The 126,412-nt window shown below is 49.3% G+C and overlaps 2 protein-coding genes across 9 annotated transcripts; one reads left to right on the plus strand and one right to left on the minus strand.

Annotated features, from left to right (window-relative positions):
• Positions 1-18,693: 18,693 nt before the first annotated feature.
• Positions 18,694-58,144, plus strand: BRD7 (bromodomain containing 7). Of its 3 annotated transcripts, none has more exons than XM_043437664.1 (17): positions 18,694-18,998; positions 19,428-19,636; positions 32,134-32,263; positions 32,571-32,628; positions 35,240-35,384; positions 40,068-40,178; positions 45,446-45,630; positions 46,638-46,761; positions 47,393-47,468; positions 50,206-50,313; positions 50,691-50,826; positions 53,129-53,240; positions 54,554-54,610; positions 56,550-56,664; positions 56,962-57,102; positions 57,459-57,602; positions 57,912-58,144. In XM_043437664.1, exons 1-17 carry the CDS (start codon positions 18,950-18,952, stop codon positions 57,965-57,967), a joined length of 1,956 nt encoding a protein of 651 aa, XP_043293599.1. In that variant the 5' UTR covers positions 18,694-18,949; the 3' UTR covers positions 57,968-58,144. The 3 variants fall into 3 exon arrangements, with proteins under 3 accessions (XP_043293599.1, XP_043293596.1, XP_043293598.1); XM_043437661.1 differs by having other exon boundaries at positions 18,695-18,998; positions 56,959-57,102; XM_043437663.1 differs by having other exon boundaries at positions 18,695-18,998; positions 56,553-56,664; positions 56,959-57,102.
• Positions 58,145-59,233: 1,089 nt separating this feature from the next.
• Positions 59,234-121,012, minus strand: ADCY7 (adenylate cyclase 7). Of its 6 annotated transcripts, none has more exons than XM_043437657.1 (26): positions 120,871-121,012; positions 87,093-87,529; positions 85,482-85,691; positions 84,243-84,404; positions 83,345-83,494; positions 82,948-83,096; positions 81,496-81,607; positions 78,110-78,237; positions 76,619-76,777; positions 76,261-76,393; positions 72,911-73,102; positions 72,518-72,552; positions 71,955-72,038; positions 71,678-71,750; positions 70,215-70,312; positions 69,231-69,315; positions 68,696-68,821; positions 67,758-67,856; positions 66,637-66,830; positions 65,703-65,793; positions 65,194-65,349; positions 64,370-64,516; positions 63,474-63,578; positions 63,005-63,119; positions 62,088-62,212; positions 59,234-61,908 (listed from the first exon to the last, which is right to left on the minus strand). In XM_043437657.1, exons 2-26 carry the CDS (start codon positions 87,261-87,263, stop codon positions 61,762-61,764), a joined length of 3,246 nt encoding a protein of 1,081 aa, XP_043293592.1. In that variant the 5' UTR covers positions 87,264-87,529; positions 120,871-121,012; the 3' UTR covers positions 59,234-61,761. The 6 variants fall into 6 exon arrangements, with proteins under 6 accessions (XP_043293592.1, XP_043293589.1, XP_043293588.1 ...); XM_043437654.1 differs by lacking the exon at positions 120,871-121,012 and adding an exon at positions 120,337-120,408; XM_043437653.1 differs by lacking the exon at positions 120,871-121,012 and adding an exon at positions 107,315-107,904.
• Positions 121,013-126,412: the final 5,400 nt, after the last annotated feature.

Genomic DNA, 126,412 nt, shown 5'->3' on the forward strand with positions numbered 1-126,412 from the left:
TAAAGATAAAAATCATCACATCCATCATCGTGGGGTTGCTATAAGAATTGATAGAAGTAATCAATTAATAGATAGAAGTAATCAAGTAAATAGTTGTAATTGATAGAAAAAGAGCTGTACACTTAAGATTCGTGCACTTGTTATAAATATTTGGACAAAATTTCATTATAAAAGACACAATATGTGTCCCATGCCTGATCTAAAGAGGTATTCAGTCACTGTTAGCTTTATCATTGTCTTTTCTCCCAGACTCCTGAGGCTCCGGGAGCAGACACCTAAAAGGGGCGGAGCTTTGGAGAATAGTTCATTGACTACCTTCCCCAAGGCCCCGCCCCCATCACCACAGCCACAGCTGATTGGACAAGAGGTGGGACCTGGTCCAGGGGAAGCCATCTATTGGCAGTTGAGCAGAGCCTGTCAGATTCTTCCCAGAGAATTTGAACAGGGAGCGGTCAGTCTGTTAGGTCGTGTAGGTCAATGATCCTCTGAAGAAGCGAGGAAGGAGGCAGAGAAAAAAATGAGACAGATAATTGAGAAAAGCAGAGGTGAGAGAAACGAAAGTTTCCTCAGAAAGATATTGGAAGCGAGAGCCCCTGGTTTGGCTTCCCACGTGATTTCCGAGTAGACAAGGCTTTTGGGAATCTCCTGACTTTGGAGCCTCTGAGATGAATCCTGCCAAGGAGCACAAACGCACATACACACATGTGCACATACCACACGTGCACTCCTTTCTATTTTTTCTTTGCAGTTCCCCTCCCACATCTGAACAACTTCCAGAATGGTAAATCCCAAAGGAGACTAAATTTGTTGAGTGGGTGCAAAAGCTGAGAGACAGAGATGTGTCGTTCTGGACAACAGAATTTTTGGAGAGGGCAGAGAGAAGAGGTGGCTGGCTGTCGGAGAGAAAATACTGATGCGCAGATCTCATGGGGAATTTCATGAAGTGTCTGCACTGTGGCGTGAGATCTTAAAAGCAGAACTTCATTAAAATCGCCTCATTTAAAAAAAAAAAAAAAATCGCCTCATTTACTATCTCAGTTCTGCTCGCTTCCATGTCAGCTCCATTCTTATAGGGTCTGCCCTCCATGGCTGGCAAGACAGCGGCTGCAACAGCCCTTAGAGCCACAGCAGCCCTTAATCACAGCCAACAGGTGTCTTGGTTTGGGCTCCCCCAGAAACAGACCCTGAGACAAGGATTTGAATATGAGTGGTTTACTGGGAAGCGATCACAGGAAACAGTGGTTGGAGAATGGGGAAGTGAGCCAGGGAAGGAAAAGAAGCCAATAAAGGGTGTGTTACTGAGCCAGTTATCTCTGCAGACCTCCAGAGCCTAATCTCACTGGGGAGCTGTGAGAAACAGGGTAGAAGAAAAAAAAAAGAAAAGAAACAGGGTAGAGTATGCACCCAGAAGGAAACTGCAGCATTTATCGACCAGCCCCCGTCAGCCATTAGTTGAGGGCTGCTCCAGGGCTGGGCCTAGGACTCCTTACATTTTGCACATGAGGCATGCTACTCTTCTCATCCCAGCCCCAGCCGCTCTCTGGTGACACTGATTCTGTTACTCAGGCCTATAGCACAGTGGACTCAGGCAGAGTTCCATGAACTGGCAGTTGGAAGTTCAGCCAGTGTTCATGGAAATGACAGATGCCAAGGGGCTCTGGTCAGGGCACAGATAGTAGCTACCCCAGCAAAAGTCTCACTGTTATCGCAAAGGTTCTGACTGGGTCATATGTTAACCTCTGAACCAATCACTGAGGCCAGAGGGCTGTGCTATGCTAATTACCTTAGGCACGGGAGCGGGGAGATGAGAGGGTAGGAGGCGTGAGAAGGTGGTGAGAAGGTGTTCCTTCTGTATTTCATTGAAATGGGTGAGGGTGGACCACAGCAGCTCTCAGAGAATAAGATGAATGAATGCTAGGTGGCCAGAGAAACAAAAGATGCACGAGATCACTCATCAAGACTAAACTGGAAGGTAAGAAGGTTGTATTTGGCTTCTCAAAAGTGATTCTGACTGAGCCTCTGAACCGGTCACTTGTCCTTATCAAAGTATAAAACATTAATTGAGGAGGACTTCCCTGGTGGTCCACAGGTTAAGACTCCACCTTGCAGGGGACACAGGTTCGATCCCTGGTCAGGGAACTAAAATCCTACATGCCACAGAGCAACTAAGCCCAGTGCCACAAGTACTGAGTCCACATGCCACAACTAGAGGGTCTGCGTGCTGCAACAAAAGACCCCATGTGCCGCAACTAAGACCAGACACAGCCAAATCAATAAAATAAATATTTAAAAAGCATTACTTGAATACTGCCTTGTGCCAGACACTCTGGCAGGTTCTGAGGATGCACACATGAAAAGGTGTCTCTTGTGGTCTCTGAGAGCGTCTGGGCAAGGGTAGCAGTGAGGGGGAGGAAATGACAGTGACCACTGTTTCAACTACCACCTCTTCATATCTGTTCATGAGATGCCCCTGATTGCAACACACACAGTTTTTATGACCCATCAAGCAAAACCTAAAACCACCAGTTAAGTTATGTTATACCATGGATTGTAATTTCTTCCAATTTCAGGAATAGGAAATGTTAAGAAAAAAAAAAAAGTCTATCTTAGCACTGACGGATTTCAGTAATATTTTTATAGTTCATAAAGGGTTTTTCACAGGCATTATCCCATCAGATGCCTACTATTAATACAAACCTATCAGGGGTAATATCACCACTATTTCCATCCCACGAAATCATCAGAAAGGTCAAATGACTTGCCCAACGTCCTTAAACTACTAAATGGTGAAAATTAGACTCTGTCTAGTGGCAGAGCCAGGATACCATCAAGCCTGCCGGGCAAACTTCTTTGACTCCTGGCTCTTCTTTTTACCAAAGGTGGCCTCCTCCCACCTCTGGTTCCTTCCTGGTCAAAACTGACAGGAAGCCCAACCAGCAGCACACCACCCACCCACATACCCACACTTGAGGTATTTCCATTTCCAGAGCCCTTACCCCTTAGAATATCTTCAATTAGAAGTGCTTGGTAACAGTTTATTTGATAATTTCCTCACACATATGCCTAAATGGTCTCAGGTTGAAAACCAGGGTTGGCTTCATGAGCAAGTGGTCCCAGGTCGATGGTCATTCTGCAGGATTGCCACCAGAGGGCAGCTCTGCCTGGCGACAATCATAAGCAGGAGGGTAACCTTAGAGGGTTGCACATGTCTCCCATCCCCGCCGGAGAACAGCAAATAATACTTACTGCCAACCCTTGCTAAACCCAGTTTTGTCCTAAGCACTTTCTATGCATCAACACACTGAATTATCACCTATGAGGTCGCTACATTTATTACCCCCATCCTACAGATGAGAAAACTGAGGCTTTGCAGAAGTTAAGTAATGGGGCCAAGGTCATACAACTAGAAAGGGGTAAGCCATGTTATCTGTTCTACGAAACCCCAAGTCTCCTGATGTCAGGGACTGTGTCTTATTCTTGTCTGAGGCCCCCACAGACTCCAACACAATCACAATTTGCTGAATGAAAATCTGTTGAAGTGAGAGTCTTGGGGCTCAGGGGCTGTCACTGCATTCCCCACCCTCCCACCCCACTAGTCCCTGCCCCTAGAGGAGATCTCTAGGCTCAGTTCAGGCAAAACCCCATCTGGATGTGCTGCGTCTTCAACGGTGATTCTTAGCGCTTGTCCAGGCTCTGTTGTGCCAGAATCTCAGGGACCACAAGTCACCAGCAGAAGAGAGAGTTTTAGATTTGTCAGTGGCTTGGCAGCTCTGAAGTCTCATCCTGTAGGTTGCCATCTCTGCCACTTGAACGAGTGGCTGGCTGTGCAGTTGAGGGGGCGGGGTTGGAGAGCACATGTAATGTGAATCCATTCAGCAGCCATCACTGGGTGCCCACTGTGAACATATACCAGGTAACTACCTAGAGGGAGATAGAGGTTAAGGGTGACACAAGCCCCTCACCCCTAATCCCCTCTTGGAAGAAGAAATCAATGACAGCCAGAAGAAAGAACACAGAAGGAAGTCCTGCCTCCCCAAAGAAAGCGCCCCAGCCCTCTAAACATTTGGGCAACAAAAATGTATTATGCACATGCTAAGGGCCAGCTGCAGGGCATATAGCAGTAAACAAAACAGAAAAATAGAACAGCTCTTAGTCTCATGAAGCTCTCAGTCTAATGGGGAGACATAATACATAAATATGTCATTGCAAATGTGATGTATTTAAAGGGAACAGGAAATGTACAGAGTGCTATGAAAGAAACGAAAAGGGACTCATGTCAGCAGGGTTTAGGGGGTTACCTTTCTGAGAAAAATAAGAAGGAACTTACTGTATGAAAAATGTGGGAACAGCTTTCCAGAAAAAGGGAAAAGCATGTATGAAGGTCATGTATATAGAAGAATGTGGCATGTTCAAGACTAAACTTAGGGATATTGGGTGGGAGGCAGGAGGGAGGTTCAAGATGGAGGGGACATATATATATACCTATGGCTGATTCATGCTGATGTATGGCAGAAAGCAAAACAGTATTGTAAAACAATTATCCTTCAATCAAAAATAAATAAATTGTTTTAAAAATAAATAAATAAATAAATTGTTTTAAAATGAAAAAACATTAGGGATATTATGTCTGGAGTGTAATGAGTCAAAATGGATTATGGCAGAAGATTGGGTCAGAGAGGAGGGCCCAGGGAAAGCACTTCGGTTTTATTTTATTTTACTTTATTCTATTCTATTATTTTTGGAGCTGCACTGAGTGGTATGTGGAATCTTAGTTCCCTGAGCAGGGATCAAACTCATGTCCTCTGCAACGGAAGTGCAGAGTCTTAACCTTGGACCACCAGGGAGTTCCCCCCAAAGCTTAGGTTTTCTCTGAGCATGAAGGAAGGCCACCAAAGGGTTGTGAACAGAGGGATGGTGCAGTCTAAGCTAATCCGTGTTTATAAGGTCACTCTGGCTGTCATGGGGAGAATGGATGGAGAGTGAGGCAGAGTAGAAGCCGGGAAACAAGGCAACTCTCAGAAGTTAATGTCAAGGACATATAGATGAGTGGGCTGTTTCCTCCTAATAGGGGATCTGGGGGAAGGCTTTGAGGAGGGGATTTTACCCCGAGTGAAAGCTGAAGAGGCAGGAATAAAGGAAAAGGCTGCATTCCAAGTTTTTTTTCCTCCTGAGTAAAGGGAAAACTTGTTTTTCCTTTTTCTGCCTCAGAAACAAAAAAGAGATGGGCATTCATCAATCTGTACTTTCCAAATCACCTACACGGAGGTTTAAACAATTATAACAAACCATCAGCAGTTCCAAGTGAGAATAACATGTCAAATGACATTGTCAAATTTGGCACAAACAGATCTGGCTGAGCCTCACAAATTTTATCCTGGGGCTGACAGTGTCAGCAATTCCAAGTCTGATCCCCAGTCGCTTCTGAAAGACAAGATCACAGGAGAGAGAGAGGCAGAAAAAGCCTCCCTGGTTGCATTTCCCTGAGCAAACGGGCATGTTTGCCTCTGGGGTAAGCAGGGCAGTGTCGACCAAGCTAGTCAGAACATGATTAGCCAGAAAGAGTCTGTCAGCTCTTCACTGGTGACCAGTCTCATGAGGGCCAAGAGTTCACATTTTATGAAACCTGTTGGGTTCACTAAACATCTTATGTTTGGTTCAACTAGGTACTGCCTGCCAGCTGAGTCTGTACAGCGATGTGCCTCCAGACCGCATCCCTCTCAGGACGGCACCAACCTTCCCTGATGTCCATGTCCTCCCCTCCCTGGGCCCTCTCAACGGCAGTCCCACCAAGGCAGGTACAGAAACTGAATTTAGGGACTATTTTGTTCTTGCTTCTACTGAACTGCTTTGCCTATCCAGCACCCATTCTCCAATCCTGTGATAAGAGCATCCTAATATTTCTTGGGGACCTCAACTTAGGCCACGTGGGTTAGGTGGCACAGGCCTCCCATCGAAATCCCAGGGGTGGACTTATGGTCTAGATTTGACCTGTTACTGAAATCTACCACCATCAGGGCCACCTCCTGCCCCTGCATAGTGATTGGTTCAGAGTGAGCACGTGATCTAAATCCGTTCAATCCGAAAACCCCATGACTTTTTGCTGGACCCCTGGGGGAAGGAGTGTTCTCTTTTCTCTGAATTGGGATCTATGAAGATGTCAGCCTGGAGCTGCTGGATGGAGGTCATTAGAGCCTGTCTGAGAACAGGACCAGAGCAGAGGAAACAGAGGCAGAGAAAGCCTCTTACCTTGTGACATCATTTGAGCTTCTGAATGGAGCCATACCTAAAGCTTAACCTCATTAGGGGTGGGTTTCTGACACCAACAAAGAGCATTCTGACTCTCAGGTGAAGGTTAAGGAATACAAGGATAAGGACTAGACCCTCTGATTTCTAGCCCAGGGGCTCTCACCCTGTATCATTTTCCAAGTAATTTTATTCAACCACGTATCCAAACCTGACTAATTTGTATGGCTTTACAATTTACTAAAGATGGATATTTTAAAAACAAAAACATCTGATCATAACATTGTTTAATCTAACTGAATCACAGAGCCATGGAAGGGCCCCTGGAGATTATACCATTGAATGGTTTTCAAAGGTTTTTTAGCAACTTCTTATTTCAAATGAAATATTAAGCAGGGCTCCTGTGTACAGGATATAAAAGCAGAGTCTTGTTACTGCAAGTGTATTTTATCTTTTAAGTTAAAAGTGTTAACATTTAACATTTACTTTTTAATAATCAATGACCTAAATTTCAATGTGCTTGTTTCTAAGATATAAAAATTGGTTAAATAGGAAATCAATAGAGAAAAATCAATGAAACAAACAGCTCATTCTTTGAAAAGATCAATAAAATCAATAAGCCTCTAGTCAGGCTAATAAAAAGAGAAAAAACACAAATTGCTAATATCAGAAATGAAAGCAGGGCATCATTACAGCTCCTACAGACATTAAAAGGATAGTAAAGGGATACTCTGAACAACTCTACACCCACAAACTTGATAGTCTAGATAAAATGGACCAATTCCTTAAAAGACACAATTTTGCCAAACTCACAAAAGGAGAAATAGACCATCTGAATAGGTCCATATCCACTAAAGACATTGAAACAATCATTAATAACCTTCCAAAACAGAAAGCATCAGGCCCAAATAGATTCACTGGCCAAATCTACCAGACATTTAAAGGAAGAAATTATACAAATTCTCTGCAACCTCTTTTAGAGGATAGAACTGAGGGATGACCCCCTAACTCATTCTATAAGGCCAGTATTACTTTAATAACTAACACCAGTCAAAGACATTACAAGAAAAGAAAACTACACACCAATATCTCTCATGAACATAGATATAAAAATCCTCAATAAAATACTAGTAAATAGAATCCAATAATAAATAAAAGAATTATACTCTACAACCAAGTGGGATTTATCCCAGGGACACAAGACTGATTCAATCTTCAAAAACCACTTAACATAGGGGACTTCCTGGTGGCCCGATGGTTAAGACTTGGCCTTCCAATGCAAAGGGTGCGGGTTTGATCTCTGGTCAGTGAGCTAAGATCCCACATGCCTCTCAGCCAAAAAAAAAAACAAAACATAAAACAGAAGCAATACTGTGACAAAGTCAATAAAGACTTCAAAAATGGTCCACATAAAAAAATTTTTTTTAATCACTTAACATAATCCATCAAATCGACAGGCTAAAGAAGAAAAGTAACATGATCACATCAACAGACAGAAAAAAAGGCATTTGACATAATCCAACACCTATTCATGATTTTAAAAATCTCAACAGGGATTTCCCTGGTGGTCCAGTGGTTAAGGGGCTTCCCTTATGGCTCAGTTGGTAAAGAATCTACCTGCAGTGCTGGAGACCTGGGTTTGATCCCTGGGTTGGGAAGATCCCTTGGAGAAGGAAAAGGCTACCCACTCCAGTATTCTGGCCTGGAGAATTCCATGGACTGTACTGTCCATGGGGTCGCAGAGTTGGACATGACTGAGTGACTTTCACTTTCACTTCCCAGTGGTTAAGAATCTACCGGACAATGGAGGGGACGTGGGTTTGATCCCTGGTTGGAGAAGATCCCACATGCCGCAGAGCAACTAAGCCTGTGCTCCACAAGTACTGAGCTCACATGCCACAACCACTGAAGCCTGAGCACCTGGAGCCCGTGTTCTGCAGCAGGAGAGCCACCATAATGGGAGCCTGCACGCTGCAACTAGAGAGTAGGCCCCCACTTGCACAACTAAAGAAAGCCCATGCACAGCAGTAAAGACTCTGCAGTCAAAAAATAACAATAAAGTAATAAATTCAAAGATAAACACATAAAAATTTTAAACTCTCAGTAAACTAGGAACAAAGGGGAACTTCCTCATCTTGATAAAGACTATCTACCAAAAAATCTACAGCTAACAGCATACCTAATGGTGAGACACTCGGAGCTTTCCCTCTAAGAACAGGTACAAAGCAAGAATGTCTCTTCTCAACACTCCTTTTCAACATTGTATTTGAAGTTATAACCAATGCAATATGACAAGACAAGCAAATACAGATTGGGAAGAAAGAAACTCTCTCTATTTACAGATTACATGATCATCTGAGTAGAAAATCTGAAAGGACTGATGAAAAAAGCTGGAACTAATAAATGATTATAGCAAGGTTGCAGGAAGCAAGGTCAATATACAAAAGTCAATCCTTTTCCTATACACTAGTAAAGAACAAGTAGAATCTGAAGTTAAAAACATGAGACCATTTATATTAGCATTTCCCCCAACTACATACATATAAATTTTTTTTAAAATACATACAAAATCTATACAAGGAAAACTAAAAAACTCTGATGAAAGGAATAAAAAAAGAACTAAATGGAGCTATATTTCATATTCACAGATAGGAAGTCTCACTATTGTCAAGATGTCAGTTGTTCCCAAATTGATGTATAGATGCAATGTAATTTTGATCAAAATTGCAACCAATTATTTTATGGATATTGACAAACTGATTCTAGAGCCTATATGAAGAGGCAAAAAAACCCAAAGTAGTCAACACAATACTAAAGAAGAACAAAATTGGAAGACTGAACAACTCAACTTCAAGACTTACCATAAAGCTACCGTAATCAAGAGAGTGGGCTTCCCCGGTGGTTCAGCAGTGAAGAATCCACCTGCAATGTAGGAGACCCAAGAAGATCCCCTGGAGGACGGCATGGCAACCCCCTGCAGCATTCTTGCCAGGAAAATCCCATGGACAGAGGAGACGTAGGCTACAGCCCATAGGGTCACAAATAGTCAGACAGGACTGAAGCCACTGAATATGCATGCATGCAGTCAAGTCAGTGTGATGTTGATGAAAGTACAGACAAATAGATCAATGGAACAGAATCGATAACACAAAAATAGGTCCACGTAAATATAATCACTGACAGCAGGAAAGGCAGTAAAATGGAGGAAATGGTCCTAGGACTTCCCTGGCAGTTCAGTGGTTAAGATGCTGTGCTTCCCATGCAGGCAGAACCAATCCCTGGTCAGGGAACTAAGATCCCACATGCCACACAGCATGCCCCTTCCCCCCCAAAAAAGCCCTAGAACAATCAAACAATCACATGTTTGTTCGGTAAAAAAAAATGAATCAGGACACAGATTACACCCTTTGCAAAAACTGTGTTTTCTATTTGATCAAGGGTTCTGGGTTTGTCATGGCAGAAGTGTTAGTCACTGAGTCGTGGGCCATTCAGTCTCATTCTTTGCAACCCCGTGGACTGTAGCCCACCAGGCTCCTCTGTCCATGGAATTCTCCAGGCAAGAATATTGGAAAGGGTTGCCATTCCCCTCTCCAGGGGACCTTCCCCACCCACGGCTCAAAACTAGGTTTCCCACATTGCAGGCGGATTCTTTACCATCTGAGCCATGAGGAAAGCCCTGTCGTGGCAGAATCTGAGTCCAAATGACTTTGGAGTTGTCAGCAATGGGCACCATGGCTTGGGCTCACGGCCCTCGAGCAAGCAGCTCTGGAGCCACGAGGACAGAGGCAGCCCCGGCTCTCTACAGGGACAGATGCCACCTGCCACCTCTCCTTTGTTCACTCAGAGGCAGGCATCTGGGGCAACTCCCCCTGACCGTGAACAACTCTGGAAGTTGCACTGTCAACAGCCTGCCACAGTGAATCACTTCAGGCCACTGCATCTCCAAAGATCTGCCCAGCGACCCCGCCTTGGCCCCCTCAGGGCCTCTCCCAACAGCATGAACAGGCTGGTGCCAGGTAAGCCCATCCCTGCTGCCATTCGGGAGCATCTGCTGCAGCCCCTGGGGCCCTGGGCTTGGGAGATGCCACCTCCCTCCCCTTCCTACAGGGACAGAGTACAGGGCACAGTCAGAGCATCCAGGAGAGTGGTCCCTTTCCCACCCCTGACACTGTGCAAGAAGCCTTTTCACACCTCACTTACCCTGGCCCTCCTGCCCGCCACACAGACAGCACAGGCCTATTTCTGCCCATTCCTCAGAGGAGAAAACTGAGGTTGAGACAAATGAAGATAAGAGAAGTATATCCCGAGGATCACTGGTCATGGGAGTTCCTCACCCTGCCTCACTATTGCATGAGGGGGCTTTGGGGAACACGGCAGGGCAGAGGTGGGGGTCACGGGAGCCCCCGATGTTCAGGGCTTTCAGTGTATCCTGGATCAGGGGGTCAGCTCCCAGGAAGCCCTTTCTGTCTGTTAGCTGTAAGGGAATTCCTGCAAAGGGTCAGCATTGGCTCCCCCAGAACTGCCCCAACTGGGGGAGGCCACACTCTACCCCAGGACGTCAGCTGTCCTACCTCAGGTGTCCAGGATGTCAGCTGTGTCCCGCTCCACAGGCGTGCCAAGCTGGGAAGGCCCCGCTGTGGTGGGAGCCTGGCGCACCTCGGGGCAGTGAGTCTGCTCAGGGCCTGGCCCGCCCCAGCCTCAGACCCACCGGGCAACCGCAGAGAGGCCTGGGCCTGAGAGAGCGGGCAGAGGCCGTTTCCTGGGAATGCCACACCCCCCAGTGGCCGGCCTTCCTGGTGCTCTCTCCTCCTCCTCCGAGACTCTCCCAGAGGGGGCCACCCGTTACCTCCTGTCCTAAACCAAGAGAGACCTTCAGGGGAGGACGGGGGAAGAGAGACATCATCAAAAACACTCCTTCATCCCAAGAACTATTGCTTCAGGGCCCGCGCTTAGCCCACCCAGCACTGTGTGAGGTGTGGGGGACACAGTGTGAGGGAGACAGGCCCCGGCCCTATCCTCAAGGAGCTGGGAGTCCACTGAGGAGAGTGAGGGAGTGTGCACACACATGGGTAACAGATATGTAACTCCACAGAGAGAGGCCCAGCCGGGTGGGGCTGAGAAGTCAGAGGTGCCACTGTGGGTCTCTTTCCAGAAGCTTCTCTGAGGCAGTCACCCTGGAAAGCCAGGACGACGTAAGGGCAGGAGCTGAGGGGAGAGTGTGCTAGGAATAGGGAAGGGCAGAGGCTATGGTCGGAGGCAGAAGCAAGCCTGGCATGTCAGAACCAGGGAGGAGGCTGGTGTGGCAGGACCATGACAATGTCGGGCGGGGAGCGGGGTTAGGGAATGGAGCTGGAAAGAGAACAAGGCCAGATCAGACCCTGAAAGCCAAGGTAAGGGTTTGGCTCTGACTCTGAGGGAGGTGGAGAGGCAAGAGACAGTTTTGAGCAGGGGAGTGACATTATCTGAATCTCATTTTTAAAGGATCATCAGTTCAGTTCACATTTCACTCAGTCATGTCCGACTCTTGTGACCCCCTGGACTGCAGCATGCTAGGCTTCCCTGTTCCATCACCAACTCCCAGAGCTTATTCAAACTTATGTCCATCAAGTTGGTGATACCATCCAACCATCTCATCCTCTGTCGTCCCCTTCCCCTTCCGCCTTCCATCTTTCCCAGCATCAGGGTCTTTTCCAATGAGTCAGTTCTTTGCATCAGGTGGCCAAAGTATTGGTGTTTCAGCTTCAGCATCAGTCCTTCCAATGAACATTCAGGATTGATTTCCTTTAGGATGGACTGGTTTGATCTCCTTGCTGTCCAAGGGACTCTCAAAAGTCTTCTCCAACACCCAGTTCAAAAGCATGATCAAAAAAATCAATTCTTCGGCACTCAGCTTTCTTTATGGCCCAACTCTCACATCCATACACAACTACTGGAAAAACCATAGCTTTGACTAGATGGACCTTTGTTGGCAAAGTAATGACTCTGTTTTTTAATATGCTAAGTTGGTCATAACTTTTCTTCCAAGGAGCAAGCATCTTTTAATTTCATGGCTGCAGTCATCATCTGCAGTGATTTTGGAGCCCCCCAAAATAAAGTCTGTCACTGTTTCCATTGCTTCCTCATCTATTTGCCATGAAATGATGGGACCAGATGCCATGATCTTAGTTTTCTGGGATATTTTATTCTCAGTCACAAAAAGGAACAAAATTGTGACATTTACAGAAACCAAGAGGTTGTCATACAGAGTGAAGTGAGTCAGAAAAATAAATATCACATACTAACACACACACACACATATGAAAATGGTATAAAATGGTTTAGATTATCTTATTAGCAAATAAGAAATAGAGACACAGAAGTATAGAAAAAAACATGGACACCAAGGTGGAAAGGGAAGATGGGATGAACTGGGAGATTGGGATCGACATATACACTATTGATACCATGTATAAAATAGATAACTATAGCTACTGTATAGCTCAGGGAACTCTACTCAACACTCTGTGGTGAACTAAATGGGAAGGAAAGCCAAAAAAGAAGGGCTATAAATAAACATAGAGCGGATTCACTTTGTTGTGCAGCAGAAACTGACACAGCATTGCAAGGCAACTAGACACCAACAAAAACTAATACATAAACGAGGATCACAGGACATTTTAAAGTTCATATCAGCAGCTGACATTTACTGAGCACTTACTCTACTCCAGGCCTTACTCTTGGTGTCTTTCACCCCGACTCCCACCCAATAGCTATGGGACACAGGTGACCCCTGTCTGGTTCTGATGCTGCTCCTGTGAGACACACACACTATATCCTCCTCTGGGTGTTGCAGGGAAGACACGGAGGAAGGATCTGGATGGGTGACGGGTGCACAGCCGATGCTCAACAAGTGTCACAGCCATGATTCACGCCCAAAGCATCAAGGGCTGTGTGCTCTCAGGATCTGGTGAAATGTATCAGGCAGATCCACCGTGGAAAGAGAAGCCACCCACCCTGCCTCCATGATGGAGCCACAGCAAAGCAGACTGCAAGGGAGGTGACAGAGGCCCACAGACGGAGGAAGGTACTGGGTGGGACTAAGCAAGGTACAGAGCCAGCCTTGTCCTCTCCTAAGATCGGCCACCTCCTCTGCCACCAAGAAGGATGCACAAGAGAGAAGCTCCCTGTCCTTATGAAGGGCAACTGGCTACTGCCAAGAAGCCTCCCCTTAGGTCAGAACCATGATGCTACACAAATCCCGACATTCGGCCAAGAGAGAGCTAGGCCATCAAGTTGAGCAGTCATCTTTTACTGGTCCAGTTCCCCTGGCTCCGTAAACAGTAAAACTATTTCCTTTCTTTAACTTACCTTCTGGGGCTTCCCTGGAGGTCCAGTGGTTTAGGAATCCACCTGTCAATACAGGGGACACAGGTTCGATCCCTGGTCTGGGAGGATCTCACATGCTGCTGGACAACTAAGCCTGTGCACCACAACTAGAGCTGGAAGTCTAGCGCCTGCATGCTGCAACTACTGAAGCCCATGAGCCTAGAGCCTGTGCTCTGTAACAAGAGAAGCCAATGCAGTGGGAAGCCCCCCAGTGAGGACCACAGCTAGAGTGTAGCCCCCGCTCACGGCAACTAGAGAAAGCCTGCATCCAGCAATGAAGACCCATCATGGCCAAACAATAAATAAATAAATGACTCACTTTCTGTTCCTCTTCAAGGCACAAACATCCATTTCTACATGTTTATGTGAGCACATGGGTCCTCTTCGGGAATTTGCTTTTATCTAACGGTATTCCAAACATGAAGGAAGGGACTTCAGAAATTATCCGACCCCCTTTTTGAAGAGCATTGTGACCTAATGGTTAGAATGTGGGGTTTGGAGGTAGGCAGACAAGGATTCAGATCCCAGACAGGCAAGGTGTGTACTCATAGATAAACCACTTGACTTCTCAACTCATCGGTTTCCTCACCTGTGGGACAGGGATAAGAATGTTTCTCTTGGGACTTCCCTGGCAGTCCAGTGGTTAAGACTCCATGCCTCTAAAGCTGGGGGTGCAGGTTCAATCCCTGATTAGGGAACTAAGATTCCACATGACCCATGGCACTGCCAAAAAAAAATTCAATATCAAAAATAAAGACATGTCTCAATAAAATTATATAGAGTGCTCCTCTCATCTGGCTAGAAGAGGATAAAAGGGGATAGGCAGCATAGGCAACACTCCAGCCAATTCCTATTCCCAGGCAATTGCTCAATTTCTGTCATTTTGGTCCTTCTGATTGAGACATGTAGTAGGCTCAGAAAGTTTCCCTGTTTGGGATAATATTTGTATGAGCTTTTTATTGCTATACAACAAGCTGCTCTAAAACTTTGTGGTTCATGTAAACATATGTTAATTGTCTCACAGTTTCTGTGGGTCAGGAGTCGGAGCGCAGCTTCCCTGGGTCTTCTGCTTTGGAGTCTCTCCAAGGCTGAGTTAGAGGGTGAGGCAGGGCTGAGGTCTCATTTGAATGTTCTGCTGAGGAAGGATTCACTTTGAAGCTCAGCGAGTTGTTGGCAGGACTGATGTCTCATGGGCTGCAGGACTGATGGCCTCAGTGCTTGTTGGGTGTTGGTTAGAGGTTTCCCTTCATTCCTTGCATATGAGCCTCTTCAACTGTACAGCTTGCTTCACCAAAGCATGCAAGCCAAGAAGACAACAGAGTTGGCTAATAAGATGAAAGACCTGACCTTCTGGGACTGAATCACAGAAGTGACATCTTATCACTTTGGCCACATTCTACAGTCAAAATTAAGTCTCTGGGCCAGTCCTCACTCAGCTGAAGGATGTGACAACCAGGAGACAGGAGTCTTTAGCTCAGGCAGACTGTAAAATGGTTTCGTTCAACTAGAATTTTCTGGTGACTTTTATGTGCCAGGTATTGTCCTTGAGCTGGGAATAAAAAAGTAGATGAGCTGGGGTTTCTATCTCCCAGGAATTTTTCTCTTCAAGGTATTTTCTGCTGTAAGTTCTCACCCATTTTTCCCTGCTGTGAAGACTTTGGGACCTAGGTAAGATCTTTGTTGAGGGAAGGAAGGAAATTACAAACTCCTTAATGAAGACGAGGTAACCAGACCTTTTCCCTCCATCAAAGGGTGCTCAGAGGGAAGACACGTGCACAAAGGGTGAGCTGGTTCTGAGGGGCATTTGCAGACCAGTGGTCACTGTGTTGACTACTGTGGACACAAAGGTCCTGTGCTCCCCTGGTTCAAACCCCGCCTGGGGGAGCACACCAGATGATGAGGAGAAGGCAGGTAAGCTCACAGGTTCAGCCTGGAGGGAGGCCAGATCCACTCCACAGCAGAGGCCAGATCCATAGGTGCAGTTGGCATAGCAGTTCTCCTTAAAACAAAAAGAGTTATAGCTTTGAAAAGGTTGAAAAGCTGCACCAAAACTTTGCATCCAGTCCCATCACTTCATGGCAAATAAATGAGGAAACAATGGAAAAAGTGACAGACTTTATCTTCTTGGGCTCCAAAATCACTGCAGATGGTAATTGCAGTCATGAAATTAAAGATGTTTGCTCCTCGGAAGAAAAGCTATAACAAATCTAGACAACATATTAAAAAGCAGAGACATTACTTTGCCGACAAAGGTCTATCTAGTCAAAGCTATGGTTTTTTCAGTAGTCATGTATGGATGTGAGAGTTGAATCATAAGAATTGATGCTTTTGAACTGTAGTGTTGGAGAAGACTCTTGAGAGTCCCTTGGACTGCAAGGAGATCAAACCAGGCAATCCTAAAGGAAATCAGTCCTGAATATTCATTGCAAGGACTGATGCCGAAGCTGAAGCTCCAATACTTTGGCCACCTGACGTGAAGAAATGACTCATTTGCAAAGACCTTGATGCTGGGAAAGATTGAAGGCAGGAAGAGAAGGGGACAACAGAGAATGAGATGATTGGATGGCATCACCAACTCAATGGACATGAGTTTGAGCAGGCTCCAGGAGTTGGTGATGGTCAGGGAAGCATGCTGCAGTCCACAGGGTTGCAAAGAGTCGAAAATGACTGGGTGACTGAACTGAACTGAACTGAAGCTTTGCTCTACACTAGGGGGCATTGGTGGCTTGATTTCAGAGCAGCAGAGGTTCCCTTCTCCAACATGACCCCTTTCCTCCACTCTGAATTCCATCTCAGAGAGGCAGAGTGGATTGTTACAAGGAGGGAACAGATACAAACTTCTATCCTTTGTAAAAAATCAGTTCCCCTCCTCTAAAGGAACTTCAGCTTCCATGACTAACCACTGGACTCTAATGGGGACTGCCAGTCACAGACTCTAACTCCTCTTGGCCATAGGGATGGACTTGGTATCCAAGCTGGATCAATCTCCCAACCCTTTGCCTATAAAACATGTGACCCAAGCCAAGCCTATCAGAGACCTTCCCTGGAATTTTTTCCTGGATGAGGCTGACAGGGAAGAGACCCTTTTCCCAATCGGTCAGGATACAGTGTGAGGCGAGCAGAAGTAACTCCATGGCAGGCAGCTTAGATGAGGAGTAGGCCTTCCTACTTCTGGGTGGTAAGATTATCAGGCCACCTGGATACAACCAATCAGCATTCGCTTAACACTGACCGCTGTTTGCCAATTAGGAAATTAGGAACGGGGCGGAAACCCCCGGGAAAGTCCCGCGCGTGCGAAAGTTTTGACCAATGAAATTGCTTTGCAAACTTGTAACCAATCCGCTTAAACCAACTACCAATGGCGTGTGCTCACCCTATAAATTTGTGTAACAGCTTGGGCTCGGGGCTCTCTGACCCCGCACCAGTGCGTTGGATGCGGCAGGAGCCCTGACTCGAGTCAGCAATAAACTTCCCTTTTGGCGAGTTGCATTGTCTTGGAGGCCTTCTCTCTTCCGGCTCAGGGATTCGGACATCGGGCATAACAACAGCTGCTGGAAACCATGTTTTCAGTCATGTAAGAAAAGAAAATGGAGCCCAACACAGAAGGATGAGACAAAGAAAGAAAGCATCAAATCCCTGGCTCCTATCTTTCTTTGGGGAAGCTTTACTCCTCCCTTCCTGGACATGTGATCCACTAATCTTTTTATTCACCTGAAATAATTCAAACTGGGTTTCTATCATTCTCTGACCACAGGACCCTAAATTACAAGTCTACCACTTAACCACTGCAGTTCAAGTGAAAGCTACACATCTTCCCGGGAGAAGTGATCCAGAGGTCCAAACTCTTAAGTATAAATGACTGATGTCAGTTCCTTTCTTGTGAGTATAGATTTATCTGGAAACACACAGTGCACTGTAAGCCTAAACGTAGAGACAGTCAAGACCCCCTTCATCATATTCAGAGTAAAAAGAGGTTATGATTCAGATCAAGAAAACCTGGATTTGAAGCCTGGCTCTACCAGTAAGTGGCAACTTACTTCATTTCTCTGGGCATCCATTTCCTCATCTGTAAAATGGGAATATATTTCTCCCTTTCTACCTTACAAGGTTGTCATGTCAAAAAATATCAACATTATTTTGTCTCTCTGCAGCCACCATCCCTGGATGTGGTCTCTTGAACACATCTTAATATTTTATTCAGGTAAGTGCCAATGAACAAAATTGTGAATAACTCATCTCACCAGTAGGGTTCAGCATCTAAGGATAAAGTCAAGGAGAAGCAGGGCTTTAAGCAGGAAAGAGGAGTGGACCTCCATCAACAGAGCGATAGTGTTAGTCTGGACCTCTGCTTCGTGGGGATCCAGATTATTTTCATCATTTTTTCAATCTAATTTCTAAATTTTATTTCTTTTCATTTCAAAAAATAATAAATATGCAAGTGAGAAAATTTTCAAAAAATACAGAGAAGCATAAAACTAAACCAATCAACTCCAGTCTCAGTCCTAGTCTCCTGAGATAACCACTATTAACCGTTCTTGTGTATCCATCACAGCCTTTTTATTCAGATGCCAACGTTTATTTCTATAAATGCATCTTACTGAATACACTCTGCTCCATACTTTGTTGGTATTGTTTTAATTAAGGTCTTGAAGGTCTTTACATATCATTATATAAGTTTGTTTTGTTCTGTTTTAGAGATTAGAATCCTTCCGCTACCAATGTTCTGGGTTTCCTGGGTCTGGCGTCCAGCACAGGATTCAACAAATGTTAAAATGAAGACAGACGCTAGGGAAAGCGGGAGAGAAGGGAGGAGTCAGAAAGGAAGTAAGGTGATAAAAAGATAAGAAAAAGGATGAAAGGAAGAAGGGGCAAGGAGGAGGGAGAAAGGGTAGGAATCAAGGCAGGAAAGAAAGAGAGGCAGACAGAAAAAAGGGAATTTCAGAGCGGTGGACCCCGCCCTGGCCCCACCCACGAGCCGGACTCCGCCCCCGAGCCGACTCCGCCCCCAGGCCTCAGGCTGCAGTGCCACCTCCAGCCGCCAGGGGCCGCCACGCCCATCCGACCACTCTCTGCGCGCGCGGCAGGCCCTCTCTCCCGCTTCCGCGCCGGCCACTCGCCAACCTGCCGCCGCTCTCCGGCTCCGGCTGGGTCTCGCGCGCTCGGGCGCGGCTGGGTCTATTCGTGAGGGGCCTCGCGCCGCTCGGCGCACGCCGTCCCCCTGCCTCGCGGCGCGGGGTCTCGCGGGCCCCGCTCCCGCCCTCCGCTCGCCTGGCCCGGACCGGAAGCGGCGCCGCACGGCCTGGGCCTGGCGCGGGGGGCGGGCACCGGGGCCCGATCGGACATGGGCAAGAAGCACAAAAAGCATAAGTCGGACAAACACCTCTACGAGGGTGAGGAGTGGGCCACGGTGGGGGGCGGCGAGCCCATGGCCGCTCGGTGGAGTTTTCGTGCCTTCGAGACAACTCTCCAGCTTCCGAGGCGGGCCGGGGGTCGCACCTCCGGCGGGCAGGCCTGGACCCGCGAAGGGGGCGCGGCCCGCCTGAGCCGCGCCAGACCCCCCAGGTGGGGGCGGCGTTCGAACCCGGGACGTCCGTCCGGGGCGGGACTCCGGTTGGGAGGTGTGAGGCGGTCCCGAGAGGCCCGGGAGCGTTCGGGGCGTCCACTTGGCGAGTGTCCGTCATTCAACAGGTGCGCCGAGGGGCGCCCACTGCGTGCCATTGGCCGCCTCAGACTGACTCTCCCTACCCAGTTTTACTCTGCGTTTTGGATACTGCCCGGCGAGGCTTTCCTTTAATCGAGACCCTTTCCTTTCGTTTAAGAGTATGTAGAGAAGCCCCTGAAGCTGGTCCTCAAAGTGGGAGGGAACGAAGTTACCGAGCTCTCCACGGGCAGCTCTGGGCACGACTCCAGCCTCTTTGAAGACAAAAACGATCATGACAAACACAAAGAGAGAAAGCGGAAAAAGAGAAAGAAAGGAGAGAAGCAGATTCCAGGGGAAGAAAAAGGGAGAAAACGGAGACGTGTAAAGGTAAAGGGTCGTTGTGTTGCTTCAGCTTTGAAGGTGGTACCACTTTCTGAGCGTTGCCGTCTACCCCTGCCAACCTCACTTTATTTTGTGTCCAATGAGATGCTGAAACGCCTGTAAAATCGGGCTGACTTTGAGGAAGAGCAGGGCAGAATAGAAACATCAGTCATCTATGAGTTTCAACAGCTCTTTAATTATGTTCTTAGTTGTACTCACACATCAGGTGAGTGAACAGCGAAGTCCTCATTTTCAGGAGCTGCTTCAAAGAGTGGTTTTTCCATCTAGGAAAGGTAGAAGTCATGCCCTAGCAAAGATCAGTTTTCGAGGTTTTGGGGAAACAGTCATTTCAAAAGTAACTGTGTTGTCACAGAGCACCAGATTTGAGCCCCCTGCATCATACAGCAAATTCCCACTGGCTGTCTAATTTTACATATGGTAATGTAAATGTTTCAGTGCTGCTCTCTTAATTCGCACCACCCTTTTCTTCCCACCTCTGGGAGCTGGGAGGGGGGTTCAAGAGGGAATATATGTATACCTATGGCTGATTGATGTTGATACATGGCAGAAACCAATAGAATATTATAGTTAACCTCCAATTAATTTGTAGTTAACCTCCAATTGAAAATAAATTTAAATTTTTTAAAAAAGTAAATGGGATTTATTGGGATTCAGATTTTGTTCTGAAATACTGTAATGCCAAATACATAATGAATGACTTTCATCTTTTAAGACAAAGTCTGAGTCTGTTGAAGAGATAATTTGATCAGAAACCTTCAAGGGATATGACAGCAGTAATAAAAATAAGCATTTTGTTAACCACTTGCAGTTACTAGAAAGGAAAAAAGAAGGTGGCTGCCATCCCTGTTTGTCATCTGGGTGAAATTAGTAATAATAAACTTTCCTTCCAAGGATGATCACATATGTACCTGGAATTGTCCTAGACTACTTTTTCACTTCCCAAATTTAACCTGTCACCAAGTAACTTATTGAATCATTTACTGGAACTTGAAGCTAAATTTCTGTAGGCTTATTTTTATAATTTTTTTATTTTTATATATACAACAGAAATGTTCTAGACCATGTGATTAAACACATTGTTAAGTCCCTAAATCGTAGTCTCTTTTTGGAATTTCCTATTTATGTCTTTCTGCCCCAGTGTTTATTGCCTTTTGTCTAGGCTGTGACTAAACATAGAACTGTCAAATGTTTTTTCCCCTAAATTGTAAAAGCCATGATTTTTTTAATTCAAGTGATACAGAAGTGAACAAGAAGGAGGAGAGAAAAAGTTTTCCTCACTCAGGTATCTCATTTAGTCTTTCTCTCAAGAAGTAACCAGTTTTGTTGTGGGGGGATTGTTTTTTAATTATTTATTATTACAGGATAAAGTAGTTTATGAGCATAGTTTTAAAAAGTCAAGAGTACTATTAATACATTTAAACATAAAAGTAAACTCCTGTTCCATCCTTCCCAAACTTTTTAGTTTTTTCTTTGGATATTGATCTCCATTTCTAAATGTTGGTTTATGTTGCCGTTTACTGATTTTATTTGTACATCTTTTATTGACATCATGTTACTGAAGATGAGAATTTAAATTAATGTCCTTATATAACTCCATGCCTCCAGTTTCCCTTCCTGCATTCTCCCACTGTAAATACATCTCAGTTCTTAGTAAATTCAATATTCAGTGTTCATTTCTAATCATCGTTTATTGGAGACAAATGTAATATACATGTACAGGTCTGATATTGACCAGTTGGCTAATTGCTTCCATTTGTTTGGTGGTTGTGTACTCATTCTTCAAGCTCTTAACAGATTTGTAAAAGCCGCCTGGTTTCTTCTGTTTTTCACATGGGCAAGCCCGTCCCTTTTTTTTTTTTTTTTGGAAACATCTGTCTTGCATCCATCTATCTCTGTCACTACCTGCTCTAACCTGGATTAGTTGATTGGACCTGCTCTGCCTGCTTTTGGATCCCATATCTTTCTCTTGATTTACTCCTTTGTTGTGGTGAAGTCTTAACTCTACAAACCCCCTAAGAAAGCATTCATAGGAGGTAGATTTTTGTAAGTCCTTATGTGTTTGAAAAATTTTATTGTACTCTCATATACTCTCCTCATACACATTAATGGTTTGACTCAGCATGGAACTCCAAATTGGAAGTTATTTTCTCCCAGAATTTTGAAAGCATTGCTTGTTGTTTTCTAGCTTCCAGATTTGCTGCTGAGAAGTCTGTTTCCTTCTGATTTTTAGTTCTTTGAACATGGCTAGTATGTGCTCTCTCAAAACGTTTAGAATCTTTCCATTATCTTCAGTGCTCTGTTGCTTTCAGTTCCGAGATGTTTGCTTGAAGTATTTCTATGATAATTTCCTTTCCTCCATTCTCTCTTCTCTCTTTCCAGAGCCCCTGCTATTAGATGTCGGACTCCTCGACTGGTTCTCTAATTTTCTTGTGTTTTTTTTTTTTCTCCTCTGTTTTTTTTATCTTCCTTCAAAGACAGTTCCTGAACTTTGTCTTCTGGCTCTGGTCTTGAATTTTATTTCAGATCTTGTATTTTGAGTTTCCAAGAACTTTTTTATATTCTCTAACCGTCCTTGTTTTAATAGCATCCTGTTCTTTTTACATGGGGTATCTTTTATTTCTCTGAGATACAAATTGATGGGGGTTTTTTGGTATTTTTCTTTAAAGTTTTCTTTTTCTTCTTGCATTGTCTCTATTTTCCCCTCAAGTTTCTTCCGTTTATTTATTCCATCTCTTCCTTTAGCGTCAGAAGCATCATTTGGTTATCTCTTAGGCCTTTGTAATCTATTTTTTATTTAAATGTGAAGCACAGAAAGGCAGATTACATGCTTTGTGCCTAGACAGAGTTTGTCAGCTGATGGACTTCACTGTGGGCATCACTAACAGGGACCTGATCGCTTTGATCAGGAACCACCAAAGTTTTACCCTTTCCCAGGTTTCTGGGGTTAGAACTTTTCTCACAGGTGTCTCCTTCCTTGCCGGCAGGAGGTATCTTGTTTGCTCTCATCTGGAGACTCCTCCACTTGCCTTTCGTCTCCCGAATGTGTTGGCATCTTTTATCCACTGTGGTCTCCTCTACTCTTTCTTCCCACCACCATCTCATTTAACTGGAAGTTGAGGTAACTCCTTTTAACCACTTCTGGTTTTAGTTCTGGCAGTTAGTCTACTGTTATGCCAGCTAATATAGTTTTCATTTCTTGTTTTATCAGTTATCTCATCTTTTTATTAAATACACTGAATTTGATTATATTGCTGTACCATATTTTATTTTATATAACTTAAATGTTACAGGTAATGGTGCAGTGAACCTCACTGGTCACATCTCTTTGTATCCTTTTATAAGGATATCTTCAAGATAGGTTCCTGCAAGTCTCTCCCTCTGCCCTGTCTTGACTGTGGCTTTGAGTGTCATTAGCCACCTATATCTTTTTATTTCATTGCAAACTAAGATGCTTTTGTATCCACCATTTCATTTGGACATAATACCCTGCAGAGTAGGGCAGGTAGGTTAATGATTTCCACTGTGAAAGTGAAAAGTGAAAGTTGCTCAGTCATGTCTGATTCTTTGCGACCTCATGGACTATTCAGTCCATGGAATTCTCCAGGCCAGGATACTGGAGTGGGTAGCCTTTCCTTCTCCAGAGGGTCTTTCCAACCCAGGGATCGAACCCAGGTCTCCCACATTGCAGGCGGATTCTTTACCAGTTGAGACACAAGGGAAGCCCAAGAATACTGGAGTGGGTAGCCTATCCCTTCTCCAGGGGATCTTCCCAACCCAGGAATCGAACCAGGGTCTCTTGCATTGCAGACAGATTCTTTACCAACTGAGCTATGAGGGAAGCACTGTATAAAAGGTAAAGTGGAAACTGAAAGAAGTGAAGTGAATTTGCCCAGGTTCCACTTTCCCAGGACTCAGGGGGAACCATGAGACATTTCTGGGGTGTCACTGATTCTGTAGAGGCCTTTTGGGTTATCCTTTTTTTCAAACTGACTGGGGAGGAGAGTGGGACACTTCAGAAGAACACCTCTCTCCAGGCTGTGCTCTGGATCTCCAGGGAGTTTTAGTAACAGCAGCTGCCCCTGGTCTTTTCTTGGGGAAGGTCAGCTTTGTGACACCTGTGGGCCTGAAAGGGGCTAGAGTATATGTGGTTCTGAGGAACTGGTGACTCTCCTGTCAGTTCCATATAGCAGGAAGGAGGAAGGGCAGAAGAAAAGAATAAAACATGAGAGGTAAGAAAGCCTTCCTCCATAAACAATACAAAGAAATAGAGGAAGACACTAGAATGAGAAAGACTAGAGATCTCTTCAAGGAAACTATAGATACTAAGGGAACAGTTCATGCAAAGATGGGCACAATAAAGGGTAGGAACAGTATGGACCTAACAGAAGCAGAAGATACTAAGAAAAGGTGGCAAGAATACACAGAAGAACTGTACAAAAAAGATGCTAATGACCCAGATAATCACGATGACGTGATCACTCACCTAGAGCCAGAATACTTGGAGTGCGAAGTCCCATGGGCCTTAGGAAGCATCACTACAAACAAAGCTAGTGGAAGTGATGGAATTCCAGCCGAGCTATTTTCAAATCCTAGAAGATGATGCTGTTAAAGTGCTACACTTAATATACCAGCAGATTTGAAAAACTGTGGTGGCCACGGGACTGGAAAAGGTCAGTTTTCATTCCAATCCTAAAGAAGGGCAGTGCCAAAAAATGTTCAAACTACCACACAGTTGCACTCATTTCACATGCTAGCAAAGTTGTGCTCAAAATTCTCCAAGCTAGGCTTCAACAGTACGTGACCAAGAACTTCCAGATGTTCAAGCTGGATTTAGAAACGGCAGAGGAACCAGAGATCAAATTGCCAGCATCCTTTGGATCATAGAAAAAGCAAGATATTCCAGAAGAACATGTGCTTCATTGACTACGCTAAAGCCTTTGACTTAGTGGATCACAACAAACTGGAAAATTTTTCAAGATATGGGAATTCCAGATCACCTTACCTGCCTCCTGTGAAACCTGTATACACGTCAAGAAGCAGCAATTAGAACCACACATGGAACAGTTGACTGGTTCCAAGTTGGGAAAGGAGTACATCGAGGCTGTATATCATCACCCTGCTTATTTAACTTACATTCAGAGTACATCATGTGAAATGCCAGACTGGATGAAGCACAAGCTGGAATCAGGATTGCTGGGAGAAATAGCAATAACCTCATATGTGAAGTTGATACCACCCTTATGGCAGAAAGAGAAGAGGAACTAAAGAGCCTCTTGATGAAGGCGAAAGAGGAGAGGGAAAAAGTTGGCTTAAAACTCAACATTCAGAAAACTGAGATCATGGCATCTGGTCCCATCACTTCATGGCAAATAGATGAGGAAATAATGGAAACAGTGAGAGACTTTATTTTCTTGGGCTCCAAATTCACTGCAGATGGTGACTGAAGCCATGAAATTAAAGGATACTTGCTCCTTGGAAGAAAAGCTGTGACAGCATATTAAAAAGCAGAGACATTACTTTGCCAACAAAGTAGTCTAGTCAAAGCTCTGGTTTTTCCAGTGGTCATGTATGCATGTGAGAGTTGGACCATAAAGAAAGCTGAGTGCCGAAGAATTGATGCCTTTGAACTGTGGTGTTGGAGAAGACTCTGGAGAGTCCATTGGACTGCAGGGAGATCCAACCGGTCAATCCTAAAGGAAATCAATCCTGAATATTTATTAGAAGGACTGATGCTAAAGCTGAAGCTCCAGTATTTTGGCCACCTGATGTGTAGAGTCAACTCATTAGAAGAGACGCTGATGCTGGGAAAGACTGAGGGCAGGAGGAGAAGAGGAGACAGGACGAGATGGTTGGATGGCATCACCAACTCAATGGGCATGAGTTTGAGCAAACTCAGGAGATGGTGAAGAACAGGGAACCCTGGTGTGCTGCAGTCACGAAGAGTCAGACACAAATGAGCGACGGAACAACAGAAACAACCAGCACACAGGCCATTATTCACAATGCTAGAGTTAAGTAAAACTTATTTTTTTATTGATGTAACAGTTCATAACATATCAGTTTCATGGGTCCAGCATTATGTTTTGTCTTTTGTGTACACTGTAGCATGCTCACCACCGAAGTTTAGTTTCTATCCATTACAATACAGTTGATTCATTTTATCCCTTTCACCCTCCTTCATATTCCCCTCTGGTAACCACTGCTCTATGCTTTGTGTCTATGTGTTTGGGTTGTTTGGTTTGGTTTGGTTTGTTCATTTATTTTGTTTTCTTTTTTGTTTTTTATGTTCTACATATGAGTGAAATCATAACAGTATTTGGCTTTCTCTGTCAGACTTATTTCACTTTAGCATAATGCCCTCAAGGTCTATCGATGTTGATGCAAATGGCAAGATTTCAACTTTTTTTATGCCCAAGTAATATTTCATTTCAATGTGGCATTTTCTTTCCACTCATCCATTGATAAGCACTCAGTTTGTTTCCATATTTTAGCTATTATAAATAATGCTGCAGTGAACATAGGCTTACATACATCTTTTTGAATTAATGTAAATAAAACTTCTTGAAAATTTAAACTTATTCCTATACAGTAAATTCCTGTTTTATTAAGGTACTATACTGGGTCCCAGGAGACATATTCATGAAAACTGACTTTTGAGTGTTTATGCTCAGCATTGTTCTGAGTTCTTTACTGTTTTAATACTTCATAGCTTTATGGGGTAGGTACTGTTAGTATCTCATTTTGTTGCTGAGTTAACTGTAAAGTAGCTTTATTGCTCAAGAGGAGAAATGAATGACGGTAATTGTTGAAGAAAGTGAAAATTCTGTCAAAACATAATTCATTGACTTCTTTTGTGTGAATCTGCCACACCCAGGATCTCAGGGCTGCTATAGCTTATTCCAGTCAGCAGAAAATCCTCCCCACTTTACCCTGCTTGGCTGTTCTCTCCTAAGGTGATAACTCAGTCACACAGGATCTTCCAAGAGAAAAGGAGGACTCTTGATTAAGGACATAAGAGCAGTATTGGTCCTCTGATAGGATTTTTTGTTTATTCAGCAAATATCTGCCAAAAAACTGTTATACTGTATAATACTAGACTCAAATAATAAAGATAAAATACAGTTCCTACTCTATAGGACCTCAGAGTTAAGCTGGGGAATCAGACACAAAAAGATAAACTTCATGGCCTGGTAAATTCTAACAGAGGTGTGATTGAAGTGTTCTGGGAGTACAGAGGATGCTATTCCTCATTCTGCCTTGGGGACTATGGGAAGCATCTAAGAGTTAAACTGTGGGACAGATGATGTTTTCAGCGTAGGGCCGAAGATGAAGTGTAGCTTCAAAGTAATAAAAGTGATTTTTTCAGTTGAATTAAAAAGTCAACTGTTACAGCAAAGTTCTGAAATTGTTTTGCAATTTGCACTGGAAGCAGTATTTGGATATAGGTTTCCCTGGTGGATCAGACAGTAAGGAATCTGTCTTCATTGCAGGAGACCCAGGTTCGATCCCTGGGTCAGGAACATCCCCTGGAGAAGGATTGGCTGCTTACTCCAGTATTCTTGTCTGGAGAATTCCATGGACAGAGGAGCCTGGAGGGCTGTAGTTCACGGGGTCAAAAAGAATCGGACACGACTGGGCGACTAACATCAATACCTATGTATGTTGTTGTTGTTGTGAAAGTCTCAGTCGTGTATGACTCTTTGTGACCCCATGGACTGTTAACTTGCCAGGCTCCCCTGTCCATGGAATCCTCTAGGCAGTAATACTGGAGTGGGTTGCCATTCCCTTCTCCAGGGGATCTTCCTGACCCAGGGATTGAACCTGAGTCTCCTGCATTGCAGGCAGATTCTTTATCATCTGAACCACGAAGAAAGCCCAGATATCTAGACATCTTCTGAAAAGTGACCAATCTGAAGGATAATACCTAGAACTTCAGCTGGTAATTTTCATGCTTTCTTGTTCCTTCTTCATGCTATCTCTTATGGTTGATTAATTCTACAAATATGTGTTAGGCATTATTGAGGTTGGGGGTAGAGAGCTGAATAACACTTGAACCCGTCCCTCCCCACCAGGAGCTCCAGTGAAACAGGCAAGCGTGTCTATCTGTAATATAGTGCAATGAGCTAGTGTTAATAATATGAGCAAAGATTTACTTCAGAAGTATTAGAAATTAATAAAATAACATTGAGTCATGGATAAATAGGAATCCAGTTTGATATAAGTGCAGTGTGTTTGTAGTTACAGAAATAGCTGCTATTTCTCTCTTCTGCCTCAAACCTTCATACACACAGAATATTTACTCTTCTACCTCCACCCTGACTTCCACCCCCAACCTGGCTAAATTCTCTCCTTCAGATCTTAGCTCAAATGCTTCTTCCTCATAGAAGTTTTCCCACACTTCTCCAGTTCTAAATTAGACTCATCCAGCAGTTACTCTCTCCTTGAAATCTGTTTGCATTTTTTTTTACCAAGTTGTTTAATGTCTGCCTCATTTTACACTGTCGGCTTCCTAAGGGCAGGGCTGTGTGTGTTTATCCACCAGTGTGTGTCCGCAGAGTACAACGCCATTTATTTATTGAATGCATGAATGAATATTTACCATGTGTAGGCACTGTGCTAAAATTTCACATACACTTATTTAATCCTTAAAACAAGCTTCTAAGGTATATATTGCATATGTTATTGTGTCTATTTTTAACAACGAGGAAATTAGGCCCCTGCTCCACCTTAGGTAGTTACTCCGTGACCTCATAGCTAATAAGTGGCAAAGCCAGAATTTGAACCCATTTTATAAACTGTAATTATAAACCCTCCTACCTGAAGTTAAATGGCTTTAGTATTTTTGTTTAGTTTTCTCTGTGTAATTAGCAAAATACACTGTATCAACCAGAACTGTATTAACTTCTGGTTTTACATATCTTACTTTCAGTAAGTGACGTTAACAATTGGATTCTGTAGTATTTTGGAATCATGAAAAAGAAAATTGGAAGGTAGGAATCATCAGAGTGTTAGGTGGAGAAAGAAGTGTAGAGATCAAAGCCTCTTGTTTTATAGGTGAGACCGAGACTGAAGCAGTAGAAGAACTTGTTCAAGTTTACGTTCTAAATGAGAAGCTAAATCTCCTAACTTCTAATAACATGTTACAATATCTCCTTTCACTTTAGGTTAGTTTCCAAGTATATGTTATTTATATTCTTTTTCTCTTTTGGACTCTAGCCCAGAAGGCTATATTCTCTCACCATACCAAATAGTAAAGTGCTTACTGTAGACCAGGCTAACTAGATGAAGTTACCAGATAGGGGTCGTTCAGAAACATAATACCTTCCTTTGGTACTTTTTCAACTTTTCTGTTTCATGGTCATTTCGCCATCTCATAAACTCTGTAAGATAAATAAAAATCAACAGTTGAATCTCTATCTTGCAGCTGATAAAGAGGCCTAGTGAAAGTCAATGAGTGCCTAAGAAGGTCAAAGTGTGTTAAAGATGAAGCTAGAGCAAGAACTTGAGCCTCTAGACCATGTATCAGCAAACTAGAGCCAACACCACTTGATTTTGTAAATTAAGTTTATTAGAGCACAGCCACACCAATTGTGTTGTCTGTGGCTGCTTTTTTGCTACACTGGCAAAGGTTGATATTAATAGTTGTCACTGACAGTATGGACCACAAGGCCTAAATTATATGTTACCTGGCTGTTCACCAAGAAAGTTTGCCAATCCCTGCTCTACTTTTTGCACTATGGCCTTAGTTCTTTCCATCTAGGAGAGTGCTTAATTGCCTTTCAATCTGTCCATTTTCCACTGTTGACATTTAACAGGAAGAGATCTTGTCTCTGAGGTCTTTTTCCATTGAACAGATGTTCAAAACCTGCCAACCTACAAAAGATTAATGCCAGTTTTTCTGGGGAAAAAGATACAAAACTTCCCTAAGTCAAAAATTACTGCTCCAGAATATGTCATAGGGCCATAAAAAAAGACACCAGTCAACTTAATGGAAACTGACTTCAAGTGAACAGTAAGTATAGTTTATAACATTGCTCTCTGGAGCTTCAGCCAGTCATATTTTCTGTATTAGATGCTTTGGACTATAGAATGTGAAGCTCTGTATCACTGATGGTCCAAGTGTGATCCCTGCATGGGCAACAGCCACATAGCCTAGGAACTTGTTAGTAATGCAGACTCGCAGACTACACTAGACCCACTGGATTGGTAATTCTGGGGACAGGACCTAGTCACTAGCGTTCTAACAAGACTTTTGAATGATTCTGATGCACGCTGATGCTTGAGAACCTTCATGAGACTCAGAATTTGCATTTCTAGTAATTTCCCAGGTAGTGCTGAGGTTGCTAGTCTGGGAACCACACTTTGAGAACCACCACTCTGGATACTAGAATAAGAAATTAGGATGTAGACCAAGAAAATAAGATCCTATTGAGAATCTTGATTCTTGGGAGTGTAAAATAGATAGTTTGGGGCAATTTTACTCTAAAATTGAATTTTTAAGATGCAAAAAACAGGATTTTTTTTTAAAACTATTACCTGGATTCCAACCATTCAGCTTTAGCAAAACATAACATTTTGCTTTTTGCTTGGTTTTATGTTTTTTAAAGATATCAGAGTACAGACACCAGTGAAGCTTTCTGTGTTCCTCCCAGAACCCATTCCTCTTCCTCATTCCATAGAGAGAACTATGAATTTGGTGTGTATCCCATGTAAACTTGTTTTATAATTTTACTACTCCTGTGTATATTTGTAAAGCACACTTTATATATTTTCAAAACTTACATAGCTGATCTTGTAACAATTCTCAACTTTTTCCTCTAGAAATTGTTTCTAAACATAATACATGCTGATACAGTGTAACTTTAGCCTATTAATTTTACCTGCTATGTAAATACGCCATATTTTATTAATCTATTTCCTTTTAGTAGCATTTTCCTTTTCGTAAGTTCCTAATTTTTTACTGTTTCACAGAGTGCTGAAGTAAATAGGCTTGTGCATGTCTTCATGTACCGTTGTGAAAGGAAGTTTGTCTGGGGTATATGCCCAGGAGCAGAATCACTGAGAAGTAGGGTAAAAGGTTGTTGTGGGCTTCCCTGGTGGGTCATTGGTAAAGAATCCGCCTGCCAGTGCAGGAAACGCAGGTTCAATCCCAGGCTCGGGAAGATCCCCTGGAAAAGGAAATGGCAACCCACTCCAGTATTCTTGCCTGGGAAATCCCCATGGACAGAGGAGCCTGGTGGGCTGCAGTCCATGGGGTCACACAGAGTCAGACACGTCTAAAGCGATTTAGCACACACACATGCACTGCAAGGTATGAGAGCCCTATTTCTCCACATTTTTTTCAAAACAACATTTTCAGACATTTTAATTTTTACCACTCATAGAGATGTGAAATGCCTTCCAGTTTTTAAATTCATAATTCCCAGAGTTCCAGGGATCTTGAAGCTAGTTTTCCTGTTTCTTGACATTTCTAGGTGTTTTTTCTGGAGCTTACCTGTGATTTCCTTTACCCATTTTCTGTTGGGTTATTTGCCTTTTTATATGAACTTGTAGATGTGCTTTATGTAATCTTTGCTAATATTTTGATTTATTTGTGTTTCTCAGTCAGTAGCTAGTCTTTTAGTTTCATAGATAAGAAAATCTTTCCCTATTCTTAAGTCATAAAGATTCTTTTACTTTATGTCAAGTTTTAAAATTAATTTTTTAATATATCTAAAATTTACTTCTGCATGTGGTGTAAGGTCGAGCTCTGATCTCACACAGATAACCAGCTGTCCCAGCACTGCCCTTTGTCGTTGATTTACCGTGCCGCTCTGATCTATCACGACTTCTCTATGTGCACACGTCTGTCTCTGGTGCTCTGGTCTCTGTTTCATAGGTCTGTTTGTCCGTGTCAGACCCACATTGTCTTGTCACTTTGTACAGACTGATAGCACACATTTTATTGTGACCTTTTTCAAAACTGTTCTGACTGTACTGATGATTCACTCTTCAAGATAAATTATATGACTGACTTGTCAAATTTCATGGAAAATCCTGTCTTACAATTTTGATAGGCTTTGCATTTTATTTATAGATTACTTTGGAGCAAACTGACTATCTTTCACTTCATGAACATGGTATATCTCCTTTATTCAGGTCTTTCACAATGGCCTTTCAATAATGTTTCATAATTTTTCCTAAAAGGTAATTGGTCATCTTTTATTAGATTTTCTCCTGGTGTATTATTTTGCTTTTATGAATAGTATTATTTTTTTGATTAGTTAATTCTAGCATATAGAAGCACTTCCCCCCCCCCATTTATGAACATGGTATTCTCTTATTTCCCAGTAGATGGCAGTAAAATAACGTAACATAAAATAACAATAAGATTTCATTATTAATAAGCTTCGGTGTCATTTTTTTCCACTGAAATTAAATGCTTTATTTTAAAGGAATCAATTCTGAAGTATTTCTAAATTATCTCTTTTTGTTCCATTTAGGAGGATAAAAGAAAGCGAGACCGTGACCATGTGGATATTGAGGTAGAAAAAGACCTACAGTGTCAGGCCCCTGTACGATTAGACTTGCCTCCTGAGAAGCCTCTTGCAAGCTCTTTAGCCAAACAAGAAGGTTGGAATAACTCTGAATTAACTGTCCTGAATGAGGAAGCTTAAATTATTTTAAGGATGTTAGCCAGGGAAAGTTAAAAATTTAAAAGCTGTTAAGTTAAAATTTGTTTATATTTTCTTATATTACTGCTTAAGAACTTTAAGTTAATTTCTGTTTCAAACTTGTTGTTCTCTTACTTCAGCATATTTGAAAAATAAATGGAATTCCTATATGAGATAATTTAATGATGGGTATGAGATAAGTCATGTATAGAAAATAAACAATACAGAATCTTCTCTTTTAAAACGCTCTTTCTTCTTTGCTTTAGAAGTAGAACAGACACCTCTTCAGGAAGCTTTGAATCAACTGATGAGACAACTGCAGAGGTGAATTTTTTTTCCAGCATTTTTATAACATGGAAATTGAAATAGGAAATAGAGGATCCAAACCACTTCTTTTTATTATTATTATTTCAAATCACATTTTGTGGCCTGTATCCAAATGTACTTGATTTTAAAGTGGATGATAAATATTTTGCCTGGCAGTAGAAGTACTCCAAGAGGCTGACTTTTAGATGTTCTCATTTGGTTTGTTTTAACTGGCAGCTTGAAGAGTGTTATATAATCCTCTTAATGGCAGATTTTTCCTTAATCTAAAGTAACTTCTGATGTTAAAGCTTTAAACCGGGATTAAACAATACAGGTATTTCCATTTGCTAATAGATCAAAACACCTTCTATATGTCTGTGCTGCTTATCACTGCTGTGAGTGTTCACTAATTACCAAGTCTGGGAGAAGAAACAAAATACCATAAATAAGATTTGTAACCCTCTCTTAAATGCAGAAGTTTGTTCTAAAAATTATAGTATCTTGATAAAACCAATGTGAAGTTCTTAAAAGAGAAAAGAATAACTTGATCCTTATTAAAATATTTATTTTGATACCTCAGTTCACTCAATTTAAAGTTTTAGCCCAAAGACATCTACATTATTAGCAGGGGATTCATGGATATAGGGCATGCGTTCATATAGTGAGATTTCTTCTGACTGTGTTGGACTTACATGTCAACCCCAGAACTTATCATCAATATTTTTAAAAATAAAGCTATCTGTATTCAGCATCTATTCAGTTTTGCAGTGAAAATTAGAAATCAGTGACCTGTCTTCCTTTTTGGTGTTAAAGAACAGTTGAGAAACTTACATCTCAAGTCTTTACACTTGAATAAATCATTCATTGCTTGTCCCAAAGGAGTGAACAGGTAAGCATTGAGCATCCCAACTCAATTAGAATTTTTGACTATAAAGTGTTTGGCTACCTTTTAATTTTGTTTCTTGCAGTATAAGCCCGGAATATAAGTTAATGATGTCTATAAGAGAAATCTACTTGTCAGAGTCTCTCTCAGTCTGAGAATGTTCACATTGCTCAGAACATTATGGGAATTAGAACTCAGAGCCATATTTTTATTGAATAGCCTTAGTGATTCTTGATCCTTGAGGCTCAGTGCAAATACTGGAAAAGAATGTAATTGACCAGGTTTAGTAATAGCATCTTTGGTCAAACCAAGTCGGACTCTATATTAAAATGACTAATTTTAGGGAGTGTAGATAATTTGCTCTGAAGAGGTCCTCCAGAGATGCTTCGTGGTGTTATCCAAGTAACTTCTATGGACAGTATGCATTTGGATCTGTAAGTTCCAAACTGGACATTTTTGCTTATTCTCAGTATGTTTTACCCTCACAGCTAGGTGTCCTGCTGGGAAGAACCAAGGCAGATACACACACACCTGCGTTCAGATTCTGACTCTGTATTTTATCAGATTGATGACCTAAAACAAATGATTTGACCTCTGAGCCTCAGTATCCTCATCTCTAAGTGAGGATACCAGCTCCTTGATGGCTTTTGTGAGTGTTAGGTATAAAATACATCAATTCCCTACCACTGTGCCTGGCATGTGGTAAATTTATTTTTTAAATTGCTGCTGCTATTATGACTTTTTAAGCATTTTTAATGCTGTGATTATTTGGAATAAGAAAGCTTTGATATGCCAAATTTCCAGAGAAAAATAACAGTCTAATGAACTAATCATATAGAGCAGTGGTTTTCAACTCTGTCTATCCTGTAAGTACCAAAATTCAACCCTAGAAAAACCAGTGCCTGGACCACTCTTCCTCCCCCAAGAGAGTAGCATGTAGTGGGTCTCGGGTTAGCCTCCCACCACACTAGAATTCTTTTTAAAGCTCCTCTCATGATTCTCGTGCACAGCCAGAGTTAAGAACCTGTGATAGAAAGCACTGGGTCTCAGGTTTGGAGGTACTATGATAATCTTTTTAATGTCCATTTTTTGAGCAGTCCCCTACACACATGATAGAAGCTATACGCATTAATTTAAGAAAATGTATATGGCTGTCCTTTGGTATCCCCAGGGGATTGATTCCAGGAGCCCCCTGGGTACCAGAACCCAGGGGTGCTCAAATGGCAGCGGTCCAGTGAACAGTCAGCTCCTACACCCACATCTGGGAAGCCCTCAGACAGAGGGCCAGCTGTACTCAGGAGGGTACGGCAGCTCTGTGGCCCACTGAGAGGCCAGGCCCCCTTAGAAACCAGGGTGGGAGACTGCAGGTGTGTGCTTCAGTTACTACTTCTGCTTCTTCTCTCTGGTTAATAAACAATACATAGTATTACTCTCCCAGAGTACAAGACATTTTTTAGTTAGTCTAGATTTCTTACTTTGTTTCATCTTTCCCTGTGTTGGAGATGTTGCGAATTAATTAAGCTGCATATTTTAAAAGATTCTGTCTTAAGGGTACAATTTATATGTTAAGCATCTGAACCTTATTAAATAGTTATTAGTCTTTAAAATCATTACTTCAGTTTTTAGTGAAAAACATATTAGCCTGCTACAAATTCTACATCTGAAGGATTTCCTCTGACTTAATACTCCTTGACCAGTAGTTTTGTTTGTAGTAGAAATAAAATTGCTTTTTTCCTGTCTTCACAGAAAAGACCCAAGTGCTTTCTTTTCATTTCCTGTGACTGATTTTATTGCCCCTGGCTACTCCATGATCATTAAACACCCAATGGATTTTAGTACCATGAAAGAAAAGATCAAGAACAATGATTACCAGTCCATAGAAGAACTGAAGGTAACTTATTATTTATGTTGTATTGGAGAATAGACTGAGCTATGCTACAAAGTAACATTTCTATTCAATTGAGAGTCAAACTTTTGGATCCTGTGTATGGGAAGTCTTTGTAGAAATCTGCATGTCTGGTATTCATAATCATTCTCAAGTTTATTTTAATATCCAAAATCTATATTTTTTTTTTTTTGTCTTAGAAAACATATTTGAGCTTGGTGATAGAAAACCAGACAAAATAAGTCATCTGCGGTCTTTAGTATTTTGTGGGTTTTGGTAAAATTTTGAAATTCATGTGTTCTATGAGATATTTTCTCAACCTTTAAAACGAAAATGTTTGATTTTAAATTTCAGATGAATACAGGTAAAATTGATTGTTTTTTAATTGTAGTTGATTTATGAAGTTTTATTGGTTTCAGGTGTATCACAAAGTGATTTGGCTATGTATTTTTTTTTCTATAGATTTTTACAAAATATTGAATAAAGTCAGTATTTTAATGGAAGTTGATTGATTTAGAGTAGCTTCTTTTTCTGTTTCTAGACATGTAAAATAGAGAATAAATTGGCTTGTCGAGAAATACCAAGCAGAAGTTTAATTACATTTTCTAGCTTGGTGAAAGTGAGTTGCTCCCTGAACTCACTTTGGCTGTATTTTTTTAGCATATTTTCTTCAACATTCAGCAATAAGAAATTTTAAAATTACAAATAAAGAACCTACAAGCCACGAAGATGATATATATGTCTAATGTTATAGTTGACGTTTTTCTATCTTTGAATAGCCTTGGTGTATATGCTGGTTTCAGAGTTAAGCTTTTCATTTTAATCACCCTAAGAAAAGGAGCCATGTGTTTTCTTTTTTTTTAATTTGCTCTGTACCAAACCACCACAAATTCAAGTGGTTTAAACAGTGTCTACTCTCAGTTCAGTTCAGTTCAGTTGCTCAGTTGTGTCCGACTCTTTGCAGCCCCATGAACCACAGCACGCCAGGCCTCCCTGTCCATCACCAACTTCTGGAGTTCACCCAAACCCATGTCCATTGAGTCGGTGATGCCATCCAACCATCTCATCCTCTGTCGTCCCCTTCTCCTCCTGCCCTCAATCTTTCCTAGCATCAGGGTCTTTTCCAATGAGTCAGCTCTTCGCATCAGGTGGCCAAAGTATTGGAGTTTCAACTTCAACATCAGTCCTTCCAATGAACACCCAGGACTGATCTCCTTTAGGATGGACTGGTTGGATCTCCTTGCAGTCCAAGGACTCTCAAGAGTCTTCTCCAGCACCACAGTTCAAAAGCATCAATTCTTCGGCACTCAGCTTTCTTCACAGTCCAACTCTCACATCCGTACATGACCACTGGAAAAACCATAGCCTTGACTAGACAGACCTTTGTTGGCAAAGTAATGTCTCTGCTTTTCAATATGCTGTCTAGGTTGATCATAACTTTCCTTCCAGGGAGTAAGCTGGCTGCAGTCACCATCTGCAGTGATTTTGGAGCCCAAAAAAATAAAGTCAGCCACTATTTCCACATCTGTTTGCCATGATGTGATGGGACCAGATGCCATGATCTTAGTTTTCTGAATTTTTGAGCCTTAAGCCAACTTTTTTGCTCTCCTCTTTCACTTTCATCAAGAGGCTCTTTAGTTCCTCTTCACTTTCTGCCATAAGGGTGGTGTCATCTGCATATCTGAGGTTATTGATATTTCTCCCGGCAATCCTGATTCCAGCTTGTGCTTCCTCCAGCACAGCGTTTCTCATGATGTACTCTGCATACAAGTTAAATAAGCAGGGTGACAATATACAGCCTTGACATACTCCTTTTCCTATTTGGAACCAGTCTGTTGTTCCATGTCCAGTTCTAACTCTTGCTTCCTGACCTGCATACAGGTTTCTCAAGAGGCAGGTCAGGTGGTCTGGTATTCCTATCTCTTTCAGAATTTTCCACAGTTTATTGTGATCCACACAGTCAAAGGCTTTGTCATAGTCAATAAAGCAGAAATAGATGTTTTTCTGGAACTCTCTTGCTTTTTCAATGATCCAGCGGATGTTGGCAATTTGATCTCTGGTTCCTCTGCCTTTTATAAATCCAGCTTGAACATCTGGAAGTTCACGGTTCACGTATTCTGCAGCCTGGCTTGGAGAATTTTAAGCATTACTTTACTACCTTTGTTTTTTTTCTGAATGAACATTGTAGTGTTCTCACCTGACCTTAGGGCTAGACCCTAATCATTTATAGAAGGAAAATAAGACAGTAAATGTTATCTTTACTTGGTCTCTTTTTTTTTTATACATATTGATTAGCTGAATTTTATGAATGATACTAGCATTTAGTTCTGTCTTTCCTATCAGTTTGAATGTATATTTCACTCTGAAAAGCCTGAATTATATACTCTTGTATTCAGAGAAACGAAAATTTTTCTCAACTTTTCATCTGGTGAAAATTAAGCTAAAACTGTTTATTTCAGCATGTTTCTGATCTTATTGCTTAATGGAAAATTTTTCAGTTTTTTTCCCTTTCTGTGAATAGTTTTCCTTTGATCTTTCCCTTACAATGACAAGAGAGAGTACAAGTATGCCCACTAAGTGCTTCTGAGCAAATGGTCAAGATTTATCATAATTAAAGTGAACAAGTATTTTTAACTTGGAGTTTTCTGTAGAGCTATATTTTTTTCTCAGGAAAATTCAATAGCCCCATGTAATGTTTAATTAGCTTATCCAACTCATTAAGCTGTTCGAGGGTTTTTGGTTTTTTTTTAATACTTGGAAGTATGCAGAAAGGTCATTCAACTTTATGAACAAACAATTGCCATTACAGAAAAGTCCAGTAAAGTCTAGCACATGACAGTTAAGACTCATGGAATAATAGGGCTTCCCTGGAGCCTCAGTGGTAAAGAACCTGCCCGCCAGTGGAGGAGTGAAAGTGAAAGTCACTCAGTCGTGTCTGACTCTTTGCGACTCCATGGACTATACAGTCATGCAGTTCTCCAGGCCAGACTACTGGAGTGGGTAGCCTTTCCCTTCTCCAGAGGATCTTCCCAACCCAGGGATCGGACAGGAGATGCAGGTTCAATCCCTGATCCTAGAAGATCCCACATGGCGTAGATCAGCTAAGCCTGTGCTCTGTAAGGGGAAGCCACAGCACTAAGGAGTCCATGCATCACAACTGGAGAGTAGCCCCTGCTCACTGCACCTAGAGAAAAGCCCACGCAGCAACAAAGACCCAGCAAGCCAAAAAATATTACTATATAAATAAATAATTTTTTTAAAGATTCATGAAGTAACAGATCAGACCTGTAATCTGTAGAATGATCCAGTACTTTTTCCAGTTATAGGACCAGTGGTCATTTAGTGTAGTAGGCATCTAATTTGTCTCCCCTCATTTGTCTCCCCTTCCCCAAATATATATTTAATAATTTTAATGGAATGGAAGCTTTTCAGAATATCTATGGTAAAGATTCTGAACCTGGGGTCCTTTGGGTAGCCTTGGATGAACCTTTAGAGGGATCAGGAATTTTATAAAATTACAGGAAAATTTTGTGTTCACCTTTATATTACATGTGTGTGCTTGAGGAGTGGATCCATAGCTTTCCTCAGATTCCTAGAGATGATGACTTAACAAAATCCTAACTGATTATAGAGACTTGGCCAAGAACTGAGGATCCACATATACTTCATCTGCGTTAAATTTAATACCAAATTTATTGTGACACTTGACTCAGTCTTCTCATGTACTTTTAAATAATATTCAGTCTACCTATTTTCATTACATTAAATGTTCTGAGCTGTCATCACTAGTTATTAAATAATGGGGCTTAAATGTTTTAAATTCAGAGGAGATTGAGGACCAGATTCTTTTTTGTTGAGTTTTTATCATTTTTATTTAGTAAGGCCTTGGCATAATCACTCTCACATTTATACAGTGTAAAAATTACTTAACCATGGAAATATGCAGTGGAATTGAGTTCCCTAGCACATGTGCATACTTTGAAATTTAAACCAAAAGTACAATTTTGATAGTCTGCCTACTCTGGTTACATGTTGTAAGTCTTTGAAGTTGTATGGTTTATTTCAGGTTGGCATGATATTGCAACATTCTGCAAATTATATTTAGCTTATAATAGTATCCAAACACTTAAAAGAAAATTAGTGTAAATGTTTTGCCATTTTTGCTCAGTTAATTTGACTATGGTAGGAAATATTGTGATGGTAATTTAGCATTGTCCCAGTTTTCAGTCAAGATCCAAAATAAAATATTTACTTCAGTAATGGATAACTGTTTGTTTTTAAACTAAGGATTTTTTAATTAAATGAAATACTCAGTAATTATTAAATGTAAGATAGAAGTATTTTCTAATTCTCTTTGTGTGCAATAAGATTATACTGAAGAAACCCATTTTAAAATTTTATCTCAGAATCTAAAGTTTATGCAGTTACTACAGAATGTTTAAGAATTTGTAAAGGAATGTAGTAGGATGTTTAAATTAATTTAGCAGTATTTGTTTTGTTAGTTTTAAAACTTAATAAATTGCTATTAATGTTGTGTAGTGAACAAAAGGGAAGACAGTGTTTTTTACTGGTTTGTTTTTGTTTGCCTGATGGTGGTTTGGATTTTTTGAGGACCTGCGTGATTTCAGACAGGACAGGAGGGTGCTTGGTTTTGTCTTAATGCATTCCTCCCTGATGTTTTCTCTCCAGGATAACTTCAAACTGATGTGTACTAACGCTATGATTTACAACAAGCCAGAGACGATTTATTATAAAGCTGCGAAAAAGCTGTTGCACTCAGGGATGAAAATTCTTAGCCAGGTAAAGGAAATTCTTCGTCATAAATAATAATTATTATAAAATTTATATTCCTTTGATTTTGGTCATAGTGATACAGATCCAATACAGTTCAGGTTTTATTTTATAGAAAGGTTATATTAAAGTAGGAAATATTAAATGAAAAAAATATTTAACATAGAGAAGAAAATTACAGCAGGAAGATTCTCATTTGGAATTGATACAAATAAATATTGGCCTTCACTTGTAATTATTTTTTTGGAAGCTGTTGAGTTGGTATTCACCAGATAGACTTATATTGACTGAAACAGACATCATCTTGAATTCCAGGACAGGATAGATTACATGAGTTATGAAATCTTTTGGAAAGAAAGCGCCCTATTTCCCTTTGCAGGGGTGGAAGCGAATGTTCTGGTGAAGCACAGAATCTCCTTCAGGTAGAAAGAAAGGAAATAGACAAATGAGCAATCACTCGGAATTGTCTGAAAGCCACCTCCCCACAGGAGCAGATTCTCCCTTGAAGAACAAGAACCAATCTATACATAGTGAAGTGTGTGAGGCGGGAGAAATGTATGCAGAGGACGCATCATTATCATCGTCAAGCGTCATAAGGAGGCTCACACAATAGCTTATTCAAAACAAAGATGCTGTAGATAGTGGCAGAAAGTGACAGGAGTCTCATTGCAGAGCGGTGGTTGATGAAATTGAAGTGATCACTTGCATCTACTGAAAGAGGAGAAGTCACCAGATAAATCATGTCTTATGATGTTTTACTAAACAGCTGTGAATAGATGGAAAATTAACTGAGACAAATCTTATCTTGGCAGTAAGTCAGAAAACTGGGTTCTAGTTTTATCTCTTTTCCACTAACTTGTGGACCTTGGGCCTCTGTTCTTATCTGTAGAGAAGAAGGTTTAATCCGAGGTCTCCAAGATAATTGCTAGCATTAATATGCTGATTTTAGATAAGAGCTAGAGTAGGGAGGATACCAAGAAGAACAAGATAGAATAATTTTGCAAAAAAAGAAATGGGTATGAGGAAGAGAAAGAAATCAGAATCAAGAGCTCAGGCTGAAATTGAGGGAAGCTGGAGGATAGTAGGAAGTTGGAGGCTAGGTGCCTATGGTTTTCCAGCTTTTGTGGTGATCATCTGTATCAGTTTTAAACGTTTAAAGAATTGCCTTGGGGTCCTGATATCTTGGTGTCTGTGTGCTTGGCTCTGAAAGATTCTTAACTGAGGAAAGAAAAACATTTGGATTGATGATCATTCTTGCACTCCTAATATTTAGACAACATCAATTTCCACTCTTTCCTAAAGACTTGGGAAGCTGTAATGTAAGCCAGTTACCCATCTTTGGCAAAATATGCAGAGGAAAGGGAAATATTAAGTGTTTATCCCATCCTTTGCAGAAATACTCAGAATCCAAGACCAAGCCATATTCCAATTTTTTTAACCTGCAAATACTTATTTTTGTATTTGAAGTAAAGGTGCACCCAACAAATGCAATGTTTACTCCAGAATATGCACATTTAATTTTTAGAATAAAGTTTGATTTGCAAACATAATATATCCAAGTAAAATTTTCAACTTTGATTTACCACTGTTTTCTGATCTTAAAATAATGTAGTTAATACAAGATGCAAATGATTCCAGAAGCTCTTGCATTTTATTGGGGGTGGGGTGGCTGGAAGCACAAAAAAAAACTTCTCCACTTTCCCCTTTCTCTCTCTGTTGTCTTCCTTTCTTTCAGATCTCTTCCTGTTGAGGAGCCCTACCCATCCTGTGTTATAGCTTCCTGTTGACTGTTCTCTCCACCCTAGATGGGAGAGATTCTTAGAACAGTGATTTTTAAATGTTTAAATTTAGACCTTCTGAGTTACTCTTTTAAAAGCACATCTCCCAAGAGAGCCCAGCACACCCTTCCATGAATGGTGTCTTTTCAAAAATAACTGGTTTTTAATTCAGTGTAAAAGTTGTAGAGCGGTCATTCATCATTTTTTAGTTATACAAAGATAGTGACGATTAGTAGATGTGTTATTTTTATAAAGAGTGGACATATGAAGATTAACTGTTTTGATCTTCTAAATAAATACTAAATGCTATATTATATATATAGTCACCTTGGATCAGCTGTGCGGTCGAAACACTGTGGGACCTTAGGCAGGCCATGTAACCTTTCTCAACCATTTTCCCATCATGTAAAATGGCATAACAGTAGTACTTACCTCACAGAATTATACCTCATGAGTGAGAGCTCAGTAGGTAAAGGTTCGATACCTATACCTTTAGGTTATAGGTATACTGTTATCCCCTTCTCCAGGGGATTTTCCCAACCCAGGAATCACACCTATCTATAGGTATAGGTATAAGACAATAGGTGTTAGCCACTAATAATAAATGGCAAAGAATCAACCCTTTAGTCATTTGTAAATGGAGAATTGATAAACAGTATGCTGATTTGGAGACATTTTGGTTACAAAAAAGAAAGACATTGCTTTTAAAGTTCAGTTCAGTTGCTCAGTCATGTCCGACTCTTTGTGACCTCATGAACCACAGCATGTCAGGCCTCCCTGTCCATCACCAACTCCCAGAGTTCACTCAAACCCATGTCCATTGAGTCGGTGATGCCATCCAACCATCTCATTCTCTGTCGTACCCTTCTGCCCTCAATCTTTGCCAGTATCAGGGTCTTTTCAAATGAGTCAGCTCTTTGCATCAGGTAGCCAGAGTATTGGAGTTTCAGCTTCAACATTCAGCTTTTAAAGTAAAATTAATTAAACTCAACTTTTTTCCATAACTTGTGTTGAAATTTAGAAAATTCCTTTAATTGAATTATTTGAATTTGATGCACTGTTTTTTCTTTTTTAAGTTTGAAAATATTCCTAATGTAGGTTCTGCTTTATAAAATTCTAGAATGGAAGTTAAAAGGTTACTGAGAACTTTGTGATCCAAGCCCATTCATTTAACCAACACTTACTGAGTACCTTCTATATGCCAGCCTCTGTTTCAGGTATTAGAAGTAAATTAGAAGTAAATGACTTAAGTGACATACACCAGAGGAAACACAAATGGCCACTAAATGCATATAGAAATAATCAAACTAATATTTTTAAGTACATATTAAAATAAGACCTGTTTTTAAAAATCAGTTTCTTTTTTGATCACACCCCTAAGTTCCAGGGATTGAACCTGAGCCACCTGTGGTAGAAGTTCCGAGTCTTAACCACTAGACTGCCGGGAGAGTCCAGTATTATTTTTATTTTTAATGGTACTTATCAGTTTGCCAAGGATTCAGGGAAAATTTAAAACACTGGTGAAATGTTCAAACACTAAAAATTGTTAAAACTTTTCTGGGAAGCAATTTAACAGTAAACATCAAAAGACTTAAAAAAGACTCATTCCCTTTGACCTAGTATTTTTACTCATGTATTAGTCGCTCAGTCGTGGCCAACTCTTTGCGACCTCATGGACTGTAGCCCACCTGGCTTCTCTGTCCATGGGATTCTCCAGGCAAGAATACTGGAGTGGGTTGTCACTTCCTTCTCCAGGGGATTTTCCCAACCCAGGGATCGAACCCAGGTCTGCTGCCTTGTAGGAGATTGTTTACCACTGAGCCACTAGGGAAGCCGTTTTACTCCTCTCATTTATTCAAAGAGAGAGGGATTCCTAGAGATTTTTATTTATAATAGCAGAAACTTGGAAATAAGTTAAATGTTCCATAGGGGGTCATTAATTAAACCATGGCACACACATGGGATAATATACTATACAGTTACTTAAAATATTTTAAAGAATATTTAATGGAACAGAGGGGAGATACAATTTATTAACTGAAAGAAAATTTTCTTGTGCAGTATAATTCTGATTTGCTAATATGTGTAATGCTTAGAAAAATACTAGAATGTTAAATCTGTTAACAGTTTTCCTCTTTAGATAATAAATTAACAAGGTTCTTACTTTCTCCTTTACCCATGTCTTTGTCTGCAATAAAATTTATTACTTAAATAGCTTTGACATTATTTTAAAAATTATGGTGGTTTAGTCGCTAAGTTGTGACCGACTCTTGCAACCCCATGGACTGTAATCTGCCAGGCTCCTCTGTCTATGGGATTCTCCAGGCAAGAATACTGGAGCAGGTTGCCATTTTCTTCTCCAGAGGATCTTCCAGACCCGGGAATCAAACCCAGGTCTCCTGCATTGCAGGCAGCTTCTTTACTGACTGAGCTATGAGGGAAGCCCTCTATATATATACATATTTTATATATTATATATATATAATATATATGTATTTATATGTTATATATGTATTTATATATATCATATATATTTTAATATAATTAAAAATTATAGTGCAATAAAATTAGCAGGGCTCATTTCCTGAGGCTGTCACAGTCTGCACTGCTAACACAAAAGAGGATGATGAGAAAAGGCCCCATCATGAGATCCAAGAAGCCTGGTCTTAGTCCGTGGTTCTGAGACCTTAGTTGGGTCATTTAGCATTTCTGGGCTACATTGTTCTTATCTGAATGACCTCTGGTCCTTTTCAGTTCTAGTTTCTGTTATTCTGTAGAAGTCTTCCCTGCTGTTGCTATGTATCCCTAAGGAGACTACACTCCATATTTTGTCCATTGACAACACAGAATTAAAAGGCAGAGTAGTCACTAGGAACAAGTCTGCCTCTTTAACATTTGTCCAGAAACCACAGGCCCATAAGGGATGCAGTGGAAAATTCAGCACATGTTTCACAGAATAGAAGCAATACTTCTTTGGTTAGAACATTATGCATTCTTAAAAAGAAACTATGCTAGCAGCCTTTTCTTGTTGAGGCGTGTTTTCATACAGGAAAATGCCAGTCCTCAGTGATCATCCCAGGATACCAAAATGTAAGAGATCTTCCAATATTCACATGCTCGTTTTAAAAATCTAATAATTCTTAAATTTCAGAAGATGAACTGTTCTATTAAATATGAAGTTTTAACACACTATTAAACTAAACTTTAAATTTACTACTGCTAAGAATACTTAGTCTTTATTCACATATTCTCTCCTGTGAACTTTTTGATGATGCAGTAAAGTTGCAAAGCATTCTCTTATTTTGGAAATTATCTGAATTGAAGGAATAGACTTTATTTTCCTGGTTCCTAACTATTCTGCTCTGTTGGTAGGGTTACATTTAACTGTTTTTCTTCCCTAGTTAATGACAGGATAAGTGTAAACTCTTATGAGGGAAAATGTGTTACTTTACAAATGAATGACAAATATACAATAAGAATATTGCTGAATATTTTTAGGAGAGAATTCAGAGCCTGAAGCAGAGCATAGACTTCATGGCAGACTTGCAGAAAAGTCGGAAGCAGAGAGACAGGACAGACACCTCGCAGAGTGGGGAGGAGAGCGGCTCCTGGCCAAGAGAGAGGGACGACACTGGAGACGCTGAGGCACAGGGCTTCAAGAGCCCCAATAAGGAGAATAAAAAGTAAAGAATCTTTGAAATATTAAGGTTAAGCTGTCTTCCACGCCAGTAATGGAAGAAAATACAATTCAGGGGCCTTCCTTGGGTCTGTGATTGGTTGGGTTTTGTCAGAGTCCATTTTGATGATTTGACACCCCTTTTCTCATACGAAGCATAGTTTGTCTAAACACAATCCAGAAAATAGTTCTAAATGTCTATTCTGTAGGGAAGTTGTTTTAAAACCAGTAAATAGTCTCGAGGGACTCATGCTGTCAGTGAGTTTATATTAATGGAGCCATTTGTTTAAGAAAAAAGTTGTATATTCATTACCTCATTCCACAAAGGAGTCGAGCCCATACTTAAGCCTAAGCACAGTTAAAGCTGCTTTCTGAACAGATGGGCTGTCACTGAGATGTGTGCATGTTTTCCACTCAATGTCAGCTGGTAGCAGCAGTGTGAACCGCCGTCCTACCAGCCATCAGCTGAGGTGGCCCCACTCAGTTGTGTACGTGTCCATCCCGCTCAACTGCTGCCTACCTATCCTGGCGCCCAGCACCTCACTGTCAGCTCTGGGAGAGGGGGTTAGTTAGCAGGTTGGGACTTCTGCTGTAACAACATGAAGTGAACTTGTGACAGGTTTTTCTTATATTTCTAAGGTTTATACATTGTAGTACATGTTTATTTTAGATTTTATAAGTTGGACTTAAGTGTACCAAATTGTAAAACAAATTGTGCACCCCTCCGCCTTTAAAATATATTTGAGGTAGGGTTTGTTTTTATGAATATACTAAGAAAAATGTTTAAAACAAGTAATACTGGACACAGGGAGGGAACTGACCGACTACTTGGCTTGCCTTAGTGTTTGTGTGTTATTGGGGCCCCTTACCAGGTCACTAGGAGACAACGTTTTAATTGGTATCAGTAGTACAAATTTCTCCACTTTGGTTGTATTCATATTTGGAATTACATTTTAATGTTTTCATCTTATCCTCTTCTTTTTTTTTTTACTTAGTATTAATGTGTGCTTTCAGGAAAGACAAAGATGTGCTTGAAGATAAATTTAAAAGCAATAGTTTAGAAAGAGAGCAGGAGCAGATTGACCGCATCGTTAAGGAATCTGGAGGAAAGCTGACCAGGAGGCTTGTTAATAGTCAGGTGATGGAGCTTTTCCTTTCTTTTCATTACCTACTGATTCAGGTTGTCTGAAACTTTTAGTTTTTAAGTTGCTTGTGTACTTTTAATCCATATCTGCCATAGAGCTCTTCAGGACAGCGCTCACAGAAGAAAAAGTAGTAATATACTTGTTTTTAAAAATACATAATTCATACTATCCTTTGTTACTGGCTAGAAGGGTTTGGGGTTTTTTTTTAAGGGACATTAATGTGTTCAAATGTTGGAAAATGAACCACATACTTTTAAGATTATAAGAAAACATACACGGTCTTTTGAAGTCATGTTGTTTAGCACCTCGGTTCTAAAACCGAATGAATTAATCCATGGCTTTAGGTAAGTCACTTCTCTTCCCTGGTTTTCAGTATACTTTTTTTAAATAGTTTAAACAGAACTTGAGCACCTACACGGCTCTTTTAAAATTCTGAGATTTTCTAACCTTTATTTCTTTAACCCATCAGCACCTGTGTACATATGTGAAAGTTGATATGAGTATGATGATAGCCACCTGTAATATTAGTTTGATTAAACTAAGGTGAGATTTTCTGGTGAGCAACGTACATATGTATTGTATATAAAACTGTTCGTGCCATTTGAATACTTTGGGTCTTTGCAGTGTGAATTTGAAAGGAGAAAGCCAGATGGAACAACAACATTGGGACTTCTCCATCCTGTGGATCCTGTTGTAGGAGGTAGGTTCACAGAATTAGACTGCGCATGAACTTGATGCTAATGTGGCAACTTGGTTAACATTTTAGAGGAGCTTGTTTAACTTTAGAGGAGCTAGTCTGAATATTGATAAACCCAACTATCATCATCCATAAGGAATTTGGCTAGGTATCCTGTATGTCATACTAACAGCTAACCTAACTTTATTTCATCCCAAAATAAGTGCTACAAAATCAAGTTTTCTTTAAAATATAAAGTGCCTAGGACGTCCCTGGCAGTCCAGTGGTTAAGCCTTTGCTTTCCAGTGGAGGGGGTGCGGGTTCAGTCCCTGGTCAGGAAGCTAAGATCACAGATGCCTTGCAGCCAGAAAACCAAAACATAAAACAGAAACAGAACTTAACAGAAACAGAAACTTAAAAATGTGGTCCACATGAAAAAAGACTTAAAACATATCTAAGTTCCTGGATTATCATACCAACCATTAACAAACCCTAAATATTAGGTGGTCATTTCTAGCCCTGGTTTTAAGAGACGGGCACTTTTTGAGATACCTCAAAAAGACTCAGGCAATATCTCAAAACCTTTTAGGGAATAAAATGATTATATGTGCCATGTACTATATTAGTACCTTAATGGTAGTGGAATAATATATAGTAAATGACATTATATCTTTCACTGTGGTTGTTAGAAAGATTGTAAAGGTTAGGAATCACTTTTTTAGAACATCAGTCATACTTTATTTTTTCAAATGATATTTTAATGGAAATAGAATAGGGAATATTTTGAAATTTGATGTAAGAATGGGAAATATGTATCATTTATCTTTGAGGGAATCATGTTGTGATAAGCATGAGAATGTTTATTCTATAAATAACTCTTCCTGCTACCATTAGGAGGGAGATAATTAGGGATACAGAAATGAATAATGACAAAATTCCAGGAATTAGCTTCTAATATTTATTACTTGCAGTGAGGAAGGCACTGTCTTAGGAGCTGGAGGTGGAGCTAGGTGTAAAAGGGAACGAAACAGGAACAGACAGGTCCTTTCCTCTTACATTCTGTGGGATGGGGAAAGAAAAACACACAAGAATCAAGTAAAGAGATGGCAGCCTGTCCACCAGGAATCAGTGCATCAGGGGAACAGAGCAGCAGAGTAGTAACAGTGTCTGGGGGTCAAAGACGGCTTCCTTAAGAGATGTTTAGGTTGATCCCAAGGTGGTGAGTAAGGGATTGGAGAATAACAGGTGTAAAAAAAAAAAAAAAAACCTTGAAGCAGAGAAGAGCTTGATGCCAGCCTGTCAATGTTTTCTTCTAACATTGCAGTACACTCTTGAAATGCTGAAGCAGGAGAACATTGATAGGCTCCTTGACTTAGAAAAAGAAGAACTGGTGCTATGATTTCAAAACAAAACTCTTTTACTTTATATATATTTTTTTTTTTTTTCTTTGAAAAAAAAACACTTATGAGGCCCTGCAGCCACTCCAGGTTGGTGCAGAGGGACAGGCCACACCGGGCCTCGCTGCTCAGGCGGGAGGAGCCGCCCCGCCGTGGCCGTGGCCGTGGCCGTGTGAGCCCACCGCCGCACCCGCCACTGCTGCCACCACTGCTACAACTCGCTCTTTTCGCTCTGGCCCCATTTTTTAATTTTATATGAACTTTTCATAGTAGAATATTTTAGGGTCTTGGGTCATAGAAAATGCCACAGGATTGAGAACATTGCTCTTTCTGATGTATCAGTGATGAAAATTTGGTGATAAGAGATGCAGCTAAGTGGATTTAGGTGAAACTCTTCTTAAAGGCACAAAGATCTGCCCCTTTCTTTGTACCTGGGGTTCTAGTCTGTGCTCTTGGTCTGGTTTTCTGGGTTCCCAACTATTGTAGACATTATCAGTTGCAGCCAACACTGACTTGATCCTCACACTCAACAGCTGCTCCCCCAGGAGCTGCTGTTTAAGGTGGAAGATGCCCCTGTCTGCGTCTCAGCTTCATCCTCCTGGTTGGAGGTACTAGTACCAATTAAGATACCAGATGCTTACCAAGGAAGGAAGATCTTGATTTAGAGGTTTGGAGTTTCTCACAAGTGCTTCTACTTTGTCACACTGATCACATGTGGCAGTAGACTCTATTCCAGGGTGGTCCTGTTACAGAAACCAGAGCTCTTCTTCAGAAGAAAACAATCCTTTCTGTTGGATTTTGTTAGAGACCACGTTCTATCCTGACACCATCCCTCTCTGTTCTTACGCTTACATCACAGATTTCCAAGCATCATTACAGGGCTTCATGCCTGGTTTACTTACGGGCTTTTCGTCTTTAAAGGCTATTCGTCCCTGCACTACAAGTCTGCCTCTTGTAGAGATTAATTTATCCTGAATGTATTACGAGTTCTTGTCTTTAATCAGGGATTTCCGCTTCTGTTACTTGACCTTTTCTACTGGTTTACTTCCATCATCTTAACATTGAAAGGTCCAACTTTTAAATATGTTTTTTAAAGTGAAGTGCAACATGATTATAAAGAATTCCAGGATGCTGCAGAGTATGATGAAAAGGACCAGATTTGGATCCTGGCTACATTCTGCCTTTCTGAACTCAGGTTTTTTTTATTAAAAATAGCTAAAAAAAAAAAAAAAAAGATGGGTATAGTAAGGGCTGCTCGGAGTGAGGTGGATGTCCTGAAGCAGTGCGTGCACAGAAACTCCGCAGAGCACCATGGGGTCACTACCACATGAGCTGTCTCCACCATGCTCACTCTTACGTTTTAGAACCAGGCTATTGTCCTGTGAGACTGGGGATGACAACTGGAAGACTTCAGTCTGGAGTGAATACTTTGCAGGGATTCAAAGAAGATAAAAGAAACAAAGTGACTCCAGGTAAGGCTCCCATGTGGTAGTGTGGTTTTTTTCTCTTCTCATTTTCAAGGAGTTGAGGAAAAGAAGCATAATTACCATTACTTTAACTTTATTTATGGTATTTTTGCAACATTAGATATTTTAAAGAAACTGAAAAATCAGTATTAATATTCAAAATGAGTTTGCTTTCTTGTTTTTCCCCTCCCCATTGTAAGAAAAGATTCACTTGAGTTGTGACTTATAAGTATATACTTTGGAGAAAATAATTTACCTTGGATTTGTTTGCCAGTTAGTGAAGTAGCAAAGTTAGAAGGGAATAATCTTTAATAATTAGAAAAACAGATTGACACACAAGTTAAAGAAGAGTATTGTGGTTCTGTGTGTGTTTTCGTCAACAGTGTTGTACTTGAGTTATGGACCCTACAGCTCTTACGCACCACATTATGACTCCACGTTTGCAAACATCAGCAAGGACGACTCTGACCTGATCTATTCAGCCTACGGGGAAGACCCTGACCTCCCCGGTGACTTCAGGTGAGCTGTCTGTTCACTGGTGCTCGGAGAGCCGCACCGTCCTAAAACACTGATACACACAAGGGATCTGCTGAGAGACCTACAGAGTTAGTCAAATGGTGGGAAATGTGTTCAGGGATTTTTTTAATTGACAATTAAACAGACCCCTAGTTATCATCATTCTTTAATGGAAAGTAAGTATTTTAAAGAAAGCATGTGTCTCCCTAATATTTTCTGGTGTTGGCATCTGCATAATTTTAATTCTTACAAAAATATGTTTTTAAAGATGTCTTGTACTTCCGCTTACTAAAATTCAGGAGCTTGTTGCTTCAGAATGTTGGTGTGCCACCTGCTTCATTGTAACATGTTTCTGCATCAGTGAGTTGTTCCAGATTTGATCACTATGGGGGATCAAATCAAAGTCAAAGCCACTGCACATTTTCCCCAAGATAGGAGGTATGACCTGGTTTGGTCCAAAGCCGACCCCCATCCAAGCCTGTTTGACCTGTCAGGTCCCAGTAGACTCCGGCAGTTACACTCCACCAGCCCTTATCACATGTTTTGTGTTCTTGTTTAGGATGCTGGGTACTTTGCATGCCATCAGCATAATGAGATACCGTCCTGATTTACTGGCATTCTGGCTTGGGTTGGGCTGAGCTTGGGTTATTCCTTCTTGGCGGTGGAATTTTGTAAACTTTCATTATGTGTAAGACTTTAACCCAGTAGATTAACCAGTCTTCTGGTTTTCTGGAAAAGAGGGACTTGTTCACTTTTACATATGTGTGGTTGGTAGTGGTGGTAGTGTTTTTACAAGTGAATGTGTTTTCAGATCAAGCCATTTGTATCCTTTAGACCTCCTCTCACCAGCTTAAATAAATCCTTTCTCGAATATTCATCTATGCATTCCACATACAGGTATTGCTGGGGTACCGTGTTTTCCAGGCATTCTTCTAGAGACTGGGGATTCTGCAGGGAAACAGTACTGACACAGACTCATGCCTGATGTCAGGTGGTGATATGTGTTTTGAAGAAAAGGAATATAGGGAGTGCTAGGGTTGGGAGAGGAGCGCTGTTTCAAATAGTCAAGAAAGACTTTGCTGAATGAACACTGAGCAAAAACTGAAGGTGGTAAAGAAGGAAACGTTGCTGTTGTCTGAAAGAATATTCCAGCCAGTGGAATAGCTGGGCAAAGGCCCTGAGGTGGGAACCTGCCTGAAACATTTAAAGACCAAGAAGAGCAGTAGAGGGCAGAAAGAGTGCAGGGGAAATAGCAGGTGGGCGTAGATCTTTGTAAGAACTTGGAGTTTTATTCTAAGTGAGATGGGAAGATATTGGTGGCTTTTGAGCAGAGTGACCAAGTCTGGCTTATAATTTTTAAAAGATCATTTGGCTACTGTATGGGAAACAGATTATAGGGGACAAGGGAAGACACAGGGGATCTGCTGTCATAATCCAGTCATCTGAACTGAACTGAAGGGGTGGAGGCTGAGGTGCCGAGATGGGATCAGGAGTTAGCCTAAGTAGGATTTCTTGAGTCACTGAAGTGGGGTGTGAGAGAGCAAAGTCATGGACAATTCCAGGGTTTTAGATGAAGCCTAGAAGATGGCATTGCTGTTACTAAGAGGGAAGATTTTAGAAGGACTACTTCAGGAGGAAGATCCAGCAGTTCAATTTTGGACATTATGAGGCTATTTGACCTCCAAATGGAGCTGCCAAAGAGTGTGGTCCAATCTGGAGGTGTAACTTTGAGAATGTTCTAGTACATACAAGGGGCTTCCCTTGTGGCTCAGCTGGTGAAGAATCTACCTGCAATGCAGGAGACCTGGGTTTGATCCCTGGGTTGGAAAGATCCCCTGGAGAAGGGAAAGGCTACCCACTCCAGTATTCTGGCCTGGAGTATTCCATGGACAGTATAGTCTGTGGGGTCGCAAAGAGTCGGACACGACTGAGCGACTTTCACTTTCACTAGTACATACAAGGGCCCTGAGGCAAATACAATCACCTTAGGGAAGGAGTGAAAGAGAGAAGCAAAGAATTCCACTGACTGAGCCCTCGTCCCCTCCATCACTGAGATCTTATTTTTCTTTGAACTTTTCCCCAGGAGCATTTCCTTTTCATGATGTTCTTGATATTGCTTAGTTCTCTCATGATGATAAATCTATCACTGGTAAATATGTAAATATAATTGTGTTCTGTCTTGATGGAAAGTTTCACATCATGGGCGTAAGTTAAAGACATCTAATTAAGTAGCTGGCTGTAACAGGAAGAAAACATCAGTGGAGATCATTTATATGAAAGTGACTTTCCCAACACTGTTTTTCAGCATCCATGAGTTTTTGGCCACATGCCAAGATTATCCATATGTTATGGCAGATAGTTTACTGGATGTTTTAACAAAAGGAGGACATTCTAGAACCCTGCAGGAGTCCGAGACGGTAAGAATGCTGCTAAAGTAATAGGGTGATTTATCATTGGTCCTCAAGTGTTAGTCATCAGTGTTATGAAACCATGGGATTAACCAGTGTGGCAGCTGAACTCCATTCCACTGAAAAGACAGCCCAGCCCGGGTGGAGCCCATGGGTGGAGGACAATGAACGGAAACAAGTAACTCGGCTACCAGGATCTGTGAGGGCCAGATGATTGTCATTATCTCCTCATCTTGGAAATGTAGAAATCAAAAATGGGGGTTACAACCCAGAAATCAGCTCTTGTTATGTACCCGAACAAAAAAAGGAAGTCTGGCTCACCGGCTTGACACTGAGTTGACTAAAGTGATAGGGAATGTCCTTTTCCTTATTCTGTAGTAATAATACAGTGGTGGAGCCTCAAGTAAAAAAGTAAAAAGCTTCCTCATTGCTGTCTTTTGTTAACACTTGTAAATTAGCTCCAGTTCAGTTGGACATAGTTCATAATCCGGGGTAATTCAGAGACTTGACTCAAAGATGAGAACCAGAAAATGTCCGTTCAGGGGAGAGGAGAGCTGATCTCCAGAAAGTCCATGTCAACATGGATAGAGCAGCCCCGTATCTGCTGGGGCTTCTGACTCTTCCTGGCGGCCGGGGCTGCACTCGCTGTGTTCTCTGCCTTCACTGCACCTGTGGCTGCTGGTCCTGGGTGACCTGTCAGCACAGCTGAGTCAGTGCCTGACGTCCAGTGAGAACTGCTGTACAGTCTTGTATCTTAGCACAAAACTGCTTTCTTTACATCACCTAAAAAACCATTCAGCTTTACATCAGTTCAGAAATATTTTTACTGTATACTTCGCATCAGTTAATCTGAATTAATGAAAGGTCTTGAACTAAAATCACTTATCTTTCATTTGGTTGATACAGCAGTATATTTCAAATTTAAAATTTCTCTGCCCTTTGATCTAACAGTTTCTCTTAGAATTTATACTAGAAAATAAGATAGGAGTTATATGTAAGGAATACAGTTTTTATTATTTTTTAAAACTAGAAATCGGTTAAATAAATCCCAGTATAACCTTTCAAGAGAAGATAACAGATCATCGTTGATTTTTGCACATGATACATGTGTTGTTTACATATGCATTATCTCTGAAGACTAGGATTATGGAAAGTTTTCACCTTCTCTGTAGCATTTGAATATTTTATACACATCTGATGCTGTTTGAGAATATTGCCTCTTTTCATGCAGAATACACCAGGAGTTCTCCTGTCTTCTGTTTGTCAGAGATTTTAGCCACCTGATGTTTTCTTTAATAAAGTGTGTTTCTTTATCCTTATAGTCATCTCCTGAAGATGAAGGCCAGACTAGGATCCTTGACACAGCAAAAGAAATGGAGGTGAATATATTTCATTTCTTTACAAGAAATATTTAAATGGCAAAGAAGCGAAAAAGCCTAAATGGTACAGCTTTTATTTTAAAAGCAAAATATTTATTGAGTATCTCCTGAAATCAAAGAACTTTTTTTGCCTGTGGAGAAGGGAGCAGCAGTAAGTGCAGTAGACAAGCATGTAAACAAGGGAGCCAAAGCCAGTTACTGTAAAGCATAAGTGTACATGTTGTGGGAGCGCAGGCTGGGGGAGCTAGCTGCTTTGTACAGTTGGTGAGGTCCTCACAGAGAGGCTTCCAGATGAACTGGGTCTAGAAAGATGAACAGGGTTCTCCCAGCACAGGACCAGGTGTATGAAGTGGGTAGTTATGTCATTAACTCAGATTAATGACATAATCTGAGCAGGCAGGGCAAGAGAGCACCCAAGAAGTGAGTGACCACAGGGTACCAGGAGAGAGGAGGATCAGATGACAAGCTGTATATGCAGTGCTAAGAAGTTGAGATTTTCTCCTCAAAGACTGCCATGATTAGATGTGGAGGAGAAGGGGGTGCTGGAGGGAGCGGACCAGTGAAAAGCCATGGGACTTAAGCTAGTTGTTTTTTGCTTAGATAACAATGTAATGGAAGAGAATGAAGATGTGCAATAAAGAAAAATACAGTAGGACTAAAATTGATAGGGCCTGATGCACGAGGTAGATACTAGCATTGTTAGCTCTGTCAGAGGGACAGGAAAAGGAGCACACCTTCAGCAGGAAGGAAGTATCATCTGGTTTCGGGGCTGGTGAGTGTGGTTTGGGACATCACTGGAGGGGTGCTGATCTAGAGGTCATTAGTGTCAAAGTGGAATTGTTGTAGGTATTAAGTGAATGAGATTGTCCAGGCAGAACACATAGACAGGAAAAGGCCAAAGAACCTTGGAAAGACCAATAGTTAAGGTAGGAAAAGCATGGAAGAGTCATGCAGGAAAGAGTCCAGCAGTGTCAGATGCCATACAGAAGCCCTGTAGGACAGGTATCATTTGTAACCTTAATCAGAGTAATTTCAGTAAAATGGTGGGGACAAGATAAAGATACCATGAGTTACATGACTTAGATCAGAGAGTTGTAAGCCTTTTGACAGGAAAGAAAACTTGAAGATGGAAGATCAAGTAAAGATAGATGCAAATGTAGATGGTACTTAAAAATTCATGTCACTTTCCAAGAAAGATGAGCCAGGCAAGGTCATGTACGTGAACAGGTAAGAATGAAGGAAAGCTGGCGAATGGGAAGGAAAGCTGGGTGAGAAGTGTATTAAGTCGAGTTGTAAGGGCCCAGCTGAGATGGCAGGCCCAAGTATGTACTGATAAGGTTTTCTCCACCACACTTAGCCCGCGTATCTGAGCTCAGAGTGCAATACTAGAGTATAAATGGAACCATTAACTTTGGGTTACTCACTGTCACGGTTGATCATTTCCTAAAAACCAGTGTTGCGGTTATGGAAATTCTGAGTCTTGAGATTCCAAAAATAAAACTACCCATTTTAGGATTTTGTTTCTCCCATGCAATACTAACAGCCTGAATTGAGGCCCAGAGGAGAACCCAGGAAGTATCTTACGTTCAAGTTCTACCATGAGGGAGTGCCAGTGTATGGACTAAAACATTGCCTGTGAACCTCAGAAACCACAGTACCGTCACAGTCACCGCAAGTGCAGTGACAAGGCCTTTATCGTTAAGAGTGGTGATGAAACAAGTAACACAGTGTTTAAAACACACCATTCCATTACCAAGAAGTGTGAACTTACGGACACGTCCGCCAGGATTTAGGAACGGCGTTTTAAAGGTTTTTAAGGCATCAGAATTATAGCTCTAAATAAGTGAAATAACTTGGCTTATAAACACAAGCCGTCTTAACTGACTTCTCATTCTAGCACTGTCAGGGCTCAGCAAGCTCAGATAATTTTTTTTTAAAGCAGGTTACAGAAGTTGAACTAACAGGGCGTTTAGACTCCAGTAATCAAGATAAGCTCACAGCACTGAAAGCAGTAACACACTTCGGAGCTCCAGTTGAAGTCTTTGACTCTGAAGGTGAGTGTCTCCAGAGGATTTGAAGGAAACACTTCCTGACACAGGCAGTTAAGATGTAACGTCAGAGCAGCACAGGCTAGCATAGCCATTCACTGCGGGAACATGGTGACTGGCCAAGTTCAGTGAGCAGTAAAGTGTGCCTGTGGTGGTGATTTCATTTAGGGGGGATTACTCCTTTGAGGAGAGACGACTAACCAATAAGTGGCAAAACCCCAGAGCACAGTCCTCAGTTTATTGCACAGGATCAGATACAAGTATGTCCATATTGTCCTTAATAAGTTATTTTTCTCACAGAAGCTGAAGTGTTCCAGAGGAAACTTGATGAGACCACCAAACTGCTCAGAGAGCTCCAGGAAGCCCAAAATGAGCGTCTGAGCACCAGACCCCCTCCCAACATGATCTGTCTCTTGGGTCCGTCATACAGAGAAATGCATCTCGGTATGTGGTGCCTCTTAGAATCTGAGCCACCAGGGCAGCCCAGGAATACTGGAGTGGTAGTCTATCCCTTCTCCAGGGGATCTTCCCAACCCCAGGAATGGAACCGGCTCTCCTGCATTGCAGGCTGGTTCTTTACCACCTGAGCTACCAGGGAATCCCCTGGTTGGGGAAGCAAGCTGCTTAAAGGGAGCATTTCTGAGTAGTGGTACCACTATCAAGTAACACTGAAGGGAACACCATGGACAGTTCATTTTCTGTATTCATGTTTATTGGGCTTTTTTTTTTTTAAGTTATCTAAAGGAATCACATGTCAGTACCTTGAACTCTCTTTATGTTGTTGTTTTTTTTACCCCTAGCTGAACAAGTGACCAATAACCTGAAAGAACTTGCACAGCAAGTAACTCCAGGCGATATTGTAAGCACATACGGACTCCGAAAAGCGATGGGAATTTCCGTCCCCTCCCCGGGCATTGAAAACCACCTTGTCGATCTGACAGAAGGTACGTGCCTGTGTCTCTGGGAGCGTGGAGGGCTCGGCAACATCAGGCCTCTCCCTCCAGGAACATCTGAAAGGTGTCTCTGATGCTAACCTGTGAACTAGTCGAGTTTTCTTTCCATCTTGTCTAAGGAATAAAGACCTCACACATTTGTGAAAAAAAAAAAAAAAACTATAGTGATATACCTACCTAGTCTTTAACCTTGAACATAGTGAAGAAGGGCTGTCAACAGTTACTTTTTTTACTATCACATCCCCTTTTTAATTAAAAGGAAAAAAGGTGCTAAATAGTGTTTGGTTTTTTTTTTTTCAGATTTTGAAGAACCTAAAAAGACTGATGTTACTGAGTGTGAACCTGATGGAATTTGAAGCTATCTGGTATTTGATTATATATTATGTATATATTTTTTTCATTAACTTGGAAATGCTTTTCAGAAGATATTAAATATTTGTAAATTGTGTTTTTAATTAAACTTTGGAACAGTTAATTTTAATGTTCCAGAGATTGAACTTCTCTTAGGTAATAAAGCTAAGCCTGGACTATGAGCTGTATTGTACATATCAGAGTTACCCCTTCACCTTTCCCTGGGGCTGAGTCTGAGGATGAAGTGAGAGAGAAAAGCTTGGAGAATAAAACAGCCTTTTTCCTGACCATCCAGTAAAAAGTTGCCCAAATCATTGAAATCCCTCATTTTCCCGTAGTTGCCTTACTTCTCATTAAGGTAATTATAACCAAATGGTTTCTGACTTAGCAGATTTCACTTCGAGGATTTATTCAAAAAGTGGCCTTGTGAGGAAGGAATGATTTGGACCGGTTGGAATACCAAGCAGAAAGTGGGTGGGAGTGGACCTAGACAAAGTTCTTGCAGAGAGAGAAAGTGCTGCTTCCTTATGTTTCATGGGCAGGACCATGACTGAGAAACTCTTCTTTAAAATTTCCATCCAGTGAGATTCCCATTGTTATACCATGAAAACAAATTCAACTTTAGAATTTACTAGTGTGTCCCCCGTTTACCTGTTGGGGACGATGTCCTTATGTGGAAGGACCAGGGCTTCCCACCACAAAAGCAAGAAAAAATAAAAACCGTGTCAGGAGTTCCATAGCACTGACCCGTCTGGTGTTCCTTTTTGGTTTATTTTTGCCATTTGTAGAGAGGTTTTCCCAGGATAATAAAAGGACAAGCCAAACAGGATACAAACGAAATTGTCCATGAATATGTGAAGGAAATCACCAAGCTAAAGGAAAGTTGGTGTTTCTATTTACTGTTTCTCAGCAGGTTCCTGCACCTCTGCCATGTCCCCTAAACTGATACTCATGTACTTTTATCTGAAAGGCAAAGGTTAAGTTCCTGAGCAGTTTAATTATTTAAGTAGGAAATGCTACGTGGTCCTCTTCTGTGACCAGGCATTAGACTGTGACCTAGTTCAGGGAACAAATTAGGTTTAAGACCCTACTCAGACTGCATGGAGCCCTTCTGCAAAACACCCAGGCTGGAAGCTATTTTATTATTTTCTTGACTTTGAAAACTAACATTTAACAAGTAGGGTGAAGGAAAATTGAATCTCTCAAGAGAGTTAAGATGACCTAATCTTTCAAAAACATACTTGAAATCATATGCCAGAAGAATTAAAGAATCCTTTCAAATATGTATTTATCAAGTCTTTTTAGAGTTTTGTCTCTCAAAGACAATTCAGGCAGCAACCAACTCTTAAAACTTTCGATCTATTTAGCCAAGTAGTTCCCAAAGACCAAGAAAACATTTAAATTCGAAACACTCCAGGACAGTCAGGTTTTCCAGATTGCCGATTTAATCTATGAAAAGCTAAAGAAAAGAGAAACACTGGTACTATATAAAAGTGAAATATAACATTTTGAAACAAATGTTACAGATCTATAAATATTCAGTATATAGAATAACCCCTAGTTCTTCCATGTACTTTCTCAAAGTATATTTCTATACATATACACAATGTATACAGTGGTTAATGATCTTTTCTGTTAGTAAATTTTCTTAAGGAAACCAGAAAACGTTACTAGCATCAGTGAGGCCACCTTAGTAGAGATATGAAGCATGTCCCCGACCCACAGAGAAGGTCAGTGTTAGGAAAGACATTTGTCTTGTCATAAAGCAAAGTGACACCTGTGAACAAATGACTTGGTAATTGGAAAACGGATTTATAAAAAATAACTAAGTGATCTTTATGGTCAGTTATACACTATGATCTGAATGTCAAAAATTCAAAACTTATTATCTGAGCACAGTGAAAGAAAAATACATAAATGGTAACCAATTATTTTTTAAACTCCTAATTGGGATTTCTTTGCTGGAGGAAAAAAGTAATTTGTATATTGCAAGAGCAGAAGCCTATCCACCTCAGAGAGGCCCAGCATACTGATGTGTGTCTACACTGGATTAGTGACAGAACCTTCATGATTTCCCAGGAAAGCCCAGTCACTCCTGATTTTAAGGGTATAGATTTCAGCATAGTACTTAGATGAAGAATTGGTATGTAAAAAAGGCAACTTAAGTAAGGTTTATTCCCCTTACTAGCATTTTCACCATGAAATTCCTTTAGGACAGCAAGTTCTTGTGATTTATTCCTACTTGTTCCAGTTTCACGCGATGCATCAGAGCTGCCACTAGCCCACCCAGGCCCCAGGACGCAGCACGGGCCAGCAGCAGGTTCGGCTCCAGTCCCCTCCCTGCCGCGGCTGGGGTGCTGTCTCACGCCACAGCCCCCGTCCCAGGCAAACTCGGCTGCTTGGTCACCTGTCTGCAAGGTCGTGTCATCTTCTGAAGCCTCACGTATGCAGAATTTTCTGTATAATTTCAGGGGAGTTCATGGATGACTTCTGGCCAGAATTCCTGCTATATGGTGAAGTTCAGCTGTATTAGAAACCCTGGAGATACTCTGGTAATGACGCAGTGAAGTCAGTTCAGAAAAGGGAATGGGCAGTTTGTTCTTTCCTCACGGTATAACACAGGTTGACATCTTTCGATTCTTTCGGAGCTGATGTGCTATAAGACACCACACCTCACAAACCTGGCTTTTTCACTTGCCTGGATTCAGTCAGCTCAGAACATCCAAGCACTTGTTTGTGAGAGGCCTGGCTTCCCAGATCCGGGAGCCTCTGCACATGTTGACGCTGAGTACGTCCTCTTCAGAGCTAGCTGTGAGGACTGAAGGGGAGGACTACAGCCTGTCAGGTTCGCTCACACAGACTCCACTCCTTTCCAATAATAAAGCTAAGACAGACTGCAAGGTTGCAGGGGGCGCTCGGCAATGCATGAGGAGTCAAGGAACGGCTGAGAGCTGATGCCTTATTTTCTAGGCTTTTTGCTCATTAAACCTAATCTCAGTTATGGCTTCAAAGTTGTCTGATTCAAGCCAAGGCTATATGCCACTCGTTGCCTTCCTGTGGTGAGCCACGTTCCTTGGAGCGCCAGCCCACGGCTGAGCTGATCCCGTGAGCTCACACGGGACAGTGGTCCCACCTGCGTGCCGTGGTTACCAAGAAAGAGCCTATACTGGAGGGAAGAGAATTTATCTATCGTCTCAGAAGCCATTTAGAGGGTGACACCTCCATTAATAATGTCTCCATTTTTAAACAGACACATGCCAAAGAGGATAAGAAGTAAGAAGTGTCCACTGTGGGGCTTTCTCCCTATTGTTTGAACCCATTTGTAGATGTAAAACAGTCTTTTAACTCCATTTACCAGAATGCCTATATGAGAAGTATGCACTCTTGTAGCTGGTATGCTGGGGAGAAAGGAGTTCCCACCCATCCTGGACAAGAAAAGACACGTTCCCCACGTGCAGCTCACAGGCCGCGGGGCGGGAGGTCTCCAGGTCACGCTCCAAGGTCTCGTCCACAGCACCTGCGGGATGAGTGCACAGCCCACAGATGAGCTGTTCCCTGCCGGGCTGGAGGCCACGCGCAGACTCGGACAGCACAGAGGTTCTGGCTGCCTGTGTGTGAGGCCGGGTGGTCGCCCCAAGCTGACAGGTCCTCTAGTGCACGTCCAGGGAGCCACCTGCGCAGGTGGTGGTGACCAATCCCTCGGACTGCCTTTGTGCCTGGCGTGGGGCTGGGCCTTCCGCCTGGCTTGCTTCAGGGAAGGAGATGGGTTTCCGGCATGTTTGGCACCTACCAAAAGCCCTCAGTTCAACCCCAGCCCTTGGAACTTGGCAGTATCCGTACAGACAAAGTAAGTCCTCAGTTCACCTTTGCCTTTGACGTTGATCAGCCCGCGGCACTCACAGGAATACCCTAGTCCCTGGAGGATGGTACACGTCTCTTCAGTAACCTGAAAAGGAAAGAAGCTGAAGTCCTCAGAGGAGGCAGGCCTGCTGAGGCAGGGACAAAGAGAGACTGGCCGACAGGGCCGGGTCTCCCTCCAGAATGTGGCGGCTAGGACCCCCTGGGCGTCTGACAGCCCAGGCTCCCTCCCTCCCCTGGGCACAGGTCTCGCCAGTGAGCACTTACCTGGATTTTTCCAAGTTCTCCAGTGCTCTCCATTCGACTGGCAACATTGACCGTGTTTCCCCAGATGTCGTACTGAGGTTTTCGTGCCCCGATCACTCCAGCAATCACAGGCCCATGGTTTATGCCTAAAGATGTTTGCAGTTGGCAGATCATAGAGACAGAGCCTCCAGCTTACAGGGCTACAGAATCCACCCAGCTACCACAGAAAGCGTTGCCAAAAGCACTAAAATGAAGGTAGGGATGGTGCTTCCTGTGTCTGGGACAGGAGATGGTACTTGGGATGTGAGGGGAGGGCTCCCCGGGCAGTTCCTTTTCAGACTTGACTGGATGTGGAGCCTGAGTCCAGTGTTAACACTTCCTGTATCTGCTGTGTGTTCGTCACTCAGTCGTGTCTGACTCTTTGTGCCCCCATGGACTGTAGCCCGCCAGGCTCCTCTGTCCATGGGATTCTCCAGGCAAGACTACTAGAGTGGGTTGCCATTTCCTTCTTCAAGGGATCTTCCCGACCCAGGGATCGAACCCGGGTCTCCTGCATTGCAGGCAGATGCTTTACTGTATCTATATCTGCTAATCACCTCTTAAACAGTAAATGGGCTTTGAGCACTGACTGTATTAGCTATTGGTGACTACTTAGGTTAATAATTTTGCTTTGTTTTCGGGATACTCAAGGTCACCTGTTTACACCCGGGGATTCCCCATGGTAATATATATCCCTGTTTACTTAAAACCTTCAAAGAAAAGTAGTACACAAGGAAAGAATAATTGCCCAATCACGGGGTTGTAAGATCAGAGAGGGATTTCTAAAGTTTTTCATAACAGATGGCAGCATACACCCGACTGAGAGTGGGGTTGCCAGGAGGCAGGGCTGCACAGACCTGCCCTGAGCCGGGGCCCAGCCCGCCTTCCCCGGGCCTCACCGACTCGGAGGCGAAAGGAGTTGAAGGAGTGCCGGTTGATGCCGTCCAGCTTGCTCATCAGGGCAGTGCTGAACTCCACCATGATGCCGATGTGGGCGTGCTGCCGCTCCAGGTCCTGTGGGACAGAGCGCTGCACACGGGGCCGCGTCCTCCCGCCTCCGGAGCACCCTGACCCGGGGAGCACCGCGTGCCAGCCACGGGGGACCGCTGCTGGGCAGAGCTGTACCGACCGAGCCTCCTCCACAGGGCGTCCAGGACCCGCGCACCCACTTAAACTCCCTCCTGGCGAGGGGCCCCGTCCCGACCCCTCCACCAAGTCCTCTCTCAGGCTGAGCCATGAGCTCCTCTGCCCCTGCCTCAAAGGAGGGGGTGTGGAGAGGTGCCCCTTCAAGTACGTGTCGGTCTAGGACTGTGCTCACTTTCCCCTGGTTTGGGGCTGCAGCGTGAGACCAGCAGATTGGCTGAGTACCTGGTTCTCAGGCCCCGAGGGGATGCTGAGCCCCGCGGCGGCCATGTACGTGCTGCCGATGGTCTTGATCTTCTCCACACCACTGAATTTCGGCTTTAACAGCAGCTGCAGGACGAAGGGAAGCAGGGCCATGCAAGAGGGCTGCAGCCTGGGCCTGTCCCCGATACTGAGAAGGGGGTAGGGTCCTCTCCCACCACCACTGCTAACGCAGACGTTTCTCCCGCTGGCCTTCGCCCTCTGAGCTCACACTCCCTACAGGTGGGGACAGCCCCTGGTCCTCTCCCGCCCCTTTGTTCCCTGACACTGCTTGTCTTTTCCATTCTCATCTGGTCTCATTCCCCTGTGCTCCATCGCTCAGTCGTGTCTGACTCTTTGCCACCCCACAGACTGGGCCCACCAGGCTCCTCTATCCCTGGGGATTCTCCAGGCAAGAATACTGGAGTGGGTTGCTATGCCCTCCTCCAAGGGACCTTCCCAACCCAGGGATCGAACCCAGGTCCCCCGCATTGCAGGCAGATTCTTTACTGTCTGAGCCGTCAGGGAAGCCCGGTCTCATTCCTCCTAAGATGCAAACACCCCACTCAACAGTCTACAGAGGCATGCGGATTATTTGCAGCTAAGACTTAAGCCCAAACTGAGTGACTAACTCCGAAACAGACTGCCAGCACAGGCTAAGCAAGAAATGAAATAGTTCTACAACCTAAATCTAAGCAAGCTGCCAATCAGAGACGATAACACATTACATGCTGAAGAGACAAAAAAGGCAAATGTGTGTGTACCTGTCATAATTTGTGTGACGTGTGTTCCCCCCAAGGGAGCCGCAGCCCAGTGTTAGCGGGGCCTGGGGCGCCCCGGGCCCCGCCCCGCCCTCTGCAGGCTCCAGGGAGGCCTTTTACCTCGTCAAAGTCGGCGATGATCTCGTTGAGCAGGCGCAGGCACTCCAGCCCTTCCTTGTTGACGTCGCACTCCGTGTAGAATACTTTGAAGTCCGGCACCGACGCAAACATGACGCAGACACAGTCGTAGGACTGATGGTACCAGTCCTGGGTCGGGCGAGGGGAGACAGGACCCCATGGCCACCCGGCCTCCTTCGGGCAGGGCGGCGATTCCGCCTCACACTCCAGGAGCAGGTGTTGGGGGGCAGGGGGGACAGGAGGGGCTGAGCAGCGGTTCTCCACCCGGCCACATGAGACTCAACTGGGGACCATGATGGAACAGGAGGCTCTAGATCAGTTTGTTGAGGAGGGTGGGACTCAGGTTGGTTTGGGGCTCCTTTAGGTCCCCTGGGTCTGCACAGCTGGGGTTGAGAACCCCCAGGTATAGATGGTACCAGTCAGGAGGCCTGGGTTCTCTGCTCGCTGGGCCTGAGTTTCCATTGATAGGAAACTGCTGCACAGAACTGGTAGAAATGCGTGTTTTCATCAGCAGATGGTCCACATTACAAATAGCTGGACATGTGTTCCTTTCAACAATTCTGCCAGCCAAGTACTATCAGCCCCACTTTATAGATGTGAAAATCAAGGCCCAGGGTAGTGAGACCTGAACGCAGGTCTCGACTCTGAAGGCTGTTTTCTTACAGCTAATGCCACACACAGTCTCCTGGGAGCATCGGTGAGGCCAAGTGCCATGGAGACCAACTGCGGAAATCACCCTCCCTCCAGGAACCACACCTGTGCCTCCGGGCTCCCTGCCCGAGTGACTAGTCCCTTCTTGTCCCCACCTCGTTTAACTTGTCACCGATGAAGTGGGCGGCCACGTGCGCGGGCAGGACATTCTCTAGAAGAAGGCGGTTCACGTTCTCCATGGTTTCAAACTCCTCATGTTCCTTCTTGAACTTCTTCTTCCACAGACAGTCCAGGCGGCAGTAATAGTCAATCTGTGGACAGGGGGACATCCATGTCCTGGCCGCAGTGAGCGAGGGCAGAGGGCAGAGCACACTCGTAACCCCAGGGGCTATGGAGCCACCCTGTGCCCCTGGCTGAGGTCTCCGACTCAAGAGCTGCCCTGCGGTGGCCTTGAAACCCCCGTCAGCCAAGACTTACAATCCTCAAGTGAGCCACATGATTAAATGTCACTCGAGTCCTGATGAAAAGTAAGGACGCTTAGGACCTGTGACCTCAGGAGCAGGATGCCATGAAAAGACTGCATCTTGTGAGTGGCTCCAAGTCTGAGGCCGCTCCCACCCCACCCCCAGCCTCTCTCCAAGCAGAGGGGCCTCCCGGGCTGCACCTGTCTGGAGAGCATGATGAGGGTGGTATAGAACAAGACCAGGTAGAAATTGATCATCGTCTTCAGATGCCACGAACAGGAGGAGGAGCCGCTAAACACGAGGAAGAAAAGCAGATGTCACCTCCACTTCCCCCGGAAGCCCCCACAAGTACGGGCCCAGACCCAGGGCTAGCCCCTGGGAAAGTGAGCGAGATGGAAGGGTGCTGCCCTCAGAGCCCATGTGTCATGGCTGGCGAACAAGGTGCTCCAGGTTGTAAAGGAAAGGGGGAGGTACAGGGGAGGCTGACGGGGAGGTGACATCAGAGCTGACACCTGGTCACAGGGAAGGCCATGGCAAAGTCAAGCACTGTAGGCGGGTGGGGGGCAGCCAAAGGCAGCCCACGCTCAAGGTGAGCAGGGCTTGCGGAAGGAGTCGCAGGTGCCAGCCAGGCCCGTAGGAGCAGACCTTGTTCTGGGTCCCCCGCTTTCTGCCTTTTAGTTCAAGGCAGCCGGGTCTCTCTCCTCGACCCACCTGAGCCCCCAGCCCCAGAAGCAGGCACACGGTAGCCCCTCCCGTGTGTCTGGGAACAGACCAGGGACGGCCGCTCTCTGCAGAACTCTGACCCAGGACACGGCTCAGAGCCGGGCGCTGGGCTAAGGGCTGCAGCCTCCACCTCCCACCCCAGACTGGCCTAGAGACAGGATGACCCGCTGGCCTCTGGGGACCGGGGACACACCCCCTGCTGATGAGTCACATTCAGTCCTGAGTGCCGCAGACCCAGGGCCATCACTTCCCCTGCCAGGCCAGCCCACAAGCTCTCTGGTCCATGGGGGACTGTAGATGCAAAAGCCCCCAAGCGTGAAATATCACGGAGACAAAGCAAAGGGCGCTGCAGCGGGCCACAGTCAGGACGGGCAGTGGGCGGGGGGTCCTGAGTGAGGGACGGGGCCTCACCTGAGGGTGCCGTTGGTCCCGGTGAGGTTGCCCAGGCTGTGGTCACAGCAGTCCCACTGCCAGCTCGGGGAGACGTTGAAGAGGACCAGGTAGGCCACCAAGGCCACAGTCAGCAGCACGACCTTCAGCTCCAGGCTCATCCGCAGGAAGACAGAGCAGGCGATGAAGGCCAGGATGCAGCTGCAGGTGTAACACTGGGGAGACAGGGATGTCGGTCACCCTACCTCCCGTCACCAAGAGGGACCTCCCGGACCAAAGGTCGCCAGAGGGAGGGACACCTTGAGCCATAGGGGAATCCATGAAGAACCAGCATGTCTTCAGCATCACTCTCCTGCCTCCCTTAACAAGGAGCCGGCAATGGAACCTAAAACTTTCTATAATATATTGTTTTTAGCATAAGTTTACTTCCACTTACAGCCAATGAACTCATTTAAAAGGAAAAAAAATGTAGTCAATGAAAATGCCAGTGCCACGTGGCCGTGACAAGGTCTTGAGTTCTGCCATGAGCTGGTCCCTCCCGAAGTGCCTCTCTGCCCATGTCAGTCTCCTGCTCAAGATCATGCTGTGGCTCCCCAGTGTCCCCAGCATAAACGGAGCTGCTCACCCTGGCCCTTGTGCTCTGCCCAGAGCTGGATCTAGCCTACCTCTGTCTTCATCTCCCAGCCCTCCCCCCTCCTCCCTGTGACACAACCCCCTGAAACCTACTGTGCCCAACACCTGGCTCGGCTTTTCCTCTCTGTCCCACCTCCTATCTCCCTGCCGACCCATGACCTCTGCCCTTCAGAGACCAGCTCGAGTCCCCCACCATCCCCCTCAAGTCCCACCGCCCTCACTCTGTCCAGGAGGGCACTCCAGGCATGGCCTCTGGTGTCAGCCCGCCTGGGCCCGGCCCTGGCTCCTCCACCTCTGAAGCAAACCCGTCACCCTCCCCACGCCAAGTCCCCGCCCACGAAGAGAGATCATGGCGGGCGTGGTGGAGGACAACCGCCAGCGCCCAGACCCCCTGCTCTGCCTGCCTTCCCGCCTCTCCTGGGAGAGCCCAAGGGCTCCAGAGCTCAGCACACTCAGCGTGCAGGGAAAATCCGAGTGAGGGCTCGGGGCACCCGGAGGGGCACGCTCACCGGGAGGAGCCAGCACGGGGTCCTCTGCCAGCTGCTCACAGCACTCAGGCCTGTCTCGTTCCCGACAGACAGCCCCCGGTCCGGGCAGGTCATCAGCGGCTACAGACAAGACAAAGGTCCTGTGAGAGGTGGTCTGGGGGCGACCCAGGGTCTGCTCAGGCCACGCAGGGCTGGGCGCAGAGGGCAGGGCTCAGGGCTCCGCAGGCACAGTGAGCATCTCCTGCCAGGCACGGCTCTAAGCCCAGCCCAGGGGCACGGCACCCCAACCTCCCACCGCAGCCGCAGCTCCACTGCAGGGGAAGGGAGTCAAAGCAAGGCATGTGGATCCTGCCCCAGAGCCCCCGGGGCTGACTCGGGGAGAAGCTGGGAGTGACGTTTTCAGTCCCCTTCTCCCCGGGTGATGCTGAGGGAGGCGGTCACAGAGTCCCGAGTGCAGGGGACACGGAGGTCGCCGGGGGAGATGCCGACTCTAGATGTGGGGACAGGCAGGACTGGCCAGGACGAGTGCCGTCTGAGCACGAAGCATGTGAGCCAACCCGCCAAGGGGGGCCTGCGTGCCCCCCAGCGCATGCCCAGGGCAGCTTGACCCCAGTGAGGAGACCGGGGTCTCCGAGAGGCTGAGTCAGGACCTCCTCGGGGGCTGGAGAAAGACCAGGACGTCAAGGACACTGCAGTGGCCAGGTGAGCGCTCTGGGGGCCCCCGAGTCCTCGGGGGACCAATGCAGGCTGAGGACCTCAGAGCCGCCACGGGGACTGCCACAGGCCCGGCCCACCAGGCTGTGGATGTGGCCACACCAGATGCTGCTTTTAGGCAACAGGATTATGAGATTCTAGGGCCTAGAGGTTCCCAGGGTCGAAGACTGGCTCCCTCCTCCCCGGAAGTGTGCTCAGCCCGAGGGGTGCTGGCCAGGCCCACCAGCCCCGGCCACAGCACCCACCAGGTTGATGACGGCGATGACCAGCAGGCTGCCGATGGTCAGGACGGCCAGGGACACCCGAAGCAGGGGCTGCGTCTCCACGCTCTCGGCGATGGCTCGCAGCATCCCCCAGGCCGGGCAGCACCTCTGTGGAATCACAGTGTCATCACAGAACACCCGCAGCACCCAGAGGGGCCGGGCCGGGCCGGGGAGGGGGCCCACAGCCCAGGCGCAGAGTGAGCGCTTCCGAGAGCTCCAAGCGGGGATCAGGAGTGCTATGCCTCTGTCCAGCCCGGAGCTCAGCACACACGTGGTGAGCAGACGGAAGGGACATCCCCACCCTTGGGGCTGGGACAGCCATGGCCGTGTGGGGCCCACTAGCACCTAGGAAAGAGAATCCTGGGAGGAGTCTCCAGGGCACTCAGCACTGTCCTCCAGGCTGGGGTGCAGAGCTCGTGGGGAGGGGCCGGGGCTCGGGGCCGGGGTTTATCCCACCACCGCCCCGACACCTGCTGGGCCCTGCCGGCGCTCCGTCAGGGGCTGCCCACCCGCTCACCAAGAACTCATCGGCGAAGCACAAGACGAGCACCAGCCCCAGCATGCAGGCCACCAGCCCAAAGGACACGGCCAGAGTCTTCGTCCTGGAAAAGAAGGAAAAACCTAAGTTTGAGGGGACCCTCTGCCCAGGGCATGCTCCCCACCCCCAGCACCTCAGCCAAAGGGGGACTCTGCACACCGTGGTCCGGCTGCCTCATGAACAACACACAAGTCCAGGATCAAATGCACCCCATTTCTGGGCCCAGTACACAAGGAATAAGTGGTTACACAGCCTTTACACCCCTGCCCAGCAAGCACATAAGCACACCCAAACGTGCTCCTTATTTCGTCTTCCTTAAGCACATCCTGAACCACAGTCCTAGTGGAGCCTTTGGCCTAAGCACCCTTCCAGAGGCCACCAAGGAGCGGACCTGACTCTCTCCCTGTGACCTCAGCCCCCTGTCCCTGCCCCTGCTCCCATCAACAGAGCCCCACCCTCCACCCCGGAGCCTCTATTTCCCACACCTAAGAGGCAGACGGTGGCAGTTACAATTTCAGGACGTGGCCCTTTCTACAACTCCAAACACCTAGGAAAACTGAAATGCCTGCAGGGTCACGCAGATAACCGGTGACTGTGGAGGAGGGAGGCGTGTGGGAGTGGGGAGGCCTGCAGCTTGACAGAGCAAGCACCTTCAATTAAAACGAAAAACTGCCGTGGCTGATTCATGTCAGTGTATGGCAAAAACCACCACAGTATTGTAAAGTAATTAGCCTCCAATTAAAATAAATAATTTTTTTAAAAAAAATAAAAACTGAATGTTGGCAACTCCAGGTATGGGGACCACTGCACCCAGGCTGGTTTCTGCACCTCGGAGGTCTAAAGTGCCTCGAGTTACTCACGGCCAGCCCCTTCTCACAGGTGTCCTGATGGGATCTGCAGGGTCCCCAGCCCTCCTCGCCTGACCCTGGTGGGCCTGACCATCCGGCCCGGCCCCCGACTGACCTGGACAACAGCAAGATGTGGACGAGCAGGATGCAGACGAAGACGAGGCTGGCACAAGCGAAGTAGTAGCGGACCCGGGGGATGGGCGCCAGGCGGTACTGGGGGCGACAGAAGACTGTGAGGGGCGGTCGGGCAGCCGAGGCCCCACCCACAGAGCCACTTGCCCTGACCCCTTCCCAGCTCCACCCTGGCTCCAGTTAAACATCTTTTTAAAAAAACACCCTTACACCGCCTCTGTGACTTCACCGTGCTGCTGTTACATCATCGTGAGCAAACCATTCTCATTTGTTTCCATTTTGCAGATTCTCTTTTATATTCAGAGGCAACCCCTTCCCTTCCCCTACCTGGCTCGGGTCTCTGACTTTATTTCCCAGGTCCCTGAAAATCCCATAGCCCAAGTGAGCTCCGCAGTTGCTGTGACAGGTACTACCGGTGGGTCTGTTCTCACCCCAAACTGAGAAGCACAACCAGGCCTGAGCCCTGAGCCCTTGGATGGGGGGCCCTGTGCTGCCCGCCCCTCCACACCAGGCAGATCTCTGCCCGCGGGGCTCCTGCAGAAGGTTAGCAAACCAAGGTTCAGGGAGCGGACAGCCCGTCTGGGTCTTGCAGCAGCAGGAGGCCACCAGACGGCTCTCCTGGTGACCGCACCTGCCTTCGGGCCCCAAGCTCCCCGCGCAGGGAGACCCCAAGAGATCCTGGAGGCTGAAATGGCAGAGAGGTCCCAGCATGAGGGCACTATGGGCTGGGCCACCCTCTCAGGCCACACCTGAGGCCAAGATGCTCCAAACCTCAGAGTCTGTGAAAAGGGTACTAGCACCCACCTCGGCCAGCAGGTGAGGGTGGAATGACCATGTGTGGGCCTTGGATGCTGCTAGAACCCATAGGCCCTCAATAGATAAGTGAATGGGGACTTCCCTGGTGGTCCAGTAGCTAAGACTCTGTTTCCCAATGCAGGGGACCGGGGTTCAATCCTTGGTCAGGGAACTAGATCCCACATGCCACAACTAAAGATCTCGCATGCCTCAACAAAAAACTAAAGATGCTTCATTCCACACTAAGAACAGCCCAGCCAAATTTAAAAAAAAATAAAAAGGTCACTAGCAGGACACAGCATGGTATTACAGCGGCCAGATGCAGGGACCAGTTGGGCCCCATCAAACCATACTAAGTTTGGGGCTTTTTCCTAAAAAGGTCAACACTGTCAGCCACTGTGTGAGGTCTGGCAAGTAGGGAGCAAAGCCTCCCAGACCCCAGTAGGCGAACCACTCCCAGGCATGGCAGGCAGAGTGGTGAGACCAACAGAGACCCCAGCAGGCTGGATGGACTCCTGACCCCTCCCTGGTGGCAGCTGGATGATTCCCCAACACCTTCCCGGAGCAGACCTTCTGGGGGTGTTGGCTGCCCCTGTCCCCCACCCCCAGACCTTGGAGCCCTCCTTCCTGGGGCTGCTCTGAGGTCCTCACCTCTCGCTCGAAGCCCTTCTCCAGGAAAATGGACCCAAAGGTGGAGAAGTCATCAGACTTGGAGCAGCAGGGTCTGTGGAGCGGAGACACAGCAGGAAGGGGTGAAGCCTCGAGGAGTCGGGGCGGGGTGACAGGGGCCACCCTCAGGGGAGAGGGGGGTGGGGCGGAGCACAGGGGCCCACCCTCAGATGGCCACATGGTGGACACAGCCCCTGGGCATGAGGCACAAGGAAGATGGTCCCTGCTTGAGGGAGGCGGGGGGTCTCAAGAGCCTCACCTGGTAGAGCTGAGCCCCTCGATGGCTGACAACATCTCATCATCGTAAGAGTCATCCTCTGAGCGCCCCTTGGGGGACGTGCTTCTGGAATCAGATACCCACAGCAGCATCAGCCTGGGGACCTATATCCACTCCCCCAGAGGCAAGGGGGTGGATGAGATGACTCACCCAAAGTGGGGTTCCCAGGTGCCCGCAGGAGGTCCCAGAGCCTCGTGCAGGATGGAGGAGCGTCAGGCTGGACCCACTAAGGCCCAGAGAGGGCAAGTGAAGGCCCAGCATCACACAGCATCACCCAGCAGCGGCCCAAAGTCTCTTCCACTAAACCCCAGGTATCCCTCACACCAATCCCAATGACCCCACCACAGGGTGAGTATACAGCAAGCACTCAATCACTGTGAAGTTCTGGTTCCTAGAAACACTCTGACCCAAGCTAGGGCGAAATCTGCAGTCAAGGCTGAGCCTTGTGGAGCTGCCGTTCAGGACAGAGGCTGATCAGGGCAGCCTGCCTGGAGGAGGTGACTGGGGCAGGACTTGGCCAGGAAAGCAGGGGACAGGGCACAAACCTGTCAGGGGTCCGGTGGCGCCGCAGGGGAACAGCCTGGAAGGGAAAGGAGGCGAAGGTTATTCTCGAGGACATGGGCCTGGTGCAGGTCTTGGGGCTGGGTCTATCACCTCGGGTACCCTCGGGTGCACGGACCATCCAGGCTGCAGGCTCCCGGGACTGAAGCTGAACTTGGTCTGGGGAACCAGAAGGCCAGAGACATCCCCAGCCCCCTGGAGCATTCTCCAAATGCCCTCACTTCCCCAAGGGCCCCAGGAGGGAGGGAGGCAGGGCAGAGCCCAGAACCATCCTGCCCATGCAGAGAGCCAGGCTCAGACAGAAGGACCCCTTAGTGTGGGCCCCCCTGCCCTTTCCCGGGGCCCCACCTCCCAGCTCCCTGGGAGGAGGGTCCTACCTTGGGCCTCCGCCCGTGGGACACAAGGGTCTCACTGCTGCTCACGCTCTCGCGTTGGTTGAGGTGCGCGAAGGGGCGAGCCGCCCCCCAGGACTCCAGGTAGCGCGTCATTCGCACGGATGCCCGCATCTTCAGGGCCGCGTCCCCCTTGTTCTTGGGGTTGTGCTGGCTGGGCTGGGGCGGCTGCTGGCTCTGAGGGCAGACACAGACACAGCCTGTCCCGCCCCTCCCTTCTCAGCCCAGGAAGGGGCCCCCACCCACACCCTGCTCCCCAAGAAATGGGATGCTGCCCAGAGCGCTGGTCCATCTGGAGAAAAGGGAAAATGACAAAGCGAACTGCTGGGGCTGCAGCCCCTCCGGGACTGGCGGAAGCCCAGTGCACTCCCCAGCTGGGCTCCAAAGAGGCCCCAGCTCAGGGACCTCACCCTGCCCCAACCACAGCTGTACACAGCCCCTCAGCCCCACCTCCGCCTCCCCAGGGCAAGAAGTGGGTTAAGGTCCCAAGCCCAAAGGCCCTGCTTGGCCCGTGAAAGCCCATCGGCCCCTCCCAGTGGAGGTACCCCAGGGAGATGGCGCCCAGGGAAGCCACAGGCATCCTGCCTTGCCCACCCTCATGCGGCTGGCACATGTCCTCCCCTGGCAGCAGCGGGAGGAAGGGGAGTGCTGGCCGGCAGCCCGGAGTGATGGCCAACCCAGGGCTGAACCCACACCCCCACGGGCCAGCACTCCAGACAGTTCCACTCATACTGCCCTCAGACCGCGGCATGGGTCCACCGTCCGCCACACGCCCTCTGTGTCCGTGCCAAGGACGCGGTGGCTCGGCCAGGCCCCGAGCGAGGGGCCCACCTTCCCCCAACCTGGAACAACAACCCGCCTGGGACCATCCGAAAGGCCACCAGGGACAAGCTTGAGCCATCTTGAGTCCTCTCCCCCCCCACCAACGCTCCTGCCGTCCAGGAGTCCCAGTCTGCAGGGGTTCCCACAAACACCCACATGGACCAGCACCTACAGCCACAAACGCTTGTCAAGCCACAAGCAGCAACTTTCCTGGAAGCTTCTTGCCTCCTTCGGGATAGAAACATTCTTAACCCCTGAGCCATGTCTGTGTGCCTGGCCAGAGGAAATGGCACAGGGTTCTGTCCTTGTGAGAACAATCCCAGGGTCTGGAGAGTGAGCGTTGCCCTGCAGTGACTGACCTGCCCTGGAAGTCAGGTGGGTGGGGGACAGTCACATTTCTGTGCCTCCCCCTTCACTGTCAGCAGCCCTGCCAACACGGCACTCAGCTCTTCAAGTTCAAGGTCACTGGCACTTTCTCACTTTCTCTCTTAGGGCAGGGACGCCAGACACTGTCCCTAAAAGTTCAATGTGAACTGAAGGTCCATCAGTTCTGAGTAAAAATACACCTGTTCATAAGCAGGGCCAAGGGAGGGTTCACAGACCCCCCTTCCAGCCACCTCTGGACACTCATCCTGGGGGGCCTCACACACACGAGCCCACAGAAGCCAGAGCTGGGAATGGGCCTCCCATCCACCACGGGAGATGAGCCCAAGCATCCGTGTGGTGTGCGCTGCAGTCACGAGAAGAGATGCGGGCGGTCTCTGCGCACAGAAGGGAAGGTCTCTGAGCTACACTACAAGGTTTGCCCTGGTGGTTGGGAGGTGGGTGGAGGGGGCGCTACTCGGAGGGCAGAGTTTTTCCATCTACTTACCCACATAGACACCTCTGGAAGGAACACACTCACCGCACGGGTCCCCTCTAGAGGGGACGTGCCGGCTCAGTAGACAGAGATGCTTGGAAAACTTGTCTACAACACGCCCCTCATTCTTCTGAATTTTTGACTACATGAATGAGTAAAATTAAACAAAGATGGGGGAAGGTAGGGTTGCCAGGTAAATTACAGAAAGCCCAATTAACCCTGCATGAGCCTCTCGTACTAAAAATCTCCGTTCATCTGGAACGCGACTCAGACTGGGCATCTGTGGTTGTACCTGCTGACCCGGCAGCCCTGAGGGGTGGGTTTTGGGGCCACGCCTACCACCGCCTTGAGCTCAAGGGCTCTGCTTCATTCATTCACCAGCTGTCTGGGCCCCAGCTCCATGCCAGGCGCTGTTCAAGGACCCAGGGCTGCAGCCCAGAGAAGAGGGATCCCGCCCGAGCCTACCCACATGGAGCTCACACTGACAATAAACAGTAAAGGATGAACGGGGCACTTGGGACAGAGGGAAGAGGGCTCTGGGCAGAGGGAGCAGCAGTGACCTGGGTCCTGCCATATTAAGAGCCTGGCGTGGAGGGACGGGGACTGGCACAGGGCTGGGGAGGAAAGGGAGGGGATCGATCTGAGGAGTGGGCGGGGCCCGAGGAGAGGGCGGGACCGAGGGTAGGTGGGGCTCGTAGTGGGCGGGGCTAATGGTGGGCGGGGCCCAGAGCTGTCGGGTGAGGGGCCGGGTGGGTTCCCCCATGGTGGGCCAGGAGCAGCCCCAGGGTACCCAGGCAGGGTTTCCCCGGATGCCAACTCAGAGTTGCTGGCCCACCGAGGGTGCCCTGGGAACACCGGCAGGATGAAGCCCGAGGGGGTGAGGAGAAGTTCAGAGACTAGCCCTCAGCCCCCCTGGAGACTGGCAGCCGGGTCAGCCCTGAGGACAGCCAAGGCCAGAGTGAGAGGGAGCCCAGAGAGCCGGCCCCGGCCGACATTCTTGAGCAAGCCCCAAGGATGACTCACCGAGGACGGCCAGACGAGCTGGCCTCCCGCGGGCGGGAAAGAATGGCCCCTGCAGACGCGGGTGGGCTGGGGGCAGGACCAGGGCCGAGCGTCTGAGAGAGGCCCCACAGCCTCCCACCCTGCCCCGCCACGGGGGTCCTGACGAAAGAGGGGCCCACAGAGAACACAGAGGCGCCAGCGGGGCAGGTGGACACGGCGGGTCAGACACACGGACGCTCCTCCTGCCTAGCGGCCCCTTGGCCGACCCTTGCTTCCCGATTCCCATCCAAGGCGTGTTTTGTAAAATGTGCCTTGAAAATCTGGAAGATTAGTGACAGCCTCGTGGAAAATAAACTAATAGTGACTAGAATGTCACTACAGTTAGTTGGAGAATGTTGACGATACACCCAGCTCATGGTGAAGGCTTCACTCAGACTGGCTTTTTCTCCTCCTGAGCTAAGCTCTGTTGCCATTCCCATTTCACAGAAAAGAACACTGAGGCCCAGAGAAGATGTCACCTGGGGCCTAAAACATACCTGGTGACGGGACGCTCCCCCTTCCCGCCTCTCTCTCCTTGGGCACCGTTCCCCAGGTGTGGACCCTGGCTCCTGCATGACACCCACCCCCGCCCCGCCGCAGCTGAGCCTCGTACCCGGGGGTCGATGACCAGGTAGGTGCGGATGTTCATCTCTTTGAGGTAAGGGTCCCGCTGCTGCCCGTGCCCGTCCTCCACCTCGTACGCCTTGTCCAGGTGCTTCAGCGTCGCCTCTGTGATGTGCACCCGGCTGGGGGAGACCAGAGTCAGACAGCAGCAGGGCCTCCAGAGAGGGTGGGGGTACCCGCCCAGGGGGTGCACAGCAGACAGGGCCGAGCAGACCGGAGCCCAGGCGAGCGCCCCCCCACTTCGGGGTCCTGGATCTCCCTCTCTGAGCCCAGGCTGCCCCTCCCCCACGTCAGCCCACAGTCCGCCCCCTGACCTCTGACCTGCCCGCTGGCCAGCTGAGCCTCACCCAGGGACTCCGGCCGCCTCCATCCTGTTGGCCAGGGACACGTCGTGGGACCACACGTCGTACTGCCACTTGCGGAGCCCGATGACACCGCACAGCACGTTCCCCGAGTGGATGCCCACACGCATGCTGATGTCCACGCCTGTGGCCTCCCGCACCTGCCTGGGGCAGAGGCTGGTCACCCCACCTCAGCCAGGGGTCCAGAGGGGCCCTAAACCCTAGGACAGGCTCAAGATCCCTGTCCGGGGTGTGAGCAGCATGTGGGGACAGGGCAGGCCCAGCTCACAGGACAGAAGCTTCTCAGCCTGAGGGGCTGCCTCCTTGAAAGGGGATGAGCCCCCCCATCCCCAGGAGTGTGCAAATAGATGTGGTCACCCCCATGTTCAAAGGCTACTAGAAAAAGGAAGAAATGCAATTGTCACCGGTCACCATGGCTCATGGGGAAGGCCTTAAGAGTCTATCACTGGGTGTTCCCCCTGCCCGGCAGCCCCAGCTGGTATCTGCAGAAGGATCCGGGCACCACCCAAACCCAGCAGAGACAAAGAACATGGGGACAGCTTTGGGGGGCCTTACACACCCCCACTTCTTGGAAATGGGAGCACTGAGGACTGCAGCAGTACTCAGTACAAGGAGCCCCAACTTAGGCTTCCCCAGGGCACAAGGCATCCCCAACATGAACAGGGCCCTCTGGGGTCCCTCTGACAAGTGGGGGAGGGTCCAGGGAGCAGCCAGTGCCATGTGCCCACCAACGGGCTGGAGACGGACCCAGCCTGCTGGGTCAGAGCCAGAGGAGGCAGGGGGCCCCGCGCAACATCCACATTCTCCAGGGAGGGACGTGAGCCCCGAGAGCGCAGCGCCAGCCTGAGATCACTCAGGCGGCGACGCACAGCCAGGCTGTGACCTGGACCCCTGACTCCCAGGCGATGATTTGTCTGGTGAGACTTCAGGAGGAAGACAAGCTGGAGCTGGGTTTGCACAGGGGCTGTGCACGCACCCTGCTCTGTCCTGAACACTGGCTGGGGTGGCCAGGCCCGCCTGACCACAGACCACAGCTGCCCTGGGCTCCAGAGAACCTCGTGGGGAGCTAAATGTTGGTGGGAAGGAGTCGTGGGAGGCTGGGGGTCTCCCTGCAGCTGAGGGCTAGTTCCCCAACTCCCAGGGTCTTCACAGGGGGAGCAGGAAGCAGATGGAGGCCTGGAGTCAGACCCTATGTTGGCCACCTCCCCTGCCGCTGCAAAGGCTGTCTCCGGAGAAACAGAGCTCCCCAACCATCCTCACTTCGGGGGTTCTCTGCTACTCGGAGTCCCAGCGGAGCCCAGAGGGAGGGATGTAAACACAGTGCTGAGTGGTCCAGGTAAGCCTCCTGCACCCTTGCAGCCTCAGTTTCCTCATCTGCAAAGTGGGGACAATGTGTTCCCCACCATGCCTTGGGGAGCAGGAAGGGTCCGTCGTGATGACAGACCCCCGGGCCCTGGACCTGGCTGTGTTACCTACTTGATGGCCTCACACATGTCCAGCCCCATCTTCACGCAGTTGCGGGCGTGGCTGGGCAGGGACACGGGCAAGCCGGACACGCAGTAGTAGCAGTCGCCCAGGATCTTAATCCGCATGCACTCGTTGGCCTGCAAGGCGAGGGAGAGGCCTGCTCCACAGACGGCCCAGGGGCCAGGGAGCAGGCCTGTCAGCCACCTCCCCACACCCTCCAGAGTCAGCCAGGCTCTTTTCTGGCCAGAGGCTTTTTCCCCCGGGGCATCAAACACCAGCAGCTGCTTCTGGGCCTGGCAAAAGGACTGGGGACGCAGGAGCTCTGTAGGAGGAACCCTAAGCAGGTGTCAAGGATGAAATCAAGTGTTATGAAAGGCGGCCACCTGAGTGCCTCTAGGGAGCCACTACTTTTGGTTTCATTCACCCATGCACTGTTTGAGCTTCTACTGAGTCCCCTGTCCTGCCCCAGACACTGGGATACAGCAGTGAGCAAAACAGAAAACAATCCTGCAGCCAGAGGTAGGGCTGGACACTAGATAAATAAAATCGACAGACACCCATAATGATAAGTGCTATGGAAAAAAAAAATGAGGAATGAGGAGGAAGAGGAAGCTTCCAGGAGTCCAGAGAAGGCCTCCCAGTGAAAGTAATTTCGAGAAATGTCCTAAAGGAGCCGAGGGAGCAAGCCCTGTCAGGAGCTGGAGGAAGAGCATCCTGGGCAGAGGGAAGCAGACTGTGCAAAGGCCCTGAGGCCACGAAGCTGTTGGAGACACAGCACAACAGTCTGTGCGGAGGAAGTGGAGGGGATGAGAACAGAGAGGCAACAGCAGCCTTAAGCTTCAGGGTCAGTAGGTGTCAAAGGTAACCAAGGAGACAGCTATGCCGCCAGGGACACAGGGTCTGGGGAATGGGCAGAGAGCAGAGAGCAAAGATGGGCGTGGGGAGAGAAGGTGGCGTCATGGAGGAGAATGCTCTTGGAGGGGAAGGGAAGGCCAGGCAGGCTGTCTGAAGTCCCATCCAAGGTGGTGCTGCGGCCACTTGACCCCCAGAAGCCCTGAGCAAAGGGGGCCACACATACCAAGGCCTGGGGGTGGGGGTTGGGAGAACAGGAAGGAGGAGCTGCCCCCTGGGCTGCACGCTGCACCCCAACTGCATGCTTTATTTACAGAGACCCCACCAGGAAGCCCTGCCCTGGCTCCCTCCTGCAGGGTCCCAAAGAGCTGGCTCCTGGAACCAGGATACCCTCCATCTCCAGACCCACTGCCCACTCCCTGGCACGCCCCCCAGGCCTGGGGGGTTGACCCAGCGCCCATGACCAGGCCAGGCACCACCCCTCCCTTGGGGTACCCTACCTGCCAGGCCTTTGTGAGCAGTCCCCTCCCTAAGCCCGCCCTCCAAGGACCCCTCTGCGTGTGTGCCCGCCGCTTCCCGCTGGGCCGCCCCGGCTGGCACACGCTGAGCTCTGCACGGCCTGAGGAGCCGGGTGAGGACCCCACTTTCCTAGAAAGCAGAGCTTGGCGAGGGCCAGGACACCCTTATCTCCTCCAAGGCCAGGCGCAGGATCCCAGTCTGGATCCAGCTCCCCTGTCAGGAGGCCACGCTCCCCCGGCTGCTCCTCCCACTGCCTCTCACTTACAACTGGAGGAGCTGGGTCAGTGCGCTGCGGGCGAAAGTGGCTGAGCCCAGAGGCAACGCAGAAACCCCTGAGAGCAGGCCTGGCTCTCGCCAGGAGGATACCGTTCTGGGATCTGGTGGCCACAGGGACAAGAGGCTGGAGCCAGCCCTGCCTGCTGCATCTGCCCAGGGACTGGACGCTCTGGCCTGTAGACTGGCCCCTGCCGCGGCCTCCCTCTTCTCATCTGTACAGTGGGGCTCCCTCATGGGCCTGCCACGGAGGGCGGGCTGTGCACAAGAAGGCAAGGGCAAGGCCTTGGCTTTGTGGCAGGGAAAGAGCCAGCTGTGGCCTCCAACCTCTGGGAAACCCCACCTGCTGGTTCAGGGAAAATCATGAAAGAAGGAAGCTCCTGAAGAAAGCCTCCCAGCTAGACAGGCCCTCAGAGTCACTCATTCAACAGGACCCAGGGAGACAGTTCTCCAGGGCACCCCTGGCCAGTGGTGGCCAACTGCAGCTTGATTACCTCCTATGATGGGAAGCTCATCCCCTGAGAAGGCACCCACTGCCCACTCCTGGTGAGGCAGTCTCTCCCAAGAATGAGCAGCTCTTCCTAGTGTGGGGCCAGAACTTGCCTCCCATCAAACTCTAAACCACTGATTCTCTGCCCATGGAGTCATCCAGGAGGCTCTTAAAAACTCCCAAGGGTGTGGGCATGGGTATTGGTGTTTTATTTAAACTTTTCAGGTGATTCAAACACGTAGCCAGGATGGAGAGCAACTGCCCTAAATCCTATACTTGAGTCTCTACTCAGTGGTCGCCACTTCCAGGAAGCCTTCCTGACCACCTGAGGCTGGGCTAGGCACTCCCCAGTCCCACCCCCTGTGACCCTCTTCCAACCAGGCAGCATGCAGACCGGGAGCTACTTGAGGGCAGCCAGAGGCCCCACGCAAGCCCAGGGCTGACCCTCAGCTGATCTTAGACCATGTGCTAAATTAATGAAGAACTGAGGCTCCATCACAACCCCTCTGCCCACAAACACACACACGGGGAGCTACTCACGAAGATAAAACAGTGAGGTCCCGGCTCAGCCCTGTTCCGTCTCCAGACCCCTCCTGCCTTGTCTGTATCCTGGAGACTCCCCTTGCCCAACACTCTCCCGGCTTGGCACCTCCTAAGGGCCCTCAGGGGTCCTCCGGTCAAGGCCCACTGCTCACGTCAGCTGTCAAGTCCCTGCATGTCTGACCCTGTGACCAGGCGCCCCCCTGAACACACTCTGTCCCATGACACGGAGCCGCTTTCCACATGTGGGCACACTGGGCTCTCTCTACTCTAGGCTTTTGCACATTTGGTTCCCTCTGCCCATAACACTGTTCCCTTTCCTCTTCAGGTTTCTTCTTAGGTTTCTCAGACTTCAACGTGCAGGCTCTTCACCCAAGATACCATCAAAAGGCAGATTCAGGGTAAAGCCCGGCATTCCCCAGAGGCTGTCGCCCTCGTGTCATGAGAACAGAACCACCTGCTCCTCCAGGCAGCCCTCCTCTGAGCTTAGGAAGCCCAGTGCCTTCCCCAGCATGTACTGACCCACTCTGGGGGACAGGCTCCTGGCTCAGCCTCCACTCCGACCACAGGGCACTCGGAAGCATTTGCTGACTGGATGCTGAAATTCAACCCAGGCCTCCCTGTGTCCGTCTCCAAACAGCACTGGACACAGGACAGCCCATGGGTGCAGCAGGAGGTGTTCCTGACTTCACTATCAGAAGAACGGAGGCAGCACGCTCACCTTGGCGATCTGGTCAAACTTGCCGAAGAGCTCGTTCAGCACCACCACCAGCTCTTTGGGGGAGCAGTCACTGGCCAGCCGCGTGAAGCCCACAATGTCAGCGTAGAGGATGCTGGGGGTGGGGTGGGAGAAGGGTCAGGGCCAAAAGCCCCTGAATGTCTGCCAGCCCTGTACTCAGTCACCCCTGCAAGCCCTCCGCCTCCATAGCGATGGGAGAGAAGCTCCCTGTCATAAAGACAAATTAAAGTTCCAGAGGCTTCACGCCAGAGCCAAATTGAACAAGCCCCAGTCTGCAGAGCCCTCTGGAACCCCTGGCCCCTGTAGAGCCCTCACCACAGATGACTCAACTGTACCATCACGGGCAGATTCTTGGGCCCCTGGGAACTTCTCACCTTCCCCACACCTGGTTTCACCAACTTCGGAACTAAAACCTTGGTAAGATACAGCTACTCTTGAGAGTCCCTTGGACAGCAAGGAGATCAAACCAGGCAATCCTAAAGGAAATAAATCCTGACTACTCATTGGAAGGAATTATGCTGAAGCTGAAGCTCCAATACTTTGGCCACCTGATGCAAAGAGCTGACTCACTGGAAAAGACCCTGATGCTGAGAAAGACTGAGGGCAGGAGCAGAAGGGGCGACAGAGGATGAGATGGTTGGATGGCATCACCGACTCAATGGACACTAGTTTGAGCAAGCTCCAGAAGATAGTGAAGGACAGGGAAGCCTGGTGTGCTGTAGTCCACGGGGTCTCAAAGAGTCGGACGTGACTGAGCGACTGAACAACAACAAAGAAGGGACTGCATGCTCCCCCCAGCTGAGCTCCACGCCCAGCGCCTTCACACCTCTCATCCTCACACTGCCCTTGTAGAACCCCCATTCTGCAGGTGAGAAAACTGAGGCCCAGGGAGGTGAAGACGCGCTGGGAAGCCAGAGCTGCATTTCGCACCAGACCTCCCGGCTCCTGAGCCTGTGGTTCTGGACCATCCACAGCCCAGACAGAGGCCACGGGCAGCCTCGGGGGGAAGGCTGAGCTACAGGCAGAGGGTCGGAGTGGAGCTCACGGCACCCGCATCTACACTTCACTCAGGGCAGTGCCGTCGACTAAGATTCTGCAGGCCCTTCAAGTCTGTCAAGATCAGGTGTCAGGGCTGGGGGGCCACTAGAAGTCACCTGAGGGGGGCTTCACCTCCTTTGAGGGGATCCTGTGCCCAGTGGAGAATCACCTGCAAATGACCCCTTCCTTCCCTGCAGTCACGTCCGTGCAGAGTCTGACCATTTTAGGGGAGAGAGGATTTCCTCCAGTACCCATGTAATCCAACCTCACTCTCTGGGGGAGCAAGCGGGGAGACTGAGGCCCGGGGAGAGGCCTGGATTTACCTCTCCCCAGTCTGGGGGAGTCTCCTGGGCCTCCAGGTAGGAGGGTAGGCCCTTCGCTCCCCAGGAAACTGACCTAACATTCTGGTGCCTCTTGACGTAGAGGTTGTGGAAGTTGTTGTCGGGCAGGTAACGGCGGTCCCCGCGCTCCTTGAGCCGCTCAATGATGGCCAGCTTCATGCCCATGGAGATGTGGGCAGGCAGCACGGACAGCAGCAGGTTCTCCTGGCACACGGGCACAGGCAGGGCGGCGTCAGGCCTCCATCCTCTCCGCGCCGTGCCCCCCAGCAGCTGGTACACGTCCTGCACCAACCCGCGGGCACACACCTCCCATGGTCCGGCAGCCCCCCAAGGGACGCCGGCACGGGTGTCTGGTCAGGTGCCCCGTGTACACGCCGAGCACATCGTCAGAGAAAAGACACAGGGCATGGGGCCTGAGGGACGGCAGGGGGACGAGGGGCAGCGGGTCCCACCTGCTGGCGCTTCTCGATGCGCAGCTTACGCCGAATCTGGATGCACTTCACAGTGTAGGTGAAGAGGTCGCGGGAGGCATCCTGCATGTGGTGCTTGTGGAAGGCGCCCATGAGGTTCCCACACAGGAAGACCACCGCAGTGGCCAGCAGCTGCGGGTGGGCCACAGCGGGCTCGGCATCAGGCCTGGCCCATGCCCCCAGGAGACCAGCCCCCTTGACGGGCTGGTGCTGGGACCCTCTCCCCGATCCCTGGCCTCCCAGGGGGTGCAGGCAGGGAACCTGAGGCCCAGACAGGGGCTGGATCCCAAGTGAGTTGCTGTGACTGCAGGACGGGACCCAGGCCTGTGTCTGCATCCTCCAGGCATCCCCTAGTGTGGAGGGCTCAGGACCCAGCACCACTAAAACAGAGGCAGGAGCCTGTCTCCTCACAGGGCCCAGGGGAGTGCCAAGGACAGTCCCGGAAGGCACGGCGCCTGGCTGGCTGCCCGGAGCTCCGGCCTGCGCCTCCCAGACCAAAAACACAACTGTCCATCCCCACTGACCATTCAGAATCCCTCAACACGAAGACAAGACAGGGTGTCCAACCCTGTCCCGTGGGGCTCCGACGTGAGCAGGTGAAACCTCTGAACAGGGTCTCACCCAGCACCTTCCTGGACCCAGGAAGGACCCCGAAGGTCAGGGCTGGAGGGAGAGGCTGAACCCTGGGGTACCCCAGGCCAGCAAAGGCTGCAGGACAGGGCACCTCTGACTGGGATAGAGCCTGGCCTGGAGGCCGCCTGTCCGCAAACCGTCTCCAAGGCCTCCAACTCACCCACACCAGCCTCAGCTGCCCTCAGCCCCAACCACAGCCCCACCCGCGGCTTAGCCGGCCCCATGCCCAAAGGCCCGCGCTCCTCACCTGCAGCCCCACATGGACACTGGGGTTGATGAAGGCGTCCATCAGACTGGCGAGCACCAGGAGGTGGGAGGTGCTGGAGACGAGTCCGGCCACGACGGCCCCCCACATGCTGGAGGGCAGCAGCGTGTACACCACGAAGACCACGAACAGGAAGAAGGGCGCCTGCCCGCAGCGTGCCGTGAGCGCGGCCGCCCCGCCACCCCCGCCCAGCTTCGCTCGGCTGGTGGGGCCCCAGAAGCCTGAACGCCGAGTCTTCAGCGGCCAGGCCAGGATCCTGGTGCCCCCTGCCCTCAGGCTGGCCCCTTCCCCCACCTTGCGTGGTCAGCAGCAGCGGCAGACACATGCGAGCAGGAAAAAGTCAAAAACCCACCCAGCCAGCATCATGTCCCACGAGCTGATTCAGGGTCTGGGGCCAAGGCCAAGCCTACCCAGCCTGAGCCCCACTGCCCTCGGGGCCCAGGGAGCCCTTGCCTGGTGCCGGCTGCCCCCAGCTCTTCCTCTGCAAAAATGGTAACTACTGGAAGGCTGGGCAGGGCCCGTTCGCCTGCCCCCTCCAGCGGCGCGGGCCCACCCACCCCGTCCACTCTCAGAGCTGGCCTGCCTCTTCCCGCCCTTCGGGGAGCAGTGCCCATTCCCACGCTTCCATGCATGGCTTCCATGACCCCAGCCCCAGTGGTCAGACTGGGGCCAGCCCCTGATGACAATGACCGTCCACGGCTAGGCGCATGACCCAGGCCAGCCAGTGTGAGGCAAGCTGGCTGAGGAAGGGCTCCCTCTTTCAACTGGCTGGGGCAGGCTGGTGGACGGCAGCCTGGAGGCGCTGCAGCCATCTGTGTGCTGAGCTGGGGATGGCCTGACAGGGAAGCAGAGCTGGAAGGAAACAGGATCTGGCCAGCCTGCTGAAGCCCCAGACTGACCCCGGCCTTTCCTGCCACCTGAGCCAGTTCGGGCCTTTTGCCTCTTTGATCGGAGATGTGTCATTTCCAGAAACGCCGTGGCTAGACATTCAGGAGGACCCTCCTCCCACCTCACCCCCATCTCATCAGTGCAGAGCGGAGAGAACAAGACCAGCCCAGGGCCCATTCTCAGTCACAGAACCACAGCCCGGAGAGAGGGGAGGGCCCGTGGCCGGTACACCCAATGCTGATCAGCCTCCAAAACGGACCTGAGGTCCAGGGAGTGCAGGAGCTGCCAAGCGCACCCAACCCCCAGGGGCGCCAGGGTCCCCTGCCCTCTTACCTGCCCCCAGGCACAGGTGTCCTTCCTCGGCAAGTCAAAATCAAACACCAGCACGTAGCCCAGTGTCACAAGGCAGGCCCAGGTGAGCAGCGCCGAGACCCTGAGCCCCCGCCGGTCGAGGCACTCAACGTACACCAGCGCGTAGAGGACCACAAACACAGCGAGTGTGAAGAATGCCGTCCCCAGGATGGCCCGGTGTCTGGAGGGGTCCTGGGTGGGGCAGACATGCACAGAAATGCCACGGCTATCCAGCAGGGTGTCACTTCCTCCAGGAAGCCTGCCAGGTAAGCCTGGCCAGCTTGCCTCAGCGAAGTCACCAGCGGCTCCCTCCTCGTGGGCGGTGCCCTTCCTCCCTCTAGACATCAGGCTCTGTGTCACTTCAGGCTTGGCGCTGTTGCCTCAGCTGGGGGTGCCATCTCCCCCCAGTGCCCGCCCCCGACAGGGGCCCCAGGGGCTCTGTACACCCCTGCAGGGCACAGGTGTAAGCACACAGAAGCACAGCTGCGGAAAGCCTCGGGGGGCAGGGGGCGGAGGGGCCACTGCTCCTAACTCTTAAAAGAACGAAAGGATCTTTAAGGGGAAATGATGACCAAGGGCATCCGAGACAGGGGAGGAGTGAAGGAAAGGCACAGAAGTGCGCCCTGTGGGGAGGAGGGTAGCAGGGAAGACCACGCACAGCTGGCTGGCACCTGGCTTCCCCCTGGGGCCCCTAAGCAAGACGAGCACAGACTGATCCGGGGGCAGGCCCACAGCGGGCACTCCGTGACTAGCTGCCAAGTGACGGAACAAACGTCCCTGAGACCCACAGAGACACAGACAGCACTGATGGAGCACCTATTCGGTGCTGGCCACCTTACCTCATTCATACGGCTCTATTAATACCCTTTAGTCTCTGCTGTTTCCTCCTAGAACTTTATCGTCCTATACAGCAACCACTAGCCACTTGTGGCTATTCAAAATTAAACTTCCACTAATTTAAAAGTAAATTTAAGGGACTTCCCCGGTTGTCCAGTGGCTAAGACTCTGCACTTCCACAGCAGGGAGCGCAGGTTCCATCCCTGGCTGGGGCACTAAGATCCCACATGCCGCAGCCAGAGCATAAAAATAAATGAAAACGAAACAAAATAGACAATTCAGTTCTTTAGACACATTAGCCCTATTTCAAGTGCTCAACAGCCACACACAGGTCATGGCTGTGGTGTCTGCCTGGAGAGTTGTGCTGAGAAGGACTCTGAGACCACGGCCAGGCTCCCTGCGCACGAGTGCTGGGATTGATTCATGATGTCTGCCTTGATACCAGAAGTGAGAGCAGGGACACGCCGGCCCTCCCTGACCCAGGTCTTCAATAGAATCAAAGTCCATTGTGGAGAAGAGGGACAGTCATTTATTTGCCCAAATTAACGTACCATCTAAAACCACCCCAGACCTAAAAATTAAAATTAAAAACTGTGTCTTCCTCCAGCCTATATATGCTCCGTAACACTTTACAGATGCAGAAACTCAGCCTTAAAGAAGATAATGACCTGCCCAAGGCCTCACAAGTACAGAACATCAGAGCTGAGACCTGGACCCCAGGGAAGCCCCCGGCACCCACGGGCTGCCCCCACTCACCCCATAGCTGAAGGTGATGATGATGAGGGTGGTGCAGGCGGCGATGGCCACCAACAGGAGCACGAGCAGGAGTGGCCCGTGCTGGCTGGTGAGGCGGTACTTCTCGTAGAGCGCATCCTGGTCGGGGCCCTCCTCGCCCTCGTTGAGGAAGTAGCGCCCCTTGGCTGGCATCCTCCACCTTGGCACACCCACCCAGCGGTCCAGGCAGGAAACCCCACGGCCTGGGGAGCATTTGTCTGCCAACACCCACGGCTGCGCGCCTAGGCCTCTGGCCTCTCCCGGCCTGGCAGGCGGGGCTGGGGAGGTACCCCCTCGGCTGGCAGCTCCATGGGCACACGGGGCCTGCACTGCTCCCGCTGCCAGGCCGTGATCACTGCACCACCAGCATCCGCCTCTGCATTCAGGTCCAACTGAGCGGTCACTCGGGGTCCTCAGCTCTGCAGAGACAAAAAGCAGACCGAGATTTGACCTGGACTGGGAAGGCTGGGCATCCGGGGAGAGTGAGGTCAGGACTCACACCCAAGTGTGATTATCGACCTTAGCCCAAACCTAATTTTCAGGTCTTGTTTAAAGCCTGGCCCACCCCAAGGTCATAAAGCTAGTTTCCTGTATTTCTTAGAACTGCGCTGTCCAATACAGTAGCCACCAGCCGCACATCACTGTCAAAAATTAAATTTGATTAAAAATGAAATTAGGACTTCCCTGGTGGTCCACTGGTAAAGAGTCCACCTGCCAAGGCAGCGGACACGGCTTCAATCCTTGGTCTGGGAAGCTTCCATGGGCCACGGAGCAGCCGAGCCCATGAGCCACAACTACCGAGCCCGCGCTCTAGAGCCCTGGAGACGCAGCTACTGAGCCCACGTGCCGCAATACTGAAGTGGCGCATCGAGAGCCCGTGTTCGGCGGTGAGGGCCACACACTGCAACGAAGAGCAGCCCCTGCTCGCCCCAACTAGAGAAGACCCGATGCAGCCAAAAATAAATAAACAAAACACTTTTTAATGAAACGAAAAATTCAGTCCCACACAGAGGCTAACTGGAGAAGGTAAATGGCAACAGCAGGTCACAATCAGCCAAATCTATGAAGCGGGCTAGTCACAACAGCAGGGGTACCCAGGGGAGATCCCGGAGGACGTGTTAAAACACAAATCGCTGGGCTGCATTCCCAGTACTGTTTCAGCAGGACCAGATGAGGTCTGAAAAGAAATGGGCATTTCTCACATGTTCCCAGGAGAGGGTGAAGCTGCTGGTCCACACTTTGCAAACTACTGACCTACAGGACAAATAACCCACTATTAACCAGTCAGTGACATGAGAGAAAGTGGGGATGTTACACAATAAAATAAATTTTAAAATCTTCCAAAAAACAAAAAAAGTGTTGCTTGCTCAGTCGTGTCTGACTCTTTGCGACCCCATGGACCTGCCAGGCTCCTCTGTCCGTGGAATTCTCCAGAGTACTGGAGTGGGTTGCCATTCCCTTCTCCAGGGGATCTTCCCTACCGAGGGATCGAACCTGGGTCTCCTACACTGCAGGCAGATTCTTTACCGACTAAGCCACCAGGGAAGCCCAAAGTCTTAGAAACCCAATGCAATATAGTGGACTTTATCTAGACCTTGATTTTTAAAAAACTGCAACTACAGGGACTTCCCTGGTGGTCCAGTGGCCAAGAATGCACACTCCCAATGCAGGGTGTCCGGGTTTGTTCCCTGGTCAGGGAACAAGATCCCACATGCTGCAACTAAGACCTGACCCAGCCAAATAAATAAATTTTTTTTAAAAAATGTACAACTACAAAAAGTTGTCTTGAAACAAGTGGTGAAATCTAAATGGGAACTGGGACTTCCCTGGTGGTCCAGTGGTTAAGAATCCACCTGCCAATGCAGGGGTCACAGGTTCGATGCCTAACCTGGGAAGATCCCACATGCCACAGAGCAACTAAGCCCAAGCACCACAACTACTGAGCCTGAGCGCCCTAGAGCCCCTGCTCCAGAGCAAGAGGAGCCTCTGCAAATGAGAAGCCCGCTCACCACAGCTAGAGAGTAGCCGCTACTGGCTGCAGCCAGAGAAAACCCGTGCAGCAAGGAAGACACAGCGCCCAAGTAGATACATGGGAGCAGAAGGTGGGACTAGGTTAGTAAATTACACTTAATTTTTTGAGCATAACAATAGCATGAGAGGAGGGCATGGCAACCCACTCCAATATTCTTGCCTGGAGAAGCCCCATGGACAGAGGAGCCTGGTGGACTACAGTCCACAGGGTCGCAGAGTCGGACACAACTGAACTGAGCACACCACCACAATAGTGTGATGATTACATTAAAGACATGTTTAAAGTCAGAAAAAGAGTCAGTCCCTCAGTCACGCCAGTCACATCTCAAGTGCTCAACGGCCACACACAGCTCATGGTTATCACATGGGGCCGTGCAGATATGCAGCCCCTCTAGCATCCAGAAGCTTCTCCTGGAAAGCACTGCTCTAGCAGGCTGACTACATGTAGGGCTCTGATCCATCTCACGGAATTTTGGGGTACAGTATGATGTGGGTGTCAAGCTCCTTTTTCTGAAAGGGCATCTGATTACCCCACTGGCCTTAAGTGAAGCCACATTCTTCCCTCAAAAGTGTCAGTGGAGCCACTTTTGTCCTAAGTCAGGTGGCCACACATGTGAAGTCTGTCTGCAGGATTTCTTCTTCTCCAACGGTTCCTGTGTGAAGACCTCACTCACTCGATTACTGGAGCTTTTCTGTGAGTCTCAGACCCAAACATCAGCTTCAGTCAGAGCATCCCCCTTGCATTAGATTAAGTTTCCACATAAGACTGAATTTTTCTAGAAGGACCCATTGACAAGCTAGCAAGTTCCACTTCATAGAAAAGAAAACTGAACCTCAGAGAAGAGCACAGTGGACCCTTAGTGACAAAGTTGAGAGCAGACCCCAAGCTTGCAATGCTCAGCCCAGAGGGTCTCCCTCTTTCTCCAGCACCACTCATATATTTACTCATTAGTTTATTCCCAAAAGGCTTGCTAATCATGCCTATGGCACACCAGGCCCACTGTATCTCCTGTGTGCCAGGCTGGCTTTCTCTCCCCTAGGGCTCCCAGTCTCCAGGGAGAGAAAGTTACCCAAAAATGTGCAATCCCTAGATGCAGCCATTGGAGCCTCGGGCGGCTGCCACGCTCTCAACAGGAATCTTGTATCAAGGGAGTAGACTGGGAGTCCAGGCCCCCAACATCCTCCAGGCCTGCCTCAGGGACAGCAACCAGGGCAAGGCAGGCAGCAGAGGGCAGGGAGGCAGGAAGACGCGGGAAGGCTCGGGGCAGTCACAAGGGGTGCAAATGGCCGCTGGTGGAAGCTGCAAAGGAACGTCAGTCCAGAGACTCCAAAGATAGAACAGCAGGTCACCCAGAATCTCAGCGTCTTAAGTGAAGACCCTCAACAAGCACCAGCTGCCTTTAGTACTTGGAGGCAGAAGAAGGGGCTCTTTGCCAGAGGTCCAGGCCCGTCTGTTCCTCCTGGGCCCAGGCAGGTGTCCACAAGCCTTGGCAACTATCTCTTTAACACCCAGGCAACCCTGAGGGGGTTGAGCCAGGGCTGCCAAAGTGTTCAAAGTGCCTGGACAAGCTACAAATCTGATTTCTACATGAAATACCGGTCTTCAAATGTTGATAGCTAATTTTTAAAATCTGTGTGGTATCAATAGCCAAAAGAGACTAAACAACAAAACAACAAAAACAGGCAAACAACCTAAATATGCATCAACAGATGAATAAAGATACTATACATACATACAACGGAATACTACTCAGCCGTGAAAAAGAATGACAGATACCATATGATGTCACTTCCATGTGAAATCTAAAATATGACACAAATGAACCTACCTACAAAACAGACTCAGAGACATGGAGAACACACTTGTGGTTTCCCAGGAGGCAGGGGGAGGGAGACAGAGGGACTCGGAGTTTGGGGTTAGTAGATGCAAACTATTATATTTAGAATGAATAAACAACCAGGTCCTACTGTATAGCAGAGGGAACTATATCTCCCGGGATCAACCATAATAGAAAAGAATATTTTTAAAAAGAATGTCTATATGTGTATAACTGTCACTCTGCTGTACAACAGAGGTTGGCACAACGCTGCAAATCAACTCTAGTTCAGAAAAAAGAAATTCCTGAAGTTCGCGTGGCACAGCCCAGCAGTTTGCCACCTCTGAATCGACACTCACTAGTGTCTGTTCCAGCAGAGGCATGTTTGAGTACTAACCAGCCCTGCGCTGAAGCCGTCACAAAGCAAGAGGAGGCCCCTGCCCTGAGAAGGCCCCGCTCCAGGGCGCACGTGAAAGAGCTGTAACAGTCACCCAGGAGCCTGCACACACATCTCCCCCCTCACCTTCATGACCTGTCAGGCCCGGGTGTTACAGGTGCAAAACCTAGCCCAGAGAGGTCGAGCGGCTTGCCTAAAATCACACAGCTGGAGCTGGTTGGCAGAAGGGCTGGGACTCAAGCCCGGGTCTGCCAGCTCCCAAACCAGGACCCCTTGGCCCTGCCTCATGGTTTCAGTCAACAGGGAGAGGCTTCCCTACAGAGCTCCTTCCAGAAGCTGCAGCTCCCAGGGACTGAACCAGTTGCCAAAACCATTCCCAACAATGCCTGTCTCTGTGGCCGAGTGCCAGCTCCAGGGCTGCCAGGCTACGAAACCCAAACTCCAAGGGGCCAAGGAAACTCCCCACGGCCGCTCCATCCCCCCGGTGAAGCCCCAGAACAGAGCTGTGTGTGGCCAGGATGTGCACAAGTGCACCCCCACCCACATGTGTGTACACACACACACACACACACACACACACACACACACACACACACACACACCCACGGGGCCTTTCACCCCCAACACCAACCTGCCCTTCCAGGCACACAAAGCCTGGCTGAGCCAGGCAGGGAGAGAGAGGGATTAGCTGAAGGAGTCCTCGGAAACTCAGGCCTGGTAAACACTCCTCTTGGGGATCTAATTAGGCCACCTCCTGGGCAACGGCAGGCGGGCGAGAAAGTGGACAATGGGCATCATGGGCATGGGGACGCGACCCACCCAGGGGCCCCGTCCAGCTTCTGGAACAAAGGGAGCCGTGCAAGGCCAGACTGCGGGGAAGGGCTGTGCTACCACCTCCCGCAGACAAGCCAGCACCAACGGGCATCTCCACAGGCCATGCACGCATGCTGAGTCGTTTAAGTCATGTCCGACTCTTTGTGACCCCGTGGACTGTAGCCTGCCAGGCTCCTCTGTCCGAGGGATTCTCCAGGCATGAATACTGGAGTGGGTTGCCATGCCCTCCTCCAGGGGCTCCACAGGCCAGCTCCTCCCAAAAATGAGACCCAGAGGCCTCTCTGTCGGGGTAGGTTTCAAGGCTCTTCTGGCCAATTTCCAGTTCTTCTGCCAGTGCCAGTTTGGGAAACTCGGGGGCCTCTCTGAGCCCCTGGGTGAACTCCTGCCGTATCTCTAACAAGCATTTCTGCAACCTCAGCTCTCAGGCCTTGTGACGGGAAGCTCATCCCCTCTCAGGGAGGTTTCTCCAGCACCAGGCACTGCTCTGGCTGTAAGTCTGACCTTAGGTCAAGCCAGGCCCGCCCCTGCCCCCTCCCCCTGCACCCCGTCACCCCCACCCCCCGGGTCCTGTGTGAACTCCACGGACACCTATAGCAGAGATCTCGAGACCCCATTATCTGGAGGGGCTCGAGTCCCAGGCTTCCCTCACTGTCACTCCCACCTCACAGCAACGCTGGCGGGGGAGCAACCCTTTCTCACAAAGGAGGGGGACCCCCAAGGGTCCAGTGGGAGGGTGTTTCCTGCCTCTGTTAGGTGCCCCAGCCCCCAGTTCAGGGGCCATGTGACCCAGGTCTGGCTCATCAGCATAGTCTCTCCCAAGCCCCAGCGACTGGTTTAAGGATGGTGTGTGCATGCGTGCTAAGTCATTTCAGTCGTGTCCAAATCTGTGTGACCCCATGGACTGCTCTAGGCTGCTCTGTCCCTGGATTCTCCGGGCAAGAATACTGGAGTGGGTTGCCATGCATTCCTCCAAGGGATCTTCCCGACCCAGGGATCAAACCTGCATCCCTTACATCTCCTGCACTGGCAGGTGGGTTCTTTACCACTAGCGCCACCTGAGATGGACATGGCACCAAAACCAGTGAAAGTCCTCGATGGGACTTCTGCTGATGCTCTCTCTGCATCAGGGAGCCATACAGTGACAGATGTGACAAGCTCACGTGGAGAACTGGAGAGAGACAGAGCCCTGAATACAGCCCCAGGGCCCGCAGGTCCAGCTCTGTCAGAGGCTCAAGCAACCCCAAGAGACTGACTCACAAGGGACAATCAATGCCCCCCCACACCCCCACCATGGCTGAAGCCAGACTGAGCTTCTGGCACTTGCAACTGAGTCCCAAGGTCCGTGCTAGGCCCCCTGCCCCAGTGTGCTGTGTCTGGAAAGCCCTCATGGCCCCTTGAGGATCCAAGTCAAAAGAAGTCGGTTCAGAGGTGGGAGTAGGCCCGAGATGCAACCAGTCCTGGCTGAGACCTCCTCTGGGGAACCCTCCCCTTCCCTACCTGGTCTCATACCTCGGCCACCAGGTCCGTGACTGACCGGAGCAGCCGGGGGCCCAAGGCTGCAGGAGGCAGGATGCTCCCCGCATCTTCTCCAGTACCCGCCAGAGACTCCGGGGCAAGAGGAGCTAGGGAGCCTAGGGGTATGCCTAGGAAGAAACTGACAGCAGCTCCCCAAGCGGCCCTGGCGGGCTCCGAGCCCCCAGCGTCCCCAGGGCCTGTGGCTGAGCGGGACAGACCCTCACAGAATCTACTGCGTGCTCGCTGTGTGCCCAGCGCTCTCTGAATCCACATGCCTGCCCTGAAGGTGAGACTCCTGTGTCTCTTTTATGGATGTGGCAGCTGAGGCACAGACAGATTCAGTTACCTGCCTGAGGTCACACAGCTAGTAAAAGAGAGCCGGGATTTGAATACAGGCCATCCAGGGTCCTGCCCATCTCCCTCACAGTACTGACGTCCACAGAGCCCAGAACATCTCCAAATGCCAACCCCTTCCAGGCCTCCCCCTTTCAAGGTTCCAGAGAGAGGGTGGGGGGCAAAGTGGACTCCATCAAAGTACCTCCCTCTGCCTTCCAGGGGCGAGATCAGGCAGCCATGCCAGGGAGCATCCTCACAGTCAGCAAAATCCAGGAGGGCCTCCTCCTCCAGGAAGCCCTCTGAGCTACCCTCACACACCATCTTCTCCCTTCCCTGCAACTGAGACAGGACTGGGGTCTTCCTGTCAAATACTGATGGGCAGGGGTCCTCAGCTAGAGGAGCCTGGAGAGAGGGCGCTAGGACCTTGAATTATGACTGCAGGACCTGGCCCTCTGGGTGCTCAGGAAACCCTTCCCCAGCGGAACTGGCTGATCTGGCAGCCCCCTCCCAGCCCTACCACACCCCTAGGGGAGTGCTAGCCCACCCCAGCTTTCACAGACACAGACAGGATACCCACTTCCTCACCCAAGCAGCACTGGCAGGAACCCAGCCCGGCTTCCTCTGGCCCTGCCCTGGCAGGCCCCGCGGCTGTGTGGGGCCTGGTGGCCCCAGAAAGGGGAAGTGGGGCCTTGGGGTGTGAAGCAGGGCAGGCAGGAGGGCCTGAGGAGAGGAGAGGCCCCACTTGGGCCTCTCGGACCGGTCCCTGTGCCCACGCTCTACCCACATGACCATACTGCTGCAGGCAGGAGCCCCCAGCCCAGAACCCCCAGCCCAGCGCTGGGTGACTGGCAGGCTTCCTGATCACGTTAACGTCACCTCCCTCAGGAGACCCAGAGCTCTGTGAGGGGAAGCCAGTAGCTGCTCTGCCCAGTCCAGCACGAAGGGGCACCCAGGAACCCTGTCCAAGCCATAGCTTGTACGGGAGAATAACCTCCCTCTGCCTACCCTTTTCTCCCGGTGCTTGTCCCTGTCAGTTCTTCCAAAAACCTCTCAAACATCCCCGCACTGCCTCACCAAACTGATGTGGGATTAAGTCCATGTCCTGCAGCTGGGCCCTGGTAGGTGCTTGTGGGACGGACAAACGGATGAGCCAAACTGAACCCGGCAGAAAGCTGGCAGAAAGCAGGCAGGGCGGCTGCGGTGGGGGGTTGGCTTTAAGGCATGAGATGGTGAAAGCAGGCAAAAAGGTCTCCCTCAGAACAGGAAGCATCTGCCGCGTCACACCTTTCCCCAGGTGATCTGTGCCTGGGAGCGAGGAGGCCTGGGTTCAAGTCCCAGCTCCGCTGCCCCTGGCCATGTGAGTGGCAGAGGCTCTCAGGCTCCAGGCCTCAGTGCTCTCACCAGGAAGTGGATACCCAAGGTCGGGGGAGAGTGAGGCACAGGTCCTCATGGCCAACAGGCCAAGTTTGCGAGGACAAAACAGCACATGTGCCCAGAAGGAAGCTCAGTTCCTAGAGCTGAGAAAGCCCAGCCATGAGGTCCCCACAAGAGAGAGAGGAGTGCAAAGCGGGCAGAGTCCCTAACAACCCCCTACCTGATCTCCCCACCTCCTGGTGACCGCCCGCAGTGCCACCAGGCACGAGCAAAAGCCAAAATCCCCCAAAAGCTAAGTCCCCAGCCAGCCCTGCTCCCCAAGACCCCCAGGCTGACTCCAACCCAGCCTCCAGGGAGTGCAGGCGGCCACTCAGTCTTGGGGTCCGGACACCTGTGTCCCAGCCCCCCGGCTCTGCCAACATGCTCTGTGACCCTCACCCGATCTGGGCCATGGCTCTCCCGCTTGCAAAGGAAGTACTTAAATCAGACCTCCTAGGCCCAACAAAAAGAAGTGTTGTCACTTGGCCCCAGAGGGCTAATCCTAGGGGTGGGGCAGGGAATTGTTCTTTGTTCCTGAAATCTGCCCTTCTACTTCTCCTCCGGAATTAGACATGACCTAGTCAATCTCTAAAACACAAACACCCCCAAGGCTCCAGCTGCCAGGGATAATAAATCTGGTCTGCCGTCTCCTGCACCAATTCTAATGAAGGTTAGGGACTGCCCGGAAAGGGTTCATCCATTCATTCACTCATTTGGACAGAGGTTTACGCACTCATGGCTTCAGCAGATGTTCACCAACACCTTCTACGTGCCAGCACGCAGGCCAGGGGCCGAGAGCAAACTCGGGTCCAGGCCCAAGTTTCAGAAGGCAGAGACTTCAGTGCCCCCTTCCGCCAGCTGTGTGCAAAGGGCTCTGCACACAGTGGGTGTTCAGGCAACAGTGTTGATTAACTGACTACTCAACCAGGGTCTCATATCGGAAAGAACAGCTATATATTCCCCCGCAATCTTGCCTGAAATTTCACCGTTAGTGATTCATTCCTTTAAGCCCTACCTTCACTAGGCTCCCCCTTTAGGCTAAAACACTTTCACGCCCATGTTTCATTCCTGTTCCCGTTCCCCTTGATAAGGAAGAACAGAAAGGGGAAGTCTAGCTGGCCTTCAGAGACCTCATGTGGTGCTAGTCCTGCCCAAGAAGTCACAACAGTGGGCTTCCCATGACCCACCCAGTGGGTCTACCGGTAATGGTGGATTTGACCCAGAGTAGCCACTGTCCTGGAGATGGCAAGAAAGATTTAGGTTTAAGTCTTAACTCCTGCACTGCTAGTTGCCTGTTTAAAAAGTTAGCAAAACCCAGAGGAGGGAAAGTTTGAGTCATAATTTATACTAGGATGATTTGCAAAGACCAAAAAACCATGAAAGGATTCTCAAATAAGGCTGCAGTGACTAAGTCCCTTCTAACCTGACATGAAACCTAAAAGCCACAATGAAAAGACTGACAAATTCACTACAATTAAAATTTTTATACATAGTAAAAGCTATCAAAAGCAAAATCAAAAGATGAGCAAGAGATTATGGAGACATTTGCAATTTTTATCACAAGGAGCTAATCTCCCTCATATGTAAAGAGTTCCTACAAATCAAAAAGAACAATAACCTAATAGAAAAATGAGAGGAGAGTATAAACAGAACGTTCACAGAAAGACAATCCAAATCGCCTAAACATTTGGGGAAAAAAACTGACTTCACCCATAATAAGAGAAATGAAAATTAAAAATACTATGGAAAACCATGTTTACGTATCCACTTGGCAAAGAACAAAGCATTTCACAAATCTGTGTTGGCCAGACTGGGGGGAAACAGACACTCCCCGGCAGGCATTAGATTCAGCACAACCTCTGGGGCGGGCGTTTTAGTTGTACCTCCCTAAGTCACTAATGTACACACACACCTTTTGACCTGGCAAACCTACTTCAAGTAATTTATCCTACAAACACTTTCACAAGTGTGAAATTTGACTTATACACAAGATTATTCATTGCAGCATTATTTGTAACTATGAAAGACTGAAAGCAATGTGCGTATCAGTCTGGAGAAGAGAAATCACAATACAATCTTATAGTAGAATACTATGCAGCTCTCAAAAAGATGCAGCAGCTTGAGCCCTACTATGGCAGGGTATCCTGTGAAAATTCCACACGGGGAAGGTCACGCCTGGAGTGGATCAGGACACAGAAACACCAAAATTGCTGCTTTAACAGAGTGAACAAATTTTGTTATTTTCAGTTTCTATTTCTATGGTTATAACATAGCTTGTGTAATTTTTTAAAGTTTTCAAATAGAAAAAAATAAGATCTATCATATACATAGTGCCTATCATTAACAATACTGCACTGAATACTTAATTTTCAACATGGTAGATTTTGTGTGTTCTTAGCATAAAAATAATAATGATAAATTAAAAGAGGGGAGGAAACTTTGGGCTGTGAGGGACAGGCGTACAACAAAGATTGTGGTGATAGTTTCATGGGTATATACATATCTCCAAACTTATCAAGTAGTACACAATTAAAATGCACAGCTTTTTGTATGTCACTCATACCTCAATAAAGGGGGTTTTCATAAACACATAAAGTAAAAAATCAAGGAGAAACTCAAAGGGCACTATGAAGCGATTGATAACTGAAGTGACACTCTAAATATATTAACATAGATGTGTTCCTGGCCTGTTTGTCAGAGTGGGTGTATATGTGTGTGCACACAGATGTATAAATACATATGTGAATACCCCAAACATAAATGTATGTGTTAGTTGACTCTTTGTGACCCCCTGGGGTGTTGCCCACAAGGCTCCTCTGTCCACGTGATTTTCCAAACATCATTAGAGTGTATAAATCAAAGAGCTTCCCAGGTGGCTCAGTGGTAAAGAATCCATCTGCCAATGCAGGAGAGGCAGAGATGCAGGTTCAATCCTTGGGTCAGGAAGATCCCCAGGAATAGGAAATGGCAACCCCCATCAGTATTCTTGCCTGGGAAATCCGATGGACAGAGGAGCCCGGCTGGTAACTTTCATGAAGTTTCAAAGAAGTGGACACAACTGAGCGACTGAGTATACACACACACAAACAAAATAAGAAAAACAGAAAAAGGAACCCCAGGTTCATCACGTCTAAGTTGCATGACCCTGAAAAAGTTACCTATCCTTTTTGAGCTGCAGTTTCCTCATCTGGAAAAAAAAAAAAATGGGGGAATAATGTTCTGAACGCCCAGCGCTTTGAGGGCATTCAGTGGCGGCGATGCAGGCAGTGTGGGGGCTGCACGTGGCACGTCATGCCCAAGTCAAGAGGACAGGTCTATTAGGGTGGCAGAAAGGGCCTCGAGGGCTAGAGGCGGCCGGGATGCGGTCACGGGCCACAGCACTGAAGAGGTCAGAGAGCCCGCTCCAGAAGTGGCCTGGCCTCTGGAGTGGACAGAGCAGCGCCAGCCCCTCAGGGCTGCTTTCTGCGGCACGAGCAGGGTCACCCTCACAGAGGCGGACTCTCTGGGCGGTGCCTTGCTGGGCTCGAGAGAGCACCTGTCCATTGGGTCAAGGAAGGTGGGCCCGAGCCAGAAAGCCTCCAGGAAGCACCAGGTCCTGTCCTCACCCCAAGGCCTCTAGGGCTGCAAAGAGGAGATAAAACACAACACCTCTCCCTCAAGACACGCTCTGCACACCCCGAACCCGCTGGGGAGACAGAGAGGGCAGGAAACCAGCCCACGGGCGTCCCTGACCCACCAGCCTCTGAGCATCTGCTGCAGACAGGCGACGTCCTTGCATCCTGACCCCCAGGGCGGGCTAGGGGTGCTCTCACTCGACTTTCAGCCAGGGGAACCAACTCTGGGATCTCAAGCTACTTGTCCAAAGCCTCCTAGCTGGGATGCGAACTCAGAGCTGCCCACTCCAAGCCCAGGCTCCTTCTGAACCCCAGGTCTGCACCTCCTGATGTGTCCAACCGCAAGGCCGTGAAAAGGCACATGCCCAGAGCCATGCACATGGAGCCGCACATGCGGGGCCACACACACCCCCGGCTCTGGTCACAGGCAACGCTGGCCTCACCATTCTCTTCCTCTCTCTCTAAAGATACCCAGGACTTAGTCGCTCAGTCATGTCTGACTCTTGCGACCCTATGGACTGTAGCCCACCAGGCTCCTCTGTCCACGGGATTTCCCAGGCAGGAATACTGGAATGGGTTGCCATGCCCTTCTCTAGGGGATCTTCCCAACCCAGGGATCAAACCTGGGTCTCCCACATTACAGGCAGACTCTGCCAACTGAGCCACCAGGGAAGCCCAAAAATCTGCTTGCAATGCGGGAGACCCAGTTTCAACCCCTGGATCAGGAAGATCCCCTGGAGAAGGGAATGGCTACCCACTCCAGTGTGCTTGCCTGGAGAATTCCATGAGCAGAGGAGCATGGTGGGCTACAGTCCATGGGGTCGCAAAGAATCTGACATGACTGAACAACCACCACTTTCAGTTTCAAAGATACGTTGTACACATTAGTGAATTAAAGATTCTGAGAAGCCCTGTAAGAAAGCAAGGCTGCTGAATTAATAAACACAGCGAAACACTTGCCAGTCTTCTTGGTTCATGAGGCTCTTTTCTCATTAAATCTCTAATGAATCCTCTTTGGGAAATGCTGACTCCGGCATCTCAACTCAGGGACCTTCCCCCAAGAAACATCATGAACAGAGGTCACTATCCGCCCTTTCCTGACAGCCTGGGAGCTTCCCTGAGGCTGGGGCCCAACTCCCCCACTGCCACCTGACCCTGGGCTGGGCTGGACGGGCACACGGGGGCCAGTCCTGAGTTTGACCTCCAGGGTAGGGTGCGGGGAAGACTGGAGGAGACCCTGCGCTCAGGCAGTCTTCAGCTGGGGAAACCATCAGCCCCGGGGAAGGGAAAGTGGAAGAGAACACTCAGCAACCAGGAGAGACCCTCCTGCCCGACTTCCTGCCTCTCCCGTGCATTGCTTCCAAGTGCCCCCTGCCTCAGTCTCCCCACCTGCCGCAAGCAAAGCCGTGCAGGGCACAGAGACCTGAAGAGCTCTGCCTCGAAGCCCTCTCTGGGCCGGATTCCTCCCAGGGCAGGAAAAGGCCCCCAGGGCCTCTGAGCTCCCTCCTCGCTCAGGTGACTAGAGAAGTTAGCGGGACAGGCAGATGGAGAGGCACCCCCACACAGAACTCAGCAGGCCCTGCAGGGCTCACAGCCTCCCCCGCAACCTCAGAGCCAGAGAGGCACTGTTGTCTAGACCAGATCCCGAAGTCACTGCCCAGAGACCCCCGCCAGAGAGCCCAGCCCTCCTCCAAGGCGCCGAGACCCCACTTCCTGGAGGCTTCCTGAGAACGGGGCGAGGTCAACGGGGCACATGGAGGGCAGGCGAAGGGGGAGGGCTGCCTGGTGAAGGCCCAGCCCGGAGCCCGGAAGAGCCCTTCTGCAAGGGAAGCAGCCCCAGCCGACCTCCCCCACACCCCCTGAAACCACAGTCTGGCTTCCGGAGCCGCCAACACAGGGGCTCAGGAGCCCCTCCCCATGGCTGTCTCCTGAGCCCAAGCGCCCCCGTTCTTAGCCCACCCTTTCCCTCCACAGATTGGTCTTCCAGAGCCAGGCTCCCCTGGGCACAGGCAGTCGCCGCGATGGAGCCCAGGTCCACAGCAGCCACACGCGCTCCCCCCCTCCCCAAACCCAAGCCTCCCCTGGGATCTTCCCCAAGGGCGCCTCACACCTGTCTGCCACCCCGCAGACAATGAGCTCCATCCTACTCACCCCTGGCCAACACACTCCTCCAGTGCGTCCTGAGGCCCTCTGTGGCTGTGAGATTTGACTTATTTCAGTTCCCCAAACAAGCCCCACCCTTCTGTCTCAAGGCTCAGGCAGCCTAAGAGCGCTGCCTACCTCTCCACCCCGCCAGCTCCCTCTGCCTGGCAAACTCCTGCCCGCCCTGCAGAGCCAGGCTGAGCGGCCCCCTCCTCCAGGAGGGCTGCCCCATCTGGACTCAGGGCCTGCGCTTCCCACCACAGCACAGAAATCCTGGCCTGTCACTGCCTCTCCCAAGGCCGATGTCTGGCCACACACTGCCCCGCTCTCAGGACCCAACACTGCCTGGCACACAGGAGACACTCAGACCCCAAACTCACGAACTGAGTCAAAAACAGCTGGCCCTGAACCGCGGAGCCTGGGCCCCGATCCACATGTCACTAGTCTTGTCTGCATGAGCTTCGGCGGGTCACCTGCCTCTCAGGTCTCCCGATTCTCAGCTGAGCGACGGGAACAAACACACTTCCCTGGCAGTGAAATGACCTAACGGCTATACAAACTCCTTATACTATCCAGAAACTTCTCACGGGGAAGGGGGCTGACCTTGCGGTGCGGTTTCTACCCCAGCCCAAGGCCCCCACACTGCCATCCAACAGGTGCTCGCTGGGCTCCTGCCCACAGCAGGTACCACGTGAGGTGCTAGAGCGCCAACAAACAAGATGGGTGCAGGGTCTCTTGTGAGCCCACGCTGCGGGGAGGGGAGAGACTAGACGTGGGTCACACGAAGAAATGCCAGGGTGGACGCGGGCCCAGCTTCAGGCCAGGCAATTGTGAACCCAGGAAAGCCTAGTGGTCGAGAGGCACAAGCTCTGAGACCAAATGAGCGAGAACCCCAGCTCCACATCAGAGGGGCTGGGTGACCTGAGGCACGTTAATAACCCCTCTGGGCCTCGATTTCCTCCTGTGCAGGATGGACGTGTGACGGCACCTAAGGCCCAGGGGCCTGACCCAGAGGCTACACCCAGGGAGTGCTGTTACGTGGGGCCAGCCCGAACGGCTCCACACAAGAGGGGTGGGCCGGAGAAACTGACGTCACTCCCACTCCATCATCTCCAGCCTGGGGGGGGGGGGAGGGGAGGAGAGGGAGAGGGAGAGAGGGAGAGAGAGAGATGGGCCTTGCGGGGCAGGAACGCAGCTGGGGACTAGGGTGCCTGCGACAAAGACCTCACAACAAAGCCCCACTTGCCGTCAGCCCCCAAAAGGCAGCTCCTCTCTTCTCTCACTCCCCTGCCAGAAAGCAGACTGGCAAAGAGATCCCAGGGTGCCAGCACCTGTCCCAGGCCTGCCTGGGAGGCGCCAAGGTACCCCTTCCCCAGGGAACCTGAGCAGTGGCTCCAGGGAGTCTGGGTATTTCAAAACAAGACGCCTCCCCATTAGGCCAGGACCCCATTAAAGTAATGTCTCCAGCCAACTTCAAAGGGCTCCTCCTCCCAGAGCCAGATGGGGGCTCGAAGGAGACGCCAAGGAGTAGGGCTCGGGGAGCAGGGATGGGCAGACCCGGGGGTCCCTGGCCCGCACGGCAGGGAGGTGGGTGGGAGGCAGAGTCAAACTGACTACTGCAGAGATGGGGAGCCTGAGGCAGGAAGAGGGACTGGCCAGCCCAAACCCACAGCCGCAGCTGAGCGCGGCCAGGGGAAACGTGCCTCCAGCACAGCTCGGCCCGGGGAAGCACACCAGCGTCTGGGCCTGTTTGCCCCCCGTTTAGGGAGGGGCGGCACCCCAGGGTCCTGACCCTCTCCCCGCTAGGCCAACCAGTGATGCCAGGAGCCCCGGACCCAAGTCGGCTGCACCTGAGGTGGTGAGCTAAGCCACTTCCAAGGGCAAGGAGGCCCGGATCCTGAAGACAGAGGCCTTTACCCGGTCCTCTGGGTCCCGAAGATAGGGGTGGCACCACTGCTGGCATCTCCCCTGGGGGCCTCCTGATGCCTGAAAGCCAGGCCCGCTATGCTGCTCCCCACCCACAAGTGGTACAAGCTCCCCTGGGTCATGGGCACCCCCACGATCAGCCCCCCCAGCCCAGCGCAGCAGAAAGCAAGAGGAGGTGGGCCTGGGGGCCAGGATCCCGTCTGAGGACCAGGGGACCTGCAACAAAGGCCTCAGTTTGTTCCTTTTCTGTCCATCACGCCTGCGGGGTAACTTCCATCATGGTCCAGGGGGTGGGCAAACAGAGGTGCAAAGAGGAGCAGGGAGCAAGGGGAGGTGCTCCTGGTGTCCCCGTCTTCTCCTGACCCCAAGGACCCCTGAAGCGGGGAGGGTTGAGAGGCAAGAAGGGGGTTGAAGGGGGGACACACTCTAAGCAGAGATGGCTGCGGCCGCTGCCCGGGTCCGGAGCAGGCCCAGGGTTTAGCAGACAGAACTAGAGATGGGGGCAAGGATGGCGGGGGCGGTGAGCAAAAGCCAGGAGAAGGGGTTTGAACGCACACGGGACGGGGGAATTGACCGATCTGTGTGTTAGGGGAACGCAGGAACCCCACGGGCCTCTTCTCCAGGCCCAAGGTCAGCCGTCCCACCCCTTCTTCACCCAGGGTGGGCTCAAGTCTATCCCCCAGCACAGCCCTCAGTGCCCAGAATACACTGATGAAGCAAGAGCATCAGAGAGATCAGCAGACGGAGGGAGAAAGGACCACCCTGGGCATCACCGGGAGAAGGGTCAAAGAGGTGACTTTCAGCCATCTTTTGGTGAAAAGGTGACTTTCCACAAAGAGGGCTCATTCAGCCCACCCCTGCCCAAGGCTTGCGCCCCGCCCCACCCTGAGACTTTGTCCTTCCAGAGGCTCGCAGTGGGTGGGGGTGTAGGGAAAGGGGCACATGGGGAGCAGAGGTGCCGCGGCCCCCAGGCCTGCGCCGGGGATTGGGCAAGGCCCCGGCCGTGACGGAGCCCCTTGTGAAATCTGTGGGCCATGGCAGGTTGAGCCAGATGTTGATGGCTGTCAGGTGAGCACCGGGCCCCCCTCTTTGGAAGGTGACAGCAGGAGGAGCCACAGGTGGGCGAGCGAAGACTCCACAAGTGAGCTTGGGCTGGGAGGGCGGGGGCAGAACTGGTGGGCCCCTCGGGCAGTGGAAGGGGGCTGGCCCCTCGGGCAGTGGAAGGGGGCTCGCCCCTGCCAGGAGCACCGAGGCCTGAGTTTGCTGGTCTCGGATGCCTGGGAAGCATTTTCAGGCCTTTAAGTTCACCAGGAACCTGCCTGGGTGCTGCCATTTTACAGAGGAGAAAACTGAGAAACCCAGAGCCTGTGACCACCCCAAGGCACAGGGAGGCCCCTCAGCGACACCCTTCAGCCGGCCTGCCCAGCGCCCTCCCCTCCCAGGGTCCCTTCTCCAAGGACGTGCACCCTCCCACCCAAGGCCGGACGGCGAGAAAGCCCCAAACACAGCTGCATGACAGTAATAACGACAAACCCCTCCGCGTGGGCAGCGGCTCCTCTGTGCCAGCCGCACCATGTACAGCCCTTCCTGTAATTCTACAACTGCCCAGCACGCTGGGTACCGTGAGTGACCCGTTTCATAGATGCAAGAAACTAGCTCAATCCCCTGCTCATCTCGCACATGGCCAGGAGAAGGCGGAGGGGGGACTGAACCTAGGCCTTAATCCAGCTCTGCCTGGAGGCAGGGGGCTGGACCCAATGGGCTCCAGAAGACCCTGCTTCTCTGGTTGCTGTTCCGATACCAAGGCCTCACGCACTGAGCCAAACCAACTCCCAGCTCTTGGCTACTGAGGTCGTTTTAAGGAAAGGAAATACCGTTGGCACTTCCCACTCATCCCTAAGACCTGACCCCACCAAAGGCTGGACGTGGCCACACTGACTCAGAGACCCTGCCTGGGGTGACCCTTCTGCCGGCTTCCTCAGAGACCCTGACTTTCCCAGCCGAGTTAAGCAGCGACCTCAACCTAGGCAATGGGACATGGACAACTGCCTTTAGCTCAGTGTAAACATGCCCGCAGCAGGAGGAGAGAGGTGAGGGACAGGCCGCCGGCCACCCCTTGATGACCCGGCAGTGCTGGGATGGCAAGTCACAGAAAATGCCAAGGGCTGGGTCACGCACCTCCCCACGGAGGCAGGACGCCGGCGCATGCCCAAGAACACAAGCCCTGCTGGGGCAAGAGCCCTGACGCAGCCCCGGCCACCCCAAGGTGGGGGCAGACAAGACCCTCCGCCAGGAAGGCTCGGCCCCACTGGCCCTCCAAAGCCAATCGGAGCCTGGACAGCTGCACTCCCCCCAGCAGCCCCTCCAAAGACGAGGTGCAGCGTCCCGACCCCCACGCCAGGCCTCAAATGTGGCGGCTCTCCCTGAGAGGCAGCGCACACGAATGGATGCCCTGGGGACCGACTCCCCGTGTGAGCCGGGACCAGACCTCGGGCTTCCCCTCCACAAACTGGGGGGACAGACAACACTACCACTCGGGGCGGCAGGGGTTGGAGGAGGTGGGTAGGCAGGGAATGCGTTAAACCAATAATTACAAACTGTAAAGGGGGCGCACGTCCCCAAAGCAACATCAAGCCGGGCCTCTGTCTCCTCAGGAAAAGCACCTTCAGCTTTTTGGAAGCCCCGTTTTTGCCCCCAACCCCCCACCCCCACTGCACCAGCCCCCATCCCCAAAGGGCCCACAGGAAGCCTGGCTGTCCCCAGACCCATTGCTGGCAAAGAGACCCCACGACTGCCCTTCACCCCTACCCCCACCCCCGGGAAAACAGCCGCCAGCAAATAGTCACTTGTTTTCAGTGAGTTACCCCTGTAGACTCCCCCACGGAGTTCACACCTTCCCCGCGGAGGGCAGAGGCCTTATAACCTGAGAGTCCTCCTCCCCCACAGCCGGAGCCGCAGGAAAACTCCAGGAAGCCCAGGGCCCATCTGGAGCGGGGAGGCCCGCAGCCGGGTCAGAAAGGAGGGCGCTCGGATGAGCCTTCCAGACTCCGCACCCCCTGGACGCCCACGCTTCCTGTGGAGCCAATCCCACCACACTTCCTCTTAAGTCTCCCCGTTTCGTTTCTGTGTCTTCTTTAGCCCTGTCCAAGCCATAAATACATGCATGAAGTCACAGGTCCTATTTACGGATATTTTTTTTTCCTCTTTTCTGAAATACTTTAAAACGAACACCTACATTTTAAGCACGTTCACCCACATGGCTAAAACCATCTGAGGAGCAGGGCCCCCGCCCTGAGAAACGGCGGTCTAGTCACCCCTCACGTCGTCCCCTTTGCGTGTCTGTGGCAGAGAGAGCCGGTGACGGCCCACGGTCACACAGCTATTGCAGGCAAAGCCAGTCTGGGCTGCGGCCGTCCGTCCAGGCCTTGGGGCCAGGGGGTCTGTCTCCTGGAGGTCCAGCCCAGGGCTCCGCTTTCTCTCCCCCTCCCTGTCCCCTCCCTTAAGGGCTGGCCAGGGGCAGGAAGCCCGCAGGGCCCGCTGTCCTCACCCCCATGTGATGACACGGACAAGAGACACTTGCTTTTGTCTGTGCACGTCTGTGCATGTTTGGATGAATGAGCAGAAAGAACCAGAAGGACCCACTCCCCAAGGTCCACACTGGGAGTTCCGGAGCTTTGAGTTGAGAGGACTTGGAGGGAAAGAGAGACTGTTCCATCCATTTTCTTGAGGCATCTTGGTTCTTTGTCTCTTGGGCACGCGTCACTTTCAGAGTGTGGTTTGGGTTTATTTCTTCTTTTTTTTTAATCTAACAAAATAAATTCATTTGCTCTTCCCCCGCTCACTTTGACTTTCACTGACAAAAGTAAAGTGTACTTGTAAATGTACAACGACAACCTTGGAAAGCAATGTGGACAGCTGAGTCTGTGGCTCACGGCAGTCTAGCTGGACCGAGACAAGTGACCACCACCACGGTCGTAACAGCAGCTTCTTGTCAGGCTGAGACACGTCAGTGGCCCTGTCCAGGAGCCCCCACACCTGGCCATCCAAAGCCACCCCTACCAGCAGTCCAGTCCGTGTCCATCCACGCCCCGACCAGGCCTGCCGGGTGGGGAGGGGTGCTGCCCAGGGGGACCCAGGCCTCTAGGACAGATGGCGCCCCATCCCCTCAGCCCTCTTTACCTGGCTTTCCTCCAGGGGCCCCCCAGCAGCTGGGCCAGGGGCAGAGCCTGCTCGGAGGTGGCCGTCGCCTGCCGCTCCTTGGCCAGCGTCCAGACTCGCACACGTGAAGGCTCCTTCCACCGGCTACCTAATGAGAGTGAGTCACATCTGGACCCACAACTTCCTGCTCTGGCGGTGGAGCAACAGAAAGGCCAACGTTGAACCCTCAGCTCAGCGCCTCTCGGGGTGTGCGGGGCGGGGGCCCCCTCTCCCAGTCACAGCAAGAGTCCTCGTAGGAGTGGGGGGGAGCCGTCAGGCCAGGCTCCTGGCTCCAATGACCTCATGGAAACTGGAAGCTTCAAACTGGAACCATTTTCATAAAGTAAAAATAAAACAAGCACCCAAAGCCTGCATTAGAAGCCCAGCACCTTAATGAGCAACTCGAAGCAACAGAAGCCTGCCAGGGAGCCTCTTCCTGGCTCCGCCTCTCACACAGGGCCCTGAGCCTCAGTTTCCCCACCCACACATCGAGGGGGCCTCATCCCTCTCGGAGAGGGGATGGCCCAAGAGGTCAAAGGTCTCCAGTCTGGCTTGCCGCCTCTCCATCTCACAGCTTCCCCTCTCCACCCCACCCCCACCCCCCCAACCGGCTTGGAATCCCTATTGCAAAGAGTTTTCAAAGAACCCCAGCACTCCTGCATCCCTGGAAGCCACGAATCGAGCTCCAGTTTCCTCTTCCACTGCAGGCCTCAGCTTCCCTTCTGGAATGGTGGGGTGCTCAGCAGTGTGGCAGGAGATAGGAAGGGAGCTGGGCGCAGAGACGGCCCCAAATGGAGGGGGAAGCACCTCCCGGTCCGCAGGGAGTCCCGTGAACATGTGACACGGGGACCTGGGGTCATTTTCTACCTTGTATCCTGACAGTAAACCCTATTGTTCGGTAACAAAGAAGGGCGTGCTAAGTCGGTCAGTCATTCCCGACTCTTTGCAACCCCATGGACCGTAGCCCACCAGGTTCCCCGGTCCAAGGGATTCTCCGGGCAAGAATACTGGAGTGGGCTGTCATTTCCTCCTCCAGATAAGAGGATGCAGCCCAATTTTCCCAGCCTCACCCTCCCCAGGTCTCCCCTCCAGCTCCTTCCCCAGAGGAGCCACTCTTCCCTGCTCCCCTGCCGGCCTGCTGCACCCGCAGCCCCAGTCACTGGTCACTCGGCACCCCACCCCTCACCCCAGCTGCGAGGTCCCAGCAGGCAGGACCTGGGCTCAGCATTTAAACACTGCTGTGTGCTGGGCACCAGGCCCAGCCTCGGGAGGAGGTCCTGCTATCATGCCCATTCTGTAGACAGAAAACTGAGACTCAGAGCCCGAGCACACACAGCTGAAAAAAAAAAAACAATGGGAAGAGCCAGAATTACTCCACGCCCAGTGCTTTCAATCACTCACATCATGACCCTCCCTGGAGACAGGCTGGAGAAACTCCCCCCAGGGAGGGGCAGCTGTGGGCTTCCTCAGCCTTGGGCAGGGGAGGCTAGTTTCTGGCACAGCCCGCCCCTCTCCGCTCACTCTGCAACACCCCCCGCTTCCTCCCTGTGGGCAGGACCCCGTTGGGGTGCTGGGGACACAAGCCTGACGTGCACACAGCCCCCTGCCAGGCAAGCTCCGGGCTGAGATGTGCCCACCGCTGATGCGGCACAAAGACCTGAGAGGGCATCCTTGAAGGCGAGATGCCGAGACGCGCGGTCCAGAGCTCCGGGGAGAGAGACCTCACCCGCCGACAGGAGGAAGAGGCCCACGACAGGGCGTCTCAGGCCAGGGAGACGGCCTAGCCAGTGCCTGGCTGGTGAGTGGGAGCCCCCAGCCCCCACACGAGAGAGTGGCAAGGACGCGAAATGGTGGGCAAGACGGAGTAAAACTGCAGCGAAAACAAGCAGACACGGTTGGCAGTCGGCCAAGAGACAAATAACGCTGAGCGCTGAGCAAATAGTTTGGCCCCATCTGACAAACCCAGATGTCAAGCCCTTCCCCCTAGGGAAGAAAGCCCACAGCACCCCAGGCAGATGTCTGAGAGGCAGTGCAGACATGGAAACCATCCATACGCCAGTCACCACACCCCAGAGGAGCCCTGGGAAGAGTCCCAGCAATCAGGCTGGTGATTCACTCTCATGACAGTCCTTCGTCCCATGAATATGGCATGAAGAGGCTGAGAGCTCTGCAATCAGAGTCCCCATCGAGGGACCTTGGCCCAGTTACATTACCTTGGCCCATCGTAAAGTCAGGATGACGTCATCCAGCTCCGTGGGAGGCTGTGAGGGTTAAGTGAGAAACATGTGTAGTGCACACAGTAAGTGCTCAATTATAGCTGAAGACAAGGAAGGCCAGACTGAGGGTGTTCTCTAGATCCTGGCTCTACTGCACGTCTGCCCTGGTCAAAGACCTTCCATGGTGTCTTGGTATCTCCTGAGTCAAATCCTGGCTCCTCCTCTTGACCCACACCCATGCCTGGCCCAAGTCATCTCTCCAGCCTGATCTCCCGTGACCCCACGATCCAGCTGCCTCACCCTGCCATGCCCTGGCTCAGGCCTTTCTGCCACTTGGGGTTAAAATGCTACTCATCCTGCCAAGACAAGGACAAATGCTACCTTTCCGGAAGCAATGTCCCATCGTCACCTCCTCTGGACCACGGGGCTCTCCTTAGAGGAAACACGCTGTCACATTCCTTCCACAGCTTCCACGTCCAGTAACAGCTTCCTGTTCCTATGGAGAGTCAGTCCTTCAGGGGTGGTCTTCTGGTGTGTGTCCACTGGGGAATGGGCAGGTGACTCAAAATGCTCAATTCTGGAACTTTTGTAGGAACTCAATGGAAGAAAAAAAAAAGATGCTCTCATTTCACTAGGCTGGGAGAATAAGAGTTGGAAGCTGTGGGCGTCACGGTGGTAGGCAGCCCCAGTGACCCTTGCCTCCTGGTGTCCACGCCCTTGTATGGTGCCCTCCCACATTACCTGGGTGACCAACAAAATACTGCAGACATCACATGCTTGCCTTCTGACGTCATGAAAGATACTGCGGCTTCCACCTTGCTCCCTCTGGGATTAATCACTCTAGGGGAAGCCAGCCAGCATGTCGTGAGGACCCTCGAGCAGTCCTGTGGTGAGAAAGGAGGACTCCTGCCCACAGCCAGCATCGACCTGCCGCCCACACGACTGAGCCACCTCGGAATCGCATCCTCCAGCCCCCGTCAAGACTGGACTGATATACTGTCACTGAAGCACCCCTACCTGACCGGGAGTGACAGGGGGTAAGGGGTCACCTCTTCTCTTCCAGCAGACCACCGCCCCCCTCACCCCCAACACTAGGTACTCAAGAGGCCTTTGTGGCATTTCTGCCAAATTGATCTGCCCCCCGAGTCTTCTAACAAGAATGCAGAGCAGAAGAACAGAACCCACTCTCTGCAGACAGCAGCACTCACTCGCCTGGGAAGACAGAGCAGCCTGGCCCAGTACTGGCATCAGATCTGCCGGCCGCCCCTCCTTCAGGCCCTCAGCTCTTCCATGCTCTGGGCCAGGGGGACCGCAGTGAGATCCCCAAGGAGACAGCCTCGCTGGGACAGGCACAAGCTTGTGGTCCTGTCACTCACCCTCCTCCCAGATGGGACTTTTCACACTGCTGGGTTGGGGCCTGGGGGGGTTGCATTCCAGTGCAGCCACTCACCTCCGGCGCCTCTGCCTTCATCTCTTCTCGGTTGACTGCAGACTCAGAGATGAGCTAAGATCCCTTCCCTGCCCAGGCGGGAAACATAGAGATGCTCTGGCTCCCTCCTTCATTTACATCCTCCAAGTTACAAGATGGAACAAGGGCCCTCACTCCTAATCAGTGGTGGTCCTAAGGGTTGACTTGGGGTGAGCCACCAAACCACTCCAAAAAAAACACATGTGCTAAGAAGTAAACAGCATCTTTGCTCCCAAAGTCAGCTCCCCGAGCCACTGTCCCGCCTGTGTAGAGATCTAAACAGCTGCTGCTTGTCCCAGGTCCAACGCCAGACAAGGGAAGATGAACAACCCTGCATCCTGTTGGTGGCACAGCCTACCAGAAGGCAGGGGGCTGGCTCCCATGACCCCCCCGCCCCAGCCCCAGCCCCAGCCAGGCCTCCGGGACAGGACTTTGGACAAGGAAAGGGGTAGGCCGGGTCACAGGGTGTTGAGCAACTGCAGAGAATCCTAAAAGAACAGATGTGAAAGCAACTGCCCTGCCAACCAAAAGTCCTTATTTCCTTTGAAAAACTTGGCAGCTGGGCTACACCCGCAGCCGCCTGTCCTTCCCCACACCCTGCCTGGTGTGAACCACTGAGCAACAGGGAGAAAGACCACGTCCCTCCCCAGATCCTGGGGAGGAAGTTACGGAGATGCCACAAGGTGAAAACAGACCAGAGGGTGATGTTCCACCTTTCATTTAACAGTATCACAGATGCATACACGTGTGTGTGTGTGTCTGTGTGTGTGTATTTTTTTTTAACACAAGAAAGTCTGAAAGGATAGACTCCAAGTCTTAGGAGTTATCACTAGGTGATAAAATTCAGCACAGTTTTCATTTCATACTTTTCTTGTTTATGCCTGTTTTCCACTTTTCTCTAATAAAAATATACTACCCATGTAACTAAAAGATTCATAGGGAAAAGCAACTACTATGGAAAAAAGGCAGGAATAAGGAAAAACAATGGCCTGAGACTGGAAGTTCTCCACTCACTCAGCACCACTTGTAACCAGGTGAAAAGGGAAGGTTTTTATGATAATGAAAAATACTACTATCTCAAAGCCATTGAAGATTACAAAAAGAGACTGTCCCAGACAATGCAAGCCTCCCAGCAGAAGTTTGCAACCCCCTCTCCAATGTGCTCTTGCGGTGGCATCAGGGGCAGGGTGGGCGTGTTCTGTAAGTCACTCAGTCGTGTCCAACTCTTTGTGACCCCATGGACTGTAGCCCACCAGGCTCCTCTGTCCATGGGATTCTCCAGGCAAGAACATTGGAGTGTGTTGCCATTTCCTACTCAGGGGTGGGTGTAGTTGAAGCTAAAGTAGATCAAGGCTGGAGACACAACTATCAATTTATAGGAGGTTTGGTGGATAAAGACTATGTTGATCATTATAGAGAGCTCAAAAAAGCAGAACAGCTGGCACAACAGAGAGAATGAATGAATATCAATACTACAGATGAAAGAAGACTTGAGAAAGATATCAACCCATTAAAGATATCCCATTACGTAGACCTCATTTGAATTCTGATTTTAAAAACTAAAATTTTTTCTAATTTTATTTTTGACCTGTATGAAACAATTGGAAACCTGAACACAATACACTGACTGGGTAGCTATAATTTTAAAGAATATTGCTAAGTTTTAGATGTGGAGATAATACTGTGTTTTTTTTCTTTTTTTTTATTCCTCCTCTTTTAGGAATATAAACAAGAATACTTCCTCAGCATGCAGGTTCTGTTCCAGATCACTGCAATAAACAAATATGTCAACAAGGTGAGTCACACAAGTTTTTTGGTTTTCCAGTGCATATAAATGTTATGTTTACACTAGACTGTAGTCTGTTAAGTGTGGAACAGCATTATATCTAAGAAACGTACATACCTTAATTTTAAAATACGTTATTGCTAAAAAATGCAGACCATCACCTGACAAGACAAGGTGGCCACAAGCCTTCAATTTGTTTTAAAAAAAAAAGAAAGAAAGAAAAACATACAGAGAGAATTTACCTACAAAGCACAATAAAAGGAGGGATGGCTGTACTACCATTTTCACAGATGAAGCGATATGAGGTCTGGAAGGGGGAAGTGTGTGGGAGCAGAGATGACTCCAGGGTGGCTCAGAGCTGGAAGCCGTGGCATCTAGGGGCTGAGTACGTGTGGGCAGGCATGCTATTCTGTCTTCCTTCGTGGGTGTTTCGTTTTTCCATAATGAAATGCTGAAACACGGTCACTGTCAGAGCTCTGGCATCTGCTCTCTCATCTGAGTCTCACTCAGAGCAGGTATCATTTCCAGCCCCTTCCTACAGATGAAAAATGTCCCCCCGCCCCCAGGGAGTCTCAGAGCTGGAAACACAGAAGCAGTCTCAGCCCAGCTCCCTGGAAGGGGGTGGGGGAGAGCTCGCTACCCGATCCCCCAAATCGTAAGGATGCACTCCTGACCTGACCCCCGAGCATGGGCACAGACGACCCCAGGCCCCTCTGCGGAAGCAGAACAGGCTGCAGGGTTGCAGGCGCCACCACCATGGACCAGCCCGGCGCGCAGGCCACCTTCTTCGCCTCCACCTCCACCCGCCTCCCCCCCAGGAGCTTAAAGGCTTCCAGTGCCAGCCTGGACGGCGGCACCTTAACCCCTCTCCTGGCAAAGCCCTCCAGTGGGCGCCCCTCCCTGTCTCATCCTCTGACCGCAAAGCAGTTTATGGAGGAGGGGGGCACTCTTGGCGCCCAAGACCTCCATGCCCCCAGACAGAGCCCTACCGCAAACCTGCATCCAGCCTTCAAGGTGAGAAGTGGACCCGTCTTAATTCACCCTACAGAAAAGAATCCCTAATGTGTACAAAGACTTAGCTATGGGCTCCTTAGCGCAGAGATCTAACTGCAGAACTACTGCAGAAAACCTAAGTGTCCAGCAAGAGGGGGGCTGAGAAAACCAGTCAGGGTCCCTACTATACCAAATGCTGGGATGAGCCCAATACGTCTCTGGGAAACCCAACACCTCTACTCCCAAAGCCTGGAAGTAAGCGAGACACAGTAAGAAATGTGATACTCATTTTTCTTCTTCTTGTCACATGTTTAAAAAAAAACAAAAACCAAGAAATCATCTGGAAAGACTACACCAGTGCACTAATGGGTTACATTAATGAGTACAGATTCTGGTTTATCTCCCCCACTTAACTGCTTAGGTTTTTCTGCTTTTTAATAATAAATGAGTATTACTTCTGTAATTAACACAAAATCCAAGCCATCTGAAAATAAGAAATGAGCTGATCCTCTCATCCTCCCCAGGAACACAGCTCAGGGTCCTGGCCCAGGAGGCAGGAGCTGCCTGGCTGTGTGGGGCTTCCCCTCAAGGTCACCCTGCCTCTCTGAGCCTCAGTTTCCCCATCTGTCAGACACCAACCCCACCAGGTGAGCCCCTCCCGCCTGGCCACGGGGCCTGTCCCCTCCTCTGTGAGATTGGGGACAGTAAGGCACACCCACAAGGCCACAGGAACACCTGTCCAGCCTGCTCGCCCACTCTCTGTGGCCCAGAGCCCTCACTCCCAGCCATTGCTCATTCCTCTGCCTCTTGGGAAGCAGGGGCATCAGAGGCCAAACATGGCGTGAAACAGTCCTCACGACCATATCCCCAGACCCCCACCTGCTCGAGGCTGACTTGCCAGCCTGCAGTCCTCTGACCGCCCTTCAGGGGGGCAGTACAGCCCCATTTTACAGAGGAAGACCCAGAGACTCAGAGAAGAGAAACAATCACCCACCTACATACACCAAACCAAGATGAAGACTGCACCCCGGGGGCCCTTCTGGGAGTTCCCCCTACACCCCCACCTCATGGGGTATCAGCAAACCACCCTGTACCCCTTCTGAAGAGCCAGGAGCACTGCTGAGGCTGCAGGCAGGACGGAGGGGAGACTAGGAACTCGGCAGGACACAGCAGCGGGAGCTACAAACCTCCAGGCTCCTCCTCCGCCTGCCTGCAGCCCCCGGCCTCTCCCCACACACCTGGCAGGCGCTCAAGTATAGGCTGGGCCAAGGAGGTGCCATGCTGCACCCACTGCATGGGGGAGCGGGTCGGGGAGGGGAGAACCCGGGGCGGGGCATCAGGAGGGAGGGGAAGAGCGCAGCCTCCAGGCCTGGCACCCTGGGATCAGAGGTACACGGGCACTCCCCTCAGACAGCGAACTCAGAGCCCCCAGAGGCCAGACGGACATCAACCAGTGAGGCAGGTTGGCTGGCTGGGCACCAGGGCAAACGGGAAGCTCTGTGTGAGGACCATCTGCTGCCAAGCTTCACCCAGTAGCTGCCCCAGAGGAGTGTGGCCAATGCTGCAAGCCTTCTGAGTTATCAAAGGAAGTCATAAATCTGGGTTTTTACAGAAACAGACTCACAGACCTGGAAAACAAACTTACAATTCCCAAAGAGAAGAGGGGGTGGGTAAATTAGGGGTATCGGATTAACGGGGCACTTCCCTGGTGGCTCAGTCGGTAGAAGAACCTGCCTGCAATGCAGGAGACCACCTGCAATTCAGGAGATTTGTTCAATCCCTGGGTCAGGAAGATCCTCTGGAGAAGGAAATGGCAACCCACACTAGTAGTCTTGCCTGGAGAATTCCATGGACTGAGGAGCCTGGCGGGCTGCAGTCCGTGGGGTTGCAAAGAGTTGGACATGAATTAACAGCTTCATTTTGTTTGTTTGTTTGTTTTAGGATTAACAGATATACACTACTATATATAAAATAGATAAGCAAGGATTTTCCACATAGCATGGGGAACTAGATTCAATATCTAGTAATAATCTGAAAAATAAATACATATTAAAATTTATATATATAACTACAAATATATTACATATATATAACTGGAAAAAAAAAGAAATCTGGGTTTTTACATAAAATCTCACAGTTTCAGATGCTGGTGATTAATCCAAAATAAATTTCAAGCAGTTATCCTATAGATGCTCTGGACTAATGCTGTGTGGCCCTGAGCAAACCACTTAACCTCTCTGAAATTCAACTGTCATCTGTAAAGTGGAAAAATAGCCCAGGGTATTGTAACAAGGAGATAAGATACACTTTATCCATATTAATGATAATAAAAAGCAACAGTAACAATTGCAGCTAAATTCAATGAGCGCCAGGCACTAAGTAACATGCCTTAATGTGGTTTCATTCAAACTATTAGGCATTTTTTTAACCTTGTATTTTGAAATAGTTTCAAACTTTCAGAAAAGTTACATGAAAACTACAAAGAACTCTCCTATACTTTAATTCAGATTTGCCTATTTGTATCATTTTTGTTTCACTTTTTTAATCTGTCTATACATATGTTTCTCTTTAATATTTGAGAGTGGGCTGCTTATATATACAGTGAACTTCTAAATATGTCAGTGCACATTTCCTAAGAACAAGGCCCTATATTTGGTCCTTAATATTAATTTGGTCATTTAATATTAATACACTATAATCTATAAGTGTGAGTTGCTCATTCGTGTGTCTTTGCAACCCCATGGACTGTAGCCCACCAGGCTCCTCTGTCCATGGAATTCTCTAGGCAAGAATACTGGAATGAGTTGCCATTTCCTTCTCCAAGGGATCTTCCTGACCCAGGGATCAAACTCAGGTCTCCTGAACTGCAGGCAGCTTCTTTACAGTCTGAGCCTAATCTACAGCCCATTATCTACTTTCATCAGCTGTCCTAATAACGTTCTTTATGCAATTTCTTTCAGCACAGATTCATACATTGCATTTGGTTGTCATGTCACTTTGGTCTCTCTTAATCAGGAGCTGTTCCTGACTTTTGAGATAAGTATTCTTATTCCATCTTCTTTTTATCGATAAGAAATGGAAGTTCAGAGAGGTTGAAGCACCTGTCCAAAGTCACACAGCTAGGAAATGTTAAGCTTGGACTCAAGCCCAAGAGATTCCCTCCAGAGTCTGTGTTCTTGTCCTCCAGGCATAAAAGCTTGCAAATACTAGCCTTTGTTGTTAATAACTGAAAACAGTGCCTCTCTGCAAACAGGTGGATGGCCGCTCATCGCCACCTCACTCAGCAGGTGGTCATTAACTGAAGGGGTGGCCTCCTGCGCACACACTGGGTGGAGCTCCCACTGCCAGCTCCCCACACCTGGCAATGGCCCTGGCGTAATGCCCACCCTAACCTGAGAGGCCCCATTTAGCTCCGTCTATACAGGCTGGGCAGTGGAGAGCTGGGAGGACCACGGCTCCTGCCTTTCTTTTTCCCCTGTTAAAGTGACAGTCAAGGTTCAAATGTCCATGTCCAAAAATCTAAGGAAGACAAACACCCCAGGGGCAGAGCCTGAAATCAAAAGGGCCCCCAAGCCATGCCCCCGGTGCACACCACCCCTGGGGTCACTTGTCCAAGAGGGGACTGAGCGTGTCCTAACATACATGGCAGAGTTGACTGGAGAGGAGGGTTTATAGGAAGAAGGAAGAGCAAGGGCTGGAGGTGGGAGCGGAGTTCTCACCACAGGGAGCAGAGAGGACTTAGGACTCCTGGGCCTCATGCAGCCTGTGTAACATGCAGAGAGGAGCAGGAGGCTGTGGGCTGATCATGCTCAGGAAATAAAACTCAGCTTCCTCAGTGAGGACCCCCAGAGATGTGGACTCATCCACTCTCCTCTGGCCAAAGCCCCTGCCCCCAATTCCAACCCAATTCCAGGCGGCATCCGCTTAGGAAACCACTCTTTGGCTCCCAGATGGGTGTGGCTCAGGGCTGGAAGCTGCCACCAACCTTGCCTCCATCACTTCTGGCTCCTGTCCACCCACCAGCCAGGCCCCATCAGACAGCTCTCCAATGGTCAGTCGTGAGCCACAAATACCAGCAGACTCGCAGCAGGAGAGGTGACGCTGCCAATAAGAAGCTTTGCAACAGATCCAAGTGCCGTCTACTGCCTGAGTTCCAGGCCACTCTAGAGGCTAATTTGTGCTGAAATATCTCAAAATCCTGGCACCTTCCTTTTGCACACCCTATTAAATTTGGAAGTTTACAGACCTCACCTGCAAGCCCAATTCAAAGTTTTAGAAGCTAGAACAGCTCTTGAAACACTTCCAGAACAAACAAAAAGAAAGTTTTGCTTTTCTTCTTCACCGTAGACAATGTTGAAAATACAGAAAGCATGAATAAACAAGAAAAGGATCTATTAACAGACCTCTCCCCCAAAGATATTGCAATGAAGACTCCTCCATCTATCCTTCTAGACAGATGGCCTGCCTGCTCTGTGAGCCTCTCTCTACAGAGGTGTTTGGGACTAAACTGTAACACTCTGTCACCCCTATTGGCCAGGAGGCGTCTGACTGCAGGGACCACATCTAACTCGCTTTTCTGCCTCCTGCCCAGGCAGGCCATTCAAGGTTCCCTTGCTGGAGTTGCCATGGAGGCTATGTAAGTCTTTATCCCCCCATTAGCAGTCCCTCTGAGCCCAGTTACAAAAGAAGGGGATCCAAAAGGTAGGGTCAGTAGCAAAACCCCAGAGCACCCCCCAGTGGGGGTCAGGAACAGGAAGAAGCAAGAGTTGGGCAGGTAGGTGGACAGGCAATATGTTTCACTCTTGTGGGGGATTTAACGGGCCCACTTGAGACTGCCTGGGGGTGGCATCAGGCTCCTAATGGGTACTCCACCAGAACCAGGCCAAAACTGGACAGGAAGACTAGAAGGCCAGGCCCTAGTCCCCACTCCAGGCCTAACTTGCTACAAACCCTTTGATGACTTCAGCTTTCCCACTCATTGATCATTCCTGTCCTAACTCACAGGATCAAACGGTACAAGGGACATGCCACGGCTCTGTAAGCCATCTGGCCTCAGAAATTGGAACTCTCTCACCTCTTCTCGCCTTCCTCCATAAAAGGCCCAAGAACAACCACGCTTGAAAGCCCGAGGGCATCAAGGGCTGAAGAGGAAGATCTAGCCACTGAGGACCCTAAACATTCAGCACAGGGGGAGGCAGATCCAAACAGCCCCCTGTAGACCCAGCTCGCCACTCCCATGCGGCCTCCTCACTCCACTAGGGATCTCCCCCCACAAGTTCCAGGTCCACAGTGGGACACGCTCCCCTCTCCTAGGAGGGTACCTGCCCACGTGGGAAAGCAGTGACTGAATGCCAGAGGCCCTCCTCTCAGGGCACAGAGCCCCAGCTTGCCAAGTCCCCTCAGCTTCACACCCTGAGACCATTGCAGTCCTGCTGGTCATTCATTCATTCCTCTTTCTGTGGAACATCATCCTGGACCAGGCCTGAGGCTTCAGCAAGCCATGAGGGCCCTGAATCTAAGGCCAGTCCAGATGTGGCCATTCCAGACACAGCCCAACCTCTAAGGACACCTGTGGCCCTCACCTTAAAGGCTCCACTTGTAATGAAAGGGCCCCAACTCTCATTTTCCAGCTTTGGCTCTTGGCCGCAAAAAGAACAAGCGTTCTTCGCCTTTGGGAAAGGCGATCCAAGATATAAACCAGGAGAAAGAACAACTAGAGCCCACACTGAGAAAGCCTCCAGCATTTCACCCCCAACCAGGGATCATTAGCTTCCCTTTCACGTGAAAGTTTCTGTCTTGCCAGCTCTCCATCTACACACCGCCCTGGCCCCCCACAGGCAAGGGGGTCCTGCTCACTTATGGCTGTAGCTGGACGGCTTCCAAAGCCAGCCCTTAGTCTTGCCCTTACCTGAGTTTTCTCTCTAAATTATTTCTTACTTTAAACAGAACACACTGATCTTCCAGGGGCCCTGCCTTGTCAGAGCCTAGGAAACCCGACAAACCAGCCCCTCTTTACCATCATAAGCCAGTGGGCATTCCAACAGAGCGGTCGGAGGGTGCCGGACCCAGGGGGGCACAGAGCCATGCCCCTCAGTGAGGTCTCAGTCTGTCATTTGGGGAGTGGAGTTGGGCCCCAGTTCCTGCGCTGGGGTCCTGTCTGGGCCAGGGTCTTCCCCGGAGTACCTGACCGAGGGGGACATCCGAGAAGACCCACCTCAAGCTCGGGCCGGAGAAAGAGCAAGACCTGGGTGGGGGCGGCTCCGCGGGCAAGTTGCTGGCGGAGGGGTGGGGGTCGCGCCTGTCCCGGCTCCTGAGACGGGGAAAAGGCAGGCCGAGCGCGGGGCCCGGCTGCAGCCGCCCCGGCCCACACCCACCCCTCTGTCTGGGTGCGGCCCCAGCAGGCGGGAGGCGAGGACGCCGCAGGCGCGCCCCCCACGCCCGCGCCCCGCCGCGCGGGGGTCCGAGGACCCGACGGGCGGCCGCGCGCCCCCTCGGCCCGGCCGGCCGCGCCTCTCCCCGCCGGGCGCCGGCGCGCGCTCACCTGCCGGCCCGCTCCGCTCCGCGCGGCTCCCGCTCCGGCCGCTCCGCCGCCCGAGTGGCCGCGCCGCCGCGGGCCGGATCGCACGGTGCGGGCGGGGGCGGCGGAGCGGCCGCAGGCGCCCCCCGCTGGCCGCCCGGCCCAGCCCCGAGCCCGCGACCTCGCGGCCGGGAGGGAGCGCCGCGTGCCGCCGCCCTGCCCGGTTTCCCCCAGACACGCTGAAAACGCGCAGACATCCCACGGCCGGCGCCCGCCTGCCCACGCGGGTGTGGGAGTCGGCGGCCAGGCGCCCTGGGAACGCGGGCAGGAAATAAAACCTTCTCCAAACCCATTTTCTTCCTCAAAGCCACGCACGTGTCTGGACGCGCCAGGTGCAGCCCCACCTCCCAGAGGGAAACACTTTCTAGCAAACTCTTTCAGCTGTTTCTGCTCCGATTTCCCACCCCACCCCCACTAGCGACGCCCGTTTCTAGAAGGATCCATCGACTGCGGTCTGGTACCCTCCTGCCAAGATGAGGGAAACGAGTCGCAACCTACTGTTTCATTCGGGCCTTCAACTCCTCGGGGGTCCGGAGGTCCGAGCCGCCCCAGCGCCCGCGCGAGTCTGGCCTTTGTTGGACTGCTTCTCTGGCACCAGGAAGACCAAGCCTGCCTCAGAAAGTAGTTGTCCTCAGAAAGTAGGTGTCGTAACCCCGTCATGACCCCACTCACCGCTGCTGACAACCCAGGGTGGGGCCCCAGAGCTGGCAGCAAAAAAAATAAAAAATAAAAAAGAAACGCTGTTCTGTTTCCAAAGCGCCAAGGCTGGGAGAGCAAGAAAACCCTCCTCTTGAGTCACCGCTGGGAGGGACAGAGGAGGCTGACTGAAGGGGTAATCAAGATCAGGAGGGCATTTAGCTCACAGGCCTGCATGAGTTTCTCTCTTCCCACTTGTCCAAAGCGCCCTTATGCCCACCGTGGAACCTGGGGGGTCCCGTTTTGCTGAGAGTAATCATGTAAACCCCTGTTATACCCATATCTCAGGTCCAACCTCAGAGGCCAGAGCCCCACAGGAAAGATGCCTAGGAGTCTGCAACTGAATGAACCCCAGGTGATCCCATGACAAGCCGGTTGATGAACTGTGGTCTACTTGGGACCGTGTGATGGAATCCTGGAGTCAGGTACCCGGAGGTAACCTCACGGGGAAGAAACCCTGAGTGTGCCACAGCCTTGATCCCACAGTGGACTTAGAACCCAGCCCAGAGGCCACCTACTTTGGAACTGTTATGAGGAATCAGATGATGGGACGCTGGAAGGTGATGTCCATTTCAGGGGGCGGGTAAGAAGATCCCAGCTGAGTCTTCTGTCCATCAACAGCAAGCCCTGCCTGGTTCCGCCCAGACAGGCGGGCACCGCCTCAGGCTCCCACAGCCTCTGGGTGTCCAGACCGTGGCCCCTGGCCTTCTGGGCTGGCTCGCTGATAGATTACTGCTGCTTCCCCAGGGCTCAAAGGGAAAGATCTTCCTAGCGGCTGGGACTTCCCTCCACAGGAAATGGGAAGCCGGGGCAGGCAGCGCAGACCTAATCCTCAGCAGAACCAGCTCAGGCTCCGAGTGCCACCTCCTGCAGCCCCTCCCCCGCCACCACTCAGGAAGTGAGGGGACCCACCTGTTTGCCCCAAGGTCTCAAGAACAGTGAGTGCCTCTGCCCTGGGGCAATGTGTTCCCTAGAGAGTGAGGCGGAGCCCTGGGCATCCGATGACCCAGCTGGGGCTTGTTGTCAGCAATCTCTCTGCAGGCCTTCAGCTGGAAGCCTTCAGCCCCTCACTGTGTGGGGGGGGTGGGGGTGGGGGGTGGGGGGCAGGGAGCTATTCTATGACCTCCCACCCTTTTGTGTGTGTGTGTGTGTGTGTGTATGTGTGATCTTTATGCAACTCTATGACCAATCCTCTGTGTGTGTGTGTGTGTGTGATCTTTATGAAACTCTATGACCAATTCCCTTGACAGCAAACGGGAAAGGAGAGCTGGAGAAAGTGAGTTAACCACGATGCCTGTCTCAGTGCTCACCAAGAACTGCCAGGATAGTTCTGTCATCCCATCAGTGCTGCGGTCACCTCAGTGGCCTTCTTGCATCCTAAGTCCTCAGTCAGTGATTCACAAACTGTGGCCAGCATGAGAATGCCCAGAGGCCTAATGAAAACACACACTGCCGGGCCCAACTTTGAGTTTTGGATGCAGCAGTTCTGGTGTGGCCACCAAGAGTTTTACCTTCTACCCAGCTCCCTGGGTAGGGTTTCCCCAGAGGCTCAGCAGTGAAGAATCCCCTCAGAAAGAAGGAGATGAGGGTTCCATCCCTGGCTTGGGAAGATCTCCTGGTGAAGGAAATGGCAACCCACTCCAGTATTCTTGCCGGAAAAATCCCACGGACAGAGGAGCCTGGTGGGCTGTGGTTCATGGGACCCCAGAGTCAGACTCGACTGAGCACATATGCACAGCTCCGGGGTGATGACGCTGCTGATCCTCCGGCCAGCCTGTGTAGTAAGGCTCCAGGGCACTGGCCTCCAAATATGGGTGGATCCTATTCCCAGAGATTCTGGTCCTGGGGTGGGTCTGTGAACATGCATTAGTAAAAACCCCCACATGAGTTTAGTTCATGCCAAGGATGGCACTTGAAATCAGAAAGGGAAGGAATGGCTTCATCAATACCTAGTATTGGATGAACTGGCTGCTACTGAGGCAGAATTATTATTGATACATAGCACCTCTTGTTATTGTTTAGTTGCTAAGTTGTGTCCAACTCTGAGACCCCATGGACTGCAGCTCACCAGGCTCCTCTGTCCATGGGGATTCTCCAGGCAAGAATATTGGAATGGGTTGCCATTTCCTTCTCCAGGGGATCTTTCCAACCCAGGGGTCGAACCTGCATCTCCTACATGGTAGGTAAAGTGGATTCTTTACCACTGAGCTACCTGGGAAGCCCAAAAGGCCATATAGTATATTCTAAATTGTAAGGATAAATGGAACTCACACCATACTAAAAGAGTAGTAACAACAACAGTCAACCAATAGATTCAGGATCTTTGTGCATGAAAACGAACTTTACAAAAGAAGGTACTTTAGTAATTTTGGATTGGAGAAGCCTGCATAGTAAGTCAAATCCACAAAGAAAGGGCTGCAGTTAAAAGTTGAATGTCTGTCCAGGTGAGTGGGTCTCCAAATGTCCACATGAAGTATTTTTGTGATTTTAATTATCCATAGTGTTGAAAACACATTTGTCTGACAAGTCCCTCTAACTGCACCAGGGGCAGTGTCCCTACCCCGCCCTGCACCCCCCCCCCCCCCCCCCCCCCCCCCCCCCCCCCCCCCCCCCCCCCCCCCCCCCCCCCCCCCCCCCCCCCCCCCCCCCCCCCCCCCGCGGGCCAGCGTCTGCTGCTAGAAAACCATCAACATTAGTTGCCTGAATGAATTCCTGTCGTAGACAATAGTTCAGGGGCCTTGTTTCAGTTGTGTAGGGAGAGGAAGATTCAAAAACCTAAAATAAATCACTACAGTAGAAGCTATGATTTGCCTATCTCAGCAAACTCAACCCTTCTCCTTATCAGGCTGGGCAGGACAGCACACAAGTTTCCTGAGGTTGGTGCTTGTCATTTCAGACCTGGTCCAACTTCTTCACTCATTACAACGTGGAGCAGCGTCCGCCTTCCCAGCCAGATGGTCCTTGTTACTTACCCCTAAGGAAGAAGGAGCTTTCTTCCTGTCCTCACTCCCCTTAGCAGTCTTGCCATGGACAGATGCCCTGTGAGTACCTGTGTACGGGCTGTGTGAATATCCATTTTTAATTAGAAAGGGGAAATGTACTTCACAGTAGAAAAATGAAACAATCCAAAGATGAGAAGGATTGAAATGCCACTCCCTGAGATAACTCACTCTCAAGGTTTGGGATACAGTCTCTTACACCCTTCTCCTTGGTAACCCAATTTTACATTAGAAAACTTGCCAGGTCAAATCATTATTCTGTACCCTTTAGACTTTCACAGTGCGGTATGTCAGTTGTATCTCAATAAAATTGAAGGGGGAAAAAAGTGGTCAGAAAAGATGGTAGATTGAACCCATTGCTTACTGCTGCCTCCTCAAACCTGCTAAAACAGCAATGAAAGCATTTTTTAAGTCCCATAAGAATGAAGAAAATGAGACAGGAGGTAGGGAGTACGGATTTTGAAGGTGGAAAGCAGACAGACCAGTAGTACTGACTTGGCAGACATGAGAAACTGGATCTTCCCCTGGCAGTTGGGAAGATGAAGACTCAATCCCAATTATACTGGGATAAGCTCCAAAGTCTTGAAAAGTGGAAGTGCCAAGTATCTCAGGAAGCAGGACAGAGCTCAAGTAAAGAAGATACTCTGAAAACCTCAGGAGCAGTGAAGACTGTCAGCCTCTCCCCAACCCTGACCACCCCCCTTACCCCCACCCCAGCTGAGGACCCCTCCTCACTCACAAAGTCTGCAGGGTTTTTCTCTGGAAAAGCTAAAACAAGTCTCTGGAATGGACCACATCAAGTCCAGCTGTCAGAAAAGAGAAATTTAAAAGGGAGATTTATATGGAAAACTGAGACATAGCCAGCCTTGCCCCCACCAAGCCAGCCCTCGTCCCCACTCACTCAGCTAGCTCCCAGGATGCTGGCAGCCAGACTCTTCCTCCCAGGCTGAAGGGGTTCTGTGGGGAGCCCCTGAAGACCCTCCCCTGACCCCCATCAAGCCTGATCACCCCGAGAGAAGCACAGAGCTGGCTGCCACACTGGGTTCAGAGTGTACCACGAACTTGTTAGGCCCCATTCTTACACACGTATAGGTGACCAGAAGACACCAGGAATCCAAAGAAAGCCTCTAACCCCGAAAAACAGAGTCCAAGACAACAGGAGGGAGGAAAAAGTTCAGAGACTATACAGGCAAAAACCGATTCAGTAATATTTTCAGAGAATCAAAAATTTGTCACAACCACGAAATCAAATAGGATACTACTTTTTGACAAGGAACATCTGAGAGGGGAGAAAAGAAAAACCTCAAATGAAAACATGATAGCTAAAATGAAAAGCCATTAAAATGGTTGGAAGATAAACTTAAGTTGAATAAAAAGTCAGAGATGGAAAATAGAGAAGAGATAAGAAAATGAGAGATCAGTCCAGGAGACACAGTTATCAGAATAACTGTAGTGTTCTTAAGAAAACAAAAGAGAGGAAGATAAAAATGCAAGATTTTCCAGTAATAAAGGTCATGCGATGCCAGACTGGATAATAAGAATTCAAGGTTTCTCAGTACTAAAGCTCATGTGATGCTATCTAATGCCCAGTACAGCTGTTGGAAACGGAACCACCAAAGTTCCATAGTAGTGAAATTTCAGGCCATTGAGAACCAAAGAGAAGATCTTAAACATTTTGAAAGAAAGGAAAAAAAAAAAAAAAGGTTACAACCAGCTTTTCTCACAACAGTGAGAGCGATAAAGGGATGCTTTCAAATTCTGAGGGAAAAATGTTTTCCAACTCAGAATTCTATACCCAGCCAGCCAATCAGTTGAGCATAAATGAAGAACAAAGACATTTTCAGGTGTTTACTGTCTGCGTACCCTTTTCCAGGAAGCTACTGGTTGGTGGTGGTTTAGTCACTAAGTTGTGTCCGATGCTTGCGACCCCCATGGACTGTAGCCTGCCAGGCTCTTCTGTGAATGGGATTCTCCAGGCAAGAATACTGGAGTGGGTTGCCATTTCCTTCTCCAGGGGATCTTCCCAACCCAGGAATCGAACCCAGGTCTCCTTCATTACAGGCAGATGATTTCCCAACTGAGCTATGAGGGAAGCCCAAACTACTAGGGGATGTGTGCTAATGAAAGGAGAAAGTTTATCAAAAAGAGGGAAGCATAGGATACAGAGAACAGGAGATGCAACACAGGGAACATGAAGGGAATGTCCAGGTGGGAAGTGGGACAGACCAGGGTGATGTGCCCAGGCGCAGCTGGACAGAAGTTCCAGGGGAGATGCCTCTGATGCACCTTAGCATTTGGAAAGACTTGGAAAACTGGCAGAGTTTATGGTGAATTATGAAACTCCA

Source organism: Cervus canadensis, chromosome 18, assembly GCF_019320065.1.
Source record: "Cervus canadensis isolate Bull #8, Minnesota chromosome 18, ASM1932006v1, whole genome shotgun sequence".
NCBI classification, from domain to species: domain Eukaryota; kingdom Metazoa; phylum Chordata; class Mammalia; order Artiodactyla; family Cervidae; genus Cervus; species Cervus canadensis.

Excerpts from the sequence above, each read along its gene's own strand:
- BRD7 (XM_043437661.1), top strand. The coding sequence starts at position 18,950 with ATGGGCAAGAAGCACAAAAAGCATAAGTCGGACAAACACCTCTACGAG. Across the intron at positions 35,385-40,067 it reads AGTCCATAGAAGAACTGAAG|GATAACTTCAAACTGATGTG; the intron begins GTAACTTATTAT and ends TTTTCTCTCCAG. Across the intron at positions 46,762-47,392 it reads GGAGGCTTGTTAATAGTCAG|TGTGAATTTGAAAGGAGAAA; the intron begins GTGATGGAGCTT and ends GGGTCTTTGCAG.
- ADCY7 (XM_043437657.1), bottom strand. The coding sequence starts at position 87,263 with ATGCCAGCCAAGGGGCGCTACTTCCTCAACGAGGGCGAGGAGGGCCCC. Across the intron at positions 69,316-70,214 it reads CACATCTTGCTGTTGTCCAG|GACGAAGACTCTGGCCGTGT; the intron begins GTCAGTCGGGGG and ends CTTCTTTTCCAG. Across the intron at positions 64,517-65,193 it reads TCGGTGACAAGTTAAACGAG|GACTGGTACCATCAGTCCTA; the intron begins GTGGGGACAAGA and ends CGCCCGACCCAG.